Below are 144179 nucleotides of genomic sequence, written 5' to 3'. Positions count from 1 at the left end.
GTTCTAAGGACCGGTTAAATATGTCAGTGAATACCGGGGCCAGTTGGTCGGCACAGACTTTTAGGACGCGGCCGGGGATAACGTCCGGTCCTGCTGCCTTCCTGATATTCACTTTCTTAAAGGTCCTCCTCACCTCATGTTCTGTTATTCTGAACACTGAATCTCCATCAGCAGCGCCCCCCCCCCTCCATTGCAGTGGTTTGTAGGCTGGTGTTGTTATCCACAGCCTCAAACCTCGCATATTGAGATAATTTGCTAAGGAGATGTCACTGTTCAGTTTGAGGGAGGTGCCTTTGTAATCTGGCATTAGTCATTTGGCCTCTTTATATTAACTACTCCTCAATGACTTGCCTGATCATGATGATAGTTGAAATGTGTTGTTACTTCGTGACACAGTCGAGCAAATTTTGCATAAAACTGTCGATTGCATTCTGAAAGTAAATTGGTCACTATTCTGGAACCATTTGTAGCAGATGCACAAGAGGGCACAGACAGGGCCGCCTCAGGGGGGTGTGCGAGCAGTGCGGTTGCACAGGGCCTCGCGGGAAGGGGGGCCTCGCACCAATTTTTATTTTTTTTTGCGAGGCCCCCCTTCCCGCGAGGCCCTTTTTCATCACAGACCTAAAATCTAGTTTTGCTTATATGCTTATATATTTCACATTAGACATGTTTGTAGAATGTTCCTGGCTCTGCGGCTCTGCACTATTCTCTATTGGAGCTCTGGGGCTCTGCAGATTGGTTTCAAGAAGGGAGGGGTTACATCATGTGTATGCCGGCGTGCGTCAGCTGCGTTTGACTATTTCGCGCGTGCAGCTTTGGAGGTTATGCTTAGTTATGCCAGCCAAAACGAAGAGGACGGTCATTCGGCAGATGGAATGAAGATGAAAGTTGTTGCATGTTAGACAGTTCAGTCAGGCTAGCCATCCTGGCTAAAGGCAGGGACAGCTAGTTAGCTTTAGCTACGTTATAATATTGAGTGCTAACGTGTGGTTCAGTCGGGATAGCCATGATGATGTCGGCTAGTAGCTAGCTTAGCTAAAGGCTAACTAGCGTTAGCTAACCTAGAGAGAGCGCGTGCAGCATTGTTATGCCAAGATGAAGAGGACGGTCATTCGGCAGATGAACTTCGTCAACTCCACGCGGTTGTCTCCATCCTCTTCGACGTTTGGTGAGTTTTGGTGAGTTTTTAATGCACTCTATTCTATTCCCGCCGTGGATATATCTCTCTCTCTCTCTGGAGCCAAACGGGCCGGCTAGCTGTTGTAGTAGCTAACGGTGTGTGGCCTGGTGTCAGCACCTGGTGCGAGGGAGGTGAGCTTGGTGTTTCATTATGAGAATATCTCCATGCTCAAGTCGGCAGGCCTCGAAACACCTGGCGCCGTTCTTGGGAAGGGGAAATGAAAGAGGCTGGACTGGGATGGCACAACATCGTTCGGGAGGCCAAAAACCGCGCAACATGGAAAGAAATCGTCAGTGGCCTATGCTCCGCAGGGAGTGCAAAGGCTTAAGTCAAGTAAGTCAAGTCAAGTCGGCTATAGTCCGCGAGGGACTTGTTGCCGGCACCGCTATGGTAAACACCACTCGGTAGTGGGACGTGTATTGCCTTCTTTTTCCCTTCCCTCTTCGGATGAGAAGAGGAAAACACAGCGGCTGTCTGAAGTGTTGGCCTGTATTGCTTTTCTCACGTTGTACAGTTTTTCAGTGGTAGCCGCATAGCTTGCTTTTGCGTTAGCTAGTGGTTAGCGATAGCCGGGTTGAGCTAACTGTTAGCCAGTTAGCTGTTTAGCTACGACGTTAGCTGCTAGTTTTCGCTCGGCTGGGAACGTTAGCTTGATGCTATCAGTTAGCCTAGAGTTAGCTGTTAGCTTGTGCTACGACCATTGACATTAGCCGTGAGAATAGCAGGCCCTGGCACTCTGACTACGACATCATCTTTGACAGAAGATGTAGTCGGGCCTGCACCATGACAAGGCTCCGGCCATAGCTTCTTTTTGTTCCGCCAGCGAGAGGCCTTTCGTCAACGTGGAGACCTGTGTTGCGGCCTTTCGCCCTGCGTTCCTTGGTGCAGGTAAGATGTCCATTGGACATTACCCCACTCTTCCTTCCTTCCCCTCCCGAATGTTTTGTTAATAACGATGTTTTTTTCCAGGCAAAACATATGTTACTTCACAACATTTGGAGATACGACATGTGCTGTGTGTGAATTGTCTTGGTCGTTTGTGTAGCTTGGGTAGCGTTGGCCAAAGCTGTGTGTGGCCTGGTGTCAGTACCTGGCTACTCTATTTGCAGTTAGCCTATTTAGCTGATGTCGGCCATTGGCTCCTTGCTACTTTGTTTTCTCTGGTATAGACCCTCTTCTCTTTGGATTTAAGTGTTGATCTTTGTCCTTTTGGATCTATGTATATTCATGTTGCCTTTGTGAAGTTATCTTTTCCTTCTGTTTTGTTCTTCCATTAAAAGTTGAATATCCTTTAGGGGCTCATCTTTGCTTATCTCTCTCATACATGCTCTCTCTCTAACACACACACACACACACACAGACATGCTCTCTCTCTCTATCACACAAACACACATGCTCTCTCTCTCTCTCTCTCTTTCTAACACACAGACATGCTCTATATCTCTCTCTAACACACAAAATGACATGCTCTCTTTCTATATATTTCTCTCTCTTTCTAACACACATATACATGCTCTCTCTCTAACACACACACACACAAACAGACACAGTAGCGGCTGGTGCCGCTGGTGCCTTGTGGGTCGCAGTTCACGTTAGGAGGTCGAGTTGAAAATGTAATGCTCTGAGATGCTCTGGAGCAATCTCTCTCTCTGTCTCTCGGATCAATCAAATCAAATAATTAACACATGCATGTTGTCATTTTAAACAACTCACCATTCATTCATTATGCATCAGCAGCAGCTAAATTAATGTTATAGTTCACAACACAGCAGCGCGTTTTGAATCGCTAGCCTATTATCGTCTCAGCAAGCACAGTCAATACTTTTTTCCGTAGCCGCATTTCGCGGAGACAGCTGTGTATAGCGAGAGAGAGAGAGCGAGAGAGAGAGAGAGAGAGAGAGAGAGAGAGAGAGAGAGAGAGAGAGAGAGAGAGAGAGAGACTCACTGTTTAGTTGAAACGTCCAGGGCAGGAGGGCTTGTAAAGTGTATAATCCACTGTTGATGTATTCCAGACCACTGTCCACTGTGTCCAGACTGCATCCGCCATATAGCTTGTTAGCCAAGTGTTAGCTTGTTAGCACCACACAACACAAGTACATTTCTTTGTCCATTTCCGCGTCGAACAGACTGCAAACTACCTGGCGTTCTATCGCCATGCTCTAAGACAAACTCTAACTCTACCAACTTTGTGCCTAAGCTTAACCGTCTAAAGAACTTGCAGTCACGCTCTAAGACAAACAGCTGCATCTCACAACAACACAACTATCTCTCTACCACCAACCTAGGAATAAGCTAGAATTGGAACATTCGAAATTGGATTCGGCCAATCAGAGATCGTCTCCACGAAATTCTGCTACGGAAAAAAATACTGGCGTCGGCCAATCAGAGAGCGTCTCCGCGAAATGCGGCTACAGAAATTCTTGACGCTGCTGCCTAGACCGCTTCAAATCGCGCCCGGATTCCAACATAATAGTCATATTTCAACGCACAACGCGTTACGCACTGATTGGCTGCGACGGATACAGCGATCAAACCATGACGCGCACTCAGAGCGCTATCGCGTCTAGCCCGGGCCGAGAAATACAAAAAAAAAAAAAAAAAAAAAAAAGTGAGTCACTTCCTGTTCAAGAAAACAAGTATTTTTTATTTTATATAATAACGTTATATTGTGCATTGGAAACACAAACAACCTTAAAATGAGTAAATATTATTAATTTTAAACATGTTTATATTATTTATAGGGCTGTAAAACAAAAAACTAAAAAAGAATTTTTCTTGTTCTCTCATATAACCAGGGCAGGGCCTGAGGGGGGGGCGGCGCCAGAGCGCCCCTAGTGGCGAGCCGCCACTGAACAGACATGCTCTCTCTCTATCTCTCTCTCTCTGGCCTTGCTCTGGTGGAGGGTCAGGGGCATTGCCGGGTCTGTGCAGCGATAACACTGTATATTGACTGTAGAACGGGAGCTCTCTCTCGCTCTCTCTCTTGCTATATGTTGACTGTATCATGCCCAGCCTCGGGCAGCGTTATTATTTAAGAATATGTTGACTCTGTATGAAAAAAAAAAAAGAAAAAAATTATATTTTTTTCTTTTTTTCTTTTTTTACCTTTTATGGGGGGGGGGCCTCGCGTTTAAATCTTGCACAGGGCCTCACATTTCTCCCAGGTGGCCCTGGGCACAGATGCACTATAATAGAGAACTTTACAATGCATTCACACGCGCAGGAGAGGCTTTCTCGAGTATTCTTCTTTCGCCAGAGAAAAGGACGTATATATCCGCGGAAATATCCCTCTCGTCATAATATCCTCGTTTCCAGAATTTCATTGGCTACAAAAACGGTCAATAATTTTTACTGTCAGAAGTGACTGGTCCACCGGAGGTGGTAACTTTTTCTAAACTGACGCTCGTTGGCTGTTTGGTCTTATACCCCGAAATTGGAAGCATGCAATAGGCCAACTAGGGTGTCAATCAAACAGCAGCAATTTTTGCTTTCTATTGATCTGTTGGTTCATAGACAATAACATAGCGTGATGGTGACAGATAAAGGCATCCGATGGTTAATCACACTATAGCATGCAGACAAAGGTTTTAACCATCCACAACAGAAAATAGTGATCCTCGTGCATTACCAATATTTGATTCTTCTCTCAGACGGACGTGATGGAACTGTGGAGGTTTTGCAGTTGGAAAAGTGCCTCATCTAAATTTCACAACAGAGCATACAATTTCATTGAAATGAGTCTACAAATGTTTGAAACCTCGAAAAACACTAGCTACGGTGTTAAGTCAGGGCGAGGCCATAACAGCAACCCAGTATGCTATGTAAAATATAAATAAACCACAGTTTCACATGACAATGTCTTTAACCACTTAACTGGTAGTGGCCCGGGCCCTCTTGAGGACGATTTGTCCACCGGTGCGACACACGCCACTTTGGCAACCTCTAGCGGCTCGGGTGTGCATCTTTTTTAATACAATATATGGAATTAAAGCCCTATTTGTTGCCTGTCGATTGCCATTTCAGGCAGCTAAATCTGTTCAGCGTTTCTCGAGTTACATGCCGATATGTGAGGTGTGCGCCAAAGTACACGGCAGACCTTTTTTTCTTTTTTAATACCACCCCCAACTCCCGAGGCTCTAGCTCTGTCAATCATTTGGCGATCTCGAACATTATTAGACAGGGTTGTAACCAATTAGTGTGGCTTTCCAATGATACCCCACGTGTGTTAGGGTGGCGTCTAGGTTGGAACCTAAGAGCAGAACACAAGGCACAGGAGAATAAGGCGGTTTAGGGTGTTTAATTAGTACCAGGCATTGACAAGGCAGATAGTGAAATGTACAGAGGAAGGTCACTCCATGTGATCCCAAGCTAGTCAGGTGAAGCAACACTTGGACAAGGAGTGGCAGGAGTGCAGGCCTCATATCCAGGCTCGTGATGACGTGATGAGTCTCAGGTGTGTAGGATGACCGAGGTAGACAGTGTGAGGAAGAGGAGACAGGAAGCAGCCCATATAAGGGCGTGGAGACCTGGAGACCACCCGAATCAGGGATCTAGGTGAAAAGTCACAAGCGAAAACAGGAAGAGAAAAAAACTAAACGGTGAATGAATTGAAGTCAATAAGAATCTGAAACCTGGAGAGCTTCCCCCCCCAGTTTACCAAAATCGCTCCTAATCACTCATTTCTGAACAGATTTTTTATGAAATTTGGACATGTACTACATAAGACTTCAGGCTATGGATGGACCCAGGGTGTTTTCCAGCTCATACCAATTTCTTTGGATATATACTTTTGGATATTGCAACTACTACAGAAAAACGTGAGTAACAAGTTCAGACCTATGTTACTCTATTTCATTAGCACTAAAAGTACGTTTTTTCTTTATTGTATCAGAAACTTCAGAACGTTATCTTTCAAAAGAGACCAGGCTCATGCATGTGCTATAAGTATAAAGTATAAAGATCAGCTTTGCAAAAGAAGTATGCAGTCCTCAAGTTCAAGTTTAAAAATGGCCACTTTTCTGGGTGCCAGTTAAGAGGTATCACTGATGACTGTTACACGGGACAACTCTAATGGCCACCTTGAATTGGGTTAAAGGAACATGACAACAATATGGGAAATGCACTTACAGTCTTCTTCAGAGTCAAACAAGAAGATAGATATACATTTTCTCTCTGTGCGTTCAGTATAAAGCAATCCGGCTCAAATCAACATTTTATTTTATACAAGTACAATGTGCAGTGAAATGCTTGTTGCTGAGTCTATTAAGTGTGCTTCTATACAATAGATAAAGTAAGAGTAAAAAAGTTAACAAAAAGATTAAGATAGTTTAAGATAAGATCATTTATTTTAATTATTTTAATAAGATATTTCTTTATTGATCCCCTCTGGGAAGTTCGGGTTTAAGTTATTTGTTACAGTAAATAACTATGAATGTCACCTACTTGACTCTATATACAGTACAACGGGACTGGGGCAAAGTGTCCTAACCTATTTGGGCCCAACAGGGACAATGTGTTGCAAAGGTCTTCAGAAGAAAGGTAGACAATGGAACAAAACACATTCTCAGTGTCTGCTAAATCTTTCATCGGGCTAATCTTTTACACAGAGGTGACAGCCAATGACAGGACCTGTCACTTTGTTGTTCCACTACTTGCGACAGTTGCAGAGATTAAATGACTAATGGGAAGCTGTTTGAGGATTGGTTTTCTTTGTGTCTGCAATAATTATGTTATGTCATTGCAGTTAGTTACAGTGTAGGACCTTGCCTGTTTTACATAATAGTAAAAACCAGCTTATTCGCCTGGGGTAAATCATCAGCAATGTTTCAAGTTACACGTTTGTGAGAACTGCAGAGAGCTGGTCCTGCAACACTGGAATAGTAGCACCCCAGTCTGCAGTTGCTTTTAATTGTTATATATATATTTATTTATATATTTTTTTTATTATTATGTGTATTTATTACCGTGTGTGCTTTATTATGTACTGTATTATGTACTGAGTCAAATGGCACCAAAGACACTGACTGCACTTCCCTGGGTCAGTTACTCAGGAAATGTAATTAGTTACTTATTACTGATTACGCCTTTAAAAAGTAATCAAAATTACTTTACTGATTACTTTGTATCAAAGCAATTAGTTACGTTACTAGTTATATTACTTGTTACTTTCTAAATGTAATCTAACATTATAGGGGGACAAAAAGAAACACATTGTATGCTGGCAACGATATAATGCAGTAATGCAGCATCACTTAGTAACTGTAATATGATTATTATTTTGGAAATTGCAAAGCATTAATTTACTTGTTACTGGGAAAGTAATCAAATTACTTAGTAACATGTTATTGCCAACACTGGTCCTCAGCAATACACCAAAAACGCCAAATGTGAAGTTGATCGGAATGTGTGTGTGTGTGCGTGTGTGTGTTTGTACGTATGTGTGTGTACATGTGACGTGCCATCATGCTGGTTTCCCCCTGAATTTGTGTCACAGGTTGACAGCTCCGACCGTGCGTACATGACATTCTAAATTCTGTGCGTAGGAGATTCTTAGAGATCCGACCACGAAACCGAGTTCGCAAATAGAAAGTTCCAATCACTATTGTGAAGGTATAAGATAAAATACAAGATGTCACGTCCATATCCCACACACCAGAGCGGGGCGGCAGAGAGGGAATGGCACACCCTTTTCGAAATAGCTAGGTGTAAGCTAGCAGATAGTAACCTACCTAAGAGCCTGTAACAGCGCTGACAGGAAAGAAGTGTAATCTAGCCAGAATGCACCGATTTGGATCAGTATGTTATGTGTACCTGCAGGACAGGAGAAGTGTTATGTGTGCCTGCAGGACAGGGGAAAACCCAAGTCCAAGGATGTAAAAGGATTTTTCATAGGACACAACAGAGGAAGTCCTGCTCTCCTAATTTATCATCCCGGTAAAGGGATAGTGCTGAAACGGCAACCTGTGAGAGCGAGGACACAGACAGAGGAGCCAGAGCTGGACTTCAGAGCAAGGTGTGTAAAAATAGAAACACATCACCCCAGTGTACTTAGTACAGTTGCGCAGACAGACAGTCAGCAACCCCCAGAGGGCGATGACGAGAAGCACCTGAGGGTGACGTCAAGTGCCTCAAGCAGTGGGAGGTATTCCACAAGGGAACACAGACCCCCAGAACGTCTGACAGGCTATGCCAGAGAGTAACGAGGAGGACAATACACCTATCCCCGTTGAGCACTACTACAGGGTAGTCAGTGGGGTAGATCCGACCTTTAAAGAGGCCACAATGTCCCCCGAAGAGGGCATGCATACAGTGGGAGGGAAAAATGGATGTATTCAACCAAGTTACTAGAAGGCAGGCAGTCAGTGGGAGGGAGATGGGGGGGTATTCAACCCAGGAAGGTATTGAAGACCACGGTAAATACAAAGTATGGTTCATAGAAAATTGATTGAATGCTGAAGAATTGAGCCATATATTTGGTCCCACGTTTAAGTACAGAGGTGGATGAGTTACCAGGTTTAAAATGCTGAAATGGATCATATGTTTAACCCCATGTTTAAGTACAAAGGTGGGTGGTTTACAATGTTAAAGTACAGAGGTGATCTATGTTTAAAAATACAGAATTGGAGGATTTGATCATCGCTCCAGACCAGAAAAGAAAGACCTAGGCAGGTTAAACCATTTTATAGGTATGGACTTCGAACAGTCTGTCAATTGTATAAAAATATCCCAGAAGAGATATGGGGGAGAAGGTCCTGAGATGTTTTTTTTGTTTGACTGAAGTGAGAAATGTATAGATAAACTGTGGGTAACTTCATTCTGTTGAACAGCCTGTACTCGCCCTGACCTATGTTCTGTAGTGAGTAAGGATGTCATAATATAATTTTTGTTGATCCCACAGAGAATCATTGAACTACGTCAAAATATGTTTTTCCGTTATCCCAGAGGTGCTGCAGACGGACAGCAAGGGCTTAAAGGCTTAGAGCCTACAGGGATACTATCAGCCTGTGAAGCTGAGTATATATCTCTAGCTATGACAATAAAAATGTGTTTATCTAGAGCTACTGCTCGAAGTGATGAAGATAAGGTTATGAATGCATTGTTCAAGATGTAGTAGGTAATTGAAATATATCCTCTCTACCAAATATGGTGTTTTTGTAGAATGGGCGTTCTGTCTAAACCGTTTAAAATGATGAACATTGTGTATATATGGAGACTGTTGTTTATAAGGACAACCAGGGGACCATTGTGATTATTAGGAACCTGAGGTGTCAATATAGATGTAAACATGTCATTATAAATAATATCATCTCATCAGGTATGCCATCAGATAAGAAAGAATGACACCGGTTTACTGTCCAACGGACAACAGAGTAATAGATACTGTGAAGGAACCTGTTTTCAAATGAAAACTGATGTGATTTGCAAGGGTCATGTTTAATGTGAAGGTATTGGATGTCATACCCTATGAATGTTTTTGAGTTTATATATATATTATTTCCTTTGTTAAAAATGTTTTTCCCAGAAGTCAGCCAGTACACTAAAAAGTGGGAGTGTTGAGATAAGAGACTCTGTATGGGATTGTTAGTAACTGTCCAACTGTACATATGACTGTTTACACTAGTAACTGTTTACCTGTGTAGACAATTGTCTCCCTCAGTGATTGCCTTGGTGCATATATATCTGTCCCCACTGGAGGGCGCTCTGGGCGTAGCCACGCAGGTATTCTACCTTAGGGCGACTATAAAAGAGGTGGTGCCCGCCCCTATCGTTCTCTCTTGAGTGTTGTACAACTACTGCTTATGTGTGAATAAAAGAAGCCACGCCAGTTCAGGCACAAGATAGAAACCATGCCTCTTGACCACATTATTGACGCCCTGAAGTGAGTTCTGCTAACACTGTTGCACTCAAGTTCGACACTGTTTGACGAACATTGTTACTTAGCCTTCCTGCTGACTTGTTGTACAGAACTTGTAAGTCACTTTGGATAAACGCGTCAGCTAAATGACTAAATGTGAATTTAATGTTCAGCATCTTTAAACTCCTGTGTGGTATTTTGTTTTTCCAGTTTTAAAGTTATAGATTCATTCAAACCTTTATTTATTGTCGAAAAGACAATTGAGGTCACCCTCATGTTCAATGTCGTCGAGACTTTACATACATTTCAATGAACACATTTCTACAATATAACAATAATAAATATTAATAACTATCTATAATATAGTACTTTTCACACATGTGAGTGCCCCACAGCAATTAGTATAAAATGAACATAGGCATACAATCAGCACCCCCCCCCCCCCCCGGAACAGCCAGTCCCCCAAACACCCTATACATCAATCCCAACCACAATAGATGTCTTAAAGCTCCTGCGATTATTGATAAATACCCCTCTGTCCATACTGCAATCATACATGTTGGAGCCAATGATGTCATGGCAAGACAATCTGTCAACCTTCAATCAGATTTTGAGTATCTGATAATAATTGTTGAGATAATGGGCCTGGCCCCATTCCATCTCTGGGACATGGGCATGGCTCAGAATGTCGTCTTTGTTCAGTCAATTCAATAATTTGAATACAGTATATGCTTATTAGTATAGTATATTATCGGCTCAAACAAGGGACTAAACACGTTTCGCAATTATGCCACAACAATGTGGAACGCCCTACCCAAAGCTGTAAAGGAATGTGAATCCCTGCCCACATTGAAAACCGCTCTAAAAGAGCACCTACGGGAGGCTGCAATTCGAAACTGGCCACCGTAAATGCCCAAAACCCCCACCCCCTCCTAATAGACAGTCTCCTCCCCACCGCATGTATATATTCCCTCCCCGCCGTATGTATATTTCTCTCCCACCCACCCACCCCCTCCGAATGTACAGTCCCCTCCCCTCAAGTCATATGTATATACTCTGTCAGGATCTAGGGGTAACAGTACTGTATATTTGAATACCGTTTATGTCACAAATGTATCAGTACTAAATACCTATATGTCCCTATGCCATAAATGTCATGTATGTTGTGTATGTCATAAATGTCTATATGAATTGAAAATGGGGGACCCTGATGGAAACAAGACAAACGTCTTTCTCTGGTCTGCATCCCCTTAACAATTGTATGTATTGAGCCGTACTGTATTGTACCCATTCTGCAATCTGTTAAATAAAGTTTTCATTCATTCATTCATTCATTCATTCATTCATTCATTCATTCATTCATTCATTCATCATTGATTTGGGAATTTTTGTCTGGATAATGAGCATATTCGAGTATTTGATTAATTGATTGATTGATTGATTGATTGATTGATTGATTGAATACTTTATTTTGACACAAATCGTAGGACAAAAACATTTTAAAAGACAAGACAATAACAGTGTCAACAACGAGTATAAACAATATCTGTGTCCATTGCATTATCTGTGCTTTCACAAATTCATATTAGAATTTGGGCTCATCCCTAATAGCTAGTATGATGAAAAGCAGGGATTGTGCTTTGTTAAGAAGCAGATTACAACTAGGGTTCCAAAAATCTGAACTATCCCTAATATAGAACTACTATATTATGTGATTTCATCCTGCTGTGCTGTTATAGCATAGCAATTATAGTACTGTAAATCATATGCATTGTAGTGTATGAATACAGCATATGATGGGGATCATTCTAGCAATAATTGGCTTTACATCTAATTTTATTTATAAATTAATAAAGATTTTGTTTTCTGTGTAAATTATTGGCAGTTGTCAGCTTGATTCTTCAAGGTTCCAACAAGGTTCACACACGATTCACATACTTCTGTAATTTAATAGTTTTGTTTAATACTGCTTAGTAATTCCATGCACTACACGTTTCATTATGAGAATGCTTTCTGCTTCCAATGATGGTGTTGTTTTGTGACTTGGATGATAATGAAAAATGTCAATGATGTGAATACATGTCAAACTCACTGGAGCCCATGTTTAGGATCTTGTTCTAACATAGAGCTTTGACATGCTTCTGTGACCATGTTGCCAATGTTCTGCAAGATCACTAGAAATATCTTATGTTGTTTACATTTTCTCTTTATAGAACCGAAAACCAATATGAGATCAAAGCTGAATCAACACACATCAGACAAAGTGTATTTGAGGGGCACAGGATGCAGCCATAGGTGCAGGTCAGATCCTGGGACTTTGGGAGAACAAGTTTACCTGGTTATCGATCATCTTTGAGAGATGGCGCTGCTCCGACCGGCTGCCTTTCTGTTCGCTCCGTCGAGACTGTGTTTACTTTTGTTAATATTTATAGTTTTTAGAGTTTTGTTCGTACCAACTGTTGGTGCATTTAATGTATATGACCGTCAGTCACTCATAGACATTGGATTACGGGAAACTTACCAACTGGATTACTCACTGGACCAGATCCTTTGTTCCCAGAGCCCAGGAAAAGACGACGAGGAAAGAGGGCTGGGATCCGTAACAGGCTGAGATCCAGACGCCACCGTACACCACTGCCCAGTATATTGCTAGCCAATGTACAATCAATTGACAATAAACTGGATGACATCCGAGCAAGGATTCAATATCAAAGAGACGTTAGGGACTGCAACGTCCTCTGCTTCACCGAGACATGGCTAACACCGGACGTCCCAGATCACGCAATTCAACCAGCGGATCACTTCTTTATCCATCGCAAGGATCGGTCATCAGAGTCCAGTAAACAACGTGGAGGAGGTATTGCCTTCATGTTTAACAAAAATTGGAGCGATCCAACTAACGTGAAGGAATTATCCAACCACTGCTCCCCAGAACTGGAATATATAACCATCAAGTGTCGTCCTTTCTTCCTCCCGAGGGAGTTAACGGCGATCGTCCTGATCGGAGTGTATATTCCACCGCAAGCCAGCAACAAGGTTGCGCTCTCCAGACTACACGACGAGGTAAATAGAATACAAGTGGCTAACGTTAACGCCACCATTGTGGTGCTGGGAGATTTCAATAGCGCCAATCTGAGAAAGGTATTGCCTGACTTCTATCAGCATGTGACTTGCAACACCAGAGGCGGTAACATCCTAGATCACTGTTACACGCAATTTAAAGGTGGCTACAAGGCTCATTCTGATAGTGGCTTTGGTAAATCAGATCACACGTCCATTTTTCTTTCACCAAAGTACAAACAGAGAATTAAAAGTACTCCCGTAGTCTCGCGAGAGGTGCAGAAATGGGATTTGACGTCAGAGGAGACGATCCGGTCAGTGTTTCACTACACAGATTGGAATGTGTTCCGCGACACAGATAACATTAATGTCTACACGGAGACAGTGCTGGACTATGTTTGTACTAGGGTGAAAGAAACAATCCCCACTACCAAAATGAAAGTTTACCCAAATCAAAAACCCTGGGTAGACAAATCCGTCCGTGAAGCTCTGAGAGAGCGCACCAAAGCATACAACGACGGCCTAGTGGCAGGCAACATGAATGACCACAAGGTGGCGCGATACAACGTAAGGAGGACAGTGTCAGAGGCCAAACGGCGCTACAGGGATAAAATTGAACTCCAATTTGAACAAGCTGACTCTAGAGCTATGTGGCAGGGGCTCAAAACGATGACAGACTACAAAGGCGCCTCCCTCAAACTGAACAGTGACATCTCCTTAGCAAATGACCTCAATACCTTCTATGCGAGGTTTGATGCTGGTAATAACAACACCAGCTCACAAGCCTCGGCAATGGGGGGGGGGGGGTCGGCTGCTGATGGAGGCGCAGTGTTCAGGGTAACAGAGCATGAGGTGAGGCGGACCTTTAAAAAAGTGAATATCAGGAAGGCAGCAGGTCCGGACGGCATCCCCGGCCGCGTCCTAAAAGTCTGTGCCGACCAACTGGCCCCAGTATTCACTGACATATTTAACCTGTCCTTAGAACAGGCTGTCATCCCCACCTGCCTGAAGAAGTCCACTATTATCCCTGTACCCAAAAAATCCAAGCCTGCTTGCCTCAACGACTACCGCCCTGTAGCTCTCACCTCCATAGCCATGAAGTGCTTTGAGAAGCTAGTAAAGGGCTACATCTGCTCCTCCCTCCCCATCAACATGGACCCCCTGCAATTTGCATACCGCCCCAACAGGTCCACGGAGGACGCCATATCCCATGTGCTGCACACAGCAGCATCACACCTGGACAAGAGGCAGGGGAACTATGTGAGAATGCTATTCATCGACTACAGCTCGGCATTCAATACCATAGTCCCCTCCATACTCATAGCCAAGCTCAGGGACCTGGGCTTGGGCTATGACCTCTGCCAGTGGGTCTTGGACTTCCTGACTGGCAGACCCCAGGTGGTGAGAGCAGGCAACTGCACCTCCTCATCCATCACCCTCAACATAGGGGCCCCCCAGGGCTGTGTTCTGAGTCCCCTCCTCTACTCCCTGTACACACACGACTGTGTGGCTCAGCGGAGTAGCAATACAATCGTCAAATTTGCTGATGACACAGTGGTGGTGGGCCTGATCTCTGCCAACGACGAGAGGGCCTACCTGGAAGAGGTCAAGGTCCTGGCGGGATGGTGCCAGGAAAACAGCCTCTCCCTGAACGTCAGCAAAACAAAGGAGATGATTGTGGACTTAAGGAGGTCGGGGGTCAAGAACTACAGCCCCCTCAGCATCGACGGGGCACCGGTTGAGAGAGTCAACAGCTTCAAGTACCTCGGAGCCTACATATCCGAGGACTTGACATGGACCACACACATTGACAGTGTTGTGAAGAAGGCACGACAACGCCTCTACTTCCTCAGGCGCCTAAGGAAGTTCCAAGTCAGCCAGAAGATCCTTAAGAACTTCTACTCATGTACAATAGAGAGCATCTTGACCGGCAACATCACCTCCTGGTTTGGGAATAGCACTGCACAAGACCGAAGCAGACTACAAAGAGTGACACGTTCAGCCGAACGCACAATTGGAGGGGGGCTCCCCACCCTCCAGAACATTTACTACAAGCGTTGCAAGGGCAAGGCTAAGAGAATCATTAAAGACTCCAGTCACCCGAACAACTGCCTCTTTGAACTGCTGCGGTCAGGCAAGCGATACCGGAGTCTCAAGGCGAGCACAGAAAGACTCAGAAGAAGCTTCTATCCCCAGGCCATCAGGCTGCTAAACGAACAATGAATGAACACTACACAACAACAACCACCAAACGCACATAGCACACACATCCACACGCACACACCCACTTTAAACAAACACACTGTAGCACCCACTCCACACACTTTATAGCACACACCCACTTTAAACAAACACACTGTAGCACCCACTCCCCACACTTTATATTTATATTTATGGATGAAGGATTGCACTACAACTCGTACACCTTACTGTAAATTGTACCTAAAATTGTACCTCATCCCATTTCTGCTTTGCACTAGATAGTACTGTACATTAGTACACTGCATAGTATTGTGTATTGTATATTATATGGTAACTCAGAACATTGTACATATGTCTATACCGAACACTGTGACCTCATTTTCTTCTTCTAAATTCATGCTATATTATGTTATTATGTTATTTGATACTATCTTGTCTAGCACAGTCTCTGGAGCGTAACAGTAAGAAGCATTTTGTATGAAAGTATTCTGTACTTCTGTATGACAACTATTAAAGAACTTGAACTTGAACTTGAACTTACCTACACATAGGTGATCGTAGCTATGTTTCACCTGTTTCAATTTAAATGGGCCCCGCCCGCCTGTTTTTCCTTCAACGTATCAAATGATAAATCCTAATCCTGGCATTACAAGTGTAATGAATGTGTCTGTGAACAGATATCACAATCAATACAGACATTCAACAGGACTTTCTGATATGTTCCCTGGCAGGACGAACACTAGGGGGTGCTGCGGGATAATCAGACTGGTGGTCAGAATAACGACGTCCGGTGTACAGGTGGAAGACACGAAGAAGCCAGGAACACGCCCTCTCTCTGCGCTGACCGTGGACGAGAGCAGGTGTGCGATAGCGAGCTCCCGCGAGCATCAAGCTAACGGCTAATAAAGTGGCCCAGTGACTAAGTGTAACGCTGTGTATAGTGTATAAGTGTATAGTGTAAAGTGTATAGTATTGAGACCTTCGCGCCAGCGAGGAGAACGGTCAAATGACCCACGTGAGAGGACGAGAAGACTCTGTGAATTAGAAGTCTAGGTCGTGAGCTCAGGTAGCCGCACCGGCTATTAGGTAACGTTCACCGTGAGTTAGCCTGTTAGCTCAGCTCGTTGCGCGCCCCAAGCTACCCGTGGAAGGAGGACGATTCAACCCAAGGCTTCTACTGGACGCTTCCAGCAGACCAGCAGACCACCTACTGACTACCCACATCATCCCGGCCGGGGTGAACAAGGTGACGGTTTACAGAGACCCCTTTTATCGCCGGAGGAGCACCCACTTCATGCTACAGTACATGCGTGCTAAAGCCAGCCATGGCTAGACTGTGTAACGTGAACTTGCCATTGTTAGTTAGCGCCGTGACGGTGAACTTTGCTAGGCACGCGTGTTCATTAAAGGGACAACCCGTGCTTTCTCCTGGTCTCTGGAATACAGCCTTTTATTTGCTCAGGCTCTCAAGCGAGTGAAAGGGCCATTGTGTTTGCGGCCACAACGTACCAAAGCTACGACCCGGCACTCCAACAGGGTTTTCTTTATTCTTTTCTTTCTTCTTTTATTTTGGTAGTAACTTTAATGTGCCGGCTTAGTATAGGTGTGGGCCAGGGGCGGAGCTAGGGGGTGGCTACCTGGGCTCAAGCCCCGGATGTATTCTTAAAAGCCCCGAATCTATTTAAAAAAAAATAAAAAAATAAATAAAAAAAAGATTTTTTTTAATTTTTTTTACAATTCATCATTGTTACATGAAAATATGTTTGCACCAGATTTAGCAGAAGCTAATTTCCATCTGTGGTCTATCCAGGGACGCGGGAAGGGGGGGTGCGGGGGGTGCTGCAGCAAATTTTTTTTATGACAGTATTTATATATTTGTATATACTGTAACTGTATAACTGTAACACTGTATATTATAAGTTTATCCTGCTCAAAGCACGTCACCATTTTAATATTGTGTGTATTGAGCCGTACTGTATTGTAGCCATTCTCCAATCTGTTAAATAAAGTTTTCATTCATTCATTACACTACTGTATGTACACAATCATACGTGTAAAACCGAGTAGATTTTCGAGTGATGACAGACTGTCACAGACTGATTGAATGACAGGTGAAACAACTAATTGTATTCACCTCCTGTCTCCCGCCCTTCCCACGCGCCACGAACCACTGAGCTACTGTGATACAGTGCTTGCGCAGTCAGTCGATTTGAGCTAGTAGTCAGACTTTGCTAGCACAGAATGTCTCACTCGCAGAAAAGAAAAATATCAGATTTATTTTCGAAACGTCCCGCCGGTCCCAGTGACAGTCCCACTAAATCTGATAAACGTCAGAGAGAGACAGAGACGACAGGTTCAGCCTCAGCATCAGGTATTGAAGAGTTATATATCAAATGCAAAGTAAATTTCTCTGGGGGGGATTATTATAGGCTAGCATGTGTCAATGATTAGCAGTTTTTCGTAAGGATCCCGCCTCCACCAATCACATGCGGCTCCCTTTGTGTGTGTGTGAGAGCAAGAGAGAGAGAGAGAGAGATAGTTCTCCAACTTGTGTGAGTTGCAGTGATCTCCTGGTTGTTCCCCACCTAGGTTATCTAACTATTGCGCTGGTGCAAATAGAAACACTGGCCTGGCCTGCTTCTAAGTTCAGTGGCCTGACAAAAAAAAAAAAAAAATTATCTGGCGACCCCACAGCACCCCCTGCCGTTTTATAGTTCCCGCGTGCCTGGGTCTATCCAGCTGCTATAACTGTATTTGAGTGAGTTAAGTCTTGGTGTTATGGTAGACTCAGACCTAAGCTTTAAATCACAATCAACAAGTTGACAAAAACTTAATTCTTCCACCTTAGAAACATAGCTAAAGTACGGCCATTTATAAATCAAAAGGACGCTGAAAACCAGATCCATGCCTTTATCTCAAGCCAACTCGACTACTGTAATGCACTCCTTACCGTCCTCCCGAAAAAATAGGATGATAACTATTTTATTGCAATGCACTATTGCATTATTTTATTCTATTTTACTAACTATTTTATTGCACTGCACTATTTTACTTTGTATCAGTGAATCATAGACGCCTGGCCATAAGAGCATTCGGAGCATCTCTGCTCTCCCACTATTGAACTTGGAGGAGCAAAGGTATGATCTTGCTCCACCACTTTTTGATTATATGAAAAATATGATATATCCCCCCCCAATATATAAATCTAACCATAACTACGTTATGGTTAACTGAGTTTTATAGTGAAAAGAGCAGCTTTATTGGTCAAGATTGAAGGCTCTATATTGCAGGAAATTGCACGTACAGGTTCATTAAATTCAAAAAAATTCTGTTGTGGAGGGGGTCGTGCCTGAGCCCCTCCAAACCACCCCTTGCCTGCCAAAAAAAATAAAAAAATAAAAAAAATTTAAGAAAAAAAAAAAGGGGGGGGGGCCATCTGGGCTAAGTCCCGGATCTCCTACAATCCTAAATCCGCCCCTGGTGTGGGCCCACGTGGTATGTACACGTTCTAGGTAGGGATGCTCGATATTGGCTTTTTTACCGATACCGATATACCGATATTGTCCAACTCTTAATTTCCGATACCGATATATGCAGGGTTCCCCCCCCCCCCCAAAAACGGAATAATTTCAGGTAATTAACATTACATATGTCTTGTTGTGGAATTAACACAACATTATGCATAGTTTTGACAATAAATAAAATCTGAATTTGTTCTTACTTGCTTGCCTGGCTAAATAAAGGTTATAGAAATGTAAAAAAATAATAATAATAATATATATATATTTTTTGAAAACCGATAGATATTTTCCGATATCACATTTTAATGCCAATATCGGCCGATAATACCGGTAGGCCGATAATATCGGACATCCCTAGTTCTAGGTTACCCGCGGGGTTGAACCGTGATTTGTACCCGTTCTGCATTGTGCTGCTGCAGCACCTCCTTAAAGGGAACGTGCACCATTTAATAATAATTGTAATAACATGTTTCTGTGACTGCTCAATTCCCAATTTAAGTAAAGTGAGACTGATAATTGGATTCGCTGTGTGCGTGTGGTTTTATGGCGTCGTACTGTCTAACTACTTTTAATACCCTGTATTTCACCCAGCAGGGTAGGTGTTAATTTCAGGTCTCTCCACAGAGAAAGGTATGGTACTGCTTTGGGGAGAATTACACCAACCACTACTTCCACCGGGTGTGAGGGGGTGTGGAGCATACTAGGGGAGTGTGGGTGATTAGGGTTTACTGAGTATTGCCCTTAAGAGGCGGGAATGACCAGTACACCAGTCCTAGGTCAGAAAATCCTAAGGCCCTATAGGTCACCTTTGCTAACCTTAAGCCTAGTACCTCAACACTGCAGTCAGGGACCCGGCTGGACTTAGCTCTGCCGGGTGCCTACTATCCGGTGCCAGTAGCATATCCCAAGTAGGGATAATCCACCCTTCTACATTTGGCATCACGAACAGGATCAAAATCCAAACCAAATTCCTTTAAGCGACCTGTCGAGAGACCAGAAATGGCCGAAGAACAAACCCGCGCCGCGGAGGAAATGGCGGCGAAATACGAGGCGCTCCAGGAGAAGTATGCGGAGCAGGCGGTGCGCCTAGAGCAACTGAGTACCCAACAGACTTCACCCGAGGTGAAGGAAGAGGGGGCGGATCCCATGAGGGACTTGACCGAACATATGGAGGCCCTGCAAGGCAGATACCTTGACCAAGCGGGCCATATGGACCGACAGACGGTGCTCATGGAGCAGTCCCGGACGGACCAGAGAGAAGCACTGTCCTTGGTCCAAGCCGTCCTCAAGAGAAGCCCCAGCGTGCCCCAAGTGACCCCCCCGACTGTGTATGTCCAACGGGACCGAAAGTGCAGCGAGTTCGGTGGGGGAAAAGAGAGGGGAGAGCTGTCGGTTGAGGATTGGATCCGGGCGATGAAGTCCCACTTCCTGACCAGCAGAGTGCCAGCCGAAAACCAAGTGGAGGTCGTAAAACTACACCTGAAGGGCGAGGCCAAGCATACGGTGAGGTTCATGTTGGAAGAGGATCACCAGCAACCGGAAGCCCTGTTCCAAGTGCTAGAAGCGACCGATGGAGACAAAGCCCCAGTCAGCGTCCGTCTGGGGGAGTTTTATGACCGCAAACAAGCAGCTGGCGAGACCGTGAGGCAATACGCCTACGACCTACAAGAGATGCTTCGGCATCTGAAGAGGCGGGCGTCCGACCGGGTTCCGGACACCGCCACCTTACTGCGGGAGCAGTTTGTCCTGGGCTTAAGAGATGATGCGCTGCGACGAGAGATGAAAAGATACTCAAGGGAGAGGGGGACGCTGCCGTTTATCGAACTGATGCTGGCCGCAATTGACTGGTCTGAGGAAGAAGAGGCCCTGTCCACCGCTAAGAGTCCTGCCAGGGGCGCGGTGTGCGCCGCCGCCGCGGAGGAGCCCGGACCCTCCCTTAGTGTACCCGCACTACAGGAATCCATTCGACAACTGGTTGCTGGCCAGGAGCAGTTACTCCGGCCCCTGCAGCAAGAGAGGGACTCGCCCCGAGGAGGCTCCGCTGGACGCGGACGGCGAGAAGACTTGCCCCCTACCCCGCGTAGACTACCCCGCCGGAGCGAGGATGGGAGACTGATCTGTTACGCCTGTCAACAGCCGGGACATATCAGTCGAGAATGTCCATTCCAGACCGGCGGACCACGCCCAGCCCACGCCATCGCGCCCGAGCGACCGGGTCCACAGGGCCCGTCCACTCGAACCCGAGGCATGGTCGACGCCGTAGTAGGCGGAGCGGCCAACTCAGCAGCGGCGAGCCTACAGACCGAAGATGTATATGGGGGTTGCTACACCCTAGATGTTCAAATAGACGGCGTCAAGACTTGCTGTCTCCTAGACACCGGGTCCGAGGTGACCACCATGACGGAAACACACTTCAAGCAGCAATTTAAGAGAGAGAGACTGTCCTCCGCCACTTGGGTCACCCTGACGGCTGCTAACGGCCTAGAGATACCAGTGGTTGGTTGCCTCTTCGCAGACGTGGAATGTCTGGGGATGAAGTTCCCCGGGAAGTGTGTGTTCGTAGTGAGGGACGACCCTAACTGCAGCGCAGCGAGAAACGCACCCTGGCCTTCTGGGGATGAAGACGCTCTTCGCCGGAGTAGATGGGATACGCAGAACGAGCCGTCACCGCTCCGACACCGGAAGCGCCGCCCTGCGCCACGTCGTCGCTGCAGTCGCCCAAGAGGAACAGGGCTGCAACGACCTGGGAAAAATGGGATACGTGAAGGTGGCCGGCAGAGACCCGGTAGTCATTCCCCCACACAGTGAGGTGATCGTCCAAGGCCGCTGTGGGACTTCGGCGAAGATACAATGCCCAGTAATGCTGGAGGGAACTCCAACCTACCGCCCGGCCTACTGGTGGCCAATGTGGTGACCCACGCCACGAATGGGAGGGTACCCGTGCAGCTGTTAAACCCTACGGACACAGCTATCGTACTCCTGCCCCGGTCCAGACTGGCGGAACTATACCGCCCTCGCCAAGTGCTGCCTAAGGAGAGGGTGGTCGTGGAGGAAGTGGCCGGAGGATTGAGGGTAACGGCCATTGGCGCCGGAGACACCGTGGGCCCCGTGACCCCCGACGGGAAGACCAGACGATTATCGGTACCCGTACAAGCGAACCTCCAGGACCTCACCCAGGGGCAAGTGAACCGACTGAACCAGGTGTTGGAGAAACACAAGGCTGTGTTCTCCGTAGACAACGGAGTTTATGGTTACACTACCACGATCACCCACTACATCCCCACTGGAGACGCACCCCCCATCAAACAGAGGCACCGTAGGATACCTCCCCACATCTTCCAAGAGGTGAAACAACACGTGGCGTTCTAGTGGAGAGCTGTAGCCCATGGGCATCACCGGCGGTGATAGTGATCAAGAAGGACGGCTCCGTGTGGTTCTGTTGTGACTACCGTCAACTGAACAATGCGACGCACCGAGATGCTTACCCTCTACCCCGAATAGAGGAATCCCTAGACACCCTCGGACAGGCTATGGTCTTCTCATCACTCGACCTCACGGCCGGCTACTTCCAAGTGGCAGTGAAGGAGGAAGATCAGGAGAAGACTGCCGTCACTATGCCCTTCGGCCTCTACCAGTGGACCTGCATGCCATTCGGGCTGTGTAATGCGCCGGCGAAGTTCCAGCGGTTGATGACCGCGGTTCTAGGAGACCTGGCCTTCGACGTTCTGTTGGTCTATCTGGATGACGTGTTGGTGTTCTCTAGCGACTTCGAGAGCCACTGTCAGAAGCTAGACCTGGTGTTCGGACGCCTCCGCGAACACGGCCTTAAGCTCAAGCCCCGGAAATGTTTCCTCTTCAAGGCGGAGGTAAAGTTTCTGGGACACATCGTTTCTGCGGCCGGGGTTCAAGTCGACACAGACAAAGTAAGGGCCCTGGAAGACTGGCCGGTGCCACGTTCGGCGAAAGAGGTGAGACAAGTGATCGGATTCATGTCCTACTACCGGCAGTTCATACCCCACTTCGCCCAGGTAGCACAACCACTACATACCCTCATGGGGAAAGAAAAGAAAGGGTTTGCCAAGGGCCGGCCCGAGCCCTTCCAGTGGACTCCGGGCTGCCAGGAGGCCTTCAATCATTTACGGGGGTGTCTAATGGCGCCACCCGTGTTAGCGTACCCGGATCTCCGACTCCCCTTCGTGGTAACCACAGACGGAAGCTACCTGGGGTTGGGGGCCGTGCTGAGTCAGAAACAGGAAGGTGTGGAGCGTGTCATCGCTTTCGCGAGTCGGGGCCTGCGAGAGTCCGAAAGGAATGACCGTAACTACAGCGCATTCAAGCTGGAGCTTCTCGCCCTGAAGTGGGCGATCACAGAGAAATTCCGGGACCTCCTGCTCTACTCCCAATTCACCGTGGTCACCGACGACAACCCTTTGCCGGATGTCCCAGCGATCGTCGCAAGGCAGACGGACGAGGTGGGCCCGAGGGAGGGCTTCCTAGTGATCCCGGCGGAAGCAGTCCATGCTCGCCTGGGCCCCGAGGAGCGGACCGATCCGTCGGCGGTTCCGGCGGTCGTCGCAAGGCAAATAATGGCCCAGAAGGGAAACAGCGGATATAGCTGGGACGAGTTACGGCGGGCAGTGGCCAGCGGGACCCCGCCTACCAAAGCACTGTTGCAAGAAGTAAACCCATGCCTACGCAAGTTATATGGACAGTGGGAGCGTTTCCGTTTGCGCAACGAGGTACTGTTTCGGCGCGTTAGTGACCCCCGAGATGAGGAAGAGGTCCTGCAACTGGTGGTGCAGACGACACTGCGGCGTCACATATATGAGACCCAACATGATCATGGGGGACACTTTGGCAGACGTGGGACCATAGACCTGATGAGACGAAGTTACTTCTGGATAGGGATGGCAGCGGAGGTGAACGGTGTGCGTTAGCCCGGGACGTGTTCCCTAAGTCCCAGGCACCTATGACCTGCACCAACGTTACCGCGCCCATGGAAGTCCTAGCTATGGACTTTACCGTCCTGGAGATGTCGACGGGCGGCTACGAGAATGTCCTGGTGCTGACAGACATGTTCACCCGATTCACTATCGCCGTCCCGACCAAAGATCAGAACATCCGGCATTGGTTCGTGTACTATGGCTGCCCCGCTCGACTTCACGCCGACCAAGGTCGGAACTTTGAATCGGGCGTTATCAAAGAACTCTGTAGACTTTACGGGATCTCCAAGAGCCGTACCACTCCTTACCACCCCCAGGGGAACGGCCAATGCGAGTGATTTAACCGGACCATGCATGATATGTTGCATAGTTTACCTGCGGACAAGAAGAGGAACTGGAAGGAACATCTGCCCAAACTGGTACTTACGTACAACTGTCATGTTCATTCCTCGACGGGGTACGCCCCCTTCTACCTGCTCTTTGGGAGGCATGCAAGGATGCCCAGGGACGTACTGGGTGGCAAGGACGCCGTGGAAGGCGATGTGGAGAACTTGGACGAATGGGTCCAGGGGCACCACGAGCGGCTGAAGGCCGCTGCAGAAGCCGCGGGAGCCACGGCTAAACATGAGTCTCACAGACGCAAACGGATCTACGACAGAAAGTCCAGAGGTGCGCTTGTAAGGGCCGGAGACCGGGTTCTGTTGAGGAACTGTCACCAGACCACCACGGGAACTATCCAGGTCTAAGGTTAAAGTGTACAAGTGCACGGATACACTTCCCAAAGGGCTCAGCCGACCTACCACAACGAATTTCCCCAAGACCACAAACAGACACGGGAGAATGCTTTGAGAAACCAATAGAAAATATTTTATTATAGGAGAAATAGATATCTAACACATAAGGTTTATACTTTAGATAAATAACGACTAGCTAACATGTTGCTAAAAGATCCACGCCTCCTAGGCCTAGGGTAGTTAAAAAGGAGGAAGCGCTCAATGCCCTGACGGCCCACCCCAGGCTGTTACTCCTATCCACGCTACCTATCCCCGCCCCTAAGGCACTACACACATGGATAAGAGTGCTCACACTGCACATGGGTCGATGACTATCACACAACTAGTCTAGAATCACACTACACCTTACAACACAGTTCACTGCAAATAGCATAAAATAGATATATATATATCACACCATCTTTCGGGGAGTCACGGCAAATGATTATAGAGAACACATGTTATGTCAATACACACTGAGTGTCACATGGTAAATTAAGGGGGCTGGGATAGGATAGTGGGTGCTGCTCACCGCTAGGGGTTGTGACCAGGCCTAGAATCCTCCTCTCATATCCTAACCTAGGTTTGGGGCAGTGGAAACGCTGAGTTACAAACAATACAAAAAGGTTAATGATGACCGGGGCCCGAAGGTGAGGGCCGGAAAGACGCCTCCCCCTTCCGCTCCCGCAGCCCCTCACGCCTTCGGGTTAAAACCGTTTTGTCCGTAATGGGGTGTTTAGTGGACTCCAAGCGAGGGCATATAATAATGTCCTCCCGCCTGAAATGGAGAACAAAGTCAGTAACAGCAAAGTCCCCCCGTTCGCGGGTTAGTCACAATGCACAATTATATATATTCTCCACACGGTAAAAAAAAAGAGGCAGTTCACAGAGGGTGGCGTGTCCAAAATACTGTGCTCCAATATTTTACAGTTTACTGGCTTACTGCATGCCGTTCTGATAATCCATAGCTCCACACCGTTAACATCATTCACAATTCCAATGCAGTCATTGTTCTTCTATTCCTCCACTGACCGCTCGAGAAACAGTTCGCTTGTCAGGCGCGTATTCTGATATCTTGTATCCATGTACTCACGGCGTGCAGTGTTGCGACAATGTCTCTCCTGTCTGAAGCTCCACCCATTCCACAGCAGGGTGAACACCGTCGTCTGCAACAAGAAAATGTTCCACTGGAGAAAAGCACAAGGCAAAGAGTTGCGTGTCCCCGTACTCCCGCAGCTCCGCGTCCTCTGGTGTCGTCCTCTCGACTCCCGTTTCTACCACTGTCCACCATTGATCCTCCTTTCAACAGCGCCCGTACTTCCGGGCACCGCCCCTCCACGTCAGCCAGCCAATCCACCTCTTGCTCCCTCCAACGACACCCCCAGCTGCGTAAGAAAGAGGGAACACATGTGTAGACTGCATGACGGTAATTAGGCTACCCCCCCTGGTGGTCCTGCACTCGCCTGCTGTCGCTGTCCTCTGCACAAAATCACCATCCTCCTAGGACGGCTTGTCTAGACGGAGTCCAGGAAGTCCCGGTGGGAGAGTGGGGAGAAAGAAGGGACAGCATGGTGCAGTACAGTGACGCCGATTTGAATACCCATCATAGGTAGATATACACTTGCCTGTTACACCAGCCAGGTAAGCATTTAGGTCCTCCTCCAGACCATCCCGGGGCATGTCCTCCTCTTGGGATCCCGCAGGTACATCCACAGCCCCATACAGACACACACATACCCCCACCCACGACAGAACCATCGACCCAGAGGTCGGAATAAGATCCAAGACAAGTGGGAACCTATCCCTTATCTGGTGGTTACACAGAACCAAGAAGGGATGCCTGTCTTCACCCTCAGGCCAGAAGGGTGGGGGGTCCGGAAAAGACCGTCCATCGGGACCAACTTAAGCCTTGCACCTTTCCCAGTTCCGGCGGGGAAGGGCGTGCGCGGCCCCTCCGGAGAATTTATGAACATTCACAGAGCTCTTCCGAGTCTGACGAGGGACACAGCGTTTATCTCCCTCGGGACCCATTTCCCAGAGTGTGCACTCCGCCTAGGGCCCCTTGTGTGGTTACCGGGGTCATGCCCGACACTGGGGAGGGGGTGGGTTCGGACTCACAGGGTGGGGATGGAACAGACGGGGGAGGGGAAGCCGATCCAGGCGAACAGCCTGTAGTCCAAGAGGACGAGGCCGCTGCCGACAACTTGACGTGGGAACGGACGATTCAGACACGGGGTCTGAAGGGGGGGAGGTCAGACCACTTCGACCACAGAGGAGTACTAGGGGTCGTCACGACTATGTGCTGAGAAGTGTGTTCTGTGAACAGTGTTTGCATGCCTTAGCCAAGCGAGTGTCGGGCTCCAAGTAGAGTTGGAGTCGGTGTTGACAGTGTGAACGTGTGTCTAATGACTGTTTAAGCGTATGCGATGTATGTTTTAATAACTGCTGTACAGGGGGTTGAGTAACTTGCCTGGGGACTTGGCAAGTTTAAAGCGGGGGGAAATGTAGACACATGAATGTGTCTGTGAACAGATATCACAATCAATACAGACATTCAACAGGACTTTCTGATATGTTCCCTGGCAGGACGAACACTAGGGGGTCTCTGCGCTGACCGTGGACGAGAGCAGGTGTGCGATAGCGAGCTCCCGCGAGCATCAAGCTAACGGCTAATAAAGTGGCCCAGTGACTAAGTGTAACGCTGTGTATAAGTGTATAGTGTAAAGTGTATAGTATTGAGACGTCGCGCCAGCGAGGAGAGCGGTCAACCGACCCACATGAGAGGACGAGAAGACTCTGCGAATTAGAAGTCTAGGTCGTGATCTCAAATAGCCGCACCGGCTATTAGGTAACGTTCACCGTGAGTTAGCCTGTTAGCTCAGCTCGTTGCGCGCCCCAAGCTACCTGTGGAAGGAGGACGATTCAACCCAAGGCTTCTACTGGACGCTTCCAGCAGACCACCTACTGACTACCCACATCATCCCAGCCGGGGTGAACCAGGTGACGGTCTACAGCGACCCCTTTTATCGCCGGAGGAGCACCCACTTCATGCTACATGCGTGCTAAAGCCAGCCATGGCTAGACTGTGTAACGTGAACTTGCCATTGTTAGTTAGCGCCGTGGCGGCTAACTTTGCTAGGCACGCGTGTTCATTAAAGGGACAACCCGTGCTTTCTCCTGGTCTCTGGAATACAGCCTTTTATTTGCTCAGGCTCTCAAGCGAGTGAAAGGGCCATTGTGTTTGCGGCCACAACGTACCCAAGCTACGACCGTGCGCTACAAAACAGGGTTTCTTTATTCTTTTCTTTCTTCTTTTATTTTGGTAGTAACTTTAATTGATTGATTGATTGAAAAGTTTATTAACAGATTGCAGAATGGGTACAGTACAGTACAGCTCAATACATACAATTGTTAAGGGGATGCAGACCAGAGAAAGACTTTCGTCTTGTTTACATCAGGGTCCCCCATTTTCAATTCATCATAACATATATGACATACATGACATACAGATAGACAGTACTGCTACATCTATACATTTATGACATATCAGATTTGCAAATACAGTACTGTTTGTGATACAAAAAGTGTCCAGAAAAAGAGTGTATATACATTTGATGTAGAAACTGTACATTGGAGGAGGTTGGGTAGGGTTAGGGTGAGGTTGGTGGGTGGGGGCTGTACATTGGAGGGGGGGGGGGGGGTTGGGGTAGGGACACACACACTGTACACTGTACATTGGAATACTGACAAAGCCATACTTGGTAATTTACTGTACAACTGGGTTAAGACATTAAGACTGATAATGTGCCGGCTTAGTATAGGTGTGGGCCGACGTGGTATGTACACGTTCTAGGTTACCCGCAGGGTTGAACTGTGATTTGTACCCGTTCTGCATTGTGCTGCTGCAGCACCTCCTTAAAGGGAACGTGCACCATTTAATTAACATTGACAATAATTGTAATAACATGTTTCTGTGACTGCTCAATTCCCAATTTAAGTAAAGTGAGACTGATAATTGGATTCGCTGTGTGCGTGTGGTTTTATGGTGTCATACTGTCTAACTACTTTTAATACGCTGCATTTCACCCAGCAGGGTAGGTGTTAATTTCAGGTCTCTCCACAGAGAAAGGTATGGTACTGCTTTGGGGAGAATTACACCAACCACTACTTCCACCGGGTGTGAGGGGGTGTGGAGCGTACTAGGGGAGTGTGGGTGATTAGGGTTTACTGAGTATTGCCCTTAAGAGGCGGGAAGGACCAGTACACCAGTCCTAGGTCAGAAAATCCTAAGGCCCTATAGGTCACCTTTGCTAACCTTAAGCCTAGTACCTCAACACTGCAGTCAGGGACCCGGCTGGACTTCGCTCTGCCGGGTGCCTACTATCCGGTGCCAGTAGCATAGCACCCTCACCAAGTAGGGATAATCCACCCTTCTACACAAGCAGAGACAGTCTATATGCAACAGTGATGGCTGTTACCCCCGGGCACTGTACCCAACACAGTGAGGTGGAGACAGTTTTGGTCCTCAAATTAACACACGTTTATCATTCAAGCACACACAAAATACAATACAATACTCTTTCTTGGCTTGACACTGAGAAGTATACTATAGGCCGGTTAATTATCCAGTTCAATCGAGTTCCATGATGTCTCCCCGGCTTCTCATCAGGTTTGTGTGTCAAAGTGAGCCATTATCCAGGTCCAGCATGCTACTATAAAGAGGGCACCGTTAGTCAGATAACAGATGTGCCAATTAAGGTGAGACAGTACCCCCGAAATCGCCTTTTTGCTTTTTTTCAACGATATTGAGATTTTGTTATTTCATGTCTTACTTCAAACTAGTGGCAATAAAATATCGAAAACAGACTTATTAGTTGTTTATTTTACTTCATTTAGTCTTATTGTGTCGATAGATCACAATTACAATACAGCATTTTCTCAAAAACTAGTTTTTATGCATTTTACTTACACACAGACATGGAACTCCATTTCCCTAGTACCTACACACACCAAACTTTCCAGATATCTTCCCATCCATATCCTGCTTCTAATTACAGAAGGGTTTGTTGATATATCATTCATATAGGTGCCCCAGGAGACGAACATTTATATTTTTTATGACAGTAGACATCAGCCCTGATGTATGGGCTGATAAGAGGACATAGCCACAATCCCTTCTGGAAAAAGTATACTCGGGTTTTCATTGTTATTTCTTTTATTCGATATTTCCATTTATAAAACATGCAGGCAGCCTGTGTTATCACTGGGGATGGGTCTGAGATCGCAAAAGTCCAATACCGCCGCCTTGCGGCAGCTATTGCACTCCATTTGAAACAATGTGGCTTGGTGTGTGGGCCGATCTGCAGCCTGCACGCAGGGTCTAACTACTCGGGCAAGCCAAACGCTTATAACGCATGCATCGACGAGGGTCGGGCCCCCTCGGTTCATGTTCATTGCTGGATTACGTTGGCAACACTATCGACATCAGTACTTGGAATGGCGATCAGATAATTGGAATATTCTTTTCGGGACATATACTGGTCAAGGTAAGGGCTATATGGCATCAATATTGCGTTGATCCAAAAATTCCTTCATGCGATCGGGGCGTGTGTGTGGCGTGTTCCGTTGGTAGCGATCAAAGCAATCGCCCCCCCCCCCCCCCCCCCCCTTTCATGCATCCATGATGAAACATAATACCGATAATCTAAATTTGAGAACAGTAGCTAGTCCAGGGAAGAAACGATAACGCTTTTACTAGAATACACGTTGCCGGCCATTACGCAGCATTTAGGAAATTACACCACAACGCCCTGAAACTACACTCATATTCACAACGGTATAAAACGGGAATGTATGGATGGAAAAATGATCTGTTTTTTGCATCTTGACCGGAAGAAACTCAATGACAATCGACTATATTATTAGATCCATAGCTATAATATATAATATAGCTTTAGGCCTGCAAACACAGCCACGTATCCCCATGTTAAAAGGCGTTGGCATTTCAACGGTAAGGTAAACAGCGACCTCTGGCGCTGAAAGTGTTAAGGGGTATACTGTCTAGCCTTAACTAACCCTGGCACTGCTCCCTTGAGCCACTCCCAGCCATCTCTCCCCTGCAGCAGAGCCCAAACCACACCCCACTACCACATACCCCTACCGTCAGGGGTATAAGCCGGGGAGCCATCCACCACCGACTGATCCGGGCATTGGTGTCCATCATGCGGTGGAGCCACTGCAGCGGGGCATGGTCCAAACAGAGGGTGTATGAGTGCCCCAGGAGGTAATAACACAGAACTGACCGCCCATCGGATTGCCAGAGGGTCTCCCTCTCTGACAACTTCCGGCAGATGGCATGGCGGCTACCTGATGCACATACTCTGTCCAGCTGTTACTATGGATGATAACGTTATCCAAGTAGGCGGCAGCATGTGCGGCATGTGGATGCAGGACCCGATTCATGAGATGCCGGAAGGTGGCCGGGGCACCAAATAGCCCGAATGGGAGTGTAACAAATTGGTACAACCCATACGGAGTGGAGGAAACAGTCTTTTCCCTGGACCCTGGAGACAAGGGAATCTGCGACTGGTCAAATCCATTGTTGCCTAAACAATCCAGGAGTTCATTGACCCAAGGCATCGGATAGGCAGCAAACATTCACTCTCTGCGGTCGTCCACACAGAACCACACAGAACCATTATTCTTAGCCTCAAGAACGACGGGGCTACACTCTTGAACTCTTCTATTACCCCCATCTCCAGCATGGTCTTTAATTCTTCCTGAACTACTTTTCTTTAGTGTTCAGGTAACCAGTAGAGCGCACCATCATGCCTGGGTGGGTTTTGACATGGTGATGAATGACGTCGGCATACGTCTGTTTTCCGAGAAAACGAGAGATGGTAATCACGAGGCACAATGGTAATCAGTCACGAGGCACAATGGGTTTGGAATTTGGATTCACATTGTTGTCACCAGAGATACAGGCACCGCTTCTCTCCATATTTCGAAAGGGTTATGGTGGTAAATCTGTGAAAACCCTCCCGTCAGAACGCACAACCTCGTAGTCGCCCACTCACCGTGTAAATGGTAAATGGACTGCATTTATATAGCGTGTTTATCCAAAGTGCTTTACAACTTGTGCCTCACATTCAGCCATTCACACTCACAACCTGCTTATCGGGAGTGGTTAGGGGTTAAGTGTCTTTGCTCAAGGACACCTGGACACTCTGCCGGGAAGAGCCGGAATTGAACCAGGAACCTTATGATTCTCGCTGATGGCTCGCTGATAACAAACTATCTTTACACATGGGCAAAACAGAGTCCATTCTCTTCGGTTCAAATAACAAACTCAGCAAGACCGACGGCTTCTCAGTTACAGTGGGTGACAATATTGTCACAAGGAAAGATGAAATTACCTACCTGGGTTCCATCCTAGAGGCTAATCTCTCCTGTGACAAAATGGCATCCAATGTAATAAAAAAAGTCAACCAATGAACTTGATTCTTGTACCGGATCTCCTCTCTGGTAAACAAGAATACCCTGAAGACTCTGGCAGGAGCACTCATTCAGGGGTACTACGACTATGCTTGCACCTCATGGTACCAAAGCACCTCAAAGGCGCTAAAAACAAAATTACAAACATCTCAAAACAAACTGGTCAGACTACTGCTTGACCTTACTCCTAGAACCCACCTCACCCCTGCCCACTTTGACAACCTAGGATGGCTTAGAGTAGACGACAGAGTACAACAACTTGCAATGGGCCTGGTCTACAAGATACACTACACGACCAAGGTACCCATGTACATGTCAAAATACTTCCCAAAGGTCAGTGAATACCACGATCACAACACCAGAGGGAGCTCCACAAATCATGTTAAACCCAGATTCGGCTCAAATAAGGGACTAAACACGTTTCGCAATTATGCCACATCAATGTGGAACGCCCTACCCAAAGCTGTAAAGGAATGTGGATCACTACCCACCTTCAAAACCACTCTCAAAGAACACTTACGGGAGACTGCAATTCAACACTGGCCCCTGTAAATATCCTAACCCAACCCCCTCCAATGTACAGTCATTTACCTAGTATGGTTTTGTCAATAGTCCAATGTACAATTTTGTTTGTTTGTACAGTGTCTCCCCCCCCCCCTCAATGTACAGTTTTACTTGTTTATACAGTGTGCCCCCCCCCCCCAACCACCTCCAATGTAAATTACCCAGTATGGTTGTCAATATCCCAATGTACCCAACCCCCCCACCCAACCTCCTCCAATGTACAGTTTCTACGTCAAATGTATATACTCCCCTTTCTTGACTCCTTCTGTATCACAAACAGTACTGTATTTGCAAATCTGGTATGTCATAAATGTATAGATGTAGCAGTACTGACTATCTATCTGTATGTCATGTATGTCATATATGTCCTGATGAATTGAAAATGGGGGACCCTGATGTAAACAAGACGAAAGTCTTTCTCTGGTCTGCATCCCCTTAACAATTGTGTGTATTGAGCTGTACTGTATTGTACCCATTCTGCAATCTGTTAATAAAGTTTTCAATCAATCAATCAATTCCCAGATGACCACTCTACCTCCTGAGCCACTGTCGCCCCACTATCCTCAAAGTGATGAGAATAATGGTGGGTGACTGTCAACCCTTACTGCTTGTGGTCTGTTGGAAAAGAAGTTATGGATCCAGTGGATTAGTGGTGATGCAACTCGGAAGTGCAATAAGTAAGGGATAATGTATAGCTACGAGGTCATTGTCGCAAAATAATTGACCGACACGGAGTTTAGAACTCCGAGGTGCAGCCGAGGTGTTTTAAACGTCAGTGAAGGTCAATAATTTTGCGACAATGACCGAGTATAGGCTATACATTATCCCGCTTATTACATGGCTAACTTACTAACAATATAGCTAATTCATCGACAAGACTAGATCAAATGCAGACGCAGTTGTTCTGTGGCTCTGTCAGCCCAAATAAAGTGATTATTATTATCGGCAGCCGGCAGGTCTGTGGTCTGATTGCATGACTGAGTGCAGCTGTGCATATGCTGAGCAGCACTGATAGTGTGTGTAGTGGGCTTGATTGCGAACAGCTGCACACAGCGGTCATTATTGTTCCACAGAGGTCCGTTATCGAGTAATAGACCTCTGACGAGCACTATTGACCAATCACAAGCAAGCATTTCGGCGAATGTGAAAACGCCATGTAATAATACTAAATAATAAAATAGACATAATAAACAGGTAATAAGATAGACATAAAATAGGCATGATAAAATAGACATGTTAAAGTCCTGAGATAATGCAATACAATGTTAGTTATGAATTAAGGCACTGGGTCCTATGTACACTATACAATATACAGTTTTTACTCTATATCCTTATGCTATACTTGCTATTTCTAAACTATACTATACAAGAACCACATCAGTTATTTCCTTAAAGTGACCTTTATTTTCCTCGCTCCTTTAAAGTGTCCTTTCCATTGTGTTTAAAGTGACCGTTTGTGTGTGAGCGAATGCAGGTGTGTTGTGTGTGTGTGTGTATGTGTGTGCTCATGTGTACTTGTGTGTGGAGAGTTCAGTGTTCAATGCTGCGTGTGTGCGTAGGCGCTTGCCTGACCGCAGCACCTTGAACAGGCTGTTGTTGGGGTGGTGGGGGTCTTTCGTTATTCTGCAGGCTCTGGATTTGCACCTCCTGTTATACAGTAAGTCCTGCAGGGGTGGTAGTGCAATACCCGTAGTACGCTCTGCTGAGCGCACCACTCTCTGTAGGGCCTTCTTGTCCTGTGTCGTTTCCAAACCAGGCAGTGATGTTTCCAGTCAGAATGCTTTCTACAGCCCCGGAATAGAAGGATGGAGTATCTTCCCCGATACTCTGAACTTCCTTAATTGTCTCAGGTGATAGAGGCGCTGTTTTGCCTTTTTTCTTTTTACCACAGTAAAAAACAGTCTATGTGTGTGTGTTCTCCTGTATGAACATAGAAATTAGAAACAGAACACGTGAAAATCCGGTGTAATCCCTTACAGTGAGTTTAGAGCTAAACTGTCCACATCTGTGAAAGGACTATGACAGCCCATTCCCAATGATAGGCTACTGGCAAGAAATGGCTTCACTGTTTGCCTCAATGATGAACATGTTATAAAGGTAAAGGTACATTTTTGTTGATTACTTTTGGATTTGAATGAATGGTGCAAACATAAAGGGAAGGTGTGGTGTTAGTAAAGCAGCTGGATGGTTGCTCTCATTTTGGTTTCTGTCACAAACATCCGGCCTCTTCAACAATGTAACTCCCTCTACTTGCAATGATGACAGCGACACGTTCTTGATATTACTGATTGGATTTATTTCAATCCGAACCGAACCGATTTTAATCCGAACTGTAACTGAGGGGTACAATTCCCTGACTGTATTGATAAGTATGGTATCATTAAACCACTACCGTCTTTATGTACATTCCTACTGGCCATACAGTACACAGGTATCTAATGATGAACACTTCCCCACAATTAATCGGTTCTACACAAAGTTGTATTTAAGTATTTATTGCAGCAAAAGGTACATAATATACTTTACTTTACTTCACTTTGAATGCGCTTATAAGGCAAAGGAATGTGCGTAGGCAAATCAATAACGAATGTCCATTCTCATATTACGCAGGAGGTAATCATACAACCTGAATCTTAGGGAATTATATCTATGGTACACTAGTAATATAGCGGGAGATACTGGAAGGGTCCCCCCGGTTGTAAGCCAGCAAGGGTAGAGGATCTGTCGGTAGTAGAGTCTGGGTCAACGATGATAAGGAGACTCCGAGTACGGGAGACGGTGCAATAAGATCTTGATCCACAGACGAATACAGCTGTTCTCCGTAGCATGTAGCTCCACATGGAAGAAAGCTAGCCGGCCTCAGGCTTCTGAGGGACGGACTCGACGTGGCTCCTCACAGGGTAAATCCCACACACTTGTGGGTGTCGGCGATTCTCCGCTCCATTAATTACAGGACCAAAAGCAAATATAATCCAGCCGAAAAGGGCTATGCAGTCGTCGGGTAGATAATCCAGTGTACATGTCCACACGGTCCTCGTCTAGGGCTCCTCGGGTGAAAGCGCCATGATAAGCAGCCCAGCCTGGATAAGCACTCTAGCTGATATGAGGAAACGTTGGTGATGCTGGTCACTGTAGAACTTTAGCCGCACGATACACTATACACAAATAGACTATTACTGACTTAATAGAATAGGTCGCACTCGACGGTACAGCGTTAAACTCTGACACTTCAGTTATTAATTCGCACGCGGTCTCAATGCTCTATTTGGGGCCAAACAGGCCATACTGCACCGCACGTCGTATCGTGGGTGAGGCTTCAACTTATTGGGTAACTCTCTAAGCTAAGTGCTTCTGTATTCACCTGCGCCGTATTTATACGCTTAGATGAATAAACTAGTACCAGCTTTATTCCTGTCTCATATCCTTGCGCAATACCGTTCTTGTCCAGGCATGTCCCCGGCGGTGACTTTGAACCTGACTTTGGAGGCATGGCCTTGGCGCCTGTGGACCGCTGTCCAATAGGAGAATGAAATATTATGGTCTGTACTAGGCTAAAGGGATATTCCGTGTATATGTACAAGGAATATACAAGGGATATCAAACGATATACAAATATTATGCAATATATATCAATCAATAAATATATATATTCGGTTTAATCTGATCCTTTGTAACAGCCGCCTCCTAATTAGTCCCACCTAATTAGCTAAGCAGAGACAGATTAACCGCACTGTCCACTACTCAATGTCTGTTGTGAGGGGTAGGGCAGTTCACAAAGTCATGGGGTCATGGTCGTCATCAATAGTATCGGGGAGCCTTGGCAACTCTATTAGCCTCGCCACGGGTCGGGTGTAGATCCGCCCTTGGACGAGCACTTCGGCTGCTCGGACCTTTCCGTCGGCACCGGTGATCACTTTGCTTACGCGGCCAGCCGGCCACATAGCTCGGGGTAGTGACTGGTCGATAATCATGACGACTGTTCCTTCTGTCAAATTGTCTCTCTCTTTCACCCATTTCTGGCGGGTCTGTAGAGACGGTAGATAGTGGAGTAGGAAGCTGTTCCAAAACTTGTCAGCCAATACTTGACTGTACCTCCACATTCTTCGGCCGTTCGCTTCTTCAGGCCTGTACACTGTCTGTGGTAGCGCGGGGTCCAGCCGCCCCATCAAGAGTGTGTTGGGGGTGACTGGGTCGACATCTGCTACATCACTTGAGACGTAACCGAGGGGCTTTGAGTTCAATACTCCCTCGATCTCCGTGAGGACTGTCATTAGGACTTCTTCCGCCACGGTCTGGGCCCCAAGCACGGCGTACAGGGCTGTCTTTATTGAGCGTACTTCTCGTTCCCAAGTTCCACCGAAGTGAGGTGCATTCGGGGGATTAAACTGGAAATCAATCTGGGATGGAGCGAGGTGGGTCTTAAGTTCGGGGCCCATAGCTTGGAAGCTCTCTCTCAGCTCTCTTTCTCCGCCTTTGAAGTTTGTCCCGTGATCAGACAATAGTATAGACGGTTTGCCTTTCCGCGCTGTGAATCTTCGGAAGGCCATAAGGAATGAGTCTGTGCTCATGGTTGGAAGGAGTTCTATATGCATCGCTCGGGTGGTCATGCATTTGAATACAATACCCCACCGCTTCTCGGTCCCTCTTCCTTTCTTTACATACAGCAGGCCGAAACAGTCCATACCGGTGGAGTGAAAAGGCTTGTCGCCGAGTCGGAGGCGACAGGGAGGTAGGTCAGCCATCCGGGGTATACTGGGCTGCGCTCGCCATTTACGACCAGTCCGCTGGAAACGCCGCACTGCTTCTCTCCCTTGCAGTATCCAATAACGACGTCTGATCTCCGCGAAGACTCTCTCTGCCCCGGCGTGATGCACATCCTCGTCGTATTTCTTTATGATCAGCTCTGTGACCTTGTGTCGGCTGTTTAAGACTATCGGGTACTTGACGTCATCCGGTAAGTCTGGAGCTCTCCGCAGACGACCACCCACTCTGATGAGACCATGGGCGTCGCTCTCGGGGGCTAGGTGGAGCAATCTGCTGTCTGACGGGACGGGCTTTGCTCCCTGTAGACAGTCTAGCTCATCGGGAAACGAGTCTCTCTGGGCTCGTTGTAGGAGAAGAAGTTCTGCTTCTTCGTAGTCAGCTGCAGTAATGTCAGTAGTGAGCTGAACATCTGGGTGGTGCCACAGGAATGTCTTTAGCTGCGCACTCTCAAGGGTGAGGCAATCGTCTATGTCGGGGTCTGTGGAGACGAATGTGGTCAATCCACAGAACATAGATTTCTTGTTCTCTGCCTCCTCTTTACTCGCTTCCCGTGGGGTGGGTGTAGGCCACTCTTCTTCCGGGAGCTTGAGGAACTCTGGCCCGTCACTGTATAGATTGTGACGGGTGAGGTCATCCAGGGACATTCCCCGGGTGATGACGTCAGCTGGGTTGTGTTTTGTGTCCACATACCTCCAGCTTGCTGCTTCTGTTAACTCTTGGATCTCTGTGACTCTGACTCCCACGAAGACCTTGTATCTACACGAATCAGACCGGATCCATGCGAGTACTGTCGTGGAGTCTGACCACAAGATTGTTCTTTGCACCGGGATGGTGAGTTCACGTTGGATTAACGTGGCGAGTTGCGCTCCTGCTAGGGCTGCGCAGAGCTCTAGACGCGGGATAGATTGTTGCTTGCGTGGGGCTATTCTTGAGCAAGCCAGGATGAAAGCAGTATGTATTTCTCCTCCCTCCTCTCGGGCACGCAAGTAGGCCACCGAACCGTAGGCTACTTCGGAGGCGTCGCTGAAGACATGCAGGTCCATCTGGCACGTCTCCGGCCTCACTGTGGGTGGGAAGTAGCTGCGGCGTATGTTGACACCTGGGAGTGAGCTGAGTTCTGTCTCCCACTCTCTCCATGTGGAGGCAAGGTGTTCGGGTATGGGGTCGTCCCAGCCCTGGTCCTTGTCCCATAACGCTCTTACAATCATCTTTGCCCTGGTGGTGTAAGGTAGAATACATCCCAACGGGTCATATTGTCTGGCGAGTGTTCTGTATACACTCCGTCTTGTGGTCGGTAGTGCAGTCGACCTTCCCTGCTCCTTGGTCAGGGGTGTATGTTTATAATGGAGCGAGTCTGTTTTGAAGCGCCAGACTAGTCCTAGTGTCATTTCTTGGGCTTCTCCTGGGATGGTCGCCATCCAGGTCTCGCTGCTTGCTGCCTTGTCCTCGGGGGAGAGGCTGCGCAATACTTGCGGGTCGCTGCTGGCCCACTGCCTGAGATCAAAGCCGCCTTTGATCAGGGAGGCGCGGAGCTTGAGTAGAAGGGCCTCGGCTTCTTCTGGCGTCGAGACGCTTTGCAGACAGTTGTCCACGTAGAAACTATTTCCTACACTTTGTCGGACCTCTTCATCGGCTGCTGGGTCCTCTGCAACATGTTTTTGCAGTGCAAACGTAGCACAGCATGGGCTGCATGTGGTTCCGAAAGGGAGGACTTCCCATTGATAGATGGCTGGTTGCTCGTCCCCGATCCTCTCTCTCCATAGGAACCGCAGCAGGGGCTTGTCCTCCTCCACTAGTCTCACCTGCAGGAACATCCCTTTGATGTCGCCGCTGATGGCCACCTTGTCTTGGCGGAAACGTAGTAACACGCCTAGTAGAGAGGGGCCGAGTGTTGGGCCGAGCAAGAGCTCTTTATTCAGATTTTGTGATCCGATCTGGTAGCTGCAGTTGAACACAATACGATCCTTGCCGTTGTGGTGGACTTTGTGGTGCGGCACGTACCATGATTCGGTCGTCTGATCGGCCTCTTTAATGTCAATTTTCTTTATGTGTCCCGCTGTGATTAGCTTGTCAATCTCAGCGCGGTACACAGTCTCTTGAGCGGGGTCTCTGGCTAGGCGCCGCTCTGTGTTCAATAGATACCGCTCCGTCGCTTCTTTTGGGGCGTGGAAGGTAGGCATACCCTCTCGCCTCAGGAGTGGAGTTGCGTATCTCATCACTCCGTTGACTTTGACTCTCTTTGTCCCCTGCTCGAGGAGGGCTATAGCATAAATGTCTTCCTTGGAACGAATGTCTTTCCTTTCGTTCTTAAAGGGCATTGTCTCTAGTGTCCATAGCCTCTCGACATGCTGTAGGAGGGTGGTGTCTTCTTCTGTCACTCTGGAGTGGAGGCAGCTAGTGGCTGCTGTTCGGTTAAGAGACCTAGCGAGGGGGCCTTGTAGTGTCCATCCTAGGCGGGTCTCGACTGCTGCAGGACAGCCTCTGGGCCCTGTGTGGACCCGGTCCATCGGGACGATGAGGTCTGCATGGTCGGAGCCTATCAGCAGGGTCGGGGTGGCACCGTCTATGAGTGGTATAGGTAGTTGACGCAGGTGCACATATTTATCCATCAGCTTGGCGATGGGGTAGGTGTACTGCGACAGGCCTATGTCTTGGCTGGTGAAAGCGTTAGTGATCCTATACCGTCTCTCTGGCTGCCCGCTTGCTGCGATAGTGAAGGAGACATTCTCGCCCTTTATCGTCTTTAGATCTCTTCTTATTGTCCGAATCGTCATCTGGTCTTCGCTCCCCCGCAGCCCCAGCTGGGCCGCAGCGGACGCGAGGAGAAGGGTCTTCTCTGACCCATCGTCAAGGACGGCGTAAGTGTCCATGACCTTGTCTTGGTAACTCAATGTTACTCGGACCACCTTTAAGAGCACCCGGGCGCCCCCGCTGCTGGCGGGGTCAATGTACATAACACTTGCCTTTGTGCTGCTTGAGGGTGCAGGCTTTCTTCTATTACTGTCATGTAGGACGTCTAAGTGGGCTCCGTCACACCGACTACACCTCTTCTTTAAGCGGCAATCGGCTGCCATGTGACTGCGCGCACATCGGTAACAGCGTCGGTTGGACTTTATCCATTGACTCACCTCGTCGGCGGTCATCTTCTTGAACGTGTCACATTGTGACAGCCAGTGTTCCTTTTCGCAGTACGGGCACACCATCTTCCACTTCTCTTTCATCGAGGGGGTACTGTGGTTCTTGCTGCTCGGTACCGATTCTGATTGGTGCATGACGGTCACCAATCTGCGGCCATCGTTTGCTCTCCTAGGTCCCTCTCTGGAGCTTGGTGTGCTCCGCATGAACGTATCCAACCGTAGGCTGTTGACTTCTCTCGCTAGGAAGTCGGCTAGGTCTAGGAGGGATGGCTCGGGACCGTTAGGATCACGGTGGTCTCTTTGCCGCCTGAAGCGCTCTTGTCGGGCGGGCGGAAGCTTCTCTAAAATCCTCTCGACATTAGAGTTTGCGTACAGTTCGTGCATACCCTTTTCCTTAGGCGGTCAATATGCCTTATCTCTTGTATTACGTAGTCCCATATGCGTCCATATCTTTGGTCGAGTGCTGCTAGAGCCGCGGTGTATGGGGTAGTAGAGGTGGCATATGCCAGCGCTATATTGTGCGCTCGGGGCACCTTGAGGTGCTTTAGTAGGATAGCATATTTGTACGGTTCATCAGCTACATCGGACATCATTGTCTCTAAGCACATTCGTAGCTCTGTGTACTGTGCTCTGTTCTCGTGTGTGAAGTCCGGGAACGTCGGTGTGCCAATGTACGATGCCATGGATGGCTGGCACATCGGTGAGCGTTGGAAGAGAGGCCTCCTAGGCGAGTCTCCTCTTACGTGTCTTGGTGGGCTGGTACCTGCTGGATACCATGGCCCGCGTACCCAGGTGCTGTTCCTCTGGGCTGGTCGTGCATCAAGCTCACCCGTGAATTGTGTCGGGGGTCTGTAGCGCAGAGCCGCGGGGGTAAAGCCTGGGCTGTACTGGACCTCCTGGTCCTGTGGAGTACTGTGCTGCTGTTGGGCTTGACTCTCCTCCTCTCCCTCTTCTTCTTCCTCTGGCAGGTCATCTAGATCCTGTAGTCGTCTATTTAGCCTCTCCGCGGTGTAGACCGTTTCTTCCTTGTAGCTGGGTCTCGCTTGGACCGGTCGGGGAAGGGGTTCGGAGAGGGGTATAGGCTCTCTCTGGTGGTCGGGCTCAGGGTCGCTTGATCGGGTAGGGGAGGGTGCCCTTGACCCTTGTCTTGACGAGGCCCTGGAGAGCCGTGCGGAGGGAGGGGGGGTTGCCCTGGTAATCAGCTGCTCCATTATCTGCGCTTGTAATCGGTCGCGCTCGGCTTCGCGCTTGGTGAGAGCGAGGTCGCGCTCTGCTTCTCTTTGGGCACCGGCAGCGGCGCGCTGGGCTTCGGCGGCGGCGCGCTGGGCTTCGGCCCGGTCTCTTCCCATATTCTCTTCCGTCTGAAGGCGTCTAATCTCTAGACGTATACGGTCTTCGTCACTCCGTTGCTGCGCTTGAAGGCGTTCTCTTTCCATGGAAGAATGTTCGCGCTCACTAAGCGTCTGTGCTTGGAGTCGATCGCGCTCGGTTGAGGCTGCCAGGCTGGCGAGGAAGGCCTGTGCCAGCATCTTGTCCGCCTCGCTGGGGGAAGACGCTGGTTGAGGTGATCCGCTCCTGGTAGTACTCGTTGGAGATCCGTTCTCCTGTGGCGAGTCGAGGAGATCCATCTCCGGGGTGCTCGCCCCTTCTTGTAGTGGGTCGAGTTCCATCCCTGGAGGGCTTTCTTTATCCTGGAGCTCTCCGGGGACTACTTCTTCGGTCTTGGCGGGGGGTAAAGTCATGTCAGGTCCCTCCTGGTCCCCACCGTGAGCTTGGTCAGTTACGTTAGAACCCACTAGGGTCTCTACTGGCGGGGTAGCCTGGTCGATAGGGTCGGACATAATTTTACTATCTACTTTTTCCGCGTTTACCGTCTGTAGAAAGCTAGGTAGTATATTGGCAACGTAATCCTCTAAGTACTGAGGTGTCTGCCGTCTACGCTGCGGGCGATCTATTTTAGGAGAACCGTTTTGTGGAGTGTTCATCATTGGCCATGTCAATATTAATACCACTATATTAATATTACGCTAGTTACCCTCCGGCTCGAAGGACCAATTGTAACTGAGGGGTACAATTCCCTGACTGTATTGATAAGTATGGTATCATTAAACCACTACCGTCTTTATGTACATTCCTACTGGCCATACAGTACACAGGTATCTAATGATGAACACTTCCCCACAATGAATCGGTTCTACACAAAGTTGTATTTAAGTATTTATTGCAGCAAAAGGTACATAATATACTTTACTTTACTTCACTTTGAATGCGCTTATAAGGCAAAGGAATGTGCGTAGGCAAATCAATAACGAATGTCCATTCTCATATTACGCAGGAGGTAATCATACAACCTGAATCTTAGGGAATTATATCTATGGTACACTAGTAATATAGCGGGAGATACTGGAAGGGTCCCCCCGGTTGTAAGCCAGCAAGGGTAGAGGATCTGTCGGTAGTAGAGTCTGGGTCAACGATGATAAGGAGACTCCGAGTACGGGAGACGGTGCAATAAGATCTTGATCCACAGACGAATACAGCTGTTCTCCGTAGCATGTAGCTCCACATGGAAGAAAGCTAGCCGGCCTCAGGCTTCTGAGGGACGGACTCGACGTGGCTCCTCACAGGGTAAATCCCACACACTTGTGGGTGTCGGCGATTCTCCGCTCCATTAATTACAGGACCAAAAGCAAATATAATCCAGCCGAAAAGGGCTATGCAGTCGTCGGGTAGATAATCCAGTGTACATGTCCACACGGTCCTCGTCTAGGGCTCCTCGGGTGAAAGCGCCATGATAAGCAGCCCAGCCTGGATAAGCACTCTAGCTGATATGAGGGAACGTTGGTGATGCTGGTCACTGTAGAACTTTAGCCGCACGATACACTATACACAAATAGACTATTACTGACTTAATAGAATAGGTCGCACTCGACGGTACAGCGTTAAACTCTGACACTTCAGTTATTAATTCGCACGCGGTCTCAATGCTCTATTTGGGGCCAAACAGGCCATACAGCACCGCACGTCGTATCGTGGGTGAGGCTTCAACTTATTGGGTAACTCTCTAAGCTAAGTGCTTCTGTATTCACCTGCGCCGTATTTATACGCTTAGATGAATAAACTAGTACCAGCTTTATTCCTGTCTCATATCCTTGCGCAATACCGTTCTTGTCCAGGCATGTCCCCGGCGGTGACTTTGAACCTGACTTTGGAGGCATGGCCTTGGCGCCTGTGGACCGCTGTCCAATAGGAGAATGAAATATTATGGTCTGTACTAGGCTAAAGGGATATTCCGTGTATATGTACAAGGAATATATAAGGGATATCAAACGATATACAAATATTATGCAATATATATCAATCAATAAATATATATATTCGGTTTAATCTGATCCTTTGTAACACGAACCGTGAGAACTGTGAACACATACATGAAATAGAATAAATCACAGATCAAACCATAACAACATACATCCATATTATCTCTACTTGTCTCGGAATGGCACATGTCTTTGCAATGTTGTTAACCAAACTAACTTAACCTCGTAAGTCATCCGGTAAGGGGTCATCCCAACTGAGCTTGTCACGACACACATGTTGCAGGATCTGCTTTACCAGGATGAAGGGCGCCACAAATCCCAGAGGATCGTATACTGAAGCGACCGTGGACAAGACTCCTCTTCGGGTAAGTGGATTCTCTTTGACGATCACTCTGAACTGGAACTCATCGGAAGACTGTGTCTGGAGGCATGGGCCTACACATAGCAACATTTACGACCCCAAACGTACCTTATTGGCTGCATGCAATACGAGAGGAAATTATGGACTGTAGCAGCTTCTTCTTCTTCTTGCTTCTTCTACCCGAAAGGACAGGTTGTGGCCGAAACGTCCACTTATATAGGGATGTGAGCGGTTCTAGAATGTTCAGCTATGACATCATCACGAACGTTCCAGAATGTTGTGGCAGAGCTAATGTTCTAGCCTGTTCTACGAAGGAAGATAGCGATAAGAATGGCCATGAGTCTCTCTGGCAGAGAGAGAGAGAGAGTGAGAGAGAGAGAGCGGGAGAATAGTGGGGAGGAGAATGAGAAAGAGGGGTGGGAAACGGTGGGGAAGAAGAGGAAGAAACAGACGGAGAGGAACGACAGCGATGGGGGTGAGAGTAGCCAGGGCAAGGGTAAGGGGTCGGGTGGTGACGTGGAGAGTAGGGGGGAGGAGAGTGGGGGAGAAGGGTGGAAGAGGAAGAAAGTGAGGGACGATAGCTCAAGTGGGAAGTGTGGAGAGGGAGTGAAGCCGATGTGCTGTAGTTGTGGTGGGGAGCATAGTGTAGCATTTAGTGAGGTGATGAAGGAGGAGGTCGAGGTGATGAAGAAGGAGGTCGCGGTTCGGAGAGTGAGAAGGGAGGGTAAGTTGTCGTATGCTGAGGCGGTTAGCAGGGTAGGACAGGGCAGCCAAGAAAGGGTGCAGGGGGTTGGAGAAGGGCATTTGGCAGAGAGGGTAGAGCAAGAGGATAGAGAGAGGGGAAGGGAGGAGAAATTAGGTATTGTGGCCTTCGTGGCAGGGGTAGTTAATGGTCTGGCAGAGGCTACGGGTAGAACAGATAGGGTAAAGCTGATTGTTAGGATAGCGGTTCAACATTTGGGAATGGAAGGTCTGAAATGGGAGGAGGTGGTTAGGGAATTGGGTGAGGGGGCTGAGAGGGACCAAGCAGCCCAGAATAAGATCGCAGGGGGCAAGGAGGGTCCCGCGGAGGGGGGCTCAGACAGAAAGTAGCAGCATTAGCTGCACTCCAATGGATAATGTAGGGGATGACGGGTTCCAGTAGACTGCGGGAAAAGAAGAAGAAGAGCCCATCAAAAGAATTGCGGAGGGCAGTAATACGCCACGATGCGTCTACACTGCCGGAAATTCAAATAAGAAGAAGTTACAAACAATGTGGATAGTGAGGTTCTTCATGCAAGTTAATCTACATGCTTTTCTTCAACCACAAATAATTTGGGATACAAACATTCCAAGTCATTGTGCTCTCAGTTGGTAATTGTTAAAACACAATTGAACACTTGCACTGAAGAACCGTATACTATAAGTCCATTTTTTCCCCCCCTTTTCCTTTGGACAGCTCATGTATTTGCAGTTGTGAAGTTTATCTAAATAGTGTGAAAGTGATATATCACAACACTGTGATGAACACACTCATTTACCATCTTTAGAAAGTAAAATTCAGACAAATCCACTTAACTTAAGCACTACATAACAGGTGATGTAAAATGTTTAGCATTATTTTAAATGTTCTACCTTTCCCCTCCTCCCTCCACTCCAAGTCAAGTTGTAGCTGTCATCTCCCTGAACTCCTTGCCTATACCCTATAGGCCTAGGCTGTTACACATATTCATATTCGTACCGTATATATATATTCACATGGCGGTACATACCTGCATATAATCCTTTTTACATATCAGTAGAAGATACTGTATCTATACATATCCCTTACCTACTCTTACTAGTTATGTTGCTGGCCAGTATGACTTACTACCAGTGTCTTTATATCTGTATCACTGAACACAATACTACATTCAGTAGATACATCTGATTAGCACTACTCAGTAGTACTAATTTATATATTTTATATCCTGTACATTACTATTGCACTTTACTGTTACATTTGCACTCTGGTTGGATGCCAAACTTCTCGCTGTACTGTACGACAATAAATTATAATCGAAAGTTATTCATATACACCATCCATGCATTCAGAGCCATTTAGGCTATGCTGCCCTGTCAAGGCTAACCGCAGTAACTAAAAAAAAACAAAAAGGGGGGGGCCCATCTGGGCTAAGCCCCGGATCTCCTACAATCCTAAATCCGCCCCTGCTTATGATCAGGGCTGAAGTTGAATTAAAGATTTATGACTGTTTAGACTGCATTACTCTCTGTCACAGTGATCTCCTGGTTGTTCCCCACTTAGATTATCTAACTATCGCGCCACCGCAACCAGAAACACTGGCCTGGCCTGCTTCTAAGTTCAGTGGCCTGACTGCAATTTTTTTTTTTTTTTTTAGCTTTTTTGGAAATGTTTTCAAGTACCACCAGCAGTACCACCAAGTACCACTAGTGGTACGCGTACCACAGTTTGAGAACCACTGGGCTAGGGGACACAAATTCAGCCTGTGTGTCGTTGCGCTCTGGGTAGTGTATCTGTAGTAGAGCGCTATGTAGGCTACATCATCTGGACGGACTGTTTCTGTGCGAGCAAGCATGCGTACTATGGAATTTAATCCTGCCGGCGCCACTGCCGGCCCACACACCGGCCCACACACCGGCCCACACACCGGCCCACACACCAGCCCACATACTGGCCCACACACCGACTCACACACCGGCCCACATACCGGCCCACACACCAGCCCACACACCGGCCCACACACCGGCCCACACACTGGCCCACACACCAGCCCACATACTGGCCCACACACCGACTCACACACCGGCCCACACACAGACTCACCCACCGGCCCACACACCAGCCCACACACCGGCCCACATACTGGCCCACACCAGCGTTTCCGTTAGCCGGTAATTACCGGTATTTGACCGGCAAAATCTGTTGAAGTCCGACATATTTAATCTCTCCGGTCATAATGTCCGGTGAAAATAATTCCCTCTAAGCACAATTTGATTATTTGAATTGTATTCAAATAGGCTAAAATTAAATAGCCTATGCGATGAACGAAACAATCATTACATTTGTTATCGTTGCTTCACCAAGCAGACGGTCTAATAATGACGACGCTGTGTCAGCGAGAGCTTGCTGCTAGATTTGCGAAAAGCATGCAGCTGCAGACCCACAGAACCCACCAGCTTTGCTGGCACAGTGCGGTCCCCAGACCTGGAAGCCTTTTCCTTAATGATAAGCAAGCAGTGCAAGAATGCGGAAGCATTCTACCGTAGTGGCGTGCGGTAATGCGCCTTTCATTTTCCGCCGCCCAGCGCCCGTGCGTGCACCGGCGGCGGCGTGCTCGCTCAGGTGCGTGCGTGCGCCGGCGTGCTCGCGCGAGGTGCCCGCGCATGCGCATGAGATCCCGCCTTGGTTCGACACGAGCGGAGCTCAATATATATAAGTCACCGCCCCTTATTCAGTATCTAGAAATAGCTCAATTGGCAAGACTACATGGCTGTGGATCCTATGGCTCGTTTGCTGGCGAGTTCGAATCCCATCGAATATTTTTTTTTTAACGTGTATTCTTTCGCCGGTTAAGGTTAGGCATGGTTAAGGTTAAGGTTAAGGTTAGGCATTGTTTCGGAGTTGGTTAAGGTTAGAACGGTTAAGTTTAGGCGCTGTTAAGGAGCTGGTTAAGGTTAGAGTTTGTCAAAGAGAATGGCAATATAATTTCTATGGTTAAGGTTAGGCATGGTTAAGGTTAAGGTTAAGGTTAGGCATTGTTTCGGAGTTGGTTAAGGTTAGAACGGTTAAGTTTAGGCGCTGTTAAGGAGCTGGTTAAGGTTAGAGTTTGTCAAAGAGAATGGCAATAGACAGCCTATTTCCGCACGACAGCTCCCAAAGCGGGCCTGAAAAGAAAGGCGCTTTACCGTAGTGGCGTGCGGTGACGAATGCTTCCGCATTTTTGCACTGCTTGCTTATCATTAAGGTAGACGCGACCTGGAAAGCTGCTCTGCGGGTCTGCAGCTGGATGCTTCTTGCAAATCTAACTGCAGCCAGCTCGCGCTGACAACAGCTTTCATTATTAGACCGGCTGCTTGGTGAAGCAACGATGAAACGAATGTAATGAATCGTTCATCGCATAGGCTATTTAATTTTAGCCTATTTTAATACAATTCAAATAATCAAATTGTGCTTAGAGGGAATTATTTTCACCGGACATTATGACCAGCACCAAGTCGTTGGGAGGTGGAGATATACATCACGCAAACCCACGATAATGTTGCCGTCTCTCTCTGCCAAATTTCTCAGTTCTTCGCTTGATATAATTAATACAAATGTCCAATATAACGGAATTCGTTAGCTCATAAAAATGTGATTATAACAGACTGCTGTTTATTAATGTCGGGCAGACTGCCCACAGACACCTCAAGTCGGCAGCAGCACGAAGTCTCGAGGGACTTATTTTATTTGGAATATATTAATGACTGTATATACGCAAAAGTAGCCTAGTTTTAAGTTAAAATATTATAAATGCCTTGAGGATGTCATTCTTTATATAGGCCTATCAATTGTTTTTAAGCTCAATAAACTCTGACCGGAATTTATCCCATTTGTCCGGTAGAGTGAAATCTACCGGACACTCAGACCTGCAAAAAAAAATTCTAACCGACTCACACACCGGCCCACATTAGTGGCCCACACACCGACTCACACACTGGCCCACACACCGGCCCACATACCGGCCCACATTAGTGGCCCACACACCGACTCACACACTGGCCCACACACCGGCCCACATACTGGCCCACATACTGGCCCACACACCGACTCACACACCGGCCCACATTAGTGGCCCACACACCGGCCCACATACCGGCCCACATACTGGCCCACATACTGGCCCACACACAGACTCACACACCGGCCCACATTAGTGGCCCACACACCGGCCCACATACCGGCCCACATACTGGCCCACACACCGACTCACACACCGGCCCACATTAGTGGCCCACACACCGACTCACACACAAGCATGCGTACTATGGAATTTAATCCTGCCGGCGCCACTGTAAATGTTCTACCCCAGTTATTCACATACATCAATTCCACAGAAAGATGCTTAAAAATAGCCTACCAGCTCTTGCAGTGATTTCAGTCATCTCCCAGGCTACATGGTCTGTACGGCGGGCCGGTGTGGGCCAGTGTGAGTCGGTGTGTGGGCCACTAATGTGGGCCGGTATGTGGGCCGGTGTGTGGGCCAGTGTGTGGGCCAGTGTGTGGGCCGGTGTGTGGGCCACTAATGTGGGCCGGTATGTGGGCCGGTGTATGGGCCGGTGTGTGGGCCGGTGTGTGGGCCGGTGTGTGGGCCGGTGTGTGGGCCAGTGTGTGAGTCGGTGTGTGGGCCGGTGTGTGGGCCGGTGTGTGGGCCGGTGTGTGGGCCAGTGTGTGGGCCAGTGTGTGGGCCGGTGTATGAGTCGGTGTGTGGGCCGGTGTATGAGTCGGTGTGTGGGCCACTAATGTGGGCCAGTGTGTGGGCCAGTGTGTGGGCCACTAATGTGGGCCGGTATGTGGGCCGGTGTGTGGGCCGGTGTGTGGGCCAGTGTGTGGGCCAGTGTGTGGGCCAGTGTGTGGGCCGGTGTGTGGGCCAGTATGTGGGCCGGTGTGTGGGCCGGTGTGTGGGCTGGTGTGTGGGCCGGTGTGTGGGCCAGTGTGTGGGCCAGTGTGTGGGCCGGTGTGTGGGCCGGCAGTGGCGCCGGCAGGATTAAATTCCATAGTACGCATGCTTGCTCGCACAGAAACAGTCCGTCCAGATGATGTAGCCTACACAGCGCTCTACTACAGATACACTACCCAGAGCGCAACGACACACAGGCTGAATTTGTTAAATCTGGGTACTATCATCTATCTACCTTTATACAACGGCATGCAAATTTCTCGATTCTGATTGGCTGAAACAGTCATTTTACACGTCTTTATTGGCAACAATTCCACGCTGCTGGCCCAGGACCCGCCCACAACCGAACCACATCACATCACTCCGCCGGATCACAAGAAGGTGGACAATAATCTTTACAAATGGATATGTTGATAGCGACTAAACGACTAAATATCAAGCGATTCTGTCACAGCGAATGTCTTAGTCGTTTAAACAATGTTGGATGATGTAATTGATGGGTCTTGAATCATTCTGTAACAAAAGAAAAATCGCGGATTGATTGATTGATTAATTTTCAAAAAAAATGTCAATTTCTTTTTCCTTTCGACTGTCAGCGCTCGCTCTAGTCTCCACCCACCGCCACACCCCCCCCCCCCCCCCCCCCACACACACACACACACACACACGCACACACACACACACACACACACTCTGCCTGCAACGCGGGGGATAGTCAGAGAGCTGGGTGCTGCGCTGTTCTAAGTGAGCATGGCCTATTGATTGATTGATTGATTGCTAATTTTATTACTGTACGCTTGGTTTCCAACTGGTTACGTTTAGGCCCTCTACAGTAGGTTTAAAAAAATAAATAAAAGAATAGGGCGAAGAAAACGTTTTTTTCCTATAGGGCAAAGAAAACGTTTTAATTTGTTTTACCTACTTTATATAGAAGCATCTAAGAATGAAGTTCTATGGAAAGTAGGTCTGCATTCCCTTAACAATTGTGTGTATTGAGCCGTACTGTATTGTACCCATTCTGCATCTGGTAATACAATTTTCAATCAATCATTCCAATAATACACAGTTGGATGTGTTAGTTTGGTTGGATGCACTTCAAGCTGCTTCCACATGGAGGCAACTTGTCTTTTTTGTAGTTGTGGGAACTACTTTTTCTGGCGGATGGTTTTTTCAATAAATCTTCGATTAATGTGTGTTTATTGTATAGAAATAAGGTTGGATGAATCTGGCAGTTGTATAAAAGCTTTACACCACTTGCAGTCGTGATTTGTGAACAATAAACCATGCCTAGGGGTGGTCGTTAGGCCCGAGGCGCAGCCGAGGGTCGTTAGACCCCCCTAGGCATGGTTTATTGTTCACAAACCACTCCTGCGCGTGATGTAATGCTTAAATAACACATTTTGGATGGCAAGTCAAAAAACTTTAAAGCCATTTTTCTCAGTTTCACTGTTTGGAAGTTACTGCGGTCTGCCTTGACAGGGCAGAATGCATGGAGAAGTGATGACTATGCACTGAATGAGTGACAGGACTAATTACTAGAGAATGAGGTGTGGCAGCTGTAAATGTTCTACCCCAGTTATTCACATACATCAATTCCTTTGCCACAGAAAGATGCTTAAAAATAGCCTACCAGCTCTTGCAGTGATTTAAGTCATCTCCCAGGCTACATGGTCTGTACGGCGGGCCGGTGTGGGCCAGTGTGAGTCGGTGTGTGGGCCACTAATGTGGGCCGGTGTGTGGGCCGGTGTGTGGGCCAGTGTGTGGGCCAGTGTGTGAGTCGGTGTGTGGGCCACTAATGTGGGCCGGTGTGTGGGCCGGTGTGTGGGCCAGTGTGTGAGTCGGTGTGTGGGCCAGTGTGAGTCGGTGTGTGGGCCACTAATGTGGGCCGGTATGTGGGCCGGTGTGTGGGCCAGTGTGTGAGTCGGTGTGTGGGCTGGTGTGTGGGCCGGTATGTGGGCCAGTGTGTGAGTCGGTGTGTGGGCTGGTGTGTGGGCCGGTATGTGGGCCGGTGTGTGAGTCGGTGTGTGGGCCAGTATGTGGGCTGGTGTGTGGGCCGGTGTGTGGGCCAGTGTGTGGGCCAGTGTGTGGGCCGGTGTGTGAGTCGGTGTGTGGGCCAGTATGTGGGCTGGTGTGTGGGCCGGTGTGTGGGCCAGTGTGTGGGCCAGTGTGTGGGCCGGTGTGTGGGCCGGTGTGTGGGCCAGCAGTGGCGCCGGCAGGATTAAATTCCATAGTACGCATGCTTGCTCGCACAGAAACAGTCCGTCCAGATGATGTAGCCTACATAGCGCTCTACTACAGATACACTACCCAGAGCGCAACGACACACAGGCTGAATTTGTGTCCCCTAGCCCAGTGGTTCTCAAACTGTGGTACGCGTACCACTAGTGGTACTTGGTGGTACTGCTGGTGGTACTTGAAAACATTTCCAAAAAAGCTAAAAAGAAAAAAAAATTGCAGTCAGGCCACTGAACTTAGAAGCAGGCCAGGCCAGTGTTTCTGGTTGCGGTGGCGCGATAGTTAGATAATCTAAGTGGGGAACAACCAGGAGATCACTGTGACAGAGAGTAATGCAGTCTAAACAGTCATAAATCTTTAATTCAACTTCAGCCCTGATCATAACCAGGGGCGGATTTAGGATTGTAGGAGATCCGGGGCTTAGCCCAGATGGGCCCCCCCTTTTTGTTTTTTTTTATTATTATTTTCCTTTTCTTTTCTTTTCTTTTTTTTTGGCAGGCAAGGGGTGGTTTGGAGGGGGTCCGGCACGACCCCCGCCACGACAGATTTTTTTTGAATTTAATGAACCTGTACGTGCAATTTCCTGCAATATAGAGCCTTCAATCTTGACCAATAAAGCTGCTCTTTTCACTATAAAACTCAGTTAACCATAACGTAGTTATGGTTAGATTTATATATTGGGGGGGGATATATCATATTTTTCATATAATCAAAAAGTGGTGGAGCAAGATCATACCTTTGCTCCCCATAGCCGTACTTTAGCTATGTTTCTAAGGTGGAAGAATTAAGTTTTTGTCAACTTGTTGATTGTGATTTAAAGCTTAGGTCTGAGTCTACCATAACACAAAGACTTAACTCACTCAAATACAGTTAGCAGCTGGATAGACCACAGATGGAAATTAGCTTCTGCTAAATCTGGTGCAAACATATTTTCATGTAACAATGATGAATTGAAAAAAAAAAAAAAAAAAAAAAAAAAAACATTTTTTTTTATAAATAGATTCGGGGCTTTTCAGAATACATCCGGGGCTTGAGCCCAGGTAGCCACCCCCTAGCTCCGCCCCTGATCATAACCATTTATTTTTTAGATTTCTTGTAATGTCAGATACAAAATTAAATACTCCCACTTTTCTGAAAAGAGTTGGTGTTAAATCTGACATTACAAAAAATCCATCAAAATATGTGTTGCTGCTAATTATTGACACATGCCTAGCCTGTAATAATCCCCCCCAGAAAAATGTACTTTGCATTTGATATATTGTAAATATTTAACTTTTTGTGTGTTTTTTTTAACACTAATTTGTGATGCCATCACACAAACTGGCATTTAAAGGGTAAACATTCAAAAATGTATTGAATATGTGTTTTCTTTTCTTTTTTACAATAATTTGTGATGCCCATCACAAACACTGGCATTTAAAGGGTAAAAATTCAAAAATTCCTGCACCAGAATGCAGGAAATTAAGTTTTTGTAACAAAATAATTGTGTGTGTGTGTGAGAGAGAGAGAATGACGGACAATTGATTGCTGTGTGAGAGAGAGAGAGAGTGAGAGAGATAGAGAATTAAGTACATTTGCTGAAATACAGTTGTTCTTAATTTTCTCACTTGCTATGTGACAATGTTAGTTATTATGTTCTCAATGCCCCTTGCATTGTATGAGTTGTGTGGAAGCGTTTGCTAGTTCTAGTGCTATCCCTTTGTACATTGTGGCTGTGTCTGACAAAAGTTAACAATAAATAATGGTATTAGGAATACATTTGCCTCCTGCGTGAACTGTGCATATCTGAATACTGTATTTTAACGCCGGTCATATGGTGGTACTTGGAGAGCCAGCTACGTTCTCAGGTGGTACTTGGTGTAAAAAGTTTGAGAACCACTGCCCAAGCCTATCCGTGACATCGAACGAGAGAAACTCAATGCCATTTGGAGCATACCGTAGCGTAGCCTAATTCTCCTAATTCTCTGACACCGTAGCCTATTCTGACAATATAAGCCTTCAGAGATGTTTTTTGTTGTCCTTTTAATGAAGGAATACTCTCCAAATCAGATAACACGGACGATTGCCTCTACTGTGCGAACTGCCTGCCATTGCTGTTTGAATGAAGATTTGCTTCTGTGTCGTCTAAGGCTGACCCCTATTAGTCGAATAGTCGACTAATCGATCGAAAGGAGCCGTAGTCGACTGCCAACCTCTTAGTCGAATGCAAAAAATAAATAAAAAATGTATAATACATATTTAATTTAAAAAAAAATTATCATTCTTTCCAAAAGAAAAGAGGCCTAGAAGCGTGGCTAACGCTAATGGCACGCATACCAGAGGCTAACTGCCTACGTAAACAGGCACAGAGGCACTGAAAGAGGATTTCACCCATCTAATGAACACACTAGACTAGACAAATATCAAGATGTATCCATCAGTGGACCAATTGCATGCTTTTGCAGAGGACAAGAAGTCTTTCGTCGACTCCTTCAGACATTAAGCACCCCCACAGCCCAAATGTAATAGTCGACTATCGGCTAATTTCGGTCAATCAAAGTCGACTATCCAAATCCTTAGTCGGGGAGAGCCCTGGTCGTCAAATGTTGTGCTTAGTGAACAACGTGAGGCTGCCTGGAGATATAGCTCTAAGGTGGAAGAGCTGATCAGCAGAGGGAAGCAGTAATCTAACAAGAGAATTTCAAACAGTAGGCTATCTTTCCTTCTTTCAGATTTTTTATACAGTTTCTCCATCAAGAAAGCTTTTTCATAATTTGGATGGCATTTTACTAACTTCAGTGTCAACCAAGAATGATATGCAATTCGAAATTGGCCCCTGTAAAAAAAATTGTGGAGCTGAAAAAGCTAGAATTAAAAAACTAAAATTGCTAGTAAAAGACGCAGAACAATATTTGAAAATTACAGACCCGTTTAGTAGAGGAAGGAACAAGTGACTTGCTGCGAAACATGCTGGTGATGTAGAGTAGGACAGTTTAATTGGGGGAGAGAGAGAGAGAGAGTGACAACAGGCTCTTGGAATGGGTGTCTGGGAGGAAGTGGGGGGTCTTTCGATGTTGATTAAACGGCAAGCAACTAATGTCATGAGTGCAAAATTAAAGGACAATAAATCGAATCTAACTGAAATTGTGTAGCACAGACCTTTCTATGGATCAAAACCTCAATATTATTATGGTGTAGTTAATACTTCATGTATCCTTAATCCCTAGGCTAATGAGGCACTAAGATGTTAGTAAAAAAAAGAAAACGTATGCCAATGACAGGAAGTAACGGAATATATGTGTGTGTGTGTGTGCACTGTGCACGAGTGCACATCTAGGGGCGGGGTGTAGATTGGTCTCCCTGATGTTGACTCCTTAGCCACAGCCTTTGGTTGTTTAATACTGGACGAGTGTTTCATAACGGCCGTTGTGTGGGCCAGTTTCGGGGCCGGTGCGTGGGCTGGTGCGTCTGAATATCCCGGGCTGAATTTGTGTCCCAGTCCGCCCCTGGTAAAACCCATGAATCAAAATAAAAGTAAGAGGATGATGAGCTTGGCTAAGAGGAGTGTGGTGTCTGGCCACCTAAACCACACTAAGGGAGAGATGGTCATCTGGGCCTGTCGTGGCTCTTGAGGGAGGGTGGGGGCTGTAGGTCCCTTGGCCCTCCAAAGGTGCAAGATTTAGGCTATTGTTTTGGTCAGACAATGGGATGTTAGATTCTTCCATAATTTTCCTTTTAACCTACTTAGAGTTGTGCATTTCATGGTGGGGGAAAAAACCTTGGGAAATATATCTATATAAGAAAATATTTATGTATGAATATTCATATATATTCAATATTCATATTAGGTATGCACATCTGTGATTCCAACATCTCACTTAAATTAACCCTTCTCTCCAACTTTTGATGATGTATGCTAATGCTTTTATCACATTGACAGTCGAATATGTAGTTACTGGGGCACAGAAAGAACATCATGTGAATGTGTATTCTTAAAATGGGTGACATTCCACCTTAACACTTTCAGAGCCGGCCGTGTTTTCCTTTTTACCCCCTTGAATGCCCACATCCACTCCAATGTTAACGTTAATATCGCCTAATCTAGGTTTTAAATTATGGCTATGTGTCTAATCTGCCGGTCGCATTATCAATGACCTATTTCCAGTCAACATTGTCGAAGCAGATTGTTTTTTTATCGGTTCATTTCCGTTTCATAGCATTTAGAAAACCCCTCGTTTTCACAGAGAAAAAAGAGGTTTCCATGATAATCGCCTTTTACTGGAATATTCTAGAACGTTGTCATTGTTCGGCCTATTTATGAATCGTTTTCAAATAAACGCTAGATTATCGATAGTATGTGTACGCATGCACGCTCGTGGCGCGCGCTGAAAATCGCTTCTGCTATTTCCTGACGGCGCGCATAGTCAAACAGCCATATCACATAAAAGCTTATATATCCGTGAAAACGGGTCCGATTATCCTTAGACTGGTAACATAGATTCCTTACCTGAGATCAGATGGTATCCAAATGGATTATTCCAATTCCTGATCGCCATTCGGAAAAATCGCTCCTTTTATTGATCGACCGTGTATACTGTAAAACACATATTCTCCGTTGCTCTGAGAGTCCAGCATGAAGCTGGTAGACGCCGGCTGCGTGAGTGAGAAGTAAAATGTGGAGTGCGGGTTTTTTTTTCTCATTCATTTTCATTGAGTTCAATCCAAAAGGGTGAATTACCACCTGGGAGACGATAGGGGGTGCTTTTTTCACATCTGAGCGCCTGAGGTAGCTGAATTTCCAACGGTAGACTCGGTTGATGAAATATGATTTCAGATAAAAAAAAAAAAAAGAAAAAAAAAGAGAACAAACGAATATTCTCGTGAGTGGGCATTCAACCCGCGGGGGGTAAACACGAGAAAACTCGTGGATGGCATTCAAAGTGTTAAACAGAATTAATAATTGGAGGACTTTAGACTTCAAATATTCCTGATTTCTTTTGCTAAAGAAAGTGCAAATTCGCAATGGCTGCAATCTTTTTGTGCTAGGCCACACCCCCTGTTAGTCAATGAGCATTAACAAACACCTCCAGGCTAAATGTCAGCCTCCTAGGGTGGAACCTGTGGCCACTAGAGGGTGATAGTGTGACCCATATAGCTGTTAGTCGTATAGTGAACATGCATTTCCAACAAAACTTTACTTTGGTCATATCCTAAGATTCCTAACTTATCTAACAGTTATAGATACGACCTAATATCTTAACATAAGAATTTCAAGTAATACAACATGTAAGCACCTTTTGTGTGTCCCCCCATCACACTTTTTAAATAACCAGAAAGGAAAAGTTAAAAAAGTAATTACATTTATTTACGATTCGTCATATACTTTTCCATATATTAGTCCTACCACTTGTTTTGATTTGACATCACATGTTCACATGCATTGCCTGATGCTCTCCCTCTTACATCACTCTAGTCTCTGGGGTATATATCCAATACACCATGAAGGAAATTAGGGGGCTTTCTCACTGCCATTCGGGGTCGAATCAGCTCCGCTCCGTCCTCGTTCCGTCCTTGGGTGCGAACCCCCCCCCCCCATCTCCCCCCTCTAGTTTGCGTACACACTGCAGTCTTGGTGCGCTCTGGGTTTTGTTTACGGTTTACGTTTTGAGCGTGTAAGCTGCCGTAGTGATGATGTCACGCTCTAACGTCAACACAGGAAGAGTTTAACATACGGTGGTGGAAACTGGATGCTGATATAAAGAAACAAATAACCAATAAATATGAAGTTATATTTGAACCTCTGTTGTCAATATAACCCACCCCCCATTTCTCACGAATGGAACTGGTGTCGTGGAGTCCGCTTTGAGCGTTTTCAAGGGTTAACGCTAAGGTAACGCTAGTTAGCTTAGCTTATTTATTACTAGTTAGCAGCTAACATTAGCCCATCGCGCGCGGCAATTATATTGAATGTCATTGATCTACCGGTTGATCACGGCCGACTGGTTGGGCACCACTGGTCTAATAGAAATAAATGCATTTGAACAAGAAACCAATGTATAGTAGACATAGCAATGGCAAAAAAATTGCCAGGCCTAATGCGAGCCAGGGAAGTCTTGTGCTTGTAACGTGGCTTCATGTTTTCAGCCGTGAGGCTCAACATGCTTGTTTGGTTGAGGTCTGAACTCTCCAAATTGCCATGGGTATTGTCCAGTTGTTGCTGTATGTTTTTATCTGCCCAAAATTCAAACAAGCATGAAAGCATTACAGTAATGACGTTGTGTGTGTCAGCAAGTTGATACAGCAAGCCTCTCCCGTGTTTTGGTACAAGCTCGCACACCACGCCCCCCGCTCCCACTGGCGCGCACCCGGAACCGGTCCAGGTTTGGAGCGAATCAGCGTCCCGGACGGGGACGGGCGTTCTCAGTAGGACGGACACTAGGCTTGGGCGGTATCATTTTTTTCATACCGTCATACCTTGATGACCTAATACCCCGGTATATGACGGTATGACTTTCATTTTCATCAGCGGGGGGGGGGGGGGGGGGGGGGGGGGGGCGGAGCTAACAATATACTTGTTATTATCACCATACATAACGCTTGCTTATATTGAAACACGTTGAGATTAGGGCCGTTCTTTCACGGTAGCTAGTTAGCCGGCAGCCCGGCACCATCGTATCAACGTGAGCCAGTTGCATTAGGATTAAAAAATGTCAACACTCACTCACCCCGTTTTATATTACATTCCCAAAGAAGTGCCTCCGTCTCTCGTAGTCTCGTTGTGCTGGATGAAGTCACTGGCGACTTGTGGAGGCGAGGGTTTTGCTTAAATCCGAACAGACTCCAGTCCTTTAATTGTCCAAATGAGACAGTGTGTGCAAGTTTAGCTCTTGTTTGACAAAACGTTAGCCATCTGTGGTCAGGGAGCTCATCGTGGGCTGGAGTGACGGTGGTTAATTTCGGCGCTCCATCGTTCAATGGTAACGTATTATTATTATTGCTTAAGCTTTAGCAGTCTGCTCAGAGATAGAGGAAATGCATACAGGTTAGTGTGACGCACCTCTGTGTTCTCCTCACGTGACTCACAATAGCCAATCAATCATTAGGAAACTGCCCTCTGCTGGCCGTGCTGTGTGTGCACTACAACCAATGCAGTCCCCGTCGAAACTCAGTTTCAGTGTAAATAGAAACTGAAACCCAACTGTGATTTTGACGGTATTGATTTTCAATACCGTCTGTATTTCTAAATACCGTGGTATACCGTAATACCGCCCAAGCCTAACAGACACACCCTTTTTGGGTGTGATCGGGCTGTGATTCGACCCCGAATGGTTAGTGAGAAAGCCCCCTGTTGTGTTACAGTATGCAGGCATGACTTGGCCAGTCCTGGCTCCTTGGTAGTTCTCTCTCTCTCCCCCTCTCTGTCCCAGAAATCACAGTTATAAGAGAGTCTCTGAACGCGGTTTCTAAACAGTCGGTCTCTCTGTGTCTGTGCCGGTGCAAGCAGAGGCCGGTGCGCTGGCTCGGGGTGCTGGCTCGGGGTGCTCGTAGCCCTCTAGCCAATAGTGACGCTGAAGCCACACTGGAACTTGTTCTTGCGGTGGTTGAGGAGGGCCCCTAGGGCCAGCGTGAGGGGCAGGGGAATCAGCTTCTTCTCCAAGGTGGCCCCCACTACCCAGTTGCTGTCGACCGTGCCTGCAAGACAGAGATGGAACTCAGCGTCTCCCGTGACTCAATAGTGCATATAATAACAACAACAACAGTAATGGCGCTATGTGTGTTTGTATACCTTTAAAGAGCAGGTTCGCTTTGGGGAGGTCCAACTGGTAGCCGAATGATGTTGTGGTCTCGTTCATTCTTGTGCTGCCCTCAAACTCGACTCCTATCTGCAACTAAAAGAGTAGAAAGCAGAAAGGGTTCAGCACATGGAGGAGCGCAACTTAATGACGGAAGCGAAACACGTCAGTTGAACAGCACAGTGAGAACGGTTAACACTAGGGCTGTACCGAACGCTTCGAAGCTTCCATCATAATGTTGACGTTCAAATTCTAAATCAACATTCGAATTTTGTATTTTTAATTAAAAAAAAATTTGTTGTGTCTAATTCAATCTGTTTAAACCAATGGGGGTTTTCTTCACAGTTGCAGTTAAAGATTAGGCTACACTAATATTATAATATTATACTATAAGACGTCACCATCACTTTCATACCAACCGTGCACTTATTGGACTATTTATGTTGACAAAACTGATGAGTTATATTCATTAAAGAAAGTTGATTTAATAAAAGACAAATTCAATCAGATTAATCACTTTATTCAAATTGAGGACTTAGTTTAATAAAAACAAATAAAAAAAAATCTTTTGAAGTACATTTTTTTTATAGACATTCAAAGCTTCGTTCGAATACTTCAATCGAAGCTTCGAATGTTAAAGAATGACATTCGGTACAGCCCTAGTTAACACACACACACACACACACACACACGTCAACAGGACCCTGTGGTTCCCAACACAGTAGGGCTGCAACGATTAGTCGACATAATCGACGATGTCGATTATAAAAAATCGTCGACGAGGAATTGTTGTGTCGATTAGTCATACAAAAAAATATATATAAATTATTATAATTATTATTATAATTTTTTTTGCACTACCTATCTTTGTGAAAGTGGCTTCTCAGCTCTGGTCCAGCCAGCTGAAGACTTCTTAGCTTAACATAACAGACCGACAGTAAGTTTGGCGGAACTAATGGGATAACTGGGGATGTTGTTTGGTCCTGACAAGAGTCTCAAAGCAACTCTGAGGTCATGTTCAATGTCCAATCTGTTCCTCTGCTCTGTCTTCAGCTGGACCAGAGCTGAGAAGCCACTTTCACAAAGATAGGCAGTGCAAAAAATTAAATAAAAATAAAAAATATATATAAATTCTTTTTTTATTTAATTTTTTATATATAATCGTTTTTCGATTAGTCTACTAACTGAAAGAATAATCGACAGATTAGTCGACTACCAAAATAGTCATTAGTTGCAGCCCTACAACACAGGCATTTCAGCCAACTCGCACCACCATGTGAGAAAAGGAGTGGTTCTCTACATTCAAGAGGTACAATCTAAAGCAGGGGTTACACAGTGTTTTTGTGCTCGTTTTTATACGTTTTTGAATACGTTTCATGTCCCTTTTACACAGAAATGCGTTTTTTGGTGGATACGGCTGAAACGCTAAATTGTGTTTGCGTTTTGGAGAACCCCTAAAAAACGCGCCGACAACAGCCGTGTAGTCTGCACGGAGCCGTTGTTGCGAAAACGCCCATGCGCAGTAGATACCATCTGCGTGCCCTTCCGGCGACAACAGTGTGTGTGTGTGTGTGTGGGTGTGTGTGTGTGTTTTGGGACATAGCTCTGTGTCCCAAATAGCTAATAGCTGCAGCTACCATGTGTTGTCAAGTTATTGTTATAAGGACCCCAGTCCAAGCTACAACAGTCTGCATTCCCTTAACAATTGTTTGTATTGAGCCGTATTGTATTGTACCCATTATGCAATATGTTAAATAAAGTTTACATCCATTCATTCTGCTAGCATTACCGATTGCATGAGCAGCTGGCTAACATTAGCTATCAGACCCTGTTAGCTCAAGCCCCTCTTTCAACTTAACAAGCATTAAACAAAATGGCCCAGTCATCTATTCACCTTACACAGCGTTGTCTCTAATGTTATCTAACTACTGATAGTTCCCGATATCATCAGTTTGGTGCTGGCTAACTAGCGTGAGCTAACGTTAGCTTCTAGCCACAATGCTATATTGTTATAATGGCATATTCCATTGACGTTAGCATGCTGTAGCTACCAATCTTTTTTTAGACTAAACTATCCGCTCTTGGTGGTCACTTGTGTTGATGTTAGTTTTGTTTCATCAACAAATGACAGGCAGAACACACAGTGAATGTATCCGTTTTGTTTATTGCACTTTTATTAGACTTTGCTGAAAAAGAATTGCTGCATTGGGTAAAATAGACAAAGATGGTGGCGCCCATAGGTCATTAAAAACCAATAATAATTGCTCGCCGGCTTCGCTGACCAGAGCTCTCTCAGATTCAAAGTTTTAATTGCAGCCTGGCTGGAACATACATGTTTCGGAACCAATGTGTAACTAGACAGTTACAATATAACATTTATATTAATTAACCCAGTTAATGCCTTAAGAGAAAGAGTCTGGTGGTCAATTGCTACGGAAATGTTGTGTCTTACTAATAATAACTAATTCCTTGGTCAATAGAAGTCTCTGTGATACTTTCTGAATATGATTTGGGAACATCAAATGGGCAGGCCGCGAAATAACATAACGTTACAATGTACAATAACTTATGTACATATACCGATATGCCCTACTCTGTTTACTTGTTTCTGGTCAGCGAAGCCGGCGAGCAATTATTATTGTTTTTTAATGACAAACCAAGTACATAATCCTATCCAACATATGTGTAAAGGCACACACAACATATTCCAGTTAACGGTATATTTTTTTAATGATTCGTTATGGCGTAATCAATACTTCCATGCGTATAAATTGCGTTCGCGACCTCCATGTTTTGGGGCTATTCATCAGAAAACTCGGATCCGAGATTCGGCTCCCATCCGGCGGGCAACAACTGTGGGTTTTCAGCCTCTCTCTCTGGAGCTTAACGGAGTTTCGACTCCTGGCTAGAGGAGCTTGCCAATCAGAGAGAGGTCTGCAGAAATGGAGCTCAACCAATCAGAGAGGGGTCTGCAGAACTGGAGCTACTATTTGTAGAGACGCGGCTTTGTTGACATGTTCTTTCCAGGAAGTGTATTGGCACATTCAAGTTCTGATTGGTTGAAATTGCCTTCATGTTCGCCACCTACTGCCACCTACTGCTTTGGCAGTGTACTACATCACTGTGCCCAGGTGACAAAAACGAAAGTGTGACTCAAGGCTGCCACGTTGCGGCGAAACTCATCTACAATGAAACGAAAGGTGTAACCGCCGCCTAAGGCGTGTTCGAGATTGGCGAGGCGGACGCAGATCTGCGCAGTATTTACTACGGCCTTGCCAAGCACGTTGCATGGCGGTTAGAATGTTGTCCGACTTGCTCTGGAAATCTGACTAGGCGAGCCGCGGAAATCTCACGAGAGCGAGCCACGCTCAACCTTCAGAGCCAGGCGCCACAGTACCTCTCCAGCGACTGCTCGACGCAAATGCATGATGGGAAACGACTTTGTCTCAGAAAAGTTTGTCAGTCACCAGCCACAAGAGGAAGTTATGAGACGTTTGATTGATTGAAAACTTTATTAACCGATTGCAGAATGGGTACAATACAGTACAGGTCCCGTCTACCCGCTCTATCAGATAGATTTATTATTATTATTATTGGATACAGGAGTTTGGGTACCAAGAGCTTCTTCAAGTCGATTCTACAGACGGACTGTTTCTATCATCGGAATTAAATAATTATAATGATAATAAATACGACAATTACGTTTTGCATTTATAGTCATGACTCATGACTATAATAGATTAACGAATTCCATATAAATCTAGTTCATTAACGATGCAGCAGCTGATACTGTATACACACACACATACACTGCTGAATAATTCCGTTTTGTCTCAATATATACTGTATATATAATTGTTTTGCCTCAATATATACTGTATATATATAATTCTGTTTTGCCTCAATATATACTGTATATATAATTCTGTTTTGCCTCAATATATACTGTATATATAATTCTGTTTTGCCTCAATATATACTGTATATATAAATCTGTTTTGCCTCAATATACAGTATATATAATATATTGATGCAAAACAGAATTATTCAGCAGTGTGTGTGTGTTGTGTGTGCGCGCTGCGGTTGGCAGGAGCGTGCAACAAGATGGTATATAAATATGGTATATTAATACAGTCTAGTGTGCTGTGTGATGACAATACATTTGAATCTAATCTAATTGTGCACGCGGCCCTCGCATTATAATGAGCTGGACAGGTGTGTATGTGTGTGTGCGAACGTGAACGTGGATATCTGCCATGCGAGACTAGGCGAGCAGGCTGTCGTCAAATCTGAAGTGTCCGACGTTCCGACTCCTCCCCCGGCTGCACTCGTCTACTCTCGTCTACTTTCGAAGCGAGCCGAAATCAATCTCGAACACGCCTGTAGTCTATTCGTCAGCAGGCCAAATCTGGATATTCCCCCCAGGGGAAAGCTGAGACAAGCAGAATGTAAGAATGTGCCGTAATGAGTGGAGTACCTGGTCGTTGGCTTTGTGATAGTATGTTGCGTGTGCTCCTGCACCTCCCAGAGTCAAGGTAGCAACACAATTATCACCTGTTGAAAGAGTCATTCACACATCAAGGAGATGGCAACCATGAAATGGTTCCAGTAGCTTCAGTAAAAACGACTCAAGTATAAATGGACTATCAATAGAACTGGTCCTTTTGGTCGGTGAAAAATATTTATTTGACCTTTCAGTATCAGTAGCTAAAGTATGCATTTACAAATCAAGAGAATTAAGTTGTGAGGCATAAGGGTGTGCGAGTAGGTTTTCGAGAGGTCAGTCTTAACACTTTGAGTGCCACGGAGAGAGAAATCTCGTTTTTAATCGTTTTTTTTTCATATTTCCATTCATATTTCATCAATCTAGCCTCCCGTTACCACTGGAACTCTCTCTGAGCTGCAATGGGAAAATACCGCCCCCTATCGTCTCTCCCTGTGGTACTGCACCCCATTGGATTAGACTGAATGAAAAGCATGGGGGGAAAAAAATCCTGCTTCCTCATTTTACTTTTCAGGCAAGTCACCCGAAACGATCGGATTCATTCTGGAACATCAGAACAGCGTGGAATCTGTGTTTCGACAACCCAGCATTGGATCAATAAACGCAATCGATATTTGGAATGGCGATCAGGAATTGGAATAATCATTTTGGAGAACATCTGATCTGAGGTAAGGAATCTATTTTACCAGTCTTAGGATAATCAGAGCTTTTTTCACAGAGATATCAACGTGGGCCCTATGTGTGTGTGTGTGCGATCAGGAAATAAAAGATTCGATTTTTCAGCCCGCTTCTCTAGCGTGCATAAGTACACATATACTATTGATAATCTAGCGTTTATTTGAAAACGATTCATAAATAGGCCGAAAAATGACAACATGTTTTGTGTATTACAGTAAAGGGCGTTTATCACAGAATCTTCTGAAATCTTCTGGAAGTTTCAAGAAACAAGCGTTTTTCAAAATGGTATAAATCGGAAATGAAGCGATTAAAAAACAATCCGTTTCGACAATGTTGACTGCAAACAAGTCATTGATAAGCGACGGCCAGATTAGACACACAGCCATAATTTAAGATGTAGTTTATGAGAGCGCTATCATTGAAGTGGGTGGTGGCACGCAACAAGGTTTTGAGACGGGGAGGCGTGGCATCCAAAGTGTTAATGCACGACGTTAAGTAATGCAGGGTGAATAGTAGTTGGTTACTAGCCGTATTGCAACATGTCACATTTGGTAGAGTGAACATTTATCATGTAATGTTATAGAACTTTCTCTCTTGCTCAAGAGACATTTTCTGGCAAGTGACCATTAACAACAGGCCTATTGTTTAACACTAATCACCTAAATATTGTTCCAATTTTTCAGAATGTCAATAAACTGCTCTCTTTTGTGAATTGTGCATTCCCCGGGAGTAAATACACATTTCTCAAACATTTGTGGTCAAAACAAGTTTTGTTTCAGTGGCCCGTTTTCAATGCGAACTTCACTTATTTATTTTTTTTTACTGTGCTTATGTCGCAGCTTCGTAGGACGCAGAGCCTGAAAAGGTCCCTTGATTTTAGTTGGCAAATGTACCATATCGACTCTGCCATAATAGTTTATGATCGGAGACACACATTTTCAAATTGTGGTCTTCAGCCAATAAAGCTTTGCTTAATACACATGGGGTAATAATGACATGTCACACTAACAGATTTCTTAGCGAGAGGCGGCCAATCATTATCCTGGCCCAGTTTGGGGGAAATATTGGCATTATTTGGCTGAATGTTGCCTTTAGCAGCTGTGACGACATGCAGCAATACATACAGTACACACACAGCCAATGACGAACTGGTGTTGAGCACGGTGGGTCTCACCTGTGTACCTTCCTATGAGGGATGTGACGGCTCCCTCCTCCCCAGGTCGACTGTGGTAGACCAGCTCCCCCCCCAGAGCCAGGGCTGGTGTGATGGCCTGGAGGTAGTGAGCCACCAAGATACCTGAGGGAATGCAACCGTTACCACCATCATCTTCACTTCATCAACATTAGCAACTGTTACCACCATCGTCTTCAGCAACATCACCAACACCTTCACTTGATCAACATTAGCAACTGTTACCACCATCATCATCTTCACTTCATCAACATTAGCAACTGTTACCACCATCATCTTCAGCGACATCACCAACACCTTCACTTGATCAACATTAGTCATGCATGAGCAGTAGGCCCGAATACAAACAAATGATAGTGTAACAGTACATTCAAATACAACATGGGGGGGGGGGGGGGGGGGGGGGGGGGGCGACAGTGGCTCAGGAGGTAGAGCAAGTCGTCTGGTAGTCGGACGGCTCCCGGTTCAATTCCCGCTCCTTCCGGGCAGCGTGTTGAAGTGTCCTTAAGCAAAGATACTTAACCCCCAATTGCTCCCGATGTGCAGGTTGGTACTTTGCATGGTTGCCTCCGCCATCGTGTGAGTGTGAGTGAATGGGCGAATGTGAGGAACAAAAATTGGAAATTTACCATGAAGAGAAATATAGCCTCACACTGTACTTGCATCAGTTTTGACAGTTGGACAATAGCAAAACTGGCATGAAGACAAAGCTGCGTACCGTAATTCCTCTAATAGTAACCCCGGCTTGTATTTGTTTCAACTGTAGCGGGTACCAGGCTTGTATTAGGAGGAGGCCTGTATAAGAGGGAGGCCTATATTTCAAATTTTCAAACGGATCATAATGAATAAATCAACATTTTGTGTCAGTTTGAACCCAGTAAAATGTACTGGGTTCATTTATTGAAACCAAGTACTGTATGAAATAGTAAACAGTGCAATTACAGGTGGTCACTGGTCATTTCAACGTTTTCAAAGTGAAATCAAGTAACTAGCTCAGTATGCAGCTCAGTATATTAGTGACCCGGCTTGTATTAGGAGGCCGGCTTATAATTGCTTAGCTCAAGAGCGCACCCGGCCATTAATAGAGACCCGGCTTGTATTTGAGACCCGGTTACTATTAGAGGAATTACGGTATGTTTCTCCCCTGCTTGTTTTTTTTTTTTGTATGCATTAGCACCGGCTCTGGATTTCGTTTTGTGTTGTATTTAACCGTGAGGGTATTTCCCATAGATATCTATAGAACACTAGATAGCTTAAGGCGGAGTCACCAGCGTCACTGAACCGCCGCCATCTTGGGAGGGTCAGCCTTGAGTGAGAGTGAGTGAGCTGCACAGACAAAAATACTCATAACTCGCTGAAATATTGACGGATTTACAAACGGGTTGGTTTGCTATAAACATCAAAGATGTAGTTATGATACTGCATACTTATAAAAAAAAATGTTTTAAAGATGTTTTTTTTACAAACCGCTTGGAATCATAGCCACGTTAATAATGCTTGTAATAAACCAAACCGTTTGTAAATCCGTCAATATTTCAGCGAGTTATGAGTATTTTTGTCTGTGCAGCTCACTCACTCTCACTCAAGGCTGACCCAAGATGGCGGCGGTTCAGTGACGTCCCTCTCCATTGGCCGGCAGCGCGGGCAAGCTATCTAGTGTTCTATATATATCTATGGTATTTCCCCCCCCCCCCCACCTACATCCACACACTACAGCTGTGATAAAGGGGAATGAAAACCTACCAGAGCCAGCGAGGACGTCTGGGTTTCCTAGTGTCACAGCAGAGGTGAAGTTCTCTCCACGGTACTCCATGTCACACTGCCAGTTCCCAAACTTGTGCTGCTGAGTCTACACCACACAAAACACCATGACACATCCATTAAGATTCAGCACTTGAGCAAATGATCACAGACAAAGCATTAATAGTGACATTAAGAGGCGACGATTGCCCACCCTAGCGATACGCATGCTTAATTTACCACAGACATCCAACTTTATACATTTTATAATATATATATTATATATATATATATAACTGACAGTGGCTCAGGAGGTAGAGCAGTCATCTGGTAATCAGAAGGTTCCCGGTTCGATTCTCGCTCCTCCCGGCAGCGTGTCAAAGTGTCCCCTAATTGCTCCCAATGAGCAGGTTGGCACCATGCTTGGTCGCCTCCACCATGTCGGTGTGTGTGAATGTGTGAGTGAATGTGAGGCATACGTTGTAAAGCGCTACATAAATGCAGTCCATATAAACACGCAGTTGGTACAACGGATCCCGGGAATATCTTAGTTAAAACACAAAACATCTTCACTAGCAGTCTTGTTGAAACAAAGATGATCACTGATTGCTGCCCCCCCCACCCACCCCCACCCACCCAATCATAGATATTTCCACAACAGTTATGACTTTACTTGGTAAATGTGTGGTTGTAAGCTATGAGACATGTCATGACATAATAAGCTATGAGACATGTCATGACATAAGCTATGAGACATCATCATGACATAAGACAGGAGAGTCTCTATACCTGGATGGCTATTTTGGAGCGCAGGTTGTTGGTGAGCTGGTGGATGACCTGGGCGTTCAGACTGCCTGTGTTGTCCATGTCCCCCACCATGACAGGAAATGACTGAAGGAATGATGAGACAAAAACAAAATGTCATCTATTAACTTTTAAAATTGTATGCATGGTATTTGAAGGTGCAAGTAAGTGGCAGCAGTCTTTCCTCTGTGTAAGTGCATCTACAAGTGAGCTAGTGACCACTGCTGTCCCCGCTGTCTGCCGTCAACACCACCATCCCTCCCAGGTGTCGGGCTCCGTCAACACCACCATCCCTCCCAGGTGTCAGGCTCCGTCAACACCACCATCCCTCCCAGGTGTCGGGCTCCGTCAACACCACCATCCCTCCCAGGTGTCAGGCTCCGTCAACACCACCGTCCCTCCCAGGTGTCAGGCTCCGTCAACACCACCATCCCTCCCAGGTGTCGGGCTCCGTCAACACCACCGTCCCTCCCAGGTGTCAGGCTCCGTCAACACCACCGTCCCTCCCAGGTGTCAGGCTCCGCATTCAATTCCATTCATTTTGGGGACCTTGTCTAAATATTACTTCTGAAGTATGAACAACTTACTGTGTGGATTTCAATAAAAAAAGACAAGTCTGAGTCAAATGTATGCGTTTGTTTTGGCATTTAATGCTCAATCTGCACCATCCACGTATATATACGTTATTTGGTCCGTTTTCCTTTTTTCGGATTTTAATATTCTATTCAGTGTCACGGACCTCTATGTTAGCGTTAAAAGGCATACCGAGACCCAGAGAGTGCAGTACCAGCCACATCCTGCTAGGTGGCAGTATCGCCCACCCTTTGAAACCCTGTTCCAGACTGTGTGTCACATCTAATCTCGTCCGGGCGGAGAATTTTGGTCCAGGCGAGTCAAGCGGTTCACCCGATCACATTGGAGCGCGTCCATGGCCCCTCGATGCATGTGTTGTGCCAGATTATGTCAGGGACCCGATGGACAGCAATACTGGAAATCGTCATCAGACAATTGGAATATTCTTTTTTTGGAATAACCCGATCAAAGGTAAGGACTATCTGACGTCAATTCACCTTGATCATACAATGATTTCATATCGATCCAGTCGATCAACGTATGTAGTATTCAAAACAAACGCTGTTGATGACAATCAGAGCATCAAAAAACGACCCCCCCCCCCCCCCCCCCCCCCTACCTTTGATTTGGAAACAGTAGCAAGTCCAGGCGAGCAACGCGAACGCATTTAGCTAAATTCATATATCGCTCCATAGCGCCGTTTTCAGTAATTAGCCAGGATCACTCTGAAACTATAAAATATTCACAACGGGATAACACGCGAACGTATACATGAAAAAATGTATTCTTTTTCACATGTTGAACAAGGGATAGTTAGTCAAATGAGCCATAGTATTGTCTCCATAGCTATAATATAGAATATAGATATAGCCCTGAAAACACCGCGACGCACAGTGAAAATGCCTATATAAAGCGTGCCACATTTACTACAGGATGAGAATAATAGCTGGCAGAGAAAGAGTTAATGTGTCTTCAAGGATTTATTTCCATAGAAAAATAAATGCAGGTCCATTTGTTGTAGAGCGTGCTGTGCATTTTTGCCCTGCATGGGATGATCAAGAGTAGTTACCTGCTACCTTGCTGGAAGAAAGATCCTAAACATGAGAAGTTGACAGTTGGTCAAACTACACCTCAAGTGAGAAATAGTTCCTATACTTAAATTTTCTAATTAATTTCCAGTAATGGGACTTTCTGGGAAAGTCATTAAGGCGCCATTACCAGAAATTAACAGCTTGACTTGAGAATTTGGAGAGAAAAGGGTAATTTTATACTGTATAGCAGCAGCTTGTGTTTGTCAAGGATCTTTGAGCTATAGATCTCTGCGAATTTGCATTAATTAGTTAGGACAAATTCAAAATTCAAGATGTTTATTTGTCACATACATTCAACTTCAAATTACTTTATTTTCCTTTCGGAACTTCATTTGTGCAGTGGTTAAAAGACAAACATACAGTCACAATACATAGACACTCACCACTATAACTACAGTAAAAAAAGACTACTATAAAAAAACACCAACTACATTAAAACTACAGTACTTAAAGCATGATATATAAAAAATCCATGTAATAATAAATAATAGTAATACAGGTGATATGTGTCCATCAGGTGGAAGGGGTTCACATACCAGGACATACAGTGAATGATACAACAGCATTGTGATTGGTCGAGAGCGTTCTAAACCGTGAGTACTTTCATAATACACTTAACACTTTGGGTGCCACATTGTTTCCGGGGCCCATCTATTCAGTGCCAGCATTAAACTAATAGACTCCTTCACCTTGTTTGTAGAGCTATAACTATATTCTATATTATAGCTATGGATACAATACTATGGTCATTTGACAGAGTTTCTTCCGGTCAAGATGCAAAAAAGAAATAAATTTTCCATCCATACGTTCCCGTTTTATACCGTGGTGAATATAAGTATGGTTTTAGAGCGGTCTAGGGTAATTCCTGGGAGGCTGGTAATAGCATGCAACGTGTATTATACTAAATGCGTTGGCATTTCGTCCCTACACACGCTACAATTAAAAAATCAAATGCATTATGTTCCATCATGAATGCATGAAAGGGTGGGGGGGGGGTTTTGATGCTCTGATCGCCACCAACGGCATACGTTGTGGAGTAACGTTACAGTAACACTTTCGGATCGCAATGAAGGCATGCTCGGATCAACACAAGATTGATATCATATAGCCCAGGGGCCAGTCAGAGACTAAGAGCCACAAAAATTACTGTGGCACCACAAAGAGCCACACCATATACCAGCGTTTCTCAACCTTTTTTTTCAGTCACGGCACCCTTCATGTGTTTATAGGTCTCACCCTCTGGCCTCTGAAGTTGCTAATGTCTTTTTTATTTGGGCCTCACAGGGTTAAAAGTACCCTGTGAGACCCACGTTTGCAAAATTACAAAATCACTTTTAGCCATTTTAAAAAAAAGTGTAAATGTTTACTTAAATTTTTTTTTAAGCACATGTATAGTCAATTGGTCCTGTTGTTCAGCCTCACAATGCTATTTGATAGTAAATGTGTTTATATGTCCCACCCTCTGGCCTCTGAAGTTGCTAATGTCTTTTTAATTTGGGCCTCACATGGTTAACCTCTTAAGCCCGAGATATACAGTAAAAGTGTATATTTTCAGCATTACGTTTGTTTACCAATGATTTTTAACTGTTATTAGTGAAATATAAGATTATAGAAATCTCAGGGCATTGAGTCGGAAAACCGGCGCATGTTGACAGGAGGAAGTGGAGCAGCCAAAAGTGAGTGTAGTCTTTTGAAGGAAGATAAATTTTTTTTTTTTTTATTTATTAGCTATTTGAATTCATATTTTATCAATCGAGCCTCACGCTAGTGCTCCAAAGTCTCTGAGCTCCATTGGGAAAATACCGCCCCCTATCGTCTCTCCCTGTGTAACTGCACCCCATTGGATTAGACTGATGGGGGGGGGGGTCCAATTTCCTCATTTTACTTATCCGGCGAGCCATCTGAAGAGACCGAAGTGATTGCCGAGCCGGAAAACAACGTGGAATACATATTTACAGTACCCAGCGCTGAATCAATAAACGCAATCGATATTTGGAATGGCGATCAGGAATTGGAATAATCTTTTTGGAGAACATCTGATATGAGGTAAGGAATCTATTTTACCAGTCTTGGGGTAATCGGATCCGTTTTCACCTATATATCAGCGTTTGCCCCATGTGTGTGTGTGTGTGCGCTTGGGCGGTATAATTTTTTTCATACCGTCATTACCTTGCTGACATAATACCCCGGTATGGGTATTATGACGGTATGACTTTAATTTTCATCAGTGGGGGGGGGGGGGGGGAGCGGAGCGGAGCGGAGCTAAGTTAACAATATACTCGTTATCACCATACATAACGCTTATATTGAAACACGTTGACATTAGGGCCGTTCTTTCAACCTAAACGTGCACTTTCTTCAACCTCGAACCTAAATTCCTTAGCGACCCATGTTGCCAAAGTAAACAAATCAGCGCGCACAGTCGAGACACACAGATATGAAACGAGTCATACGGAACAAATAACATATAACGGAGGCTGAAATTAGAGCAATGTCACAAACTCAGACAGTAGTACACAACTACACATACAGACGCATAAAATTGATTCTGCATTGATTAAGTGATAATCAAAACCCATCTTAAGCCGTTAAACCCATGTAGTGAATCGCGCAGCCAATACGCACACACAGTCGAACTGGAATGGTTTACCAAACATACACTCCCAGCATTCATAATCCATTCGACCTTAATAAATGGACTGCCATCGGTCCATAACTGCATTCTATAGAAGAATAAGTGTTTATTTGTCGTGCAGATGAACACACATGCGAGATGAAAGACCCAAAGGAACACACGCGTTGCGTCTCCTGCTCAGCTCTGCTCTGCTGCTGAGCTCTGACAGAGAGGGAAAGACAGACTGCCCTGCCCTCTGCTGGCGCGTGCTGTGCACTACAAGCAACGCCGTGCCGTCCCTGTTATATAACTCTCTCAGTGTAATAGAAGGAAACTCATCTATGATTTGGCGCACAGTCTGTGACGTCACGGTATTGAAAATCATACCGACGGGATTTAGAAATACCCTGGTATACCGTAATACCGTCCAAGCCTAGTGCGCTGATCAGGAAATGAGAATAGATTTTTCAGATCGCTTCTCTAGCGTGCATAAGTACACACATACTATCGATAATCTAGCGTTTATTTGAAAACGATTCATAAATAGGACGAAAAATGACAACGTTTTTTGTGTATTCCAGAATATTCCAGTAAATGCCGTTTATCACGGAATCTTTATATTTTCCTGAAACTTTCAAGAAAACGAGGGCTTTTCAAAATGCTATAAAACGGAAATGAAACGATTTAAAAAACAATTGCGAGCACGGGGAGAACATGCAAACTCCACACAGAAAGGCCCGGGAGATACCCCACCTGGGTAACTGGCATCGCGGAAACCTGGTCCCCAAGCGGGAATCGAACCCTGGACCTTCTTGCTGTGAGGCGACAGTGTTAACCACTACACCACCGTGCCGCATGCATACATAGCTCAATAGAGCCAAGTTGTCACTAGCTTATTTGTAGACGACTTTAGGTAGAGGTAAGACTGCAATTTTCTTTTCTTTTTCAAGTTCTACTAAAGTGAAATATCCCTCTAATGCCTACATCATCTGTTGTTTGAAGTAGCGAATACTAAGGGGCTAAGAAGAGCTAAAGATGTTACAGGATTTAGAAAACGTTATTTAATTTCATACAGAAAGAGTTGCTTTGGTTTAACCTCTTAAGCCTGAGCCATATTTTCAGAAAATTTGCCTAAAAGTACATACCTAAGTAAATGGAAGATTGCTCCACTTCTACGAGGTCCATTTGCATGTTCTTGGTATCTAGGGACATCTATGGATCTCAGGTAATGTATTCCCAGTGTCAGAAATATTGTGTCTGTTACTAGGCTTGAGTAAATTGTAATGAACCAAAGAGGAATATAAAATTTAAAAAAATTTAACAACATCATGCTAACATTGACCAGACGTGAAGAATTGCCACTGAGCTCATTCAGCACCTTCTTGAGATCAGGTGTACAAAAAGTCTAAGCAAATTAATAAAGGGCAAATGATTTACAGGGGGTTCTGTAGATACAGTAATGAATTGTGCCATCCGGACACATGCTATTTGAAATATGAATATAAGGCCTATGAATTACCTTATTATGGCCATGTCATGCATCTATGGATCGGGCCAAATCTCCTCTTTCCAATGGCAAAGTTCATTCTGGATTTAGTACCACCAGGCGCCCGTTGCAGGGCAGCAAAGACTGTGAATGAAATCTACTGTACAGTTACGTTTTTATAATCTCCATTGCTCCGCCATTTTTCATCAGGTTGACAAGTTTTTTTCCCTAGACGTTCACACAACTTCACAGAAAGGTAAAGAAACAATATAAGTTGTATTTTATGGCAATAACATTCAGGTTTGTTCAACCCGTGAGATATGATCACGAAAATAATTGAACAGAATTGTTCGCAAAGAATATTTTCAACAGCTTTTACAGAGGCTGGCGTTAGCTGGGTAGTGTAGTTTTATGAAATTCGATAAAGCCCTGGGTCTCCTCTCTCTTAGGACTACAAACACAAATGACTCATTTCCTCACGTCTAATTCATGAGGTTTCCGCCAGGATGCGCAGAGATATTTATACTCATATTTGATAGGGTTAAGGTCTTTACTCTTGGCTACATTTGAAAAAGAAATGCAACATTTAATATTGACTGTATTGATCCATTTATGACGTGATATTAATTTCTGCCCAGTACCGGGCCCGTCGGGCTTAAGGTGGTTCACCCATATAGCCTGCCACTGTCTTGTGCTTCCAATAGACAGGATATTACAGTTTAGGAAAAAGGGGGTCTCTACCTCTGCAGGTCCAGTTTGTTTGCTGCCTACGTATGTGGCACCGAACCGGTAGGCAGAATCGGCCAAGGTACTAAGGGTGACAGTATGGCAGACCTGTGGAGACACAGCATACAAAACATATTCAGTTACATGAATCATACTCACACTGGAGCCAAGTGCAGTGGCATAGAGCGACAAATGGATCCACAACTCACCTGGAAGTGATTACTGAGACCCTTGTTGACCACTAATCGTACCCCTTCCATCTGCAGGGGGTATACCTCTGGAAAAATAATGCAGTGAAATGAGACTAATGGTAATTAAAAAATAAATACACCCAGACTTTAAAAAACTGGAATAAAAGTATTGCTTTGTCCATGTTTGCGGGTCCAAAATAAATGTTGTTTACATGTTGCAGCAGGCATGTATCCCCTCAAGACCACACAAACAACATAATTACCAAGCAGAAGTTCCACGTGGCAATCCACACTATCCAAACCTTAATGCACAGTGCACACCATACTCAACCCATCAGGCCAGTCAGTCACTGACCTTTGCATTTGCGATGGCACTCTTCGTATGTGCCTGGGTTGGGGAGGGCGGATTCTGCATCTCCTGCTAGGCCAGGGGTAGAGGTTGGAGGAGTCACTGGGGGCATGGTGAACCCTGGAGGGACAGACACCAACCCTGGAAGCCCCAGGCCACCTCCGGCTGCAACTGGGGCCGGAATGGGGGAGCTGGCAGCCAACACACTGCCCATACTTAATAATAAAGATATTAAAAAAGAAAAAAACTGAAGAAAGGGAAAGGGTGTTGGTCAATTGAAAGGTATTTAACCAGTTGGCCAGTTAAGATATTTAACTGGGACAGAGAACACGGTCATCCCTGGTCAAGAGAGAGATGTCCATGATTTTTTCTTCTGCCGACTTAAATATGATTTTTATGAACAATCTGCAGTGTAAGGTTCACATAATTAAAATCTTGATACACGGGATAGCGATCGGTTGCAAATAACTCGATAAACAACATGATTTGGACGTATACAGTATTATACAACCTGGAACTGGACCAACTAGATCGACATCCCATAATAGACAACTTTCTGCTCCACGCTGATCGCCCAACGCTATGAGGAAGCCGCGGTGAGTTTCAGCCAGGCAGCAATACTAAGCTCCAGTTAACCTAATTTATACCGTAAGCAATCATTAAAAAATATATACCGTTAACTGGAATATGTTGTTTCTTTACACATATGTTGGAATCAACAATCCATCAGGATAAGTGAAAGGTGGAGATATGGAAAAAACCTAAACTTAGAAAATATGTTGTAATTAAAAATGAGTATTTTACTGAACCTTATGTAATGTTAAACTCAAAGAGAAGACGGAGGTCTCGGTGTGCCCAGCTCAAGTCTGGCACCATGCCATTGGCCGTGGAAGTGGGTAGATTCCAAGGTAAACCTGAGGAGCGGTTGTGTGTTCTATGTGATCTGGGAGTGGTGGAAGATGAATATCATTTTGTTTTTTATTGCCCTTTGTACACCACTTTGAGGAGGGCTTTGTTTGAGAAAATTCAAATTGTAAATCCGGATTTGTTTTGGCAGTATGAGAGTTGTATGTAGAGTTGTTTTTTTGTGGAGGACATCTTCAGTTTTGCAGGATTTTTGGAGAAAGCATGGCACTTGAGACTAAACACACTATATCCTATATAATTGTATATTAATTCCTCTTGTTTCTTTGTTTACATACATTGCTTACAGCTTGTGTTATATTACGTTTTATTGTATTTTCTTTCTTTTGTGGCCATCTTGGTCTATATGTCATAATTTGTCAAGTATACTATTATATACTTATTGTTTATGTGTCTTGTAAGCCCATATGGGTTGGGCATACACCTGTATGCAAGACACGAAAATAAAAAACATCAAATCAAATCGAAAGGGGGGGGTTGATTGATTGATTGAAAACTTTATGAACAGATTGCAGAATGGGTACAGTACAGTACAGCTCAATAATATGCCGATAAAGTCTGAAACCCCAAACTATTTGCAGCTTTATAGTTAGTCCAACGAATCAGGTAAGTTAATGATTATGCTGTCATGTCAGCTTGGGGTCACATAGAACATGCCGACATACAGTACAGCCTCATGTTAAAAAAAAAAAGCTTAAAGCTACAAGTGGACGTAGATATCGTTAGATTGTGACTAGAATCAGTCATATCAAGCCAATTTCGCTGGCCAGTGTGTTATTAATTAAGGTTGACCTGCTGCACCTCAACAAGTGGCTGCACATGACCGAGAGAGAGAGCCCCCCCACACCCTCATCAGTAGTGCAAAACAAGGTACAGGCCCCGACGCCCCGCCCACGCACAGTCAAACAGAGTACAAGCCCCGACGCCCCGCCCACGCACAGTCAAACAGAGTACAAGCCCCGACGCCCCGCCCACGCACAGTCAAACAGAGTACAAGCCCCGACGCCCCGCCCACGCACAGTCAAACAAGGTACAAGCCCCGACGCCCCGCCCACGCACAGTCAAACACAGTACAAGCCCCGACGCCCCGCCCACGCACAGTCAAACAGAGTACAAGCCCCGACGCCCCGCCCACGCACAGTCAAACAGAGTACAAGCCCCGACGCCCCGCCCACGCACAGTCAAACAGAGTACAAGCCCCGACGCCCCGCCCACGCACAGTCAAACAAGGTACAAGCCCCGACGCCCCGCCCACGCACAGTCAAACAGAGTACAAGCCCCGACGCCCCGCCCACGCACAGTCAAACAGAGTACAAGCCCCGACGCCCCGCCCACGCACAGTCAAACAAGGTACAAGCCCCGACGCCCCGCCCACGCACAGTCAAACAGAGTACAAGCCCCGACGCCCCGCCCACGCACAGTCAAACACAGTACAAGCCCCGACGCCCCGCCCACGCACAGTCAAACAGAGTACAAGCCCCGAGGCCCCGCCCACGCACAGTCAAACAGAGTACAAGCCCCGACGCCCCGCCCAGTCAAACAGAGTACAAGCCCCGACGCCCCGCCCACGCACAGTCAAACAGAGTACAAGCCCCGACGCCCCGCCCAGTCAAACAGAGTACAAGCCCCGACGCCCCGCCCACGCACAGTCAAACAGAGTACAAGCCCCGACGCCCCGCCCACGCACAGTCAAACAGAGTACAAGCCCAGAGGCCCCGCCCAGTCAAACAGAGTACAAGCCCCGAGGCCCCGCCCAGTCAAACAGAGTACAAGCCCCGACGCCCCGCCCAGTCAAACAGAGTACAAGCCCAGAGGCCCCGCCCAGTCAAACAGAGTACAAGCCCCGAGGCCCCGCCCAGTCAAACAGAGTACAAGCCCCGAGGCCCCCACCGAGTCAAACAGAGTACAAGCCCTGAGGCCCCGCCCAGTCAAACAGAGTACAAGCCCTGAGGCCCCGCCCAGTCAAACAGAGTACAAGCCCTGAGGCCCCGCCGAGTCAAACAGAGTACAAGCCCTGAGGCCCCGCCGAGTCAAACAGAGTACAAGCCCTGAGGCCCCGCCCAGTCAAACAGAGTACAAGCCCCGACGCCCCGCCCAGTCAAACAGAGTACAAGCCCTGACGCCCCGCCCAGTCAAACAGAGTACAAGCCCTGACGCCCCGCCCAGTCAAACAGAGTACAAGCCCTGAGGCCCCGCCGAGTCAAACAGAGTACAAGCCCTGAGGCCCCGCCGAGTCAAACAGAGTACAAGCCCTGAGGCCCCGCCCAGTCAAACAGAGTACAAGCCCTGACGCCCCGCCCAGTCAAACAGAGTACAAGCCCTGACGCCCCGCCCAGTCAAACAGAGTACAAGCCCTGACGCCCCGCCCACGTCTATGCCTTCTACAATGCTGTTCGGTTTCCGCGTTGCCGTTTTGCGCTGATTGGCCGAGCGCGCGCATGAGCCGCGACGCGGCCCTCAGCCGTGCTGCGATAAGGCTTTTGCCAGCGGGGAGAGGGGCGCCGTGAGCGGCATCGCTGCGCTCATCAACGACCCTCCGTGCTCCGGCTTTCAACAGCGGGGAGAGTATTATGGGGCTTATGCCGCGAAGCAGTAACACAACAGTGAACACATAGTTAAGTACGACTGACAGATGCATTGCAACTATGCGTGTTACTGCTTCGCGGCATAAGCCCCATAATACTCTCCCCGCTGTTGAAAGCCGGAGCACGGAGGGTCGTTGATGAGCGCATCGATGCCGCTCACGGCGCCGCTCTCCCCGCTGGCGAAAGCCTTATCGCAGCACGGAGGGTCGTGGACCCGCAACGCAGCCACGAAGGCGGCGATGAAACCCGAGTCGCGCGATTTTTTTATTGGTTTGTCACGACAAACCAATTACATAATCCAACATATGTGTAAAGAAACAACATATTCCAGTTAACGGTATATTTTTTTTAATGATTGCTTACGGTATAAATTAGGTTAACTGGAGCTTAGTATTGCTGCCTGGCTGAAACTCACCGCGGCTTCCTCATAGCGTTGGGCGATCAGCGTGGAGCAGAAAGTTGTCTATTATGGGATGTCGATCTAGTTGGTCCAGTTCCAGGTTGTATAATACTGTATACGTCCAAATCATGTTGTTTATAGAGTTATTTGCAACCGATCGCTATCCCGTGTATCAAGCTGGAGTCCCGCTAGCGATAGCGAGTGGCCGGACGAAATATGGGTGAGCACCACTTCCGGCGCGTCACTTCCGGTTTTGGCGATTCGCCGATCGGCCACCAGATGGCGGTCTTGCACCGTTGGAGAGTTGAGAGGAGATCAACAGCAAGTCTCAAGTCTCTGTGGGTGAAATATGATTGCCATGACAGATTTTTGAAATATTGATCTCAAAGACGCTGTAAGACGTCATTGGCAGATTACGCATGGCGAGCAATGACGTCTAAAGTCGTCCTTGGCGATTAAAGGGTTAAGTACGACTGACAGATGCATTGCAACTATGTGTGTTACTGCTTCGCGGCATGATAAGCCCCATAATACTCTCCCCGCTGTTGAAAGCCGGAGCACGGAGGGTCGTTGATGAGCGCAGCGATGCCGCTCACGGCGCCGCTCTCCCCGCTGGCAAAAGCCTTATCGCAGCACGGCTGAGGGGAGTAGGGTATATCTGCAGAGCCACAGAGCCCAACGTCTGGGCGGGGCTTCGTGGCCTGGACAAGTCTTTGTTGGAGTGCGCATGTGTGTGCGCACTCCAATGTTCTGCGTCTTCAATAGAAGACTTAATATATATATATATATATATATATATATATATATATTCAAGGGTAAAACCAATGTATACCAATATGAAACAATCTCACCATAAGCATAAAAATCATTTGTTTGTCATGGAATGAACATGTGCTAGAAATGAAATAAAAGTTATTAATGCCCATGAAGAAAAGAAAATGGGGGCTTTATACACGTTTTAAATAACCAGAGGCAACACTAAAGCAGCACTGTAATGTATCGTACCGAGGCAGCCTTTATCATAAGTGTGCCTCGACTTCATTTCAGTAGATAGTCTCAGAGGGAGGTCAGTGCGTGACCCAGAGGAATCCAATTTGCATTCTTTACACAGCTTCCGTATCACAGAAACCTAAGACATCAAAATGTATAAGAAATAGCCAGTGTCGTTCGTCACCAGCCCCGGAGCTGTGAGCTTGGTTCGCCTGTTCGAATCCAGCTCACAGCTCCGGGGTTGTCACCAGCTTGGCTGGCCGTCTGCACTGATACAATTGGCTGTATCAGAGGGTGGGAGAAGCTGGCGGGGTGGGTCCGGGTCGTTGTAAACAGCGACTCCTACAGTTCGGTCGGGGCGCCTGCTAAGCGCGGATTGGACGTGAGGGGGATAGTGTGGTCCTCCCACACGCTACGCCCTCTCAATGAGAATCCGCGCTGCCAGGTGAAAAGAAGCGGTGATTGGCTGGACGTGTGTCGGAGGAAGCACGTGGTAGCCTCCACTCTCCCAAATGATCTGACTGTGGGGGGTAAAGCGCAGCGACCAGGAAGGGACTGGGAATTGGCATACGACTAACATTGGGATGGGAGAAAATCGGAGGAAAATGGAGGGGGAAAAAGACCAAAAAAAAAAAAAAAAAAAATAGCCAGTGTTTTAGGTTGTAAAATGTTAATCAATGCACAGAAATAAATCTTCATTAGGCTAATACTATATAGAGACTATCTACTGAAATGAAGTCGAGGCACACTTATGATAAAATATTTGAGAAGGTTTGGGCTTATGGTAAGATTGTTTCATATTGGTATACATTGGTTTTACCCTTGAATATATATATATATTAAGTCTTCTATTGAAGACGCAGAACATTGGAGTGCGCACACACATGCGCACTCCAACAAAGACTTGTCCACGCCACGAAGCCCCGCCCAGACGTTGGGCTCTGTGGCGTCTCTACAATTCGTAGCCGCATTTCTGCAGACCCCTCTCTGATTGGTTGAGGCCATTTCTGCAGACCCCTCTCTGATTGGCAGAGCGCGCGCATGCGCCTGAGCCGCGACAAGCTCCTCTAGCCAGGAGTCGAAACTCCGCTAAGCTCCAGAGAGAGAGGCTGAAAACCCACAGTTGTTGCCCGACGGATGGGAGCCGAATCCCGGATCCGAGTTTTCTGATGAATAGCCCCAAAACATGGAGGTCGCGAACGCAATTTATACGCATGGAAGTATTGATTAAAAAATATATACCGTTAACTGGAATATGTTGTGTGTGCCTTTACACATATGTTGGATAGGATTATGTAATTGGTTTGTCATTAAAAAACGATAATAATCGCTCACCGGCTTCGCTGACCAGAGCTCTCTCAGATTCAAAGTTTTAATTGCAGCCTGGAACATACATGTTTCGGAACCAATGTGTAACTAGACAGTTACAATATAACATTTATATTAATTAACCCAGTTAATGCCTTAAGAGAAAGAGTCTGGTGGTCAATTGCTACGGAAATGTTGCGTCTTACTAATAACTAATTCCTTGGTCAATAGAAGTCTCTGTGATACTTTCTGAATATGATTTGGGAACATCAAATGGGCAGGCCGCGAAATAACAACGTTACAATGTACAGTTTCTGACAGCTGGCTGTGTTGTGAAATGTGCATAACGTAATGAATAAACCGCGAAGTCACGCGAAATAACGTTATACGCGAATCTGTTATTAGTAAGACACAACATTTCCGTAGCAATTGACCACCAGACTCTCTCTTAAGGCATTAACTGGGTTAATTAATATAAATGTTATATTGTAACTGTCTAGTTAAACATTGGTTCCGAAACATCTATGTTCCAGGCTGCAATTAAAACTTTGAATCTGAGAGACGAGCGATTATTATTGGTTTTTAATGACAAACCAATTACATAATGCAACATATGTGTAAAGGCACACACAACATATTCCAGTTAACGGTATATTCTTTTAATGATTCGTAATGGCGTAATCAATACTTCCATGCGTATAAATTGCGTTCGCGACCTCCATGTTTTGGGGCTATTCATCAGAAAACTCGGATCTGGGATTCGGCTCCCATCCGTCGGGCAACAACTGTGGGTTTTCAGCCTCTCTCTCTGGAGCTTAACGGAGTTTCGACTCCTGGCTAGAGGAGCTTGTCGCGGCTCATGCGCATGCGTGCGCTCGGCCAATCAGAGAGGGGTCTGCAGAAATGGCCTCATCCTTCACTCTGTCATCTTTCTCTCCCATTACAGAAGCCGAGACCCTGACACTGGTAACGTCGAACCGTCCGACTACATGCCAGCTGGACCAGCTACCCTCCCCACTCCTCCAGACCATAGCACCGGACATCCTCCCATTCCTAACTGCAACCATCAACTCCTCACTCAACTCGGGAGTGGTCCCCACCTCCCTAAAACAAGCCAGAGTCACGCCCCTCATAAAAAAACCAACCCTGAACCCCACCGTCATAGCCAACTATCGTCCTGTCTCTCTTCTCTCCTTTCTTTCTAAAACACTTGAACGTGCTGTATCCAACCAACTTACTGCTTATCTCTTACAGAATGACCTCCTAGACCCCAATCAGTCTGGCTTCCGGACTGGCCACTCCACAGAAACGGCCCTCATTGCGGTCACAGAGGCACTTCACTTAGCAAAAGCGAAAGGCCTCTCCTCTGTCCTGATTCTCCTAGATCTATCTGCAGCCTTCGACACAGTCAACCATCAGATCCTCCTCGCGGCCCTCGCAGGAATGGGAGTGGCTGGATCTGCGCTGACATGGCTAACATCATACCTCAACGACCGCTCCTACCAAGTGTCATGGAGAGGGACTCTGTCGGCCACCCGCCCCCTCCGGACGGGTGTCCCCCAGGGCTCGGTCCTAGGACCCCTTCTCTTCTCCCTCTACACTAAATCACTGGGTAACATTATCACGTCTCATGGCTTCTCATATCATTGTTATGCCGATGATACTCAACTCTTCCTCTCCTTCCCTCCCTCAGATATCCACGTCTCTAAGCGGATCTCGGCCTGTCTGTCCGACATCTCCGCCTGGATGACGACCAACCACCTCAAACTGAACCTAAGCAAAACAGAATTGCTCCACCTGCCGGCCAAATCCTCCCCCCTGACCGACCTCTCCATCACAGTCGAGAATGCAGCTGTGACCGCGTCCCCGACCGCCAAGAACCTTGGTGTTGTCCTCGACGACCAGTTGAACTTCTCTGCTCACATCGCAGCGACAACCAGAACCTGCAGATTCCTCCTGTGCAACGTCAGAAGGATACGCCCCTTCCTGACAAAAGAAGCCACCCAACTCCTCGTCCAATCAACAGTCATCTCCCGCCTCGACTACTGCAACGCACTGCTAGCTGGCCTCCCGGCCACTGCCACCAAGCCTCTTCAACTCATTCAAAACGCAGCGGCCCGCCTGATCTCAAACCTACCGAAGTCGGCCCATGTCACCCCACTTCTTAGGGACCTGCACTGGCTCCCCATTGCTGCACGTATCCGCTTCAAGGCCCTCGACCTAGCATACCGTGCGGCAAAGGGAACCACTCCCGCCTACCTCCGGTCAATGGTCTCTAACTACACACCCTCAAGACCCCTACGCTCTGCATCTTCTGGCCGCCTCAGACCTACTCCTATCCAAGCTCCCGGAGGGTCATCAAAGAGAAGCCGCCTATTCTCAGTCCTTGCCCCACAATGGTGGAATGAACAACCCATTCCAGTTAGGACAGCCGAATCCCGTCCAATCTTTCGCCGTCGACTAAAGACTAACTTCTTCAACCATTATCTGAAATGATTTATAAAAAAAAAAAAAAAAAAAAAATCTAACCCTGACTAACCTTACTGTCATGCACTTGTCCTAATAAACTAACCTACACTGTAACACGCAACACTTGATGAACATTGTTACTCAGCTGAGAGTTGTACCCTTCTTGCTGTCTTGTCGTACAGAACTTGTAAGTCTCTTTGGATAAAAGCGTCAGCTAAATGACTAAATGTAAATGTAAAGAGAGGGGTCTGCAGAAATGCGGCTACGAATTGTAGAGACGCGGCTCTGTGGCTCTGCAGATATGCTATTGGCTGAGGGCCGCTGCGCGCGCTCGGCCAATCAGAGCGCAAAACGGCAACCGAACAGCGTTGTAGAAGGCATAGACGCGCCCCGCCCAGACGTTGGGCTTGCGGCTCTGCAGATATCCCCTATTGCTCAAACCTGCAGCAGGGTAACGTTAGTGACTTTAGCTTTACATCTCTTTGGCCAACATCAGCTAATAACGTTAGCTAAGCTGATGTCCTGCCGTCAGTAGCTAGCAGCACGCTCTGGTTCACCAACTTAATAACGACCTCCGTTATGTACAGACGTGTTATTGGCGTCTGGTCTGCATTCTCTAGGACAGTTGAATGACGGGTCACTTTAACGTAAATCACATTCGGAGATTAACCAGCAGCAGGAATTAGCTCGAAGCTAACTAATAATAGCCTGCACTGGTAAGATAGCTAGATTGCTAACTGGAGGTGACCACGAGTTTTAAGTCCTGCAATGCATCTAAACACAAATGTAATAAATGGCTTAAAATATATACGACGCACTGATCTATCAATGGCCATATTATATATATAGTGCCATATTGTCGTTCTTTCATGATTTACTCACGTCGCTGATTCGGGTGCGGGGTGATTATTATTACACACAGGCGAAGTTCACCAACGTCCTCGGCTGAGTCTGGGTCCCGCCCATTCGCCATGACAGAGCCAGGGATTGGCTACTGTACAGCTGTACTTTAAGACAATTGGCCGAGACTCTCAACTAGGACATACCCCCTCTGATCACGTGGAATGAGCTTCATTCGCTCCCCATTCATAATTCAATCCCCTACCTACTCAGTGAATGACATTCCAAGGGTACTCCATCATTAGGGACATTCCATACATTACCCGAAATAGTATGTTTGTTGTTTCTATGGTCATCTCCTTTCCAGGTCATACAAAACAAATATATCCTGTTAAATTTTTTTATATTACTGATGACATCGACAATGCTACAAATTAATACTATAAAGCAACTAAACTTAAAGACTACTTAACTGGCAACTTCACCAGCTGTCCCCACAACCATGGCGTGTTTGGATGCTCCACGAATATAACAGTTACTCCAACTAAACACAAAGCATGTTATACATAACATTTACAAAATGAGACACTTAAAGAATAGAGATTTGTTTGGATTTTAATTTAATCCTTGGGGGAGGCGCTGGCATGAACACTGGCAACTTCACCAGCTGTCCCCACAACCATGGCGTGTTTGGATGCTCCACGAATATAACAGTTACTCCAACTAAACACAAAGCATGTTATACATAACATTTACAAAATGAGACACTTAAAGAATAGAGATTTGTTTGGATTTTAATTTAATCCTTGGGGGAGGCGCTGGCATGAACACTTCACAGGGGGGGAAAACATTGCCATTTCTCTCCTTGACAAACATCTGCTGACAGACAAATAATTGAGACATTACAATTCAGAGCTGGGACAAAATAAAATTGTCACATTTGACAAGGTTTGAAACCCACTTACAAAACATTTACAGTCATTTTACGTCATGGCTATGGACTACCTTTGATGGGACGAGGTTATTTGCCAACCATCACATTTTTATTTCAGCGCAAGCGTTTCATAAACCATTAAATCACAAGTACCATTTCCAGGGGTTGTTATGGTTGAACTTGATAAAGGTTAAGTGGCTCGGGAACCAACGTCGAGCATCAACAAGGGTAGTCCAGAGCCAGACAAGAGAAACTGGGCTCTTCAGAACGGCAGGATTTAGAAGAGCAAAAGCACATGGTACCTTTTCTGCTGGTGCTTGACATTCCGCTGAGGCCAGCCAAAGAGTCAATCTGACAAAGAGACTGCACTGCTCATTGCATTTGGTGCTTTAAGTAAACTTAGCTAAAAAAGAAATGGGCAATAAGTGATCTAATGAATTTCAGTCATATCTTGCCATTTACACCAAAAATATGCTGTAGTCAGGAAGTCCTTGGCTATGCTAAATCCCTGACCAAAAGCTAGTTTATGTTAGTTACATCTTACAAACTGGTGAGAAAAGAGGAAAAACAAGAAGTTCTTTCATAGTTAAACCATGATTATGATCCCTGCGATTCCTCGAACTCAACCAGTTACTTATTGTTGATAGGAGGTTTACCGTCACAATGTGTAAACACTCCCTAGAAGTACCACAACAGTTAGCAATTTTCAAAATACTAGATTCTGGTCAGGGTAAAAAAAAAAAAAAACAAGACCGCAAAAGTGGGTGGAGGTCACATTAAGGCACTTGAGTGTGTAAAGAGACCGAGAAGACATGCAGAATGACTCGAGCAAATTGGCTGGCTTTGACAAAACAGCTAGTTTTGGGAGTGTTGGCATCAAAAGGAAACACATGCCATGTAGAGTAGGGCCATTCAACGTGTCGGGTTCAAGTAAAATCACTGGTGGAAGACCTTGGGAGACAAAAGCTGCCTGCTGGTGCTAGAGCTTTTAAAGGGTGCCATAAATGACAAAAAAACATATTAAATAAACACCAATTTTGAGTCTGTGCTTTTGACTAAATGAACCTCCATATGGTGTCACTGAGCAGTTTTCTTTTTAAGCATCACATTTATTTCAGTAAACACGTCACACTATGGGGAAACAAATTTAGCGAGTTCATAGTCAACATCTCCGTTGTTGGACCCTTAATAGCACAGCACCACAGTAGCTTTTCTCCAAGGTATCCTTCGAAGCAGAGGTGGTCGTTTTGGTTTCCGGAGCCATCTATATATTCTATTAGTTAGTGGAATTCTCCAGACTTATTCTTCAGCTTTGGTTTCCTCTTTTAGGTAGTAATCTGCTCAAAAAGGTAATACCAACAGGAGGTGAACCCGACAGATGGAATGGGACTTTTCTACACAGCAGGGATATGACCTGGGCTCAAATTCATACAAGTCCACCCTTGTTTTCACATCATTCTTGAGGGGTTAAGGTCAATGAGACTTTAGAGAAATTCAGCCCAGGTCACAGATTACAGTGATAACACTGGAAGTGTGGCAGAAGGCAGGACTGATTCAGTTGGCAGTTTTGGTGAGAGACATGCCGATTAACAAGCAAGTGTTGTAAACTACACCAAAAATACAACAGACCTCTGCTGTAAACTAAAACTGGAAATAAAAAGGATCATAGAAAATTAAAAATGGACCACTCTGATGATGTAATGGACGAAAAAAATCTTCACTCGGAATCTTGTCTGAGTGCGGAGCAGAGAATAGGTGTGATGAATGCCAGACGCCTCATGTTCTCCTGAAAAACAAGGATAAGACGGCAGTTAGGAGATTCTGAATCAGAACCTTGCGATTGGCTCCTTGCTCGAGCAATCGCAGAGCTAAGACAGCTGGTTCCTGTGTGCCCATCAGCTGTGTATCCAAATCTAGGTCGACTGCTGTCTGAGGAACAACCCCTTATCCCTTTACTTGCAAATCCTGTAAAACCTCCGCTAATCTGCTTCATGAAACAGGATGCCGTCCATCAACCAACAGTTGGCGTTTACACTCCTGCAAGCTCAGTGTTTCGCCTACCATTGCCTTGGGCAACGGGACCCCCCGCCACTCCTGAAAAAACGAATTAAAAAAATTATATATATATTTTTTTTTAAAGTTTGCGTTAACACTTTAACTGCCGAAAACGCCGGAACTCGTCATTCCCCGCCATGCTCAAGTTGCAGAGGACGCCGTAACTTGTCTTTGATATCAATATTTCAAAAATCTGTGATCGAAATCATATTTCCCCTCCGCAGCCTTGACAGTGCTGATCTCCTCTCAACCCTCTAGCGGTTCAAGAGCGCCATCTGGTGGCCGATCGGCAGATCGAAACCGGATGTCAACCTTTGAACCGGCAGGACTCACTCCATATGGGGTCCGGGCACTCGCTAATGTTAGAGAGACTCCGTCTTCACACAGTGAACATCGATCGGTGGAAATAACTCGAAAAAACAACATGATTTGGACGTATATACTATTATACAACCTGGAAATAGATCGGGCATTTCAACATCCCATAATTGAAAACTGTCTACTCCACGCTGATCGCCCAACGGCCCGAGGAGACTGGGGTGAGTTTTAGCGTGTAGTATTACCGTGTTCGATATAAACTGCTATGATGAACATATGACCCACATTAGATGAATGGTATAACGTTGCCCACGGAATTATAAACGCCCCCTCGCCCATCCGGTCAACATCAGATGACGTGTAGTAAATTCTAGAAGTACGTCCAGTTGAAATTTTTGATCTCGCACAGATTCCTACCAAACTGTATTTGATCATCAATATAATGCATTTGGGGCTATAATTCACGTTTTGGAGAAAGCTTCAGAAAGAGATGAAAACATACTTATACTTTAGACCATATTTTAGTATGAATATGTGAATGAAAAAGTTTAACGTTGCTACACCATGAACAATACATATAGGACATTGAATGGGCCCCAATAATGGCAATCTAGCAATAGAATTTAAAAAGTTATAGCCCTGCAAAGAAGGGGAACTTCTCCATGTTAAATAGAGCTGGCAAGGGATGGTATATCATGAATTTAACCATGGCAATCAAAGTGTTAATAATAGTAACGTTGGCGAGCTAGCTAAATTATACATACATCGGTTTTCATATAAATCAATCTTCACTAAGACTTTAAAACGGTGGCGCGGCACGGTCTACGGAGACGCAGAAAAAAAGATACCAAATCCAATCCGAGACGACCGACTAGCGTTGCGCGTAACAAGTCTCAGTCTCTCTCTCTCTCTGAAGTAACTAGGGATGCCCCGATCACGTTTTTTGCCACCGATACCGATCACCGATCGTCTTGAGCCATATCGGCCGATACCGATCCGATACCGATCGTTTTTGATTAAAAAAATTATATAATTTTTATTTTTTTTATAAAATATATATATTATATAATTAGACTTGTACTTGTAGTTGTATTATCTGCGAGACAACGCCACCACGCAACAAGTCAAAATGCTCGCTATCTCCACCGTCTGTGTGTATACTCTTGCTTTGATCAAATCACATTCGGCTCTGCAGATTTACCCTAGGCTCTGCAGATATACCCTACTCCCTCAGCTATCCCCGTTAGTGACTGCGACGCAAGCCGGGCTTCGAATATGCATCGAATGAGTGTTATAAGACATTGATATCAGGAGCCGTCTGTAGCTACTGCTAGCCGGAAATATAACGTTAAGACAACGCCTCAGTGAACTATTTAGTTGAATGGGACATTTCGTTTTGAACAGTGAGCTAACAGAGGTATCATACACTAGTACTAGATAACTAGACTATTGCTGGAGCATTTGTTGATATCAGGAGCTATCAGTAGCTAGCCGGCTAGATACCGTTCAGTTAGACAATGCCTCATCATGTATTAAACTAAAAGTGAATAGTTGACTGGGTCATTTTGTAACGGTAGCTAACGTTAGCTCATGGAGGTCCCGTCCCACTAGACTAGACTAGACCCGTGTTTACATGCGTGCGGGAGGAGCTGGAGGAGGAGCAGACGCGCAGCACTGTGTGCAGCTCCCGGTGTCTGAGACAGAACTCAGCGAGTGAGATCTGTTTTGACGATCGGCGAAAATAAAGCATTATCACCGATCACCGATCGCATATTTATACTGATTATCGGCCGATAACGATCGGTGGCCGATCGATCGGGGCATCCCTAGAAGTAACCAAACGTTACACTATAAAAAAGAACTGGATAGTTCATATAAGCCATTCTCCCTTTCTGTGTGTGCGCGCGCACGTGCCCGTCCCAACTCTGGTCTTTGGAAAGTTTGATAGTATTCATATTCACTGAGGATGGCCAGATAATGTTGATATTTAAACTAAAAAAAGAATTATACAGAGAGAAGCTTCAGCAAGTACAAAGAGAATCCCTCACTGAGGAAAACACAAAGGCCTAACCATCATGTATCACAATGGTGATGTCAGCCAGAGATGGGGAGAAGCATGAAGTGAACCCTTTGTCAAATGTAATTTATTTCAGTTTTTTTCTGATTTCTTTAAACAAATTATTATTTTGTATTATTTAACCATTTAATTATTATTTAGTTATTGCACTGCACTGGCAGTTTAGTTGACTAATCGAAAAAATTAACGACAGATTAGTCGATTACCAAACTAATAGTTAGTTGCAGCCCTAGTGCTCAATAAAGATACACCAATACTGCAAGCTCTAATGCTCAGTAAATATCAGGGTTCAAAATTAACTGGGGATTGGGGCAAAATGCCCTCGAAAATCAGTTAAGGGGGGCAAAAAAAGCCACAGATAGTTTACTAATTATATATATTAGAGCTGGGCCGTTAACGCGAGACTAGTATCGCGCGATAATATAATTGACGCCATTAATCTATAAAAAAAAATTAAATATATATTCTTTTACCTTTATTTACCCAAGGTAGGTTCGCTGAGTACAGATGCTCTTTTTCAGGAACGCCCTGCTTCACATTCACACAGTTCCATTCACACCTGGGAGCTGCCCAGTACAACCACAGTTGACACCATTGGCCACTGAGCAACTCCACTGGAGCAGTTGGGGGTTAAGTGCCTTGCTCAAGGGCACTTCAGCGGTTTGTGTTCCTGCCAGTCCCGGGGATCGAACCAGCAACCTTCCGGTCACAAACCTGCTTCTCTAACCTTTAGGCCCACGGACTGAACTGAATTGAGTGACCCGACTGGTTTATGGGAGTTTAACACACACATGCTGGACTGAAAATTAATTGTTTGTTTTTGCTTATGATTTGAATTAAATTTTTGCTTATGATTTGAATTGAATCCAATACATGGACATTTTGATTTTGAATTGAGCATGACTCTCGAGTGGTTTTTGAATTTATGAAAAGGTAATTGATTGTTACATTTTAGCAAACTAACCTATGATTTAGCTTGCTCAGTAGTCTAGGCCTACTATTAATTAAATTATTTGTCTACCTTTATGTGGTACAGTCTTATGCCGGAGCTATAGGCCTAATTAACCAATTAAAATGGTAATTTAATTTGCATTGGCAGGGTTTGGCCCTGTCTGGCACCCAACGGGAAAAATATTATAGGCACTATAAGTAGACACCGCTACATAAAACAAGCTGGTCTGCCTGAGTGACTGGTGGAAGAAGGAGAAATAGAGATTGGACTGATTGAGTCAAGCCATGTCACATAGTTCAAGTTTGAAATGCTTCTTTCTGTTTTGCTCCTGAGAGTGTGCTAGATACTGTACTGGTAATATTATTTATTTGTGTTAACTTCTGAATAAAACAATTTATTAAACACAAGTACATCTTATTGAACATTATTTTGATATTTCATTACCAATTATCATAGCAAAACAGCTTTTTCAAACAGTCTGTAATGCATTTTAGAAACGAGAGATGGGCTCATGGTGTAATGGGCAACCTGGCCTGAGAAACGTAAGGAGGAAAGAGAAAGTAAGGACTTATTTGGGTAGAACACATTTTGAATGCCTTCGGCAGACCCTTTTTTTTTGGGAGCCATTTTAATCTACATTAAATCCAGGATTGCAGATAGATTAATCTAGATTAAAAATGTATCTATGCCCACCTCTAATATATATAAGAGTCATTCCACCAATCCGGTCCAATTTGAGTCCCTCTGATGTTTTTAAGTGTCTTTTATCTAATCAGTTACCAAAATGTGCTTTGAAATGCTATTTATTTCAGTTGCAATGTCCTCTTTAATAAAGTGTAAAAACATTGCATGAATGTAATTTTTTTTTTATTATGCATTATGTTGTTATTTCAGTTGCCACCATGTATTTTGACATGTCCCTCGTGGCATTTCATGAAAATGTATTTGGGATATGACCAAGAAAATTTGTAAAAAGTCCATACTTTTTTCCATGAACATACACATCCATCTGTGCTGTTAATGCTGGTAATGATTTATTTCAAAATAAATGAATAATTATTCATTAAAATAACATTATTCAGTCTGCCACTGACTGACGCTCTCTGATTGGCCACTGACATGTTTGCCAAATCGCGTGACGACCTGTGTCTTTGCCCATTTCCGCGTCGAACAGCCTGCAAACTACCTGGCGTTCTATCGCCATGCTCTAAGACAAACTAACCAACTTCAAAAGAGTGCCTAAGCTTAACCGCCGAAAGAACTTGCCGTCACGCTCTAAGACAAACTCTTAACCTTAACCAACTTCGAAAGAGTGCCTAAGCTTAACCAGTGTAGAAACAGGCGTCGGCCAATCAGAGAGTCTCCGAGAAATGCGGCTAGGAAAAAAAAGAACGCCTCCCAAACGTTCCTGTAAACATGTTGTGACCCGTGTATTTACCACGTCTCCCAGTCACACAAGTCTCCCAGACACACGAGTCTCCCAGACACGCGAGTCTACCAGACACACGAGTCTCCCAGACACACAAGTCTCCCAGACACACAAGTCTCCCAGACACACAAGTCTCCCAGACACACAAGTCTCCCAGACACGCGAGTCTCCCAGACACGCGAGTCTCCCAGACACGCGAGTCTCCCAGACACACGAGTCTCCCAGACACGTGAGTCTCCCAGTCACACGAGTCTCCCAGACACGCGAGTCTCCCAGACACGCGAGTCTCCCAGACACACAAGTCTCCCAGACACACGAGTCTCCCAGACACACAAGTCTGCCAGACACGCAAGTCTCCCAGACACGCGAGTCTCCCAGACACAAGTGACTTGGAGACTCGTGTGTCTGGGAGACTCGTGTGTCTGGGAGACTCGTGTGTCTTGGAGACTTGTGTGTCTGGGAGGCGTGTTGCTTTTTAACAGCGGAGGAGTGCAAGAATGTGACCATGTGACCGCGGCAGCGCGGAAATAGGCTGTCTATTGCCATTCTCTAAGACAAACGCTAACCAGCTCCTTAACAGCACCTAAACTTAACCCTTCTAACCTTAACCAACTCCAAAACAATGCCTAACCTTAACCATGCCTAACCTTAACCGGCGAAAGAATACATGTTAAAAAAAAAAATGAATGAAAATCATGGCGGATTACGGCTACATAATGCCGCAAGCTCTGTTGCTCCGCTCCGCGGTTGCCGCGCCTACCGCGGGGCATGTCGCAGCCAATCAGGGAAAACGCGGAAGCACTCTGCAGCACTCCTCCGCTGTTAATAAGCAATAGGCGTCTGGGAGACTTGTGTGACTCGTGTGACTGGGAGACTCGTGTGACTGGGAGACTCGTGTGACTGGGAGACTCGTGTGACTGGGAGACTCGTGTGACTGGGAGACTCGTGTGACTGGGAGACTCACACTCGTGTGACTGGGAGACTCGTGTGACTGGGAGACTCGTGTGACTGGGAGACTCGTGTGACTTGTGTGACTGGGGAGACGTGGTAAATAAATACACAGGTCACAACATGTTTACAGGAATGTTTGGGAGTTGTATTTTGATTGTATTTGATTGTATATTTCCTGACTAGTGAACTAGGCTAGATGTCTGCCCCACTTCCAGTGATGAAGCTAAGCTAGGCTAACGGTCCAGGTGTTCCCCAAGCCCAATGCATGCAGAGAGACGAAAAAGGTATGCATCTTCTCCAGGGAAGATGTTAAATAAGCTAATTTCCCAAAATGTTGGAGTTTTCCTTTAAACTTATCCTTGCTAAGTTTTAGTTTCACTTCCAGAGAGAATTTTACTTCACGACCAGACTGAATACTAGAGATAACAGATGACATATTACAACAATGGCAGAGGATTATTTGGATTTAAACACAGTGGAGCTCAGATGATCTGTCCGGAAAAGTATGTTTCTTCTTTTTATTAGTCCGGCGGGGGAGAATGTGATGCGTTTGTTGGCGCGCATGTGTGTTTCTTTCCATTGGTTTCATTTGGTTAACGTTAACTTATTGGGCAAACAAGAAAACGAAAGAAAACTGTAATGACCCTGCAGCTGTTCCAATGTAAATGTGCTACATTCTCCTCCGTGCACTTTTGCCGCTCTGAAGTCTGAGCTCGGTGTGCCCGGCCACGCGCGCTGTTCTCGCACGAACCTCGCGAGTGCCTGCATGTGGGTGTGTTTGCGCTGTGGGGCGTATTCGTCGCATGGGTGCGGGTAATGCACCGTGACGGCCGTACCGTAAATTCACGGGACGAATACATGTATCGTTACACCCCTAGTTAATTATCATATACCAATACTGCAAGCCCCAATGCTCAGTAAAGACGCACCGGCAAATACTGCAAGCTCTAGTGCTCGGTAAAGATACACCAATACTGCAAGCTCTAGTGCTCGGTAAAGATACACCAATACTGCAAGCTCTAGTGCTCGGTAAAGATACACCAATAATGCAAGCTCTAGTGCTCGGTAAAGATACACCAATACTGCAAGCTCTAGTGCTCAGTAGGGATACACCAATACTGCAAGCTCTAGTGCTCAGTAGGGATACTGCAATACTGCAAGCTCTAGTGCTCAGTAGGGATACTGCAATACTGCAAGCTCTAGTGCTCAGTAAAGATACACCAATAATGCAAGCTCTAGTGCTCGGTAAAGATACACCAATACTGCAAGCTCTAGTGCTCAGTAGGGATACTGCAATACTGCAAGCTCTAGTGCTCAGTAGGAATACACCCATTGAATATGGTATATTGGTATTTGCTGTGTCGGAGAGACTCACCATTAGTTCAGGCTGCGGCCAGTTCCCTGCATTTGCCTCCTATTTCCCCATCGGCATCTGGGTCGATAGAGTGGAACTCTGCCACATAGAGGCTCTTGTCGATGCAGCTGGGGATGGGCTTAATATCAGTCACCAGCTGATCCTCAATACCCTTCAGGTTGAAGCGATCCTCCGAGGTGATCAGATTGATGGCCAGACCCAGGTGACCAAAACGCCCTGCAGGAGATACATTTTACAAAGCAGAGGTTGGGTATACCGGGTTTCAAACGAGTGATTATAGCACCTGCGTTATACTATAGAGCAGTGCTTCCCAATCCTCTCCTCGAAGAACCCCAGCCATTCCATGCATTTGTTAAATTCCACCACCAGCACACCTGATTCAACTTAACAAACCCTTTATTAGTTGAATCAGGTGTGCTGGTGGTGGAATTGAACAAATACATGGAACGGCTGGGGTGCCTCGAGGAGAGGTTTGAGAACCACTGCTATAGAGAATTAACTTGGTTAGAGGTTCAGTTAACCTCACCTGATCTGCCAATGCGGTGCAAGTAGGTCTCTGCATTTTTTGGGAAGTCAAAATTGATGACCACATTCACCGCCTGGATGTCGATACCTCTGGTGAACAGATCTGAGAGAGAAGACACCTGATCAGGCAACCAACTTTCCATTAATAACTAAAAACTGAATCTCTTACTTATTTAAATTCTCTTTTACCTGTGCAGACCAGGTTTCGGCACAGTCCATTTCTGAAATCATGGAACACACGGTTCCTGTACTCCTGCATCATCTTAGCATGGATGTAGAAGCAGGAGTAGCCAAGCTGGGTGATCTTCTTGGCCAGGAGCTCAACCCTCTGGGTGGAGTTGCAGAAGATGATTGACTGGTTGATCTGGAGCTATGGGGGGAGAAACATAGAAGCCGTGATTCAGAGACTGGACTTAGTAGTTGAAACAATCTTCAATTGCCATAGCCTAGCCATGTGTATGATATTTGATGTGGGTCAAGGGTTTTGTACCGATTCCAAACTCTGTACTTTCAAGGTTGTTGTTTTTCAAATTGCGTTTGTACTACAGAGTACCTATTCATGTTAGATCAATCAGTGACACATTTCGGTACGTTGAGCGTGTTGCATAATTTAAAAAAAAAATGATTTTAAACTAAAGGTGCTACATACTCATATTTCCCCAACCCAAAGCAATGCACATGTTAGTAGTATTCTGAATTTACAATTAGTTGCACTCAGGGAACAAAATTAACTTTTTGACTTACCAGCCATTTGGCTGGTAGATTTTAAAAACTACCAGCCAGGCAGATTTTTTACCAGCCAAACATTTTAAATAGCTTTTTAGTATATCGCCATGTGTTATTATTACTATATAATACTCTCATATGCTATTTTCAATTAATATCATAAACAACATAAGGAATATTAGCATAATTTTGAGTGGACTGAAGGAATGAGTCAGCGTTAATAGTTTTAAATGCAAATAATTTATTGAAACATAGAAGTGGGGTCGGACACACACACACTGTTTCAACTCACCACCCCTGCATCATATTGTAGTCTAGTCTGTCTTCAAACTTCCACTCCTCTCGAAACCTTTTTATATTTGAATATCAACATTATCTGTGCATCCTCAGTAATCCTCAGTTTACTACAATATACTCCTCTCCTGAGTCCTGACTAGTGACTTCATCGTCTTTCCAAACGCACGCACACACACAGAGAAAGGGAGAGTGCCCCCCCATTTCCCTTTTGACTTACCAGCCATTTGGCTGGTAGATTTTAAAAACTACCAGCCAGGCAGATTTTTTACCAGCCATTGGCGGTTGGCTGGTACTTATTTTGTTCCCTGGTTGCACTAATACAATAACGGAAAACTTCCAGTGTATGGCTTTCCCGTCTTGACTGACTGAGGCTCCACTACCTCAAACAAATTACTTGAGCACAAAATAGGGGTGCTCTGCGCAAACTAGTAACTACCACAAATGGGAGCCTTTTCCACAAATATGTATGCATGTTACAGTCTCATCTCTTGGGTCTTTGGAAAGACCAGATGAGGTCAGAGGAGTTCGATAGCATTTACTGAAGATGGCCAGATGTTGATATTTCAACATTGAAAAAAAAACAATACATGATAGATCAATTCAATACATGATCATGCAATGTTAAAAGAAAAAAAGGTTGTAGGGAAGGGTTTGAGAGAAGGAGGGGTGTTACAAACAAAATGTCCAACAAATAACAATGTTTCGTTTTTTTATAGCTGAAATTACAGTTGCGTTATTACAGAAATAATTTGAGGTACTGCGTCAGTTGAAATGTGAACGATACCAAACAAAATTCTGCTTTATTCACTGCATCCCCTTCTATATGGGTTGACAGGAAGCTGAAGTACCCATTCACTGCAATTATACTTTGATTTACAAATATCACTTCAAGAGCCAAAATAATCAAAGAGGCAGAAAACACTATGGCATTTACTAGGGATGCAGATTGTGAAATTCTGGGCCAATACAATGTTTTAAATACATATTTAAAGCCCATTCTACTTTAAGGTCCCCTCAGTCAACTTGTGTTCTTAAAAATATATATTTTGACTGGAGGTGGGCCTACACTTTATTCAGCTACAAGAGAACAAAACACGATTATAAATAATCATGGGTATTTGGACATGCGCAGGTGTGCATTTTCTGCACTACAAATGTTCCAGAGGCTTCAAAGTGAACACTTTTCCATAATGTATTCTTTAGCTCACCCTGGAAAAGAGCGTGTTGAGGCAGTGGACCTTTTGCCTCTCTGTGACGTAGGCGTAGTACTGTGTGATGCCCTTCAGGGTGAGCTCCTCCATCAGGTTGATCTCATAGGGCTTCTTGAGGTGCTTGGACTGGACAGAGAAGGCAACACTCAAAATTATGTTGACAATGTACCACTAACTCAGACATTTTTAGTCAAAAGGACTTTCTCAGAAAGCGCATTGCAGCAGCGTGGCACACAGTACACATGTGCTGCTGAAGACATAAAACATTTGTATATCTTGTGAACGAAACTCCAAAGTACTGACATGACATTTTATAAATGTTCCATGACTGGTAAAACCTGGAAAGTCTTTTAAGACTAGATTCCCAAACATGCGGGTAAAAACTGACTGCGAAATAACTTCCAACTACCATGGTTCATGTGGCTTCACATCAGCCATGTGGATATGCTCAAAAACAGTCACAATTTCTTCATGCTCTCACCATGAATTTCTGCACACTGATGGGGAAGGTGGCAGAATAGAGGAGGATCTGTCGGTCCTTGGGCAAGAAACTGATGATATCCTCGATCAGGACGACAAAGTCCTGAGACAACAGCTTGTCCGCCTGGAGACGGTAAAAACAAAGAGGGTATCCGGCATAAAGGGTAAGACACAGAGCAACTTTAATTAGTGGACGGACGGGCACTAAAAACGTACAATTAACATTAAAATGGCCACCCCTCACCTCATCCATCACCATCATTTGGATTCTGTCCACCTTAGCCACACCCTTCTTGATCAAGTCCAATATCCTGCCTGGCGTGGCGATAACAACATGCACTGAGGGGGGGGAAGGAGAAGGTCAAGTTCCATTAAGAGAAGTTGGGCCATATTCTTTTACAACATGCATGGTAAAAGGCCTCCTAGACACAAACCAACAGCACTGAATATAACTTCAACCTCAAGCTGTACGTAGAGGAATGTTCTGGAACACTGAAGCTAGAAAGCTACCTGAAAGGTTACCGTTTCGTTTGCTATATGGCAAGGCCCGCAATTTACAAACATATTCCTGGCTTACTTTTGGTTCAGGATGCCTCAAATGATTTGTTTTGGTTCATGACTAAATTAAAAAGATTTCTAAGAATGATATGGATAGGAATGTTTTGGAAACTGAAAAAAGATTGTCGACCTATCCACCAAGCCAAATCAGGTGAGAAATACACAACTACAATACCTCGATGCACTTCTCGCATGGATATAATAAGCATAAGAGGGTGTAAGTCAGCATCAATTGAACTGCATATTTTCCCCTTCAATCAATTCATCAATCTAAATCTATGCATCTTTACAAACTTTTTATCAATAGAGTCGACAAAGTGCAAATTTCTAAAATATAAATGTTTTTCCATTCATTGTAATAGTGAATGAATGATTTTATTTCGGTCTTCTTTTACAAAGCAATGTACAGTAGTCGAAAATGTATAAAAGAAAGAAAACAACCGAAAAGGTGTAGGCTGAAGCCGCCTAACCTTTTTACTAGTGCTGTCAAACGATTAAAATATTTAACTCGATTAATCGCATGATTGTCCATAGTTAACTCGCGATTAATCGCAAATTAATCGCATTTTTATTTTTAATTTCTTTTTTACCTTAAACAGATCTTTTTCAAGTTCCAAGTTTTAATACTCTTATCAACATGCGAGTCAACAAATGCTTGCTTTGTGCAGCCATTTAACACAAAAGGATGACCCTCATGCATTGCAAATTTGCATCAAATTCAAAACAGAGTGATGCACAAAATAACTTAAAAGAAAATAATAATTTAAAACAATGAATAAAGTGTGCATGAAATAATAGGGGAAAGAAAACGTTAGGAACTTGTTACATTCACACACACAAGGGCTGATTAATCACACACCCCCCTCTCTCCCTCACACACACTCTCCCAGATCTTTCTCTTTTGCCCCTTCCTCATCTCTCACCCCCCTCTCTCTATATCTCACACACACACACACACACACACTTCAGAAACAAACATAGTATCAATGAGAGCATCAATAATACACCTGAGTGAAGTCTAGTAAAAAAAAAAAAAAAAAAAAAAAATTTAGTTAATCTTGAGTTAAAAAAATTAGTGGCATTAATAGAATCGGGAGTTAACGCGATATATTTGACAGCCTTACTTTTTACATTACATTTACAAAAAACATAATTCAGTTTTTTGTCACGATTTTAATTGTGTTATGTTATAATAAAATATAATTAGGATAATAAGGTTTTATATTTATTTATCACCTTATATGTGAATCATTTCTGAAATGTATGTATCGAACTACACATGTTTACTTCTTTGTCAGTTATTCCATAGTTTTACCCCTTTAACAGATGTACATAAGACTTTTTATATTTGTCCTTGCCTTTGCGATATTGAAGACACAAGTTCCCCTAGTGTGGTACAACTATAACACTATATAGTAGTTTGTGGATGGTTGATTTAAGCAGCCACACCTGCCCTGGGTCAAACTAATTAGACCTGGGAGCAGGGGTGGCTGTGCACCTGTTGTGCATTGAGGCACAGGTTAGATCTGCCATCCCCCACACACAATGAGGAATGCCCCCCGTCATGCATTCTACATGTGCTCCGGCTTGCAACATCTTGTCACCATCTTGTAAACACATTCGGGGCCATTGGGGGCCATCTAATCTCACGCTAAACGGCCAGCATTTCAAAACAGACTTGCATTGTGCTGAGGCCGTTTGTAGAGCTAAATCTATACTTTATAGTATTGCTATCTGTCCATTCTCATCAATTGAGACCATAAAACGTCCCTTCAAAATGGCTTAAAGAAATAATTCTCTCATCAATACGTTCTCATTTTATAGCCTCGTGAATATACCGTAATTTTCGCACTATAAGCCGCACCTGAATATAAGCAGCAGCAGCTAAATTGAATGGTGTACATATATAAGCCGCACTGGACTATAAGCCGCAGGTGTTTTAATGTTTAATTACCATATGTAAGGGTTCGTGCACAGAGGGGATTGTCGGGAAAGAGCTGGCTGTTTGAGGAAGCTCTCATTTATTAACTTGCAGCAGCTGTGTGCCTGTGAGAGAAGAGCGAGTGAGAGTTAAAGGTGGTGGACTGTAACCTGTAAAATCCATAGATTTAGGAGGTCCCCTAGTGGCCGTTAGCTGTAAAAATCCATAGATTAGCCGCACCGTTATATAAGCCGCAGGGTCGAAAAATGGGGGGAAAAGGCGCGGCTTATAGTCAGAAAATTACGGTAAGCGTTATATGGGATTTGGACTAGTATATTTCCTGGAAGGCGAGATACAGGGCGCTAAGCTAATAACATTAAATCGAACAGCGTTTCGGCTATACAGAAGCTAAAACGCAAAATGCATATTGAAACCATATATGAAATCAGTTTTATTTTTTCAAATTCCATTATATTTTTTTCCAAATTCCATTTGAATATTTCAAAATTCTGTATTTTGCTTTGTACGCTCATTTTACCATCAGAAATAGTGTCTAATAAGTGGGAATGAATAAATGTCCACAATTTAATAAGATATAACAGTCAATTTAATAGGGCTGTCTTAAATACTTCGAAGCTTCGTTCGATGGGCATGGGATTCGAATATGAAAAAAAAATCCGATTAAAAAATTAAAAAAATAATAAAAAGGTATATATATTTTTGCAAAATCAACTCTGACTCCCTTTGTTAACTACAACAAGCAATGCTGTTTGTTATTTAAGATGAGGTTGCACTGACAGATTTGTGTTCATTGTGCTGCTTTTATAAAGCCTCAAATGACGGCTTACAATATTTCATGAAAGCAAAGTGTTGTTTGTCTAAGATTTAAAAAGGTTTAAACTTTACAGCACTGACAAAGTTGAACAAAGTGCTGTACAAGTCCCACAAAAAAAAAAAAAAAAAATAATTTTTTTATAGTCGATTTCATTTTTATTGCTCAATTCCGCGATTCCGTGATCGCGGATTCCATATGGCTCTAGTTGAGTATCATAACAAGGCCCGATCAGCATGTAATTTACGTGAAAAAGATCTTACCGTGGGCCGGTTGGATCCCCAAAAGGATTTCCCAGTTATCGATCGCCATCTGGTAGATCGATATGTCCATTGGCTGATGATATATTCCTTTACTGCATAGTGAATTCGGCATCGCAAAAGGTATTCCAAGCTACAGGCTACACATGGAATCCAGCTAACTGGAAACTCCATCGAAAGTAGGGCGGGGCGATATGACGATATTATATAAATATCGGGTACAGTTCATTAACGATACACTTTTTAAACGTATCGTGGATATTGAGATGTTTTGTCCTCGCGTTAGAGGCCGCCGCGGCTGAGATGAGACTTGCAAGCGCAGTGCTAAATGCTTTCCTCCCTCTCGCAGAAAAAAAAGTCTGTCACACACACGTGCCCAAATTACGTCATCTACACGCACATACACGCACGCAAGCGCACACACCTAGCCAGAGACAGAGAGGCGGTGGCTCGGTGCTAGGGATGGCCCCCGAAACCCAGGAGTATTGATAAGCTCCGACGTTAACAGTACTGCTATCGGTAAATTAGTCTATGAGCAGATTAGCTACGGAGCCAACAGTGTACCATCCATCTGCGACGCAAGAGTGGACACGGAGTAATGTTAATGTTATGTCGAGTTCATACTACACTACACGTATGACGACATAACGTTAACGTTACTCCGTTTCCATGAAGTGCTTAATTAGGTATCCGAAGCACTTCCGGCGAGGACAGGAAGCCGTCATGAAACCGTTGGTCATATTGTAGTCTTAAAGGGGAACTCCACTTTTTTTGGAAATTAGCTTATTTAACATCTTCCCTGGAGTTAGACAAGAAGATGCATACCTTTTGTCTCTGTGCGTGCATTTTAGCTTTGGGAATAGACGCTCCCTTAGCATAGCTTAGCTTCATCACTGGAAGTGAGGCAGGACAGTAGCCTTACAGTGACTTACAGTGTATTGCAAGGTCTGACATTGACCAAACTTGATATGCATGACCTTGGTGGGCTCTAGGTCAACTCCTGAAAAGGGGGTCAATGTCAGACTTTGCAATCAAAAGTTAGGGGGCTAATAACTCTTGCCATAATTTCAGTGCGCCCCCTAACTTTTGATTGCAAGGTCTGACATTGACCCCCTTTTCAGGAGTTGACCTAGAGCCCACCAAGGTCATGCATATCAAGTTTGGTCAATGTCAGACCTTGCAATACACTGTAAGGCACTGTAAGGCTACTGTCCTGCCTCACTTCCAGTGATGAAGCTAAGCTATGCTAACGGAGCGTCTATTCCCAAAGCTAAAATGCACGCACAGAGACAAAAAAGGTATGCATCTTCTTGTCTAACTCCAGGGAAGATGTTAAATAAGCTAATTTCCAAAAAAAGTGGAGTTCCCCTTTAACTAAAAGATTTTAACAAAAAAAAAAGCAGCAGCACTATTGCATAACCGAGTCATGTTTGCTATGTATTTCTTTCTTTAGGAGTATGATGTTTTATAGCTAGGTTAAACACAGGTTTTTGTTTTTAAGAGGGGGGGGGGGGGTTTGATTGAAGTTTATTTCAAGTATGCAACACAACAAACAAACATCAAGTACAGATATAGCCTTAAGCCGTTCAAATAATAAATGTATACATACATAAATAAATAATCTAAGAATCCAATAATCTAAATCTAATAAATATAAAAATGCTAAATGCTTGAGTCTTTTGTCTTTAATGTTAGCTTGCAAACTCAAATACTGTCTTGGTAAGCCTCAATGAATTGTTTGGGGAAAAAAGGAAAAACATTGTGATGTGTATCATGTATCGCCGAAAGGTCGGAAAATATTGTGATATCATATTTAGGCCATATCGCCCAGCCCTAATTGAAAGTAAAAAAAAAAGGCACCGTTCTGCCACAGGGAACACTGCATTATCGAGACAGCGCCCCTAAGAGGATCTGGCCGGTAATGCACTTTTCAGAATTCGAAGAGTGGGGTAAATCTGCAGTGCCGCTCGTGACATTGAGTAAGCTATTAAAATGGAATAAAAGCCAAAACAACCTTGCCATGGACATGTCCGTGATTGGCCCTTTTAACACTTTGGATGCCAGCGACGCGTTTTGTCGTTAGTTCATGCCGACCTATGAATGCCACCAACGCTATATGGTGTTTGTTGTATTTTTTTTTATTGGCGATTTGAATTCATATTTCATCAATCGAGCCTCAGGTTAGTGCTGCAGAGCCTCTCTGAGCGGAAGATACCGCCCCCTATCGTCTCTCCCTGTGTAACTGCACCCCATTGGTTTAGACTAGGGATGTCCGATATTATCGGCCGATATCGGCAGTAAAATGTGATATCGGAAAATATCGGTGGTAAAATTTTTTTTTTTTTTTTTTTTAACATTTATTTAACCTTTATTTACCCAGGCAAGCAAGTAGGAACCAATTCTTATTTTATTTATTGTCAAAAGTATGCATGTTGGTTTAATTCAACAACAAGAGATATGTAATGTTAATTTTTACTTTTTTAATGATCATATTTTGCACAGATAATGCTTACATTTAGAAAGCCTTTTGAATGCATCCAGTGAAATTATTAGTTACCTGAAATTATTACGTTTTTTGGGGGGGAAACCCTGCATATATCGGTATCGGTTGATATCAGTATCGGAAATTAAGAGTTGGACAATATCGGAATATCGGTATCGGTAAAAAAGCCAATATCGAGCATCCCTAGTTTAGACTGATGGGGGGGTGGGTGGGGGGGCCAGTTTCCTCATTTTACTTTTCCGTCAAGCCAACTGAAGAGACCCAAGTTGATCGCCGACCCCAGAACAGCTTGGATTATGTATTTCCAGCACCCAACGCTGAATCAATAAACACAATCGATATTTGGAATGGCGATCAGGAATTGGAATAATCTTTTTGGATAACATCTGATCTGAGGTAAGGAATCTATTTTACCAGTCTTGGGATAATCAGAGCTTTTTTCACAGATATATCAATGTGTCCCATATGTGTGTGTGTGTGCACCGCTGATCAGGAAATGAGAAGAGATATTTCAGCCCGCTTCTATAGCGGGCATAAGTACACATATACAGGGCTGTACGCTAAGCTTTTTCACTAGGGGCACACTTGCCCCTAAATTAGAAATTTAGGGGCAAAAAATATGTTTTAGGGGCACATTTTTAAATAACAATTTTACCATTATAGTGCAAAAAAATATGTTCCTCCTGCCTCATTACTGTGGTCCTTTTATTTAACATTTAAGTGCTTTTGTTGTCAGGTTTGTATCTTTTATAATGAACCAACTAGGGCTGGGCGATATGGCCTAAATATGATATCACGATATTTTCTGACCTTTCGGCGATACACGATACACATCACAATGTTTTTCTTTTTTACCCCAAACAATTTATTATGAGGCTTACCAAGACAGTATGAGTTTGCAAGCTAACATTAAAGACAAAATAAAATACCCATGCATTTAGCATTTTTATATTATATATTAGATTTAGATTATTGGATTATTAGATTATATATTGCATATATTTAGCAATGAGATATTATATGATTTAGATATGAAATATGATGAATTGAAAATGGGGGACCCTGATGTAAACAAGACAAAAGTCTTTCTCTGGTCTGCATCCCCTTAACAATTGTATGTATTGAGCTGTACTGTACCCATTCTGCAATATGTTAATAAAGTTTTAAATCAATCAATCAATAGCATTTTTATGAAACTACTGTATATTTGTATGTCTCTAAATGTTTTGATGAATTGAAAATGGAGGACCCTTATGTAAAAAAGCCGAAAGTCTTTCTCTGGTCTTCATCCTCCTGTACTGTATTGTACCCATTATGCAATCTGTTAATAAAGTTCTCATTCATTCATTCTGACGGAAAACAGAATAATTTTGATTGACAGTAGAGTCTGCCAATTACGTCACAACGCTTGCACCCGCCCTGCTGTTCTTAGCACCAATCGGCAAGCGCATTAGTTTTTGACTTCCTGAATGCCCTGTGTGTTGACAACAACAAAGCTACTAACATTAGCTCCCCGCGGCCCACGAGTAGGAGACCAGTGCTCTGCAGGATGACTAAATGAGGCATAATGATTTTACCTCAACGAATGTTATAATAAAAGCCTTTCCATACATCTGTCTGATTGAAAACTTTATTAACAGACCGCGGAATGGGCATATCTCAGCACGGGCTGAGATATGAACGAGTAACGTGTGGACCAGATTGACGCGACACAAGGTTTACACAACAGCCCCCACCCCTTGTTTTATTGTATTTGTACCTGTACTACCTGCTGTCAGCTGTTTATCTCTCTGTGAGCTTGATTAGCTCACGTTAGCTAGCGTTAGCTCCGCGGCTAACCCTGAACTAAATCAATGACTAGGTTCTAAAGCATTTCGAGTAGTTTTCACTGCACATAGAAGCAGCCAAACAGTGGGAGAATTTCGGGAGCATATGGCCAAAACCCAGTTAGGAACCATCGATTCCCATCCCTACTACTAACTTTACTTTTCTTCATAGCTAAATCAGACAGTCAGCCAGTCTATCAGAGTGAGTGCTCAGTTGATTTTCCCCGCTGATCATACCTGAGTGCTCAGCGTCATCACACGCCTTGGATCATTTAGGAGTGAAATGCGAATGCAAGGCTTGAAATCCCTACTCGCAAGCCCGCCACCAAATATTATTTACCAATTGCAACGGCCAATTAAAGGGGCAATTTGCGACGAGATCATCGCAGCGTACAGCCCTGATATACAATCTATAATATAGCGTTTATTTGAAAACGACATAAATAGGCCGAAAAATGACAGTTTGTGTATGCCAGAATATTCCAGTAAATGCCGTTCATCACAGAATCTTTATATTTTCCCTTAAAACCAAGGGCTTTTCAAAATGCTATAAACGGAAATGAAGAGATTAAAAAACAATCCGTTTTGACAATGTTGACTGCAAACAAGTCATTGATAAGCGACGGGCAGATTAGACACATAGCCATAATTTAAGACTGAGATTATGCGTTCACAACGCTATCATTGAAGTGGGTGCTGGCATTCAGCCAGGTAAGTACGACACCCCCTGGTGGCTCTGAAAGTGTTAAGCATGGCGTGTCCGTGGTTGGCCCCGAAACGGTTAAACTGCTCATTGTCCATGTCACTTCCTGATAATGAATGTATACATATATATAAAAAAACATAAGATACCAAGCCCATTACCTATCTCATCCAAGCGCATGATGTCGTCCCTCAGGTTGGTGCCTCCGGTGGTCGCCATGACCTTGACTCCATTCAGGTGTTTGCTGAGCTGGATGCTGATCTGGCTCATCTGCAGGGCCAGCTCTCTGGTGGGAACCATCACAATGGCTGGAGGAAGATAAGATGACAGATTTCACACACACAAATTAACCACAATCTAAAATCAACCTTCAAGTCTACCATGAGTAGGGCTAAACAATATGAAAGATCACAATATGGGCATTAGGCTTGGGCGGTATGACGGTATACAGGTATTTCAAAATCCCGTCAGTATGATTTTCAATACCGTGACGTCACAGACTGTGCGCCAAATCACAGATGCCTTGCTTGTAGTGCACAGCACGTGCCAGCAGAGGGCAGGGGAGTCCGTCTTTCCCTCCCTCAGTCAGAGCTCACGCACGTGTTCCTGTGAGTCTTCCATCTCGCATGAGTGTATTAATCTGCACAACAAATAAAGACTTATTCTTCTATAGAATGCGGTAATGGACCGGTGGCCGTCCGTTTATTAAACACATTAACTGCCACGCTTATATCCATCAATGTTTGATCACTGCCACCAGTCTAAGTCTATGGAGATGTTTACCTTCTTTGCAGGGCTATAACTTTTTAAATTGTATTGCTAAATTGACATTATTATGGCCCATTCAACATCAATTATTAGGGATGCACCGAAATTTCGGCAAAAAATGGCCTTTCGGCTGTCGGCCGAAAGAGTTTTTTCACCGAAAATATATCACCGAAACAGAAACAACCTTGCGTGTTGTTGTGATGATGTTGCCCTGTCGGGAGTCGCGCTGCCCCTATGTAAACTCTGCGCGCAACGCGTCCAACAAATGAGTCTTCAACATGCTTCCATATCCTCATTCACTATTATGCCCGTCGCAGTAGGAGTGATCTATGCATATCATTTGCGTGTTGTTGTGATGATGTCGCGCTGTCGGGATGTAAACTCTGCGCGCAACGCGTCCAACAAATGAGTCTTCAACATGCTTCCATATCCTCATTCACTATTATGCCCGTCGCAGTAGGAGTGATCTATGCAATCATTCGCGTGTTGTTGTGATGTCGCGCTGTCGTAGAGCTGCCGCGGTTATCGCATTACCGCGGTATCGCTGTTACGTCACGCCCACCGCAGCGTTTAACTGAATACCGCATCACCGCTGTTTTTTATTTAATTTAAAATGTTTATAATAATTATTATTATTATATATTATTATTATTATTATTATAATATATGATTATATTGTTATAATTGTGTATAACCTATTTTCTTCACGCCATGTGATGTGGAGTGGAAGTTTCCACTCGCAGTTGCGCAGTTAACATTCTGATCGAAAGTTAACAGTTATGTCGGGGAAATTTATATCTATAGACTGGTGTATTTTTCGTCCACGAAAAATGGAGCCTCTAATAATAATTATTGCCAATAGACTTATAATACGCAGTAAAAGGCCCACTTAGCCAAAAAGTTAGGCTAAAATGGCCGACAATGCCACTTATTTCAAATATCTTTTACAGCGTATTTTACGTCTATTGGCAATAATTATTATTAGAGGCTCCATTCAGTCTATAGATATCAATTAATTGTCATCTCAGAATAAATATAAATGGCGTTGTCTGTGTTTTTAGCTTATCTTTTAGAGCTCTTTTACACATTGGGCAATAATATTACTCGTTTTACGACAACATCCTTACTTTAGCCTCTCGTGTTTTTTTCTATTAAACAGGATTGCCCTACCAGGTGGGGTACGAAGCAAAATATGGTAGAGCGAGTTTTGGAGCAAGCTCCCGCTATTCGTAGAGTGCTAGTGGACGACCGACGCCATGCACATTTGATACCGACTTGGCAGGACATAGCGGTCCTTGAATCCGTCAATGCAGCACTCAAACCGGTGCAAGACTTCACTGATGCACTGTCGGCAGAGAAAACAGTCACTGCGTCTGCTGTCAAACCGGTCTTGGACCTTTTAACAACAGATCTGCTGCTGCCAGCCCAGGAAGACACGGAACTGACTTCCCGTATTAAACGGAAAATGGCAGAGATCCTAAAGAATAAATACAAGCTACCCGCAACACAGAAGCTACTTGAAAAGGCCTCGTTTCTCGATCCCCGGTACAAGACCAGCACACCCAGCGAGGAACTGACGGATGCGCTCTTGGAGGAGATGATAGAAATCCCAGAACAGGATGATGCAGCTGCGCAGCCAAGACCCAGTACGCCGCCAACAGCAGGAAAAAGGAAACTGGCAGACCTCCTCGGGAAAAAAAGAAATCAGGCAGCGCAGTCAACGCCTATTCCAAAGAGACTCCGTGCTGACGCAGAGTTGACCAAATATATACAAGAGGAAGCCATGGACTCCCATTCGGATCCTCTTGCATGGTGGCGCGACAACCAGTCCCGATACCCGCTACTTTCAAAGATTGCCAGAAAGTACATGGCAGTATGCGCCACCAGCACTGCATCCGAGCGGGTGTTCAGTGCAGCGGGGAATGTTGTCACCCCATTGAGAGCATCTCTCAAACCCGACAATGTGAATATGTTGGTTTTCCTTGCGAGGAATGCCAAGTCGCAAATAGGATGAGTCACTAAGGCCTTTGGAGAGAGCTGGGGAATGTGCACTTTATTTGTATTTTATAACTGTTTCTGTTATATGCACATTTCGTTTACAATTTGTTCTGTGTTCTTGCAGTTGCAAGCGCTTGTATTATTTCATTATTGTTTTGTTTTTTAAACAGTGGGCCCTTTACAATGAATGTGCACTTTATTTGTATTTTATAACTGTTTCTGTTATATGCACATTTCGTTTACAATTTGTTCTGTGTTCTTGCAGTTGCAAGCGCTTGTATTATTTCATTATTGTTTTGTTTTTTAAACAGTGGGCCCTTTACAATGAATGTGCACTTTATTTGTATTTTATAACCGTTTCTGTTATATGCACATTTAGTTTACAATTTGTTCTGTGTTCTTGCAGTTGCAAGCGTCAATAAACAGTGTTCAGTACTATGTTGTCTGTGTTTCACTTTCAATAACGAATGCGTGCTTGCCGAATCCCAAACAATATTCATGCTGCAAAGTCATCCTCTAAAGATAGACATGTAGACTAGAGGCAGGCTATATGCTATAAAGAGTAGACTATACTTTATATAAAAAAAAAAAAAAAAAAAAAAAAATGCATTCCAATTTTTTTTTTTTTGCGGTTAATACCGCACGGTATGAAATATTACGCAAATTTGTGCGGTAAGGAAAATATCAATACCGCGGCAGCTCTACGCTGTCGGGAGTCGTGCTGCCCCTATGTAAACTCTGCGCGCAACGCGTCCAACAAATGAGTCTTTAACATGCCTTTACATCCCCATTCACCATATGCCCGTCGCGGTTAATCACAGAGTGATCTAATATGCATATTATTCACATTTTGACGCTGTCTACTGTGCCGAGTCAAGCGAGCACATTCAGCTGGGGACTAGAAAGGTGCGCTCAGTAGAGCATATGTACTGTATGCATTCAGAAGTGCTGAATAAATGTTTTATGGACCCATAATAGTGATTATTTATTATTTAAGTTAAGTTTTGCCATAATCATATATTTTTCCATAATCATAATGTTCCACAACATTGGTAAAAAAAATCTATTCTATGAATCATTTTCAGCCTTTCGGCTTTCGGCCAACTGTTTTCTATTTTCGGTATCGGTTTCGGCCAAGAATTTCCCATTCGGTGCATCCCTATCAATTATCTATCGTTCAGGATGTAGGAACGTTTTACTTTTTCATTCACACATTCATACGAAAATACCATCTAGAGTATAAATATGTTATCGTTTTCTGCAGTAATTCCTAGAACGTGAGATATAGGCATAAATGCATATATTAGATTATCAAATGCCGTTTGATACCGATCCACGCTATATAAAAAATGTCAACTGTACATGGTCCTAAACGTTATGACTGATCATGCGCGGGGTGAACGGGGGAGGGGGTCGTTTATAATTCCGTGATAGTCGTTAAATTTATGTAGTATGGGTGATATATAGATCAGAGCAGTTTGCATCGATAATAATAAACAAAAACGCTCTAAGTCACGGCAGCCTCCTCTTACCGTTGGGCAATGATACTGGAGCAAACAGATCCCAGTTATTTGATTGGGATCGAGGCGATCCATCTAGTTTGTATAATACTAATACACGCCCAAATCATGTCGCGATCCATATCCACGGTGTGTGGCTAGAGTCCTGGGATGATATGAGAGTGGCCGGACGTAATTAGGAGACGCACCAATATCCAACCGGCATATCCGGTTTGGCAACTCGCCGATCATTCACCAGGTGGCAGTATTGAAGCGTTGCAGAGTTGTGCTGAGTCCCACAGCATCAGACAAGGCTCCGTGAGTGAAATATGAATACCATGGCGAAAATATGAAATGTGATCACAATAACATCATACGCCGTGATCTGGCAGAATTAGCATGAACTTGAAAAACGTCGTACAACGTGATTGGCGCAGGATGTGTTAAGGTCGAATGATGGGTCCACTTCCAGACATTGGATGATTGTGGATTCGGGTATCGTTTTTCTAACGTTTTAAAATGGATTAGTGCATGAATGTGGACTCAGGGACACGTTGTTTGGGTAAGTAAGTTATGTTATGGTTAAGCTTATGGAAGATGAATGTACGAGTTATGAATACCGGGAGTGTATGTTTGGTAAACCATTCCAGTTCGATTGTGTGTGTGTGCGTATTGGCTTCGGTGATTCACTACAGGGGTTTAACGGCTTAAGCTGGGTTGATTATCAGTGCAGATAAAATTTTGTGCGTCTGTATGTGTAGTTGTGTACTACTGTTTGAGTGCGTCTAATTTCAGCCTCCGTTAACGTAATTTGTTCCGTATGACTAGTTTCATATCCGTGTGTCTCGAATGTGCGTGCTGCGCAATTTGTTTATGTTGGTAACACAGGTCGCTAAGGAATTTAGGTTTGAGGTTGAAGAAAGTGCACTTTTAGGTTGAAAGAACGGCCCTAATGTCAATGTGTTTCAATTTAAGCGTGTGTATGGTGATAACGAGTATATTGTTAACTTAGCTCTGGGGTGGGAATCACCAGTTTAATCACCATACAATATTGATTCTTTGGACAACGATACGATATTTGCAGATATCACAAAGTCTGCCACGATACGATTAGATTAGATTCAGGTGCCTGCGATCGATACGAGACGATATTATATGACCATTAAACACAATCAGTAACATCTAGATCAACTCAAAAAAGGCAACGGAAATATCATTTGACATTTTTATTTTTGAGCTCTTCCAGACATTTAAATAAAAAACAATCTATTGTTTTTAATACAAATAGACCTCCTGTTCACTGTAAAGTGCCACGTTTTGATGTATTGAGATATTTTTTGGGAACTCACAACACGCAACCTAAAACCCCTTCCTCTCCCAAACCGGTCCTGCAATTGTTTTATGTTGCATGATGATCATGAACACATTTATTATGTATTGTATTTATGTTTAAATATCGACATTATCTGTCCATCCTCAGTACATTTACTACAAATATACTATACTTCCATCTGGTCTTTCCAAACACACGCACACAGGGAGAATGCCTGCCTGCCTGAATACTTTCCCCAAGGTGGTTGTCCTTCCGCGTTCGGTTTGCGCGGCCTGATTGGCCACTGACGCTTCTCTCAGCGCCCAATCGCGTTAGCCCTACTATCGCCTAACTCGCTACCGCCGTGCACAATATACTAAAACTAACTATCGCCTAACTCGCTACCGCCGTGCACAATATACTACTTATATTGATGTGATGTCGATTGATATGAATAGCGCGTTACGTTAATATAGAGATGAAAACAATACATTTATATTGATGTTATGTCGATTGATATGAATAGCGCGTTACGTTAATATAGAGATGAAAACAATACATTTATATTGATGTGATGTCGATTGATATGAATAGCGCGTTACGTTAATATAGAGATGAAAACAATATATTATTCATATTGATGTGATGTCGATTGATATGAATAGCACGTTACGTTAATATAGAGATGAAAACAATACGTTATTTATATTGATGTGATATTGATTGATATGAATAGCGCGTTACGTTAATATAGAGAGATGAAAACAATACGTTATTTATATTGATGTGATGTCGATTGATATGAATAGCGTGTTACGTTAATAGAGATGAAAACAATACGAGGAAATGGGCTACATTAATATAGAGATGAAAACAATACGAGGAAATGGGCTACGTTAACACTTTGCATGCCACGCCCGAGATTATTCGGGTTATTACCCCCCGGGTTGAATGCCCAATCACGAGAATATTCGTTTGTTCTCTTTTTTTTTTTTGTGATCTGAAATCATATTTCATCAATCGTGTCTACCGTTGGAAATTCAGCTACCTCAGGCGCTCAGATGAGAAAAAAGCGCCGCCTATCGTCTCCCAGATGGTAACCCTTTTGGATTGAACTCAATGAAAATGAATGAGAAAAAACCTGCACTCCACATTTTACTTCTCACTCATGCAACCGACGTCTACCAGCTTCATGCTGGACTCTCGGAGCATCATGGAATATGCGTTTTACAGTATACACAGTGGATCACTAAAAGGAGCGATTTTTTCGAATGGCGATCAGGAATTGGAATAATCCATTTGGATACCATCTGATCTCAGGTAAGGAATCTATGTTACCAGTCTAAGGATAATCGGACCCGTTTTCACAGATATATAAGCTTTTATGTGATTATGTGATATCGCGTTTGACTGTGCGCGCCGTCAGGAAATAGGAGACTCGATTTTCGGCTCGCCGCAAGAGTGTGCATGCGTACACATATACTATCAATAATCTAGCGTTTATTTGAAAACTATTCATAAATAGGCCGAAAAATGACAACGTTCTAGAATATTCCAGGAAAAGGAGATCAGGGAATCTCTTCTTTTTTCCGTGAATTTTCAGAAGAAAACGGAAATGAACAGATAAAAAAACAATCTGCTACGACAATGTTGACTGGAAAATGAGTCTTTGATAAGCGACGGGCAGATTAGACACATAGCCATAATTTAAAACATAGATTAGGCGATATTAACACTAACATTGAAGTGGCCCTGGGCATTCAAGGGACTAATAATGAATTTAAACGTGGGCAGTGAAAGTGGAAATGAGCTACGTTAATATAGAGAGATGAAAACAATACGAGGAAATGGGCTGTGGAACTGAAGGACTTGGGCTGTGGAACTGGGCGCTGAGAGAAGAGTCAGTGGCCAATCAGGCCGCGCAAACCGAACGCGGAAGGACAACCACCTTGGGGAAAGTATTCACGCTGCCTGCCTGCCCCCCCCCTTCCCCAGTCCCCTCTGCCGTTCTCTGTCTATTGCTCTGATCAGGATTAGCTTGTTAGCTTACACTAACGTAAGGTTAATTTCGGTCTTTAACGTGACGTGGGCATAAAGGAACGGCGAGGATTGCAAACCATGTTAGACGCATTTGACCCGTTGCGGAATAAAACAGCAGGGACTTGTTTTGGGTCGCAAAATAGGCACACTAACCTTGCTCTGTTGCAATAACCAGATGCTAAGTTTGTGCTGTGAGCCGAGCAGATACGACTCCACAGGATTTTCAAAATAAGAGCATCGCAATATGGTCGCACCAGAACAATTATTTGCACTCTCACGAATGCTCCCAATATTTTGATGTCGCACAGATACAATTTCGGTCGCATATGCAACCAATTCGGTCGCAATTTCGAGCCCTGCATCATTATACCCATATTGGGCTGTGATGTCAGCAAGGTATGACTGTATGAAAAAAATTATACCGCCCAAGCCTAATGGGCATTCTTAACAAAAACACAGCCTAATAAATGAGAGAAAGTGAGACTGGCAGTGGTGCTTATATAATAGATATCAAGAGATGGCATACAGTCACACTTACACAGCAGGTCAACTACTGAAGCATTTCAAATACATGAAGATGGATTAGATTCGACACTTTGTTTAAAAATTATATTTCATGTTGTGAAATGGGCAATGCCCTGAAGGACCGTTGACCCAAAACATACAAAAAAGTTGAAGCAAGAATACCAGAGTACGTAACTCAAGTATTTTTCTCATGTTAAAGCTTGTATTGCCCACTCAACCAGAACCACAAGGCTTCAGGATGCCTTTCAGCTCAAACACATTAATTTCATCAACCGATAAAACAAATCAACTTCTCAGATTTAATTATTAATCCATTCTCATTAATTATAATCAGCAAGTAAACTAATGTGGAGACGAGCCATGCTGGTCCCTCACGTCCCATATTAACAGTGTGTGGGAGTGCATGACTGCCAGTGGATTTGCCCATATGTCCCAGTTTGATGTAGTAACAGCACAGCAAGCAAACAGAACATCCACTAAAAAAACTTAGATGCAAAGAGATACGGTACAAAATAATAAAATCAAACACTAAACTAAGATGAATTGCCATATTGGTCAGCTAAAATAGAACAAAAAGTGGTCAATGACTAATGAACATTCATTTTCTAAAGCAGGTTTTAGACAGAGATCTGCCAGAAATCCGGCAGCGGGACTTGGCAAGTAAACAAAATAGCTTTGTATCGTATCGACTCAAAAACATTTGAAGGTGTTGGGGTTACCCTTACCCAGGGGCGTAATTATGGGGGGGGGGGGGGACAGGGGCCATGTCCCCTGCATGGTTTCAGAAGGCAGTTATTGTCCCCCGCACTTTACCGTCCAAAACAATGTTACACGATAATAAACAGTGATGCAACGCGGCACTAGGCCCACACGGAAAACGACCTGAGCCATTGTCATGCAAAGACAAGTAGCCAGGTGAGGGACGAGTCGCATTTTTGTGTGCACGCGCCAAGTACCGACCTGGCCACCTGTATTTGCATAACAGCCCATGTCGTCAGGTGTGCTCAAATACATAGCACCCCTCCCCCCAAAGTTTGGTGTGAACGATGGTCTGTGTGATTGCCATGAAATGCAACAGCATTGCTTGGCGTCTGTGAAATATCCGTCTATGACCTCTCGTTGTATTTAAAAGCCTCTAGGCTGTTGTTTTATACATACAGTATGTGGTCTACTTGACACACACACTCCGAGACTCGCAGCGTTCACTTGTCATAAGTGAAAAGAAACACCTAAATGTACTCTTGCACAACCGATATTTTTTTTTATCTACGAAGGGGGGGGGGGGGGGGGGGGTGCCTTCACCCTTGCCATACCTTGGCTTTTACTGAAATGACGCCACTGACCACACGCCCCCCAAATGTGTCCCCTGCACCATTGAAAACAAAATTACGCCCTTGCCCATACCCCTCTAAAGCAGAGTGTTGCGTGGACATGTTTAGCAAAACATTACATATCTTTAATGGCTTAAATATACAGCAGACTGTAAAATAGGAATGGGGTCCATTTCTCTGCGAGACGCCCTAGTACAAGGAAGCAGCGTCGCCAACCCACACTAGACCAGATGACGGGGTTCAGAGCCAAGATGAGTCAGACCACGTCTAACGAAGTAACAAACACACTGGCTCGCTGGATTGCAGTGGACCACCAAAATACAGAATCTGGAGATTTATTAAGATCTTAAGCCCGAGCGGTCCGGTGGTGGACCGCAACCGACATCACGCCATAAATCCATCTCTACAGACTGTATGAATTAATGTTGCAGTTTTTTTCAAATGTAGTCAAGACCCTAACCCCCTCAAAACAGCAGTCAGTGTATTTTTCAGCAATATGTTTGTTTGCCAATAGGTTAAAGTGTTATTAGTGAAATATGAGTTTTGGAAATCTAGTCGGAAACAGGTGAATATTGACGCTAGGATATACGCACTGCCATTATTTAGTTTGTAATCATAGAGGAGACCCAGCTCCCGTCAATCATCAGACTTCTGGATTTACTTGCTTAGTTATTTTTCGGGATTATCTCCTACAAACCTGAACATTATTGGCATAAATTAGAACGCAGTTCTCTACCTTTCTGTGAACGTCTAGCAAAAATCTGTTGCAATCTGATGAAAATGGCGGAGAAATTTAGATTGTAAACAAGTAACTGTACTTACTGTAGATTTCATTAACGGTTTTTGCTGCACGCCTGGTGATAGTAAATCCAGATTTGAACTCTGCCATTGGAAAGGGGAGATTTGGCCCGATCCATAGACGTGGGACTTGGCTATAATAAGGTAATTTATAGGCCCGATATTCTATATATTTCAAATTGCATGTGTCCGGATGGCAGAATTCAGTACTGAATCTACAAAACATTGTATCAATTGTTTAGGCGGGTGTGGCTTAGGCAGAGGTTACACCTTTCGTATCATCTTCGTATTGTTTTCTTATGCGTATCGCCGCGACGTCGTGCGCCTGAGTCACTTTCGTTTTTTTTTTCGTTTTTGTCAGCCAAGCACACTGATGTAGTACACTGCCAAAGCAGTAGGTGGCAGTAGGTGGCAAACATGAAGGCAATTTCAACCAATCAGAACGAATGTGCCAATACACTTCCTGGTGGAAGCTCCAGCAAAGAAATGTCAATAAGGCAGGCGCCTATGCCGCGCCACCATCTTGCTTGCTCACTCAATGCAGCAATTCTTTTTTCAGCAAAGCCTAATAAAAGTGCAATAAACAAAACGGATACATTCACTGTGTGTTCTGCCTGTCATTTGTTGATGAAACAAAACTAACATCAACACAAGTGACCACCAAGAGCAGATAGTTTAGTCTAAAAACGATCGGTAGCATTGTTAGCTGCATGCTAACGTCAATGGAGTATGCCATTATAACAATATAGCATTGTGGCTAGAAGCTAACGTTAGCTCACGCTACTTAGCCAGCACGAAACTGATGATATCGCGAGCTATCAGTAGTTAGATAACATTAGAGACAACGCTGTGTGTATTAAACAAAGGTGAATAGATGACTGGGCCATTTTGTTTAATGCTTCTTAAGTTGAAAGAGGAACTCTGAGCTAACAGGGTCTGAATCCTGATAGCTCACGTTAGCCAGTTCATGCAATCGGTAATGCTAGCAGAATGAATGGATGTAAACTTTATTTAACATATTGCATATGGGTACAATACAATACGGCTCAATACAAACAATTGTTAAGGGAATGCAGACTGTTGTAGCTTGGACTGGGGTCCTTATAACAATAACTTGACAACACATGGTAGCTGCAGCTATTTGGGACACGGAGCTCTGTCCCAAACACACACACTGTACACAGGAAGGGCACGCAGATGGTATCTACTGCGCATGGGCGTTTTCGCAACAACTGCTCCGTGCTGACTACACGCTGTATTCCTGGCGTTTTTTTTGCGTATCTCCAAACGCAAACACAATTTTGCGTTTCAGCCGTATCCACAAAAAAACGCCAAAAAACGCGTTTCTGTGTAGATAGGACATGATACGTCGTCAAAAACGTATAAAAAAACGCCAGGAATACACTAGTCTAACCTCAGCCTTAGTGGGGGGCAGTCATTTAGGTGGTTCGGCCCCGGGGGAGGGGGGGTGGTCTTGGCTCTGGGAGCCCCGAGTTCGGGGGCTCTGGGAGTCGGGAGTGGCATTAACGCATGGTGCTCTGGTTCTCTGGTACAAATACAATAAAACAGCAGGTGGGGGCTGTTGTACTTGTACTCTTTAGTTCACATAATAGACGGAGTGTTTGTTTACTTCTGTACTCTGTAAGCCAGGAAGTACAAGTGGTGCAACATACAAATGTGTCCGTGTAGCAACACAAGCCAATACCTTATAGGACAGGGGCCCGGGGAGGGAGCTCTGTGTGTGTGTGTGCGTGTGTGTGTGTGTGTGTGAGAGACAGAAGTCAGAGGAATAACGACCTGTTATTCAATAGATTAAAGTAGTTTAAGAATAAAAAAAAATACACATTTTAAGAGAATCTCAAATAATTATTTTATTTAAGTGTAGGCTATAGTTAATTAGGGCTGGGTGATATGACGATATTATATAAATATCGGGTACAGTTCATTAACGATACACTTTTTAAACGTATCGTGGATATCGTGATGTTTTGCCCAAGAGGCTTGTGTCGCGTCAATCTGGTCCACACGTTGACACTTTTGAACAGCGCCGCCCCACACACACACTACTGCATCAAAAGTTACTACTTATGATAACAAAGGCATTCGTTTTGTGGCATTAACGTTATATAGTTACACTTTCAATAACATCAGCGTATTTACATAACGACCGAGGTCGACCTAGATATAGCAAGCATTAGTTCATATCTCAGCCCGTGCTGACTCAGTTGTGCCCATTCTGCGGTCTGTTAATAACGTTTTCAATCAGACAGATGTATGGAAAGGCTTTTATTATAACATCCGTTGCAGTAAAATCATTATGCCTCCAGTCGTTTAGTCGTCCTGCGGAGCTAAAAGCTAAACGTCGGCCGCGGCGAGCTACCGCTGCCATTGTTGTTGTCATTGAGCTCTCCAATGGCAGAAGTAAAAAATGAATACGCGCTTGCCGATTGGTGCTAAGAACAGCAGGGCGGGTGCAAGCGATGTGACGTAATTGGCAGACGTGACTGTCAATCAAAATGATTCTGTTTGCCGACTGAATGAATGAAAACGTTATTAACAGATTGCAGCATGGGTACAATACAGTACAGCTCAATACAACAACAGTCAACAGTGGACTGGAGGATGCAGACCAGAGAAAGACTTTTGTCTTGTTTACATCAGGGTCCCCCATTTTCAATTCATCATATTTCATATCTAAATCATATAATATCTGATTGCTAAATATATGCAATATATAATCTAATAATCCAATAATCTAAATCTAATATATAATATAAAAATGCTAAATGCATGGGTATTTTATTTTGTCTTTAATGTTAGCTTGCAAACTCAAATACTGTCTTGGTAAGCCTCATAATGAATTGTTTGGGGAAAAAAAGAAAAACATCAAAGGTCAGAAAATATCGTGATATCATATTTAGGCCATATCGCCCAGCCCTATAGTTAATGTTTTATTTTTTACAGTTTTTGTATTTTTCTGACATGGGGGCTCAACAATAAATGACAATCAGAAATGTCAAGTTGCATGTTGTTATTCTAACCAGCTTAGACCCCTACGCTCTGCATCTTCTGGCCGCCTCAGACCTACTCCTATCCAAGCTCCGGGAGGGTCATCAAAGAGAAGTCGCCTATTCTCAGTCCTTGCCCCACAATGGTGGAATGAACTACCCACCCCAGTTAGGACAGCCGAATCACGTCCAATCTTTCGCCGTCGACTAAAGACGCACTTCTTCAACCATTATCTGTATAAAAAAAAATATATCTAACCCTAACTAACCATACGGTCATGCACTTGTCCTAATAAACTAACCTACACTGTAGCACTCAACACTTTGATGAACATTGTTGCTCAGCTGATAGAGTTGTGCCCTTCCTGATGACTTGTCGTACAGAACTTGTAAGTCGCTTTGGATAAAAGAGTCAGCTAAATGACTAAATGTAAATGTAGTTCTGTTGCATTTCCAATTTATTTATGTAAATTATAAATTGATCAGGTATCGATAAGGGTATCGAATCGATAAGCAGAATCGAATCGTATCGATAAAATCCTATCAATTCCCATCCCTACTGGCGCATGCCTGTGATGTAAGCAGTACGCGACGAGAGCCTTGAGAACCCTTTAGTCATAGTTTTATGCGGATTGACTGTTCAGATGATAGCGCGAAGGTTTATGGTTTCTAGGATTTCCACCCAGGAAGGTGGTCTCAGTTTTTTGCGGATTCTCCCAGCAAAAACGCTGTTGCCGTATAAACAAAAGGCACATTCGAAGAAATATTTTGCCGGTTTCACCCGCAAGCGTTCCAGTCTAAACATGGCCCGAGACTAATACTAAAATGAAAATAGCTGCCAAAATTAACACTGTATGCACAAGAAAATGTTCACAAGCTGTACAAGCCCTACACATGCAAGCTTTGGTCTAGCCCCAGTCTACGACAGTGGCACCAGAGGCTGGCCTCACCCTGGATGACGTCCTTCTTGAGGTCTATCCTCTCCAGGAGAGGGATGAGGTAGGCTCCACTTTTCCCTGTGCCATTCTTGGCCCTCGCCAGAATGTCCCTGCCTGACAGGGCAATGGGGATGCTTTCCTCCTGTGGCACAGAGGGGACTGAATCAATACAGTGGGGATGCTTTCCTCATGTGGCGCAGAGAAGGGACTGAATCAATACAGTGGGGATGCTTTCCTCCTGTGGCGCAGAGAAGGCACAGTAGAGTGGGCAGAGCACACGGGCTAGGATCCACTCGCTTATCAACAGCCACACAATAAAGAGGTGGTCAATGCAAGTGGCAATTACCTGGATAGGCGAGGGCTTCTCCCATCCCATTTCAAAGATTCCCATCAGCAGTTCGCGCTTCAGGCAGTAGTCTTCAAACTCGTTCCCCTTGGTAGACGTCACGTCCTGCGCATTGTGGGGAATGAGAGGAATATCCCATGAAGTAAAAATGCAGTGTCATGAATGCTGATACTTAAGAGTCCTGATGCTTAAGAGTCCTTGAGTCGGGACACTTACCGAGGTTCTCACTCTAGTGTCTCTCGGAGGCAGCTGCAGGCACTTCTTCCAGTCATCGCCAAACCTAGTCAGAAGGGTTTGCATTGTAAAGACTACACTAAACAAGAACACACTGATGAAAGGGGACCAATATCTTACTTGATGCCCCCACTGCTCTGGGGAATGCTGCCTCCTTTCTGTGGGGCTCCAGCTTGCAGGGCAACTGCTTGGGATCCTGAATGCAGGCCAGTGGGCTTGGGATGTCCTCTGAGCTGCCCATTTGCAGGCTTGTTCAGTCCCATCATGGGTGGTGGGTTTGCTGTCCTTGCTGTAGCCATGGCTAAGAGCTCCGATAGTTCACCACTAACTTATTCACACAGTGTGTAAAGCTCAAAAATTGTATTGGTTTTTTTCCTCTTGGTTCTCGTGTAAAAATATTTCTAAAAACTAAAAAACCCTTGCTTCCAGTTTTTGTAATTTAAAGAATGTATTGTGTACGCAAAGCTACGCTCAGACGTCTTGAAAAGAAGAGTCCGACGTATGAATACTGTCTATTTACAAGACAACTCTCCAAAAAGGGAGAAATTAGCATTCATATGAATAAATAGATCATATATTCGTCCAAAACAAACTTTTTTTCTTCTTTCAAAAAGGTGAATTTTGTTCAGTCTTGTAGTCTTAAGTCTTGCTGTTCCCTTACTGGACTTTTTTTTTTGGTATCCAGGTTTTAAAGTCCAAGTGCTTTATGTTTTCTTTTACATTCAAATTGGCCAGTAGCAAAACATTTATTTCCTCTCAGTAGAGGCACATACGACTATTCCTGTGTTTTATCATAGAGTCTTTCAACTTGCTTGCTGATGCTCAAAAGAAAATTCCTCCAACAGTCTGTGAAATTAACAGTCCATTGTGTAATGTCTGGTGTTTGTCTTGATCCAGTTCCTGTGTCTACTGGGGAAGTGGAGATGGCTGTCCGAATCGGCTTTGAGGACTTTCATTCAAATTAAATCCAAGTTACCTACCACAAACACAAAAGAAAAGCAGTCAGCTGGTGCAGTTAAACAACAAGTGGATGGGGTGGCACAATTGGGGTAGCAGTTTATTCAAGTCTTCTGAAATATATATGCCGGCTCCCGTATGGATGTGTGCGTGTGTCAGCAGCCATGGTCGTCTTTAGATTGGCCGTCGCACAACATCACGATAGCTAAGACCTCGGCTCTAATCGGACAAAACTTTCAATGTGCCTATGTAAATTGCTTGACAGTTAAATAATCAGCGGAGCCAGTCGAAATACATGATCTAAATTAGAAATAAACGCAGAGATTTCCTCGCTAGTTTAATTAATTAATTCATAACTTTTGAACAATAGATGCTATTTCTAATCTGTCAGCCGTTCTATATTGCCAACATTACATTCATTACACATGCATCTAAAATAAGCATGTTCAAGTGCTTGAAAATTCATTTTCTATCTTCCAAGTTTAATTTCAACAAGTTCAAGTGCAACTATGAACCATAATACTACAAATTATGATGATAATCATACACTTATTTTATATCATTGGAAAGCCCTAGTTGTTAGCTTCAAAATGGTACCAAATACCCAGTAACTAATAATCTTATCACAAACAAATGCAATATCATGTTCAGGGATTTCCTAAATGGGCCAGACGCCAGATGACCCCGTTAACAAACACACGTTGGTTGTGAGTGGTGACGCTTTGTTGTGAACAGCCACCCGTCTTGAATGGGTTGCTGGAAAAGTTGAGCTATAGCAAGTTATTATAGCCAAAGCCGCTTAACGTTACTATGGCTATGATGATTAACGATGGTGATGATAGCACCCAAAATTATAACTAATAACGTTAATAACCCAACAAAGGCCCAATCATTGGCTGCCCATAGAACATACGTGTTACTTTGCTTCCATTGACGTTAGTTAGCAGGTCAGGCAGCAGTGGCCAAACATTCTAGCATAATAGTTATTCTAGCTGGTTAACGACGGTAGCTATCACTCAGCTCTCACTAAGTTAACAACGTTAGCTCTCACTTTGCTCTCACCAAGTTAACAACGTTAGCTCTCACTTTGCTCTCACTAACTTAACAACGTTAGCTCTCACTACGTTAACGACGTTAGCTTGCTATGGTTAGCCAACATGTTAGCTAGAGCGACGGAATTGTTTTAAGTAGTTGTTATTATTAAACACACCACGCATCACGTATCCATTATTCCCAATGTATACGTCCCCCTACTCAAATGTTTATAATGCCAACTACAAAAAAAAGACTTAACAGTCATAAAAAAAACATTCGTTTCGCTTTTGCTGCTGCGTGCTAAAGGTAGCCCAATGCTAGCTGTTAAGCTAACACAATACGTTGGGGCAATTATACTCAATTCAGAGGAAACCGTATTATTACCTTCAGTTATCTAACGTACATTCATCTGAATCTTCGCTGTTCTTCTTCTAACGTTGTTTATTTTCTTGTCACAGGGGATTATTTGGTAGTATAATACACTTCGTTCTCTCAAGAAATCCACGAACTTGTCACTTATCTTTTGTCTCTCTCTCTTCTTACAGAAAATTGACAATCCAACATGGCGGCCGCGCGCTGCTTTTTGGGCTGGTTGCTTGCGTCCGAACACCACGAACTGTCCAATCACAGCCGCGCGTTCAAATTTGGTGAACGCTTACCAACAGTTTAAAGGCTGCCTCCTAAATATGCCTCCTAGTGTTGATTGGTTGAATTGATTGATTGAAAACTTTATTAACAGATTGCAGAATGGGTACAGTACAGTACAGCTCAATACATACAATTGTTAAGGGGATGCAGACCAGAGAAAGACTTTCGTCTTGTTTCCTCAGCCTGTGACTGCAACTTGTTCCTGTTTGCGGACGACTCAGCCCTGCTGGTCTCTGACAAGAACAAGTTGCAGGTTGAAAAAACCCTCAGCACGGAACTAGGCAAAATCTGCATATGGTTCGCTGATAACAAACTATCATTACACATGGGCAAAACAGAGTCCATTCTCTTCGGTTCAAATAACAAACTCAGCAAGACCGACGGCTTCTCAGTTACAGTGGGTGACAATATTGTCACAAGGAAAGACGAAATTACCTACCTGGGTTCCATCCTAGAGGCAAATCTTTCCTGTGACAAAATGGCATCCAATGTAATAAAAAAAGTCAACCAACGAACTAGATTCTTGTACCGGATCTCCTCTCTGGTAAACAAGAATACCCTGAAGACTCTGGCAGGAGCACTCATTCAAGGGTACTATGACTATGCGTGCACCTCATGGTACCAAAGCACCTCAAAGGCGCTTAAAACAAAATTACAAACATCACAAAACAAACTGGTCAGACTACTACTTGACCTGAACCCCAGAACCCACCTCACCCCTGCCCACTTTGACAACCTAGGATGGCTTAGAGTAGACGACAGAGTACAGCAACTTGCAATGGGCCTGGTCTACAAGATACACTATACGACCGGGGTGCCCATGTACATGTCAAAATACTTCCCAAAGGTCAGTGAATACCACGATCACAACACCAGAGGAAGCTCAACAAATCATGTTAAACCCAGATTCGGCTCAAACAAGGGACTAAACACGTTTCGCAATTATGCCATATCATTCAATGTGGAACGCCCTACCCAAAGTTGTAAAGGAATGTGAATCACTACCCACTTAGTTTCAAAAACACTCTCAAAGAACACCTACGGGAGACTGCAATTCGAAACTGGCCCCCACAAATGTCCTAACCCAGTTGTACAGTAAATGACCAAGTATGGCTTTGTCAGTATTCCAATGTACAGTGTACAATGTCATAAATGTATAGATGTAGCAGTACTGTCCATCTGTATGTCATGTGTGTCATATATGTTATGATGAATTGAAAATGGGGGACCCTGATGTAAACAAGACGAAAGTCTTTCTCTGGTCTGCATCCCCTTAACAATTGTATGTATTGAGCTGTACTGTACTGTACCCATTCTGCAATCTGTTAATAAAGTTTGGGTGCCGTCCAGACCACTGTGTCATGAAATGATCCCTGTATGAGGAGAAACACAACACAGTTGCTAACTGATAACGATAAGATATAATGATCTCACTAATGGAAATCTCAGTTAACAAAATGGTCCATTCTTCTTATATGGAAGATAAGATATGGTTACATTCTGAAGAATATAGCAATTACTCATTTGACTTACCAAGTGTCTGTAGTACTGTATGATGGAGACGCCCAGTATCTGCAGAAGTGAAAGGTACTACATTTTATGTGAAATTAATACTGTTGCTCTGATCTCCTGTCTACAGTAGCTTTTAGTATCAGTTTTGCTCTAATGCCACAAGGGGGCGGTATTATACTTTACCATCTCTGGATGTTGTTTTTCCATTGACGTGCAGCTGATTGATTGATTGAAAACTTTATTAACAGATTGCAGAATGGGTATAGTACAGTACAGCTCAAATCAATACATACAATTGTTAAGGGGATGCAGACCAGAGAAAGACTTTCGTCTTGTTTACATCAGGGTCCCCCATTTTCAATTCATCATAACATATGACATACACAGATAGACAGTACTGCTACATATATACATTTATGACATACCAGATTTGCAAATACAGTACTGTTTGTGATACAAAAAGAGTCCAAGGTATATACATTTGACATAGAAACTGTACATTGGAGGAGGTTGGGTGGGTGGGGTGGGGGGGAGGGGTTGGGTAGGAGGGGTGGGTGGGTGGGGGACACACACTGTACAACTGTATAAGCAAAACTGTACATTGGAATATTGACAAAACCATACTTGGTAATTTACTGTACATTGGAGGGGGTTGGGTTAGGACATTTACAGGGGCCAGTTTCGAATTGCAGTCTCCCGTAGGTGTTCTTTGAGAGTGGTTTTGAAAGTGGGTAGTGATTCACATTCCTTTACAGCTTTGGGTAGGGCGTTCCACATTGATGTGGCATAATTTGCGAAACGTGTTTAGTCCCTTGTTTGAGCCGAATCTGGGTTTAACATGTTTTTTGGAGCTCCCTCTGGTGTTGTGATCGTGGTATTCACTGACCTTTGGGAAGTATCTTGACATGTACATGGGTACCTTGGTCGTGTAGTGTATCTTTTTTTTTTTTATCTTTTTATTATTATTGCAGAACAAAAATTATTAAAAGTCAGTACTCAACACATAATGCATAATGAAACTTTCAGTCAAGGTGGTTAAAATTACATGCAAGTACAGAAACAAGATAAAACAAAAATAGTCCATAATAACATTGACCGTATACAGTGTATATCCAATAAATTACAATTATATAAATTATATAAAATTATATAAATGTTAGTATAGAATATACCCCTAATACCTATTTTCTAAAACCCTACACACATATGCTCCAGCTCGAACCCCCCCTTCCCGGACCCCCCCTTGGATAGTACCTCCATTATCCCTCACTCCTAACCAGACACTACCATTATAAGCTAGCTTTTATTCTCTCCACCACTTCTACCCACATTGACATTTTGGATTCATTGAGACCCAGAATTCTTGCTGTAGATATTTCTTGATATATCACATCGAGATATGTAAGAAACCAAACTTTCCGGCAAATTTTTTCCGGTTGAAACCAGCGTGATGCGATCAGCTTTTTAGCTACTGTGATACCCGATAAAACCAATCTCTTTAGCTGTGGATTCACTGCAAACTCAAAAACATCATTCAATAGTAATACCGAGGGGTGTACAGGTATATTCCAAGATACGAGTTTTGATAACTGTTGGGACACATCTTTCCAGAATGCCTTAACTGGTGGGCAGTCCCAATACATGTGCATAAATGTTCCTTCGTCCCCATTTGTACATTGGGAGCATTTGGAGTCTTGTTTAAGCCCCATTCTGCACAGTCTTATAGGAGTCAAGTATGTCCTGTGAATATAGTTCAGATTGATTTGTTGATGATCCGGGTTCCTTGATGTGAGTCGGACATTTGCCCAGGCTCCTTGCCAATCAAAGTCATTTTCCAGGTCTGGTATATCCCTCCTCCAGACAGTGTCTAGTTGAAGGGTTTCATACGAGGACGTTAGTAATTGATAATAAAAACCTGATACAAAACCTCCTAATGTTTCTCTTTCATAGAAAAATTCGTGTAGTGTATCTTGTAGACCAGGCCCATTGCAAGTTGCTGTACTCTGTCGTCTACTCTAAGCCATCCTAGGTTGTCAAAGTGGGCAGGGGTGAGGTGGGTTCTAGGAGTAAGGTCAAGCAGTAGTCTGACCAGTTTGTTTTGAGATGTTTGTAATTTTGTTTTTAGCGCCTTTGAGGTGCTTTGGTACCATGAGGTGCAAGCATAGTCGTAGTACCCCTGAATGAGTGCTCCTGCCAGAGTCTTCAGGGTATTCTTGTTTACCAGAGAGGAGATCCGGTACAAGAATCTAGTTCGTTGGTTGACTTTTTTTATTACATTGGATGCCATTTTGTCACAGGAAAGATTTGCCTCTAGGATGGAACCCAGGTAGGTAATTTCATCTTTCCTTGTGACAATATTGTCACCCACTGTAACTGAGAAGCCGTCGGTCTTGCTGAGTTTGTTATTTGAACCGAAGAGAATGGACTCTGTTTTGCCCATGTGTAATGATAGTTTGTTATCAGCGAGCCATATGCAGATTTTGCCTAGTTCCTAGTGATGACAACCCTCTTCTGCAGGATCAGCCCTGTCAAAGAGCCAGTGTTGTAGTCGTGAACCACCTAAAAGTGAGACAGAGTCAAGACCAAGACTTTGGGGGTCTGAGACCAAGTCCAACTGCGGCTGAGACCAAATCAAGACCAAGACTTTAGGGGTCCAAGACCAAGTCCAACTGGGGCTGAGAGCGAGTCAAGACCAAGACTTTAGGGGTCCGAGACCAAGTCCAACTGGGGCTGAGACCGAATCAAGACCAAGACTTTAGGGGTCCGAGACCAAGTCCAACTGGGGCTGAGACCGAATCAAGATCACGACCAGAACAATGCAAGTCTAATTCAAGAGACCAGGACTGTGTTGTTTTTGGTCTGCCATACAATTTGGGGCTGAAATTTGCACAATGTATTGGCTAATTGGCTATCAAAATAGAAATATAATGTGTGTGTGGGGGTGAGGTTAGGAATGATGACGGTACACTTGTGTACTTGACTGGTCTTGAAATAAAATTCAGTCCGCACTGTCCAAAACCAAGTAAAGACAGAGTAAAAATTCAGTCCATTCCAAGACGAGACAGAGGTGTTGAAAATGTGGTTGTGAGATCAGTCTCGAGGACTACAACGCTGCAAAGATCCCCTCAGCCTATATGTATTCTTGGTACCTATATTCATTGTGCTTTTGAGGCTCACACAAACTTAATGAGCATCTCATGTTGCAGTGAGCACAGTTCAGTGGAAGTTATTGGTAGATGAGGTTGGTGGTGATGGTAAAAACAGGTCGATTATCTTCATAGACAATGAAATATGAGGCCACCATTAAGGAGCCCAAACAGACTATCATGCTAGGGTGCCCAGACAGCTGCAGAACATGTTAGATTGGATGGGTGTTTTAGGGACTTTAGACACCAAGGCCAAGCTCATATTTCTGTTGCCCGTTCCACATTTGAATAGATCGAGGAAAGTCCCAAATTGACCTGGAGCTGTACATGGTTAATGACAAATGTGTGCATGTGTGTGTGTGTGGTAAATGGCTGGTTTTTTATATAGCGCTTTTATCCAAAGCGCTTTACAATTTGTTACTAAAATGTTTTACCCATTCACTCACACATTCACTCAAACATTCACACACCAACGGCGGAGGCAACCATGCAAGCAGTGTACGAACCATATACCATGGTCTTCTCATTATTTTTCCTTGGGGGGGGGGGGGGGGGGGGTGGTCAGCAGCGCTGCGCGTGCCTCACAGGGAGGACTTTACTGTGACGCTTGCTGACATATGCTATAGGTATGAGTAACGTTACAGAACCACACATAGTCCACACCACACATGTCTGCATGCATGATGAAGACGCACATATTGATATACACATGCTCAGATTAACCCCTCTGATCCAACACTAAAATTCACACAGAACAGTCCTATTTATAGTAGGCAAATGCAACATTATCGCCACCCACCTGATGGTGACACACAACAGTCCTATTTATTTACACATAAACACACGGATGAACCAATACCGAACAACAAGTCCATGACCAAACACATCGAGTCTAACATTATTATAGTAGGCAAATGCAACATTATCGCCACCCACGTGATGGTGAAGATCTGCCCAATTCTCAAAATCTGCATGTCATAGAAGTATAGTCCCCGCAGCAGGCTGCTTCGCCTTCTTTGTAAAACCAAAATTGGTTAGAAGGCTTACTTCTTTGATATTTCGTTTAACTTTCGACATTATCCTGAATACCTGTATTTCTTTTTTAAACGGCCGGTGAAGTTTGATTTGTGCCTGCAGGCTGCAGCGCCGCCACGCTCCGAATGGTAAACGCAAGAATAGCATGCATGTTGCAATCTATTACGAGTAGGGTATATCTGCAGTGCCGCAACCCCATAGATTTATGCTATTGTCTATTACGGTGAATTAGTGCGCAAATCATTAATCATACATCAAAATAGCCTAATTTTTTTTTTATCCACTTTTTCTCCCATTTTCTATATTTTCCTCCCATCCTAATTTCGTATCATCCAATTCAACCCTCCCCTGTCACGAACGCTGTTTCTTGCCTCCCACAAGCCGGCTGCAATGTGGACTAAGTCATACATAGCACAAGTCCCCTCCGGTACTTGAGGTAACAGCAGTCGCATCTTTTCACCTGCGCAGCTCGATCTCTCAGTGGCGAGGAGTAACGCGTGGGAGGCTCACGCTGCCCCCGACACTTCCTGATTCTACTGCGCAGGCGCACCAACCGACCTGTAGGAGTCGCTGTCCACAACGCCCGATCCCCACCCATCAGTTTCCCACCCCCTAATACGGCCAATGTGTATTAGTATGAACGACCAGCTAAACTGAAAGCAACGTGGAGCGCTGGGCTCGAACAGGCAAGCCCAGCGTCTCCGTCATTCGTGGCGAGCGCCTTGCCCACTACGCCACGTAGCCGCCCTAATTTTATTATTATACACGATGATGCCGATACAGAAAATTACCGAAAAACGAGAAATGCATGGCAAAAATAGTATTTATTGTCAGTATTTTAGAGACCCCCCAAAAATTCACAAATCATGTTTTCATGTTTTTCTCATATAGGGGAGCCATGGCTCCCCCCAGCTCCCCCATGGTTCGCACCCTGCATGCAAGGTGCCAACCTGCTCATCGCCATCGAGAGCAATTAGAGGTTAAGTGTCATGCTCAAGGACACATTGACACGCTGCCCGGGAGGAGCAGGAATCGAACCGGGAACCTCCGGATTGCCAGACGACTGCTCTACCTGCCGAGCCACTGTCGCCCCTGCCTGTCTGTGTGTCTTTGTGTGGCTTCAGTGGCTCAAGAGGTAGATCGGTCGTCTGGTAATTTGAAGGTTCCCGGATTCGATTCCGGTAGCAGCGTGTCGAACCTAACCCCCAACTACTCCCTGACGAGCACGTTGGCACCTTGCAGCGCGGCCTCCGTCGTCTGTGTGTGTGAATGTGTGAGTGCATTGGTGAACTTGAGGCATTGGATAAAAGCGCTATATAAATGCAGTCCATTTACCATATACACTCACGCACGCATGCCTGTAGGCTGTAGGCATAAGGAGTTGTGCTTAGCCTATAGACCACCACAACACTTCCGGTATTCTGAAATCATGGGAGAGAGAGCAGGGGGAGAAAATTAATGAATGTGGATGAGAGCCTTGATGGAAGTGGTTGTAGCTATGGCTTTGGGGGTGCTGGAGACATGATCTAATAAACTTTTATACGCCCGAGTCTTCTGAAGGCGGAGAGACCAATTAATTCCCAAGTCGATCTGAACTTTCTTGGCCAAGCTATAATCACTTTTCAGCACCTATACTCCCCCATGCACATGCACAGATTGCCCATGGAGTCTCTGGATTGTCCAGAGATCTATAGGTTGATCAATCTGCGCATGCAGAGTTTGGGGAGTAGGTGCGAAAAAGTTACTATAGCTTGGCCTATAAAGTGCCGATCGACTTGGAATTGGTCTCTCCATGTTCAGGAGACTCAGGCGTATACAAGTCTATTGGATCATGTCTCTAGCACCTCCACAGCCTTAGCTACAACCACTTAATGTCAAGGCTCTCATCCACATTCATTCATTTTCTCCCCCCGCTCTCTCTCCCATGAGCTCATGTAATGCGGAAGTGCAGTGGTCTATAGGTGAGATGGCCAGACAGGCAGAAAGCAGAGTCAGAGCCGGACGTTATAAAATTTTAACATGCGGGCAGAAAAGTGGCCATTTTTGTTTTCGTTTTTGAGGACTGCATACCTTTTTTTGCAAACCAAAATACTATACTTTATACTTATAGCACATGTGTAACGGATGGTATCGTGAAGCGCAGTCAAGAAGGGCTGGGGTGAGTAGCGGTGCTATGGGTTAAACTCACTCTCACATCATCAAAGACAGATATACACGTTGCAAAGTGGTGAATTCACCTCTTGGTACAGTGGTCTGTGCTGTCGGCCGCGATGCGGGAGACCGGGGTTCGAATCCCACCCAAGGCATGGTCGAAGTGGCAGGTTCAGAGTTGGACTGTTACAGTGGTGCCTTGGGTGGAGTAGAGATCCTCAGAGGCAGGATAGACGTGGTTAGTTAGCAGTGGATTCACCTCTTGGTATAGCGGTCTGTGTTGTTGCCTGCGACGTGGGAGACCGGGGTTCGACTCCCACTCGAAGTTTAAGGTGATGCTGTCACAACCGTTACACGTGCATAAGCCTGGTCTCTTTTGAAAGATAACATTCTGAAGTTTATGATACAATAAAGAAAGATCACTTATAGTGCTAATGAAATAGAGTAACATAGATCTGAACTTGAGTTGTAGAAAAACTTGTTACTCAAGTTTGTCTGTAGTAGTTAGTAGTCCAGAAGTATCCACTCCCGATATCCATAGCCTGAAGTCTTATGTAGTACATGTCCAAATTTCTTAGAAATCCGTTCAGAAATGAGTGATTATGAGTGATTTTGGTAAACTGTGTACAAAAGAAAAGCTCTGTTTTCTCATAGACTTCAATTCATTCTGTGGTTTTTCTCTTCCTGTTTTCGCTCGTAACTTTTCACCTAGATCCCTGATTCGTACATGCCCAGTTGGGGTATCATTGGAAAGCCGCACTCATTGGCTACAACGCCAAATGATTGACGGAACTAGAGCCCCAAGAGTCGGGAGTAGTATTTGCGCAATACCGTGTACTTTGTGCAAGCCTCAAATATCGGCATGTAACTCGAGAACCGCTGAACGGATTTTGTCACCTGAAAGGGCTATCGACAGGCAACAAATGGGGCTTGAATTCGATCTATTATTGTATTAATAAATATGCACACCCGAGCCACTAGAGGTCGCCAAAGTGCCGGTGGGCAAATCGTCCTCAAAAGGGCCCACATGTGGGCCCTTGCAGGTTAAGTGAAGGCCAGTGGTGACATGGCACCGATCTGTCAGTCAGGATGGACTGAGCGCTCACCCAATCAGTCATAATTAATTCCCCATTCCTGCTATAGGGGAGATACCCAAGAGCACAGTGTGGAATTTCTTCCCCGAGACATCTACAGGAAAGTGACACAACAACCTCAGGGCAAAAGCACAACAAAACCACCAAAGATATGCTCAGCCGAAAGAACACTGTCTGATTGATAGATTAGATCACATGCAAAGTCTGCTTCCTCAAAACAGGATGCACGAAGCTTCAAGCGCAATATGTATGGACTTTTTTATTTATTATTATTATTATTATTATTTTTTTTAAATATACCAGATAACTTATGTGATCACACAGACACAGATAGAGACATCCAAATGTATATATTTATGTATTTATGGCAGCCTATTAAAATAAGTCTATATAGCCAGACATTGACAACAACACACAATAATCTGTTGAATGCCCTGGTCATTTGTAAATTGTCAAAATGAACTGTATGTTATGGTTTTGTTTTTCTCTGACTTGTGGCAGTAATTATTTGCGCTTATGCGGTTTCCGGTTTGTTTCACTTTTCAATCAGGAACGCAAAGGGTTAAGTTAGACAGGGAAAGCCCCAGTATTTTTTTTTTTTTTTTTAGCAGTGTAGCATCAGGGAGAGAGAGAGAGAGAGAGAGAGAGAGAGAGAGAGAGAGAGAGGGGGGGGGGGTTATTATCACCAGCTATGTGATTGAGTTCAATAAAAACAGATGAACGTACATTGGTTGCTTCACCTGCAGTTGCGCTACATGACACAAACTCTCCATTCCGATCAGTTGAATGGCTTGCTGTAGGCACGCTGCATTGAGGCAATGGTTTGTGGGCTTGTTATTTAGGATGTAAAACAAACGAATTCCATAAATGCCAATAGTCGCACCGCGGTATATAGACAACTGCGAGATGGGACTTGCATTTGCGCGTATTTGTCCATTTGGATGGATCTTCCCTTCTTCTCATCTTTGAACATCGAGGTTCCACGACACACACCTGAGGTTGTTGCCTCCAGAATCCAACCGCGAGTTCATGCCAAGGTGGATCATGATGACCATGAACGGGCACCAGCAGCACCACCACCGGTCTGCAGCCGCCTCGGTGCCACTGGATTTACGCACCAGCAGTACCCGAGAGCGCGGCGCCGCCTCGGTGAAGAAAGGGGACTCATCACCGGGAGCGCTGCGCTGGACAGCAACGGAGGAGCACGTAGGAAACAGGAAAACGAGTCCTGTTGTGGAGTTGGGGGGTCAGTCTCCCGGCGGGGCATTCCATCCCTACGCTGCTTCTCTGGACACGGGACGTGACTCTATCCTGGTTCGCAGTCCTTCGCCAACAAGTGCGCCGGGTTCAGAAACCGATACATCAGACGGAGCTTCCTCGAGGCTCCCCTTCAGGAAACGTCCGTTTCCTACTGCTGGGAAGGAGATCCGGGGAGGGTCGTCCGCTCCACACGGCAAGGGGGGAGACAGCAGCGTATATCTCCCGGGAAATACGGACTCGACCCACCGACCGAGCTCGAGGGTCTCTAGAAGAGCCACCCGTGGTGTGGACAGGGGGGCACCGGTACCACCCAGGCGCCCGTCTGAAGAGGCAGGGCAGAGTCGAGATGGGTATCAAGGCATACTGCCCGCGTTCAGTCCTTACTGTAAGTGTTGGTGAAATATTAGGATATAGCCTTATTGTACATATTATTAAATATAAATAAAATAACCAATTTAGGCTATGGCTATATAAATCTGATATGTCATAAATGTATAGATGTAGCACAGTACTGTATCTGTATGTCATGTATGTCATGTTATTATGATGCATTGGAAATGGGGGACCGTGATGTAAATAAGATGAAAGTCTTTTTTCTGGTCTGCATCCCCTTTTTGTGTGTATTGAGCCGTACTGAATATTGTACCTATTCTGCAATCTGTTGATACAATTTTCAAACAATCAATAAATCAATCAATAAATCAATCAATCAATCAATCAATCAATCAATCATTGGGTTCTGCGCACGCTAATTGAGGATAGCGTATAGACGGTCGTCAGAGGTAATTTAGTATAATAAGAAGAGCATTCAAAGATAATTATTAGCCTACTATTAATTATATTATTACTATGGACTATTCATTATATCATTATGCTACTATTGTTTAATGCATTAATTATTATTGAGTGAATGTGTTATTATTTTTTATTAAAACACATGTATCCATCGGTGTATGGTCATTATATTTTCAATAATCAATTATATCTTGCTAACAGTATACACACAAGCTGCACAGCTCAGTTTGTTGATCCCCATCTCATCAATTGATCATTCTCTTTCCTTTCCTGTATTTTACCCCCCCCCCCCCCCTCTCCCTGTCATATGACAATGATGACCAATACATTTCGAGAGAGAAAAAACGTTTTGAACATACCAATGAATATCCATACTGTCCATAACAATGGATAGAAATGTATAATTTCTAATCACAATAATAATCTCTCTCCCTAAATTTTTCTCAGGCCACCATGCCGTCTACCAGTGGCCCCTGGCACCAGTGCCCTGTTCTGTGCCCACTTTCCACCTGGCCCACCAAACTGAACAGCTGTTGGCCGCCGATGTTGCGCTGGCTACGCATCAAGACGAAGACGGAGACACGTATGGAGAAGTTTTGTCTCTTTTGTCTCTTAAAATGCGGCGGTTAGAATGAAGTTTGCCTGTTGTGTATTCTGTGTGTAACGTATCCCCAGTCAACTCAGCAGTCAGTGGCTCAAAGCGCGCTATTACACTATAGCCACCAATAGGGACACACACACACACACACACACACACACACACACACACACACACACACACACACACACACACACACACACACACACACACACACACACACACACACACACACACATCTGGTAGTAATTTTCTATACCTTTATTTATGGTCTAGAATGTGTTCTGAGCAGAGACAAAGGGGCAACACAGTGAGTCAGGAGGTAGAGCGGTCATCTGGTAATCGGAAGGTTCCCTGTTAGATTCTGGCTCCTCTCTGCAGTGTGTTGAAGTGTCCTTGAGCAAGATACTTAACCCCCTAACTGCTCCCCAAGGGCAGGTTGGCACCTTGCACGGTTGCCAACCTGCTCTTTGTTGAAAAGCGCTTTGGATAAACACCTTGGCCAAGGCACTGGCATTAGAACTGGAGTTTGTCCCCACACCTGACTATGGCTGCCCACTGTTCCTAAATAGTTAGGATTAAATGCAAAGGATGTTCTTGGCAAATAAGACGTTTTTCTTCCCCATTCCAAACACTGTCTTCCACTGTTGGTCACTGAAGGGTTTGGTGCCTTGCTCAAAGGCACTTACGGTTTTAGTTATAGGTAGGTCTTTCAATTGGATCACATCGGGATTAAATTATGATACTATGATATAGTGGTGCACAAAATTATTTTGAAAATGACAGTTTTGGTTTGATATCACACTTTATGTTACCATGCAGTTCAATGCGATGCACATCAACTGGATTATATAGCATGAGGTTTTTCTATATATGTAAGCAGTGAATATATACATAATATATTCATATCATGAAAAATAATCCTCATGTTCTACTGTTACATTTCCTCCATATCGCCCAGCCCTGTCACACAGTCAATGCCACACTCGTCTTCCTCAGCGGTTGTCTGTGTGCTTGTCTGTTCTATTTTCATGGGAATTAGGCAAACCTTCAGCTTTCAAGTCTAGACGTGACGGTCTGACATCAAAACAAAACCTTTGGCCTGCATTCATTGGCTGTAGCCTGGATGTGGTTTTTGAGATATGAGGCGCTGTGACTCTTACCATGCTCTTGTTTGTTTGTTATGGTTCCTGTGACTCGACCTGGCTCAGGGGTAGGTATACAGCACATTGTGGAGTTAGCATTGGGGGCGGGCAGGGGGGGGGGGGGGGGGGTGCATGTGTGTGTGCATGTGTGTGTGCATGTGTTCATAGAGCATGCGTGTGTGTAACTTACCACACCACATTCTTTAATGTTGTTTCACTTCCTGTGAGAGGGAGGGTGCTGATGTGGATTTGTAATGATTCATGGAGCTGCTATCAGGACTCTGATCTATCACACTGTCATGCAAACTGGTTCACTGGAAGAGTTGGGTTTGAATTTTACCCATTTGTATCTTTTACGTGTATTTGTGTGTGTGTGTGTGTGTGTGTGTGTGTGTGTGTGTGTGTGTGTGTGTGTGTGTGTGTGTGTTCATTCATTTATGTATGAATTGTAAGATTTCAATAAATATGAACATGTTAATGCTACTACTACATAAACTGAATTTATACTGAATTTGTCTTACACTTAATGCAGGGATGTTCACAGCATTTCACTTTCTAAAACTTTGACCAGTCAGCTGGTTCTTTTTCGCGTTTATCGCTTTTTCTGGTCCAGTATGACCGACAGAAACAGGTTGAATGGGGGTACAGATGGGGGGAAAGACACTCTGAGAAAGTACGGCTTGTCCGGGAGTCGAACTCGCTACCCCAGATCCGTGACGCGCACGGTTGTCCCCGACGCCGAAATAGCGTTCGAGGTACGTGGTGAGCTACTGGAGCTCCCTCAGCATTTCACTTTCAACCAGGTATCTGATTAATTTAATGTAGCAACTAGTTCACCCAGTCCTTGTTGGACTGATAAGTGGTTGCCTAGTGGAGATTTAGGATTCATTGACTGTACACTGTAAGAAAAAAAGCTGCAAGAAAACTAAATGTCTGGCATCTATGGTTTCCAAATACTGTCAAATTACAGTAAATTCAAATACATTTACAGATTACAACCTTTATTTAATAGTTAATATTTTGATAAAAGGTAATTTACTGTATTTTTATAGCATTTACACTTAAAGTAGGAAAACAAAAGTAATCTGTAAAATAATACAGTGAATTTCCTTAATACAGGTTTTGACCAGCAGATGGCAGCGACGAGGCAGCTCCATTGGGAGGGGGCGGGGCCGGGTGGGAGGGGGCGTGCCGAGGGGCGGGGCCGGGAGAAGGGGCGGTGCTAAAATGTGCACGTTTTTTCTCCTGCCAATGTTGACAGCTATGGAGTGCGTGCGTGCGTGTGATCAAGGCCAGATTAAGACTTCAGAGGCCCCTGGGCCAGATTCTTGTGGAGGCTCCCCCACACACACGTGCACGCACGCACAGTGGCGTTTTTATATGTCACTTTAAAAAATATATAGAATACCGTAATTCCTCTAATAGTAACCCCGGCTTGTATTTGTTTCAACTGTAGTGGATACCAGGCTTGTATTAGGAGGAGGCATGTATAAGAGAGAGGCCTATATTTCTAATTTTCGTATCTCTTTTATTTTTTTTACTGAATGAATGAATGAAAACTTTATTTAACAGATTGCAGAATGGGTACAATACAGTACGGCTCAATACACACAATTGTTAAGGCAGGGGATGCAGACCTGAGAAAGACGTTTGTCTTGTTTACATCAGGGTCCCCCATTTTCAATTCATATAGACATTTATGACATACACAACATACATGACATTTATGGCATAGGGACATATAGGTATTTAGTACTAGTACTAGTGTGTAGTGTGGAGGCCCCTAGTCGCGTTATTTCTAAACCTACACACTAAAAACAGATGGGTCAATTCTATAACCCAATTTCTTGGTTAATCGTGTTGGGTTAAAATTAGTTCAAGTTCAAGTTCAAGTTCTTTAATAGTTGTCATACAGAAGTACAGAATACTTTCATACAAAATGCTTCTTACTGTTACGCTCCAGAGACTGTGCTAGACAAGATAGTATCAAATAACATAATAACATAATATAGCATGAATTTAGAAGAAGAAAATGAGGTCACAGTGTTCGGTATAGACATATGTACAATGTTCTGAGTTACCATATAATATACAATACACAATACTATGCAGTGTACTAATGTACAGTACTATCTAGTGCAAAGCAGAAATGGGATGAGGTACAATTTTAGGTACAATTTACAGTAAGGTGTACGAGTTGTAGTGCAATCCTTCATCCATAAATATAAAGTGTGGGGAGTGGGTGCTACAGTGTGTTTGTTTAAAGTGGGTGTGTGCTATAAAGTGTGTGGAGTGGGTGCTACAGTGTGTTTGTTTAAAGTGAGTGTGTGCGTGTGGATGTGTGTGCTATGTGCGTTTGGTGGTTGTTGTTGTGTAGTGTTCATTCATTGTTCGTTTAGCAGCCTGATGGCCTGGGGATAGAAGCTACTTCTGAGTCTTTCTGTGCTCGCCTTGAGACTCCTGTATCGCTTGCCTGACCGCAGCAGTTCGAAGAGGCAGTTGTTCGGGTGACTGGAGTCTTTAATGATTCTCTTAGCCTTGCCCTTGCAACGCTTGTAGTAAATGTTCTGGAGGGTGGGGAGCCCCCCTCCAATTGTGCGTTCGGCTGAACGTGTCACTCTTTGTAGTCTGCTTTGGTCTTTTGCAGTGCTATTCCCAAACCAGGAGGTGATGTTGCCGGTCAAGATGCTCTCTATTGTACATGAGTAGAAGTTCTTAAGGATCTTCTGGCTGACTTGGAACTTCCTTAGGCGCCTGAGGAAGTAGAGGCGTTGTCGTGCCTTCTTCACCACACTGTTAATGTGTGTGGTCCATGTCAAGTCCTCGGATATGTAGGCTCCGAGGTACTTGAAGCTGTTGACTCTCTCAACCGGTGCCCCGTCGATGCTGAGGGGGCTGTAGTCCTTGACCCCCGACCTCCTGAAGTCCACAATCATCTCCTTTGTTTTGCTGACGTTCAGGGAGAGGCTGTTTTCCTGGCACCATCCCGCCAGGACCTTGACCTCTTCCAGGTAGGCCCTCTCGTCGTTGGCAGAGATCAGGCCCACCACCACTGTGTCGTCAGCAAATTTGACGATTGTATTGCTACTCCGCTGAGCCACACAGTCGTGTGTGTACAGGGAGTAGAGGAGGGGACTCAGAACACAGCCCTGGGGGGCCCCTATGTTGAGGGTGATGGATGAGGAGGTGCAGTTGCCTGCTCTCACCACCTGGGGTCTGCCAGTCAGGAAGTCCAAGACCCACTGGCAGAGGTCATAGCCCAAGCCCAGGTCCCTGAGCTTGGCTATGAGTATGGAGGGGACTATGGTATTGAATGCCGAGCTGTAGTCGATGAATAGCATTCTCACATAGTTCCCCTGCCTCTTGTCCAGGTGTGATGCTGCTGTGTGCAGCACATGGGATATGGCGTCCTCCGTGGACCTGTTGGGGCGGTATGCAAATTGCAGGGGGTCCATGTTGATGGGGAGGGAGGAGCAGATGTAGCCCTTTACTAGCTTCTCAAAGCACTTCATGGCTATGGAGGTGAGAGCTACAGGGCGGTAGTCGTTGAGGCAAGCAGGCTTGGATTTTTTGGGTACAGGGATAATAGTGGACTTCTTCAGGCAGGTGGGGATGACAGCCTGTTCTAAGGACAGGTTAAATATGTCAGTGAATACTGGGGCCAGTTGGTCGGCACAGACTTTTAGGACGCGGCCGGGGATGCCGTCCGGACCTGCTGCCTTCCTGATATTCACTTTTTTAAAGGTCCGCCTCACCTCATGCTCTGTTACCCTGAACACTGCGCCTCCATCAGCAGCCGACCCCCCCCCCCCATTGCCGAGGCTTGTGAGCTGGTGTTGTTATTACCAGCATCAAACCTCGCATAGAAGGTATTGAGGTCGTTTGCTAAGGAGATGTCACTGTTCAGTTTGAGGGAGGCGCCTTTGTAGTCTGTCATCGTTTTGAGCCCCTGCCACATAGCTCTAGAGTCAGCTTGTTCAAACTGGAGTTCAATTTTATCCCTGTAGCGCCGTTTGGCCTCTGACACTGTCCTCCTTACGTTGTGTCGCGCCACCTTGTGGTCATTCATGTTGCCTGCCACTAGGCCGTCATTGTATGCTTTGGTGCGCTCTCTCAGAGCTTCACGGACGGATTTGTCTACCCAGGGTTTTTGATTTGGGTAAACTTTCATTTTGGTAGTGGGGATTGTTTCTTTCACCCTAGTACAGACATAGTCCAGCACTGTCTCCGTGTAGGCATTAATGTTATCTGTGTCGCGGAACACAATCCAGTCTGTGTGGTGAAACACTGACCGGATTATGGGTTAATTCTCTGAGCATAACCATTATTTGGGTTATTGAGATTTAATTTTGACCCAATGTTGACCCAATTTGTGAGTTATAATAATTATGGGTAAATTTTCTGAGACATAACCCATGTGTTGGGTCAGAGAGCTGGGTGTTTCCGCCGGGATCTGCAAAGCTACACCCCTCCCCCACTGGGAACTATATGTTCCAGTCAGTCAGACGGTCATGTTCACAGTCAACACGGTCCCACGTTCACAGTCAACACGATCCAACAAACCCTCTTCACGATCACGGAAAAGACTTCACTGACTCAAGGTAAGATCTCGTTTCGTTAGCACAGTATTTATATCTCAACCCATCCATTGTACATATTGCGTTGTGTTAACCATGCACTGTGAACGTTGTGGAACTAAATTAGCTAGCTCTTCACAGCTATCTGTCGCGTCATCAGCTAGCTAGCTAGCTAGCTATCCACCGCAAGTTGCAACTTAGCTACTCATTTCTATAATCGGTTCATCTCTAACCTTGTAAAAATATGTGGTAACCTCTATTAATAAATAAGCCACACGACACGACACGACACATAAATCATTACCGTTCAAGCATGCTACCGAAAGTGACCAAGTCTATGAGTATTACAAAGGTTCTGGCTAGTAGCTAGGCCTAGTTAACCAGTACTAGTAACGTTACTGTTATTGCTAATTTTACCGTGTTTTGGGTTGTAATGATACCAGATTAACTGGAGACTATCTATAGCTGTGTAACGTTATATGATTGATATCTTTATTAACCATATGTGTGTAATGAAGCTGTTGTCCTCTCAATGCGGTGACATAGCTGGTTCGCTAGCTAGCTACATACTGAGATTTAGCGCCATTTTGCGCCATTTTGAGGTCTACATTTCCATCATCTCTCTAATGTCCCACGATTCGGGCATCAATTTACAACATCCTATACTAAATTAAGCAGTAGACTGCGGAAGCCAGACATGTGGTGAGGCTTTTTACACCTGAAATCAGTGCTAAATATTCTAGGCTGCTATGTCAGCAAGTATACTTGGCCTATCGTTCACACGTGGCTGAGTACTTGGGCACGCATGAGGCATTAATTAATTGCAGATGTGTTCATTTCCACATTGCTTTCTCTTTTGTTTCAGGCCAGTCTTGATGGACAGCTTTGTCGCAGAAAAGCTTATTGAGTGGCAATTGCCAGAGCTCACAGACAGTTTTAAAGGTGAGAATTTTTACTTTCTTGACCATGAAAATGTTTCCATGACAAAGCAGTATTGTATAGGGTTTCAACACACATGCAGGCACACACACATTATTCTGTTCTTCATCTTGGTTCTCTGGTCCTGGTCCTGTGTTGGAGTTAGCTGCCACTGGATGGCACTGAAATTACTGTAAAAGTATTTTTGTTTTCTGTCTTTGTCTTTCAGATCAAGATATCGATGAGGAGGCGTTTCACCTTTTAGATGGCGAAACAATCCGGAACCTCATCCCCAAAATAGGCCCCAGGCTCAAGTTTTCAAAACTTTACAGAGAATTTGTAAGTGATCACTAAGTGTTCTAACATCAAGGCAGATGGCGTATACATGCTTTAAATGCAAAAGGCTAATTCCTGGTGATGCCAAGTCTCTCTTTTCACATTTACGATTAGCACACAATATAATACAAGACTGATGCAGAGGGCTTCCAAGGTTCTTTAAATCATTCTTACTTATTACAGAGGGCTTCCACATCACAAAAGCCATAATCAAAGCTGGTGATACGATAGTTTAGCTTATCTAGTGAGATAAGCTTTTGTTCTATGAGTGCATTTAACACAAGTTTAAATTCGTATGGCCCTACCCCTTTGAGGATGTCATGCATTATGTCTAGTGCCATATTGTCCGTAACATGATAAAAAGACAGACTGTTGAGGACACTGTCTCTTTTAAGGCCTGTCTGAGAGTGGTTGTCTGTCCGTAAATCCTCTGCGTGAGTATTCACATCTCGGGACAGCGTATCGTCTACCTGTGTCTGTACTTTCAAGACATCTCTGTGTATTTTGCATAAACGGCACACATGGTTCCCCGAAAAACTCTCTATGTAACCAAGTATTGCGTTCAATCCTAAATTGTCTCCCACTACCTGAACAACGGCGAATTTGACAACGCCTTGGAAGCTAGGCGTGTTAACAGTTATGCCATCCCTCTCAAGACACTTTAGTTCTTCCACAATAGGGCGCAACACTGCATCAATGCCATAGGTTTTTGCATCATCTGATTTATAGACTGCCAACAAGAAGTGTGACTGCAAATTGGATAGGATGTCTGGTGGCAAACTCTTCAAGATAAAATATATAAATCCTAACTTGTGAACCCCAGTCTTTGACCCGAGGGGGTTCACAGTTTCACAATCATCATTGTATAACAGCAATGGGATTGACACCTCTTTCAAAAAGAGTGGAGGATTTTTACAGAAATCTCCATCAAATATATCCTGAAG

The 144179-nt window shown here is 44.7% G+C and overlaps 3 protein-coding genes across 4 annotated transcripts in view; 1 reads left to right on the top strand and 2 right to left on the bottom strand.

The window, feature by feature from the left end:
* Positions 1-58579: 58579 nt before the first annotated feature.
* On the bottom strand, positions 58580-85413 carry LOC311248552 (mitochondrial import receptor subunit TOM40 homolog). Of its 2 annotated transcripts, none has more exons than XM_084338015.1 (10): positions 85341-85413; positions 75789-75997; positions 75452-75519; positions 75258-75350; positions 68738-68839; positions 67952-68057; positions 66191-66313; positions 64312-64388; positions 59828-59930; positions 58580-59733 (listed from the first exon to the last, which is right to left on the bottom strand). In XM_084338015.1, the coding sequence occupies exons 2-10, from the start codon at positions 75994-75996 to the stop codon at positions 59594-59596; spliced, it is 1020 nt and encodes a 339-aa protein (XP_084194141.1). In that variant the 5' UTR covers position 75997; positions 85341-85413; the 3' UTR covers positions 58580-59593. The 2 variants fall into 2 exon arrangements, with proteins under 2 accessions (XP_084194141.1, XP_084194142.1); XM_084338016.1 differs by having other exon boundaries at positions 75789-76029; positions 85341-85386.
* A 663-nt stretch (positions 85414-86076) lies between these two features.
* ddx61 (DEAD (Asp-Glu-Ala-Asp) box helicase 61) lies at positions 86077-124548 on the bottom strand. Its single transcript, XM_084309173.1, has 13 exons — positions 124405-124548; positions 122149-123004; positions 122011-122074; positions 121795-121899; positions 121461-121590; positions 107393-107539; positions 98873-98967; positions 98630-98752; positions 98146-98274; positions 96104-96284; positions 95916-96017; positions 95390-95605; positions 86077-88018 (listed from the first exon to the last, which is right to left on the bottom strand). Exons 2-12 carry the CDS (start codon positions 122325-122327, stop codon positions 95397-95399), a joined length of 1464 nt encoding a protein of 487 aa, XP_084165299.1. The 5' UTR covers positions 122328-123004; positions 124405-124548; the 3' UTR covers positions 86077-88018; positions 95390-95396.
* Positions 124549-134303: 9755 nt separating this feature from the next.
* bcl3 (BCL3 transcription coactivator) overlaps positions 134304-144179 on the top strand; it is an 80586-nt gene continuing 70710 nt past the window's right edge. The window contains exons 1-2 of the mRNA XM_084307936.1: positions 134304-135251; positions 136109-136244. Of these exons, the coding sequence (XP_084164062.1) occupies positions 134636-135251; positions 136109-136244 (752 nt within the window). The 5' untranslated portion in view covers positions 134304-134635. The remainder of the gene's footprint in view (positions 135252-136108; positions 136245-144179) is intronic.

This window comes from Notolepis coatsorum (genome assembly GCF_963971535.1).
Source record: "Notolepis coatsorum genome assembly, chromosome: 2".
NCBI classification, from domain to species: domain Eukaryota; kingdom Metazoa; phylum Chordata; class Actinopteri; order Aulopiformes; family Paralepididae; genus Notolepis; species Notolepis coatsorum.
The sequence above is the reverse complement of the archived record's forward strand: the minus strand, read 5'-3'. Positions and strand labels throughout refer to the sequence as shown.

Coding starts and splice junctions, on each gene's coding strand:
- LOC311248552 (XM_084338015.1), bottom strand. CDS start 75,996: ATGGGCAGTGTGTTGGCTGCCAGCTCCCCCATTCCGGCCCCAGTTGCA. Junction 75,520..75,788: donor GTGCCATCGCAAATGCAAAG/GTCAGTGACTGA, acceptor TTATTTTTCCAG/AGGTATACCCCCTGCAGATG. Junction 59,931..64,311: donor ATCACAAAGCCAACGACCAG/GTACTCCACTCA, acceptor CTACTCTTTTAG/TTGCAGATAGGAGTCGAGTT.
- ddx61 (XM_084309173.1), bottom strand. CDS start 122,327: ATGGCTACAGCAAGGACAGCAAACCCACCACCCATGATGGGACTGAAC. Junction 107,540..121,460: donor CAAGAAGGACGTCATCCAGG/GTGAGGCCAGCC, acceptor ATCTTCCTCCAG/CCATTGTGATGGTTCCCACC. Junction 98,753..98,872: donor AAATGATGGTGATGGATGAG/GTGAGGGGTGGC, acceptor TACCGTCTCCAG/GCGGACAAGCTGTTGTCTCA.